We start from the raw sequence: 117,840 nt of genomic DNA on the forward strand, positions 1-117,840 counted from the left end.
ATATCAATATCAAATTTTCGGATGTATTCTGGAACGTTTGAGTCCGTTGTCTCTATTGATGTTGCTGACGTCACTTCTCGTATTTCCTGACTGAGAACAATCATGTTGAAATTTGTTGATTCTATTGGGGTTTCCTTAGTTACTTGTATTGTTTCCTGATTATGAACATCCATACAAGCATCTTCCTCTTCACTACTCGATAAGTCATCGCTACTAGATATAGCAGTTCGTTTGTTCAACTCAAAATGACATGAATCGTAAGTTTTAAATTTTTTATTAAGTAGGTTATTTTCAACAAATCCTAGTTTAACCAATATTACTTTCCGTGAAATTTCGTCAAATTTTGGAACACTTTTAATAAAAGACATTTGCGAAGAGGAAGCTTTTCATTTTGTACTTCATTATTCAATTCTAAGCTATTTCTTGTTTTCACTTAATTATAGCTTGCCTGTCACTTGTTTTTCACTAGCTTGTTTGCTCGCCGTAGCTGATTGTTTTAGATACAAACCTGTTACAACAGACATTTTTTTGTAAGATCAGGATAAATATAACAACAGGCTTGCCCTAAGGTAAAAACAGGTACGTTTAAATCAGAAAACTGATTGTTAACGAAATATATACTCATATCTTTAAACATTGTAATATTAGGAAAAAAACAAATCATAAAATGAATACTAGCTTTTGCTAAACAATGAATAGCTTTTACTTAATAAACCAAAAGTATTAGTAGTATAAAAGTCGTGAAATTATTCTATCATCTTAGGATCAGATATTAATGTTAGAAAAGAACTTTCATCTCTACGACCTATATGAAAGCCATCTCATCTATCGTGGAGTTCTATTATATAATTAAGGGTAGATGGGGTAAAACGCAACCCCTAAGGAAATGTTGCTATATCTTAACTATAGAGAATAACACGGAAGAGTTTCATGCATGACTATCTTCCGTAATCATTATTTCTCAAAGATACGTACAAATACTCGCTGAATGCATTGAAAAATACATAAAATATCTAATTTTCCAAAACCCTTAAAAATTTTCTATTGAAATATATGCGGGACATGACGTCCGATGGTGGAAAACATGAAACATATACAATTTAAATTACGCGAAGTGCGATTATCTGAACATAGACGCAGGATGATCTTAAACAACGGGTAAACATCCATCAAAACAACGGCTTAAAGCTCATGGCAACCACGGGGCAATATGCACCCTCATAAAGCTTCTTCTTCTTATTTAAAGAAAGCTTTAGACTTTTCGTTGACGAAATATTTGCCAGGTGGAAGACTGTTCACTATTATGCATTAAATTGATAACTTATCAATAATTTTTGTAAGCGAATTCTTGAGCATTTTGCCTCACACAATTCGGGCCATTTTGCCCCCAAAAATATGAGATAAATTTGACGATTTTTCTATAAAATTGCAAATACATCGTCTGTATTAGAACTAATTTTAGAAACCCGAATGATTAGCAAAGAAGTTTACTTTTTACATAATTAAAATCGTCTTCCTCACCCTAGAAAATTACTATGAAATGAACAACCTTGGAATCTGATCTCCTCGAAATCACATCACGAAATAGAAGAAATTACTCTAATTTTAAGTGGTAAAATTAATGCCCTCGGCATCTTATAGCTTAACGCAGTGTGCCTTAATATATATTATTGAATATGAAATGAACATCAAAAATTACTTATAACAGAGACATGATTGGTTTTTTATATATTTTCAGATATGCTTGAACCATCGCTACCAAAGTTTTATAGTAATCTGTTGTTATGGCGTACTTTCGGTGAAAAAAATTGGTAGCTTTTGAGAAAAGCAAAAGGTGCATTATGCTTCGGGGGTACGTTTTACCCCATCTTCCCCTATATAAACTTGAGAATGAATCATATGTTAGGGATTATGATGAGTCTATACATTTTAGTTTCATGTTTCAGCATACAATATGTTTCAAAGATTACATTGAAATTAATCAAGCTATCCTGGCATGAAGCAGAGTATCGTGGAATATCCTCATATATGCACATTTTGGATAGCTTTTGTCAAGAATACATAGACAGATATTGATAGCAAAGCTACAGAAGTAGAAGGGAAGGTAATAATCAAGTGTTCTCATCGGGTGACAAGCTCTTTTGTCGGACTAGTAAACTAGATGATTAATCATGCAGGAATATTCCTTCTCCACACAGTTTATCGTACAGCTAAGATATCGCACATTGCTGCTGAAAACAGTCGCTTTGATAGTACCCTTTCCATTGATTTATTTTCCCAGGTACCAGTAAACATCATTATCGATCAGTACTAGACGTGTCTCGTTGAAATCGATGATAATGTATTCCAGTCGACTGCTCATATCATGCAGTGCTTTAAAGTTTTAAACAACTAACAAAAATTTCAGGTCGAAACACTGTACCAAAAACGAAAACTTTCGCTGCCAAATTCCGACGTTTCATTTGCTATAATTCATTGTCGTTTGAATATCCAAATACGCAAATATTCATTCAATACCCATTTGCATACAGCACCAGAAACGCGTCCATCCTCCTTGTGGACAGCCGTTTCCAGTTACTTTTGTTTCAGAATTCATACTATTACCGGTGCTTTTACTTAGATACTTTTCCTTCACAGAACTTTTTGCAAAATTACTAACTCAACAAATGCCATTAAAATTCAAATTTGCGTTCATTTATTTTACTTCCCACTGTAAAAGTAAAAGAACACTTGATGCGATGCTCATAGCCAACGGCAGGGACATTCGTTCATTCTTGTTGATTAGAAGGAAGGATCTTATGCAAATCTGTTTCCTCCGAACAACCCGATGTGTCACGTCCATTCGACGAGAACGCTTTCGGTAATACTGTGACCGATGACTCGTAGAATTTGTTTGCCACTACTGCTTACTGCAACAATTGGCCTTTAGTGATTCTATTACAAAGTCGTCAAGTGACCGTACTTGTGGCCTCATTTGAATCAAAACCCGGAAGCTGGAAAAGCGTTCTGATGGGAATACTAGTAGAGCAGTATAATCTGGCTGTAAAAGGTAAATGGCTAAGCTTTAATTTTTTAATAATATTGCTTTAGAATTCCTTCAAATAGATATCTTTATTATGATTGAATTTGCATGCCTATTAAGTGTTCATGAATAAAAGCCATAGAGCTATACAATTATTGCTTCATACATAGGAATATTCAAACAGAATGGAAACGTTGTCTGACAAAATATTTTGGAGCAATACAAAAAACTGTTGCTTCCGAACCGGAATCAAAATCCCTCTGAAAAACTATGTTTGAGTATTTCAATAGGAAACTATGTCAACATACCTCATCTTCCATTTTGCTGCTATCTGGACTCGCAGGAGCACTGTTTCGGTATGAAGCTATTCCGCGTTCATCTAGTTTGTTCATGAACAACAGTCTCAAGTTCATATTTTCGTGAATTAGCTGGGAACACCGGGTTAGAAGATCCAAATACTGCCGATGGGAGGTCGTAATGCTTTCACCGCTCAGCTGAGTATGAACAACCGTCTGCATGTAGCGATTCTGCTCCTGTACGTACGCTGCGAACTGGAAACACATTTTCTGATAACGATTCCGTCGTTTCTCGTGCCAATGTTTGGTAGACCGCATCCGGAGAAACATTGCCCCAAGGCGAAACCGTGTATTGGCACATCCTCGCATGTGGCGCGCAAGCTTTCTGTTAGATCTCTGTAACGAACTCTGGAGGTGGTTCTATTTAACTATCAAAGTATAATGGCATAACGAAAATCTCACTACCTTCATTGATTGGAGAGCAGATTTTATTTCCCTCATTTCCAGCTGTAATGCTTCGTCTTTTGCTAGGAAGAAATTTCTGGTTATGGAACGAGACTGTTAATGTACCGAATCGGCTCCATTAATTATACTTCACCAAACCTTTGTTTGTCCAGTTGTTTGGAAAGTTTCTCATTGGTTAATCGTGTAGTGCAAAGTTCATTAAGAAGACATTGTTTCGCATAAACCATTTCCTTCAGTGCAACCTTAATAAACAAAACATAAATTCACTGCCACTAACCATTTTATGAAACAATAAACAAACCCTCAGCTCATCAATTCCAGCGTCTGACGTTTTTTGTTTCATCACTTTAAAACTTTCCAGCTACTGTAGGATTTGTGGATACACATCAGAGCTTACTGTGAGCCAGGCAGTTCTCATTAAACTGATGAAATGAAAAAATCTAGCGTTTGTCGAAAAATCTGTCAAACATAACAATCTACAACAAAATGTTTCCACTAAAAACAGTTTGAATAAAAACTGTAGTTTTTAACGCGTTGATTGTTTCGGATCTTAAATTACTTGATTACAGTTTTGCCTATCTCATATCGAAAAGTTATGCAATCACTGTGAAAACCGACTTTTGAACCGAGGCCCGGAGAGCCGAGTGTCATATACCATTCGACTCAGTTCGTCGAGTACGCAAAATGTCTGTGTATCTATGTGTGTGTATGTGCGTATGTGTGTTTGTATGTGCAAATGTGTGCGTATGTGTGTATGTAACGTTTTTTTGCACTAACTTTTCTCGGAGATGGCTGAACCGACGATACGACCAGCCACTCCGAAGAAAAATCGGCATGAAAAGTGTTCTTGAACGATTTACCATCAGTTACCACAAATTGAGTAACCCGTTGCTAATCATAAAATTAATATACTCGAGCAACACTGCTTCATATGTTACGAACTAGTTGCTGAGGTTAACGTTAATAAATAAGCAGTTGGAGAAAGCTGCGAAAATTCAATAAAAATTTAATTTGGTGGACTTTATGTAAATTCTGTGAGGAAGAGAAACTATTTGGTATGAACGACAGGACCAAACATCACTGTCATCATCAGTGCTAGCAAAAGAGCATGAGAGTACTCAAATTTTGGAGTTTGCTTTTACGGTTTTTTATGAATAAGAAATTAAGAGTTTCCTTCTTGTACCTATTTTCATTTAACTAATTCTATTTCTAGTAATTTTCCAAAAAGACATCATCAATCAGTATCAGAATCCGTGATACAAAAGAATATTTGTTTAGTTTCACTTATCGATACCTATAACGAAAACCGAAAATCTTTAAAAATATTAAAGAATAATGAAGTTCTTGAAAAATAATATGGCGCAGAAAAATTGTATCACAAAGTTTATAGTGTCATCAATATTTTTTGCCTTTCTCATATACAAAGGTTATGCAATCACTTGAAAAACCGACTAGTAAAAATTGGCCCGGAGAGCCAAGTGTCATATACCATTCGACTCAGTTCATCAAGCTGAGCAATGTCTGTGTGTGTGTGTGTGTGTGTGTGTGTGTATGTATGTATGTATGTGTATATGTGTGTGTCAAATAATCTCACTAGGTTTTCTCGGAGATGGCTGAACCGATTTTAACAAACTTAGATTCAAATGAAAGGTCTCGTGGTCCCATACGGAATTCCTGAATTTCATCCGTATCCGACTTCCGGTTCCGGAGTTATAGGGTAAAGTGTGTTCAATATTGTACACCGTCATTTAAACCGGCGAAACAAAAAACGTAAAAAATTTTCTTAACTGGTCTCAAAACTACACAAATCGATTGTCATTATCATTAGGCAACTAAACAAGCCGATTCCGGCTATCCTGGTTCCCGGTATCCGGTTCCGTAAGTACCGGAAATTGTGGTCATATATAACAAAATGCAGCTCACTCACTTTTCTCAGCGATGGTTTGACCGATTTTCACAAACTTAGATTCAAATGAAAGGTCTCGTGGTCCCATACGGAATTCCTGTATTTCATCCGGATCGAACTTCCGGTTCCGGAGTTATAGGGTAAAGTGTGTTCAATATTGTACACCGTCATTTAAACCGGCGAAACAAAAAACGTAAAAAAATTTCTTAACTGGTCTCAAAACTACACAAATCGATTGTCATTATCAGTAGGCAACTAAACAAGCCGATTCCGGCTATCCTGGTTCCCGGAATCCGGTTCCGGAAGTACCGGAAATTGTGGTCATATATAACAAAATGCATCTCACTCACTTTTCTCAGCGAAGGTTTGACCGATTTTCACAAATTTAGATTCAAATGAAAGGTCTCGTGGTCCCATACGGAATTCCTGTATTTCATCCGGATCCAACTTCCGGTTCCGGAGTTATAGGGTAAAGTGTGTTCAATATTGTACACCGTCACTTAAACCGGCGAAACAAAAAACGTAAAACCATTTCTAAACTGGTCTCAAAACAACACAAATCGATAGTCATTATCAGTAGGCAACTAAATAAACCGATTCCGGCTATCCTGGTTCCCGGTATCCGGTTCCGTAAGTACCGGAAATTGTGGTCATATATAACAAAATGCAGCTCACTCACTTTTCTCAGCGATGGTTTGACCGATTTTCACAAACTTAGATTCAAATGAAAGGTCTCGTGGTCCCATACGGAATTCCCGAATTTCATCCGGATCCGACTTCCGGTTCCGGAGTTATAGGGTAAAGTGTGTTCAATATTGTACACCGTCACTTAAACCGGCGAAACAAAACACGTAAAAAATTTTCTAAACTGGTATCAAAACTACACAAATCGATAGTCATTATCATTAGGCAACTAAAAAAAATGGATTCCGGCTATCCTGGTTCCCGGTATCCGGTTCCGTAAGTACCGGAAATTGTGGTCATATATAACAAAATGCATCTCACTCACTTTTTTCAGCGATGGTGTGACCGATTTTCACAAACTTAGATTCAAATGAAAGGTCTCGTGGTCCCATACGGAATTCCTGAATTTCATCCGGATCCGACTTTCGGTTCTGGAGTTATAGGGTAAAGTGTGTTCAATATTGTACACCGTCACTTAAACCGGCGAAACAAAAAACGTAAAAATTTTTCTAAACTGGTATCAAAACTACACAAATCGATAGTCATTATCATTAGGCAATTAAACAAACCGATTTCGGCTATCCTGGTTCCCGGTATCCGGTTCCGGAAGTACCGGAAATTGTAGTCATATATAACAAAATCCATCTCACTCTCTTTTCTCAGCGATGGTTTGACCGATTTTTACAAACTTAGATTCAAATGAAAGGTCTCGTGGTCCCATACGGAATTCCTGAATTTCATCCGGATCCGACTTCCGGTTCCGGAGTTATAGGGTAAAGTGTGTTCAATATTGTACACCGTCACTTAAACCGGCGACACAAAAAACTTAAAAAAAATTCTAAACTGATCTCAAAACAACACAAATCGATAGTCATTATCATTAGGCAATTAAACAAACCGATTTCGGCTATCCTGGTTCCCGGTATCCGGTTCCGGAAGTACCGGAAATTGTGGTCATATATAACAAAATGCATCTCACTCACTTTTTTCAGCGATGGTTTGACCGATTTTCACAAACTTAGATTCAAATGAAAGGTCTCGTGGTCCCATACGGAATTCCTGAATTTCATCCGGATCCGACTTTCGGTTCTGGAGTTATAGGGTAAAGTGTGTTCAATATTGTACACCGTCACTTAAACCGGCGAAACAAAAAACGTAAAAAATTTTCTAAACTGGTATCAAAACTACACAAATCGATAGTCATTATCATTAGGCAATTAAACAAACCGATTTCAGCTATCCTGGTTCCCGGTATCCGGTTCCGGAAGTACCGGAAATTGTGGTCATATATAACAAAATGCATCTCACTCTCTTTTCTCAGCGATGGTTTGACCGATTTTCACAAACTTAGATTCAAATGAAAGGTCTCGTGGTCCCATACGGAATTCCTGAATTTCATCCGGATCCGACTTCCGGTTCCGGAGTTATAGGGTAAAGTGTGTTCAATATTGTACACCGTCACTTAAACCGGCGAAACAAAAAACTTAAAAAAATTCTAAACTGATCTCAAAACAACACAAATCGATAGTCATTATCAGTAGGCAACTAAACAAACCGATTCCGGCTATCCTGGTTCCCGGTATCCGGTTCCCGAAGTACCGGAAATTGTGGTCATATATACCAAAATGGATCTCACTCACTTTTCTCAGCGATGGTTTGACCGATTTTCACAAACTTAGATTCAAATGAAAGGTCTCATGGTCCCATACGTAATTCCTGAATTTCATTCGGATCCGACTTCTGGTTCCGGAGTTATAGGGTAAAGTGTGTTCAATATTGTACACCGTCACTTAAACCGGCGGAACAAAAACCGTAAAAAATGTTATAAACTGGACTCTAAACCGTTATTCCCAATCTTAGGGCTAAATGAAAGGCCTTATGGTCCTACCAAAAATTACTGCATATTTTTGGGTTCAACAAAAATTTAAACCGTCGATTGGAGTACGATGGCAAATCGTATAAAAACTAGTGAAGTTTGAACGTTATGTTAGTTGGTGACCGTACGAGCCGAATTCGATTATACCGGTTCTCGGGTTCCGGTGCTGGAAGTATATATAATAGTGAACCCACTTCGTTTTATTAAGGATGACCTACGCAATCAAAGTACTGTTTTATTCTGTATGTAATACTAGTTAATGCACAAACAATCTTTTGGTTTCTTTCAAAAATCGAAGAAAAAATTTTTGAATAGAATACCACAATATTATACATGAGAAAGGCATCATTACACCACTAGGTGGATTAAAACAGGTTTTTTTTATGTCATCAATAACAGACTTTACATTCAACAGAAAAAAATTGTAATTTTAGGAATGATTGCATAAACGCCAGGAGGATGTATTTTCAAAGACAGATACAGGAAAACTGATCACGTTAATTAACCTCGGTAGTACCAACCAACATCAACATTGGAACAAAATATTACATGCAATTTGGGTTTATTCTATTTTTTTTTTTTGTTGCGATTAACATGAAATGATTACATTTGTAAGAGTAGATGAAAGTATTTTATTTACAAAAGCGCTACGTTTGATTGTGAGGCGCAATAGTAATAATAAATTAAATTGCTAAACTATAGAACCAAAAGTCCTCGGTTAAAATGCATGCTAGACAAGACAATCTTCGTCACCGGTGCAAGAATTTTCACTCATAGGACACCGTTTCTCTTCAAAGTGATATAAATGTAGTGAAGTTTAATGGAGAAAAGTTTCATTGAATCAGGAATAAACATGTTACTATATTTGCGCTTGACACAAGTCGATTCGAACCAGAGCCGATGGCAGATATCTTTTCGTTTTAGTTTCCGCAATAAAAAAGATTTACGGAAAAATTATGCAAACTCATTTTGATATTTTGAGTTACTGAGGGGTAGTTATATTTGCGATACAGTTTCAATAGGTGAGTGGCAGGTTGTGTCGTCGGCTGAACCGATTTTCACAAACTTAGATTCAAATGAAAGGTCTTGTGGTCCCATACGGAATTCCTGAATTTTGTTTGGATCCGACTTCCGGTTCCGGAATTATGAGGTAAATTGTGCAGAAAATCGTGAAAATAAGTGCACCAACTTTTTTCAGAGATGGCTTTACCGATTTTAACAAACTTAGATTCAAATAAAACTTCTTTAGGTCGCATACTAAATTCCTGAATTCCGTTTGGATCTGACTTCCGGTCCCGGAGTTATGGGGTAAAATGTGCAAAAAAATGAAAAGATGTGTTCTAACTATTCTCATAGATGGCGCGATCGATTTTCACAAACTTAGGTTAAATAAAAGATCCTGTGGTTTCATACTGAATTCCTGAATTTCATCCGGATCTGAATTCCGGATCCAGGCATATAGGGTAAAGTGTGTTAAAAATTTTATACTGTCACTCAAAATAGGGTGAAAAATCGTAAAAAAATTTCTAAATCGACCTCAAATCTTCTCCAATTGATAGTTTTTAGACGGTCAAACAAACGGATTTCGGATTTTCAAGAAACGAAGAAAATTATTTTGAAGAACACCACAGTGTTATATATGATAGTATGATTGATATGAGAAAGGCATCATTACACCACTAGGTGGATTGAAACAGGTTCTATTCTTACCCTAACTTTTGCTATTAAACATAGAATGTGGACCGAATTGCTTTCAAAACCCTTCAGTATGAGTTTCAATCAGGTCGAAACGATTAAGAAAAAGGTTAGCGCTACCTACGAAAACAGTTTGACTATAGATTTTTTCGTTAGCCAAGTTTAAAGGATCGCCATCCTTTCTTGGGAGGAAAGAAAGCAACCGTGTGGGTCTTATCGCTTCGAGTATTTTAGTCAAGTGTGTTGAAAGCGAAAAAATTGAACCTGATTTTCCGTTAACAAAATTTTCTAAGTCATCGACCTCATTCAGGTTGTAAATGAAATTAAAAAATATATACATATTATCTGTAATAAATTCAGATTTTATTCAAAACCATTTAAAGCTATAGCTTTTAGACAACGAGACAACAGACGCAAAGTATGCACAATTTATGTAAAGTTGCGGTTTGAATTGAACTGCTAGGATTCCATGGCAGTTCTTTATTTATTATTTCTTTATTTATATTCACCGTATTATTAATTTTCAGTTGATTTGACGTAAAGCCGTCATAATAAAGTTCAGTTGAATATTGAAGAAGCCAAATGAATGAGAAACTCACAGAAAAGATGATTTTTTGGAGAAAAAATAGAGAGTTGTATGCAAGAAACGACCGATTACGATTACATTAAAAATGAAATAATTCTAAGGTACCCATAATAAACACAAAAATAAAGATGATGGTGGATTCACTAAACAGTGACAAATTACAAACTTACTCTACTTTTAGTGTTTAGATGTTTTGCGAATGATCAAATTGACAATTAGATTCTTTCAGAATAGTTGATTCTACTCCATTTTGATGCCTTCAACAAAAAACAACCTCAAGATATAAATCTGGGAAAATGAAATGAAACGATTGTTTGTAGAGAAGATTTTATATATGTTATGTGAATGTGAAAAATTTGAATAACCGTCAACCAATAAACCCAGCAATAGTGTAATTTTAATGATCCTTCGTTAAAAAGCGTCGATAATCTACGGAAAGTGTCTGAAAATAGAATGGCAGCAGTACAAGGAAGAAAATATGTGACTCAGTCCGCAGAACATATTTTGTTACTTTAATTGATTTTGCATATTAAGGAACCAATGCTTGAGAAACCAAATTCTTTAATTTTGTTTATATTGTAACTTGATTTTATTAATACATGAACGAACATTGTCATTGTTACAACGCATGTAGTGATAAGACACTTGTTGTGTTGAAGTAAATGATAATTTAACAGAAACTGGCGGTGACCGAGTTTAATGAGGATTCAAATGATACATGTAAAATCGCAGATCAGCTTATCTCTAATACTACATTTTATTGCATCTGATAATTTTATATATGTGAGTCTGTGCAACTTATTTGTACTAAGTTCCGAATCTTTTGAAACGTTTCCTGGTGGGACAACAGCTTGTTCAAATTGATACTGCATTGCATTGTATTGTTTTTGTTACACTTAGTCCGGAATTCTTCTATGAGATTCAAAAATATCTAGCTCCGTCAATATGGAAGTTGAAGGGTTGAAATTGGGATAAAATTGTCTCCATTTCAAGTTCCTTCAAACAATGTTGCTCGAATATCTAAAATGCAATGAGCGTCAACGATCATCGTTCGTTTTCCTTCGCCTTTGTTCGATAATCGCTCTGGTATTCGGACTTGTTCGTATATTCGGGAGCCAACGAAGCCGATACTGCATCGCTGGTGGCATGAAGGTCTATTCTTCACAGTTGTTATTCGCATAAACAAACCCCCGAATGACCTGAGGTGAATGAGGAACGAATATTCATGCAGCGATAATCATCGAAACTCAATTCGCGATAATCGTTCGTGCTGTCTTTGAAACAAGCAAATTAAGACGGTTTCCTCTGTATTAGTACCATAATCTTATGTGTGTGTGATGAACCATATCCCAACACTCTCCCATTGCTGATACTCAACGGGATATGATGAATTTATTAGATGAAGAATGCTTCGCGAAGAATGGAGTTCAACGATCATCGCAGTGACGCTATTCGAATCAACTCGAGGAGTAAAGTAAATGAACGAAAAAAAAAATAATATAAAAAAAATAGTATAAACGAACAAAGATTAAGGTTTTCCACGATTATTGCTTATTAATTTTCGCCCATCTTTCTTTTGTGTGGTCAATAGTTCAATGTTATTCGAGACGGGTGTGAGTAATAGAAGACAGTTCACACTGAAGATGGATGAATGAAGTGATAACACGAAGAATATGTGCAATATTGCCTTCAAATATTGTATAGCGGTATGAATTCCTGGCCGATTTCACTTACTCACCCGACTATAGCGTTTGTGTGAGTGTTCGTATGCAAGTGTTTGTCAAAAAATAGCACTTATTTTTCAGAAATAACTGAAGCGACTTTCACAAAGTTTAATTCAACTGGTCATAGACTGCTGTTCAGTCTTATCCGATTGCGAATGCAATTATGCCAATAGCTTTAAGGTTCAAGTTGCTTCAAGAGATTTCAAACCACAAAAGACACATTTTATCCAATTTGTTTATTTACACGTGTTTATTGTTTTAAATATACATAATATTATACAATGTCTATATAAAATTTCAAGAGCATAGATTAAGATCAAACATTTTATTATTTCTTTACTATGAAAGAATTTTCTATGGCGCCATGCTCTACATAGTATATATCATAAATGATGTTATTGTTTTTATTAGAACACTGCGGTTTCCAAGATAGTTTAAACCTTTTGGCCTATCGAGTTAACAAACCTTTCTTACCCTATGCGTGCGGCTAACATTCGAATTTAGGTAGGCTGTTTGGAAAGTGGTTGACATACCAAGTATGTTCCGACCGGCTCTACTTGATGATGTTTTTTTTTTACCTTTCCCCCTTTAACGTAATTTCAGTCAACATCTAGGGATTTTTGGTTAAGCATTTGAAGCAAGACAATCTATTAAACATAAGGACGATACTTTATAACCCTAGGAATATATCGTTCCATAAATCATTTGCGCTAGCAGTGGTATTCGTTCAAAGTGAGAAATCATAAAATTTGCGAAATAAAACTATACTGTGGGATACACGAGAGGAACGAATTTCATCATCGCGAATGATGTTGGTTCTTCAGCTTCCAGTTTTGGTATATCACCATAAAACCATAGTTTGATAAGGACAACCGCTGATAGCACCACCTCAGGCCATTGGCGAGCAAGGAGAGCATGAACAATGATGAAACTTTCACGAGCTGGTCGGTAACTTTTCGAACAAAGGCTAATAGCACTTTCAGAAACATTATTTATGCTAGCTTCGGCATGCATTCCGACCGCAAGTTGTGGTAAGAATGAAGGGATGATTGAAATAAACTTCTACTTTCAACAGTTGACCGGAATTTTTTCTCCGATGCCGTAGGAGCTGTAAACTACAATGAAAGTGTTGAAATCAACTAATGATGATTAAGAAGGATCCGTCTCAGTTAATTTGAAAAAATTAAGCTATAATTTATATTAAAAAAACTAGTTTGTCGAAAAGTACGACTTAATGAAACCAACATTTTATTCTGTAGGCGCCAACTCCGATGATAATAAGTTCAGCAAAAACCAATTGTGTCAGTTGGTAATGCCGGATTTTTCGAAGGAAATGTTTTCTTTATTCATAACTATAGGCACCTTAGCACTAATGTGCCGAGGGCAAAAATACATGTTGGTTCAAGATATTTTGATTGAAGTATCTTTAAATTTACTTTCGAAATATATTCAAAACATTTGAGCTTCTATCTCTCCATCAAATTATGTTATGTGTTCGGGAAGATTGTTGAACTGCAAAATTATTTTTTTCATGTCTTGTGGATTTCATTATTTAAAAAAATGTTCTGCTGAATCCCATCGAATAAGCTCACGGGGAACATGCTCAATTGGTCTTAGCTCTTAAATGTTGGTTTCAACGATTTAAAAGTGTCGATTTTGGTATAAAAGACAAAGAACGCACAGATCAATCCAAAAGGAATTAAGATGCCAAATTCCAAGATTTGTCGAACTAAGATAATACCCTAAATCAAAAACAAACGACGAAGTGGTTAAATGTTAGTCACCAGGTCATTTTTGAACATTACACGTCATGGCAAACATTCAGAAGGTGTGAAAATGGGTTCCTTGTTCCGAATCGTAGTGAGTGCATTGGAAGAGACACAAAAATAAAAAGATATTTGTATTCTATTTTCTCGCTTACTTTGATCAATTTGAATTTAAGGTGCAGGAATAATGAATACTGCATATTATGCTCCATATATATTGTGGAATATTAGGACATAGTTTTTTAAAAATATGTTAAATTTCAAATAAATTTAGGTGTATTTAAATTGGGAATATTATTTTTCTAATAGAATTTTGATGATATTTTCAAAAGTTGTTGATATCGGTTTCACATATTTCCACTTTATTTTTTTTCTGAGATATTCATACAGGAATAAGAAGTAATTTTTAATTAATTTGTCCGAAAACTATTAAATTTGTGAGCAAATTTAATAATTTTCGGACAACGGATTATGCAACCTTGCACAAAAATATGTATTTTTTTGGTGGAAAGCTACAGTCACACAGTTTCAGAATCAGTATGCATGATCTAGCTGAGCCAACGCATCGGAAGTGGTTTGCAAGGTTTGGAAGTGGTAATTTTGATTTGGAAAACGAAAACGAGCCGGATCCGTTTATTAACGTGCGTACTTCTTTAACGGTACAAAAGAAAAGGTTTTTTCCATCGAATTGCTTATATTTCCATAACATTAAGATAACATGTTTTCAAGTAAACTAGTCAAAAGATATTATCAACAATAAAGATCATAGTGAAAGTATAGTGTTTGAAAATAGAGTGTATGAAACTAAAACCTTAATACGATGTACAAATTCTACAACTATTCTTAGACTGTCGAGCAAAATTCAGTTACAATAAAGTGTTTTTTGATGCGCCTTCAATCAAAACCTGTTTAAAAATATATGAAAAAAAATTATCCAACATTTTCAATGCTTACAATCCATATACACTAAATTCTTATTAGTTATTATTTTAAGCTAATATATAATAAGAATTATAATGTGGTAGAAATAAGATAAAACTCTGTTTCAAGTTTACATACATGACTAGAAACGATTTGACAGATAGTGCTGACACGGCAGATGTTTACGTATTTATTTTTCATATATTTATCTTCCGAGAAAAAAGTGACAGTGAATGTGATCACCATTGAGGTTAAGGAATGTATCGAAAAGTAGTTAGCAACATTGATTATTGAATAAAAAAGCGAAAAAAAACATATTTTGACATCAGTTTTCGATATATTGTAGAAAAATTACATTTTTATGCATTTCACTGATTATATTGAAGAAAACCCTAGTTTCTGTGAAATGCTCGCACTTTGGACTTGGCATTCTTCATTAAATTCTGCACAGTTACTTTTGTGACTTTCCTGGTGGCAGCTGTCCTTTTTTTTTTGAGCTCCTGCATGTTTTAGGACACTGTACCTTCCTTCCGAAAGTGCCGCTTGACAATTAATTGCCCAATACCTTTCAATTGGCCGAAGATCCGGGCAGTTCGGTGGGTTGATGTCCTTTTCCACGAATTGTACATTATTTTTTGACAAACACTGTAGAACAGAGTTGGCGTAGTGGGCTGAAGCCAAATCCGGCCAGAAGAGAGGAGGAGCCCTATGCTTTCTGTACAGTGACAGCATTCTTTTCTTCAAACATTCTTCCTCGTACACCTTGGCGTTAATTGTGCCCTTCGTGAAGAAATTCGACGACCGCAAACCACAGGTACAAACTGCTTGCCAGACCAACACCTTCTGCCCAAACTTTTCTATCGCCACCGTGGTGTCAGTGTCGTCCAGGTCCTGGTACACCGATTTCGTATAACATTGCGGTCCGGGCAGCACTCGAGAGTCTTCCTTGGCGTAGGTTTCGTCGTCGATCAGGATGCATCCGTCTTTATTCTGTAGAATCCGGTTATACAGTTTTCACGCTCTTGTTTTGGCCTGAACTTGCTGTACCAGGGACTTTTTCGGCGCCTTCTGTTTCTTGAACGTTTTCAGGGAGTTCCGAACTTTGATCCGTTGAATCATCCCGATGCTGGTGTTGAACTGCTTGGCCAAATCCCGCGTCGACGCCGATGGGCTTTTCTTGATGTACTCAACCACTTTTATGTCCCGGCCTCAGATCCTTTATGATCGGGGCAAATCCTTCATGGAAAGGGTCTTACCGAACTTCTCGATAATATTTTTGACACTGGTGTGGTTGCAATTTCGTTGTACGTGACACCACTTTCTGAGCACCAAGTGTGCAGAATTTTCTTTCGCGTTTCCGGATCAATTCGACTCATCATTGAAACGATAAACCGTACCGAAACCAATCGATTGCGCAGGTGTTATTGACATGTAAACAAACATGTCACCGCAAAACACGCTGCAAAAAATGAAGCCATTTCAGAGTAATAACTGTTTGAATGTTGCTAACTACTTATCGATACACTCCTTATCAAGAGTAAAGCTGGCGTTTCGTTTACTTATCGAGTAAAAAACAAGCCACAAAGGTATTGTTTTTACAAGGTGACATGCATTTACTCACAGAGTGTGGGCTTCTCCACAGGACTACCACTGTTTAATTGGAACTACCCACTAAAATTGGATCTCCAACCCTACCTCCCCGGAACTACCGTTAGGTATTACTTCGGGGTGGAAGGCTATCGGTGCTCAAAGCATCCTTCCCGAATTTATGTATTGTCATGGACGTTTGCGTCGTTCTCTCCTACTTTTAGGCCATTTATCACTCGACTTTGAGTCACTCGTTCCGCTACAGGAGATCGACCAGGAGGATGTCGAGGTCGGTCCGGCGATTCCGGTTGGAGCTTAGCTTCCGGTTCGCTGGCGCCTCGACGACCCAAGGCTGGCCACAAAGGTGTACGGTATGAAATCTGTACAGGGTGCTCCATCTTTTATGTCGGTATGGAAGTTTGAAAAACATTGAGAAAAAACAACCGATTTCTATAAGTGATGTATTTTTATTAATTACGATTGTTTGACTAATCTTTGAAAACAATATCAATTAAGTGGCCACCTTTAATGGCAATTACAATGCGAATCCCTTTTTCTAGGTTTGCATTACCTTTTTGAGCATCTCGGGTGTTAGAGCTCGCCATTAGTTTGAGGCTGATTGGCGTAAACCTTGCTTTTAAGATAACCCCACAAAAAGAAGTCCGACACGAAAAGACGTATAGTGTAGTCAGATGATGCCTTTTCGCCGTGATATTTTTTCCGATATGCACTTTGAGTTAACACAACGGAACGACTATTTTTGATGTAAAGTGTCATTATATCAGCGTGTTGTTTCGGTGTGAAGCAATCCATGGAAAAAAATTGTACTGAATTGACGTTTCCGAAGCATATCTGATGCAATCGCTCGGCTGGTGAATGTGAAAGTTATTCAGCGTTTACATACCGACATAAAAGATAGAGCACCCTGTATGTTGTCTGTTGTCTGATTGCGATGAAAAAACATTTTGTGGTGATACTTCAAGCTTCTAGATCGAAGTTGGCGTCGAAAGAAGAGCAATGCGAAAGGCAATTGTATGCGGTCGCAATTCAAATAGATTTATAATATATAGAATAGGATTTGCATTAAGTCAGTAAGAAAACTTACAAAAAAGCTTCTTGGTTTTCCTGCAAGCACTGCCCATTAAGGTTTTTGAATCTTTCGATACACTTTTGACAACAGCCAGGAAGGCTGGGGGGGAATGAAAACAGATAATACAGAAGAGACCATAACTTCCGGTACGTACTGTGGCTAGAAAAACATAAATATCTCCAGCTTTCGTGCACATTTGTAGGTACATCAAAACCTCAATTTCCGCGCCTTATATATGTATATATGTATTCATTTAGACACGTATTCGTGCATATATTTGTATTTCTTCATACATATAAATATATTGGTGAAGTGAATATATACATGTATATGTACATATACGTGCAAATATGTATACATATATACATATATAAGTCGCGCAAATTGAGGTTTTCGTGTACCGGCAGTTCAACGTTGTTCAAGGTGAAAACTGTACCAAACCGTAATAACAAACAGAATGTGGCGACTAAAACCCGCACGCGCGAGTTGTACCGCGAATAATAATGGATAATGGACAATGAAACTTACGTGCTAGAAGGTTTTAAGCAGCTACCCGGAATGTATCATTATACTATCATGCAACGAAACGGCGTAGAGAACCATTTCAGAATAAAAAAACAGGTCAAGTCTTCTAAAAAATATTTTATTCGGCAGACTATATGCAGCTGTGGTCAAACAATCCTAGGCTTAATCACTACCGGAACGGTAAACAAGGAAATAGAAATGTACAGTGTACAGGACAATTGCATGGATAGTCGATCGTATTGTCTCCTTTCATTTGAGTATAAGACTTTTGAACCTGAATCATCAACCCCAGACGCTTTCAACAAATGAATAGCAAACAATTCGAATGCTTGCTGTTTCATGTCGAGATAGGCCGAGAGTAAAATTTTTGCTACAGCAATTACTTGGAAAGAAGTTTCTATATTCTCTTTTGCCAGGCCATACTTTACCTTTCGTAAATAAACAAGCCGCTTTAATTCGATTTCTAGCTCAGTGTACCAGCATAGTCATGTTTCATGAGCACAAGAAGAAATTACGTTAGTTCTTCCGCCCATACTTGGACGAATGAGTTTTATACAGAAGACTTATGGATGCATGTAAACTTATTTGTTGGGCCCTTCGTGTCAGCGTTCGTGTGCACGTCGCCCTGAAATTCACAATTAATTAGATATAATGATAAATAGATAGAATTAAAAGATGAATTGCAACGCTATATTTCCAACGGTTGCAAAATAAATTCCCAAATGTTAGGACATTCCTAAAATCAAAGAGTTTACCTCTAACTACATTGCCCATTGAAAGAAAATTTTAAATGTTTCAAATGCTCTTCATATAAATATTCTCGACTCGAAACAACCGATATGATGCGATATAAGAATCACTAGAACTATTAACCATAATAGCAGCTCAATCGTTCGTTAAACGAGAGTGTTTCAAGTCAAACCTACAACACTTGTTGCTGTACTTCATGTACACAAAAATGGGCGAAATCAAAAGCAAAGGTAACTTTCCCAGCACCTAACTCATAAGTCTTTGGCAACGAAACAAAAGAAAAACATAGAAACAACAAATTTGCCTCGACAGTTTTGAAGCGGCCAGCCACTATATGCAACAGCTCAAGGCTGACATCGACTAAACAGTAACTTCCAAATACGACCACCCATCCAGCCTTCCGGCCGGTATCGTATCATTCAGTATCACTATCACAATGACTCCGGAAAAAAGGCTCAGTGGAACAAACGAAATGGGGTGATACTATATCACTGCCATAGATACCGATTTTATTTATGAAAAATAATGTTCATAGAAAAAACTTTCTGCACGAAACATGCCTTTGCACGCAACATACCCCGGATGTCACTCCGTTCGGCTATGCGAAATCAGTTTTTGCCAGTCTTCGGACAGATTTTAATCGGTACGGATCCATGTTCCGAGCGGTCGGAACATTGGAAATTTTTTAAACTTTTATTAATTCGTTCGCAGAACTGAAACTATTTGTTATATACGATAAAGGTGTTGAAATTGTTGATAGTTAATTGTTTTTTGTTGCAGAATAGTTAATTTTTAGGTATGCGAAAAGTGTTACATAATCATTCCAAGGAAAAATACTGCGAAAAATGCAATTATTTTGTCTTTCTACATTAAAGAATTGCTTGAAAATGATTTGCGCGCCTCGCCTAAACGGATGCTCGATGTTAAATGGATATTATGCGGAAAATACAGATAATGCAAAAAAATAGTGATACAAATACCTCAAATGTTGGATTATTACATCGTTCTTACAAGGATTACGCACTTCTGGATTTCTTCTAAAGAAAAATCTGCAATTTTTAAACAAAAATTCCGTACCTAATAGATTTTGTTAAATTTTCACAATCATAAGGCAAAAACCATTTCCAACTATGCAAATAACATGATGTAATGCACAAAAACTTCGTATTGGTTATTTAGGTAATATTTCAAACAACAGCAGTGAAAAACTGCATCAAATGTAAAAAATTTTCCATTTCTTGCATATTTTCAAGATGGCGGACTTTGAAACTAAGTCGCAAAAAGAATCTAACCTTCACCTCTCGAAAATCGATTTGTTTATTTTTAAAAACATGATTGACATAATAAATAAACTTTATGGTATCGTGGCACGTGCAGCACTACGTTTTTTCCGTGCATGGGTGGTGCAGTCGTCGAAAGAGAAACTTCGATTGTTGTATGTAGTTCATTCGCCTCAAAAACGACAGGCGACTGTGACGTCATTTTCGAAAAAAAGGCCCAGTACTTGCGAGCCTCGATACGATTCGATTGCACGAAGCCATCATGACATCACGCAAGATCAAAACTAAATATGATTTTATCGTGTTTGTTTACCGGAGACGCTACATTGAATTATTATTAATATTATTCTCAAAAGTCTTTGGGGTTTTATGGAAAACAAAAAACTGTTGCTCGAACTAAACAAATCATTTTTAAATTGATTTGAGGCAAGACAATACTTTTACCAATATCTTCTTTATTTATTAAACTTATCGTAAGAAGATGAGTGTTTCGAAATATCAACACGGAACCGAATACTCTCACTTTCGAATACTTTCCACCAAACTTTGAGGTTCTGTTCAGTAACTTAATTTTAGGTAAAATAGTTCTAAGTAGTTTCCATAAGATACTCGCTAAAATATATTGGGATGTGAGTTATAACTACACGCCGCCAAAAATAACCTTATTTTAAGAACTTTACCCAATAGAGTTAGATTGTGTGCAGGAACTTTATATGAAGTAAAATAACTCGATGTTGTTTCCATATGGTCCCATGTAAAAAAGTATTCAACAGTCAGTTGGTTCTAGTTAATGATTAAGTTCTTTCTATTCAACTTGAAGTTGAATATAGTTTGCCTAGTTTTAGCTTCTTGCGTTAAAATCCCATTGCTGTGTGGTTTAACTCTTTTCTGACAACAATCAAAAGCGTAAATGAAAGCGACATCTAAAAAAATTCAAAGGTAGATGAAAAAATCTCAACCGTTGCTTATTAGTATGATGCACCGTCCCTTGACAGAATGATGTTTGGCAATTTCTGAAATTAACATCAGAAATAATGGCAGAATTAAGATCGACTTGTTTCGATTCAGATAAAACTTCAATTGGTTTTGCATGAACGGAGAGACCAATTCGTCTTAAGATTGATTCTGAAAAAAGAGCGAATGCATGTTTTTCAAGCACTGAATAACTTTTAATAAAATCTGCAAAATGAATCAGTTTCCTCACGGAGAACCCTTCGATCATAAAATTGCGATATCGCAGTTTTTGATTTTTGCGATAGTTGATTTAACTAATTTCTTTTTGATTCAACCAAAATGGTTTTTGATTTGCATATATTCAAGTAGTTGAAAAATATGTTGTTTTGAATGCTGTCAAATACCGGAGACAGTTGAAAGCAAAACAATAATCGCAATGCAAAATCAACAACTTTTTTAGTTGAAATCTGCTCGCGTCGCTTCAAAATGTCAATGAAAACAACATCGATGGTTAAAGCGTTTGGTGAAATTGTGTTCATTCGATTTGAGAAATTTATGATAACAAGTGATTATAAAGTTAACCTTGTTTAAGATGAAAAAGATTTGGTGACAAATTAGAAAATGTTAACGAATTATCATCTCGTATCTTTCAGCTATGCGCAAAAATTTTATGCTTCAAATTCGATCATTGATTTACTTCCAGCAGACTGTTTTACTTCCAGCTGTTTGATACCGATGATGATGTTCATGCATTAGCAATAAAACGCTTTTTGACATGAATTTAATTTAAAAAAGTAACAGGAGCGAAGGGTTTCAAACACACAGAACGCGCTGCGATTGACTGGCGCTTTTGAATTGCCGTCGCAAAATTCCAATTCCCAGCGGTTGATGCACCCAAGCTCATATAAATTGACTAAAATTATCAGTGCATAACTTTAGTTCAACCGTTTGAAGGCATCATCTTTCAAAACTCATTTTTTTCACTTTCAATACTCATGTCTAAAACAAATAAAACCGATTTATTTTTCAACTAACAGAATTTTGTTTCAATAACAACACCAGTTCGTTCAACTAAAATATTTGTTGAAATTGAAAGGTATGTGTCCTCACTAATTGACAGCATTTTTTTTCAAACAGTTAAGTTAGTTGTTTCAACCATCGTTTCTGCTAATCGAAAAACAAAAATGACAGTTTAGTTAAAACAACAATCGATTAGTTGTACCAAATTTTAACCAATCGAATTCAGAAAATCAACTAATATTCTGGTTGAAATGGGATCGCGGGTGGTTCCGTGCTGATCTGTTAGGCCATCGACGAGAAAACGAAGTAAGTTCCGCTATTGCAGGTACTTCCGACGCCGGAACCCGAGAACCGGTATGGTCGATGTCTGTTTGTATGACCATCACCTAACATGTCATAAAAACTCTACTAGTTTTTATTCAAATTCTAAAGATTTTATACGTTTTCATTCAAATCCTAAAGATTTTTATCCTACTCAAAACGACGGTATAAATTTTTGTTTAATCCGAAAAATATGCAATAATTTTTGGTAAGACTATAAGACCAATCTCTGAGAAAATCGAGTAAGATCCATTTTTGAGCATATGACTATTATCTACCGTCGTTGATTGAAAACCGGGAATCCGGATAGCCGAAATTGGTTTGTTTGGCTGCCTGCTGATAATAGCTACCGATTGGAGTAATTCTGAGGCCAATTTAGATTATTTTTACATATTTTGTTTCGCCGCTTCAAGCGAGAGTACAAAATATTTAACACACTTCAAAAATTCAAAAATGCCGTATGAAACCATGAGACCTTTCATTTGAACCTAAATTTGTTAAAATCAGTCGAACCATCGCTGAGAAAAGTTAGTGAGATCCATTTTAAAATATATGACCACTATTTTCGGTGCTTCCGGAACCGGAAACCGGGAACCAGGTTAGCCGAAAATAGCTCACAAACTAGCAAGTTAGTTTGCAGAACATTGGAGGAATTTAATATTAAATTTTATGAGATTTGTACCTGTTTTTACCATCATTTGTGAAGAAATACTCCTGAAATGGAAAATTTTCCACTTATCGTGCTTTTATCCTAAACCGGGAGTCAGATCCGTATGAAATATTTTAGAAATATTTAGCAAACTATAAAATCTTTCATTAGAATTTTAGTTTGTGAAAAATCGGTTAAGCCATTTCCGAGAAAATTAGGTTCACATTTTTTCCTTAGTTTTCACATATTACCCTGTAACTCCGAAACGGGAAGTCGGATCCAAATGAAATTCAATAGCAGGCTATGGAATTATAGAACCTTTCATTTGAATCTGTAATGAAAAACGGTGCAGCAATCTCTGAAAAAAGTTTTGGTGCATATCACCCTGTACCTCCGAAACCGGAAGGCAGATCATTTGAATCTAAGTTTGTGAAAATCGGTTCAGCCTTATACGAGAAAAGTTAGTGCACATTTTTGTTACATACATACACACACAGAAGTTGTAGAATGCCTTGTATTTATGAAACGGAAGCAGCAATCCTCGATTCGGCGGAAGCAGTGAAAATTTTATCTCGCAAGAATTGTTCTCCGACGGCGTCTTATTCCGGAACAATAGCTAGTAGAATGGCGGACAGCGTCCCACAGAGCGTCAAGAATAGCGGACGAAACGGCGTCCCAGCGAGCGTCACGATGAAGGATCAACGGAACTCGACGCTTATCCGGGTTGAAGGACCAAATGTCGAATAACACCTTAGGAACAGCAGAAGAACTTACGATTGCCATACAGAGCGGTGACGATAGACGGCGACTGCAGTTTTATGCACTTCTACATGAAACTAACCGACTTCGGAGATTCGACGATGATCCGGTGCAGTAATCCCCGATAAACTTATTCTAACAACTTCAAATTCTCAAATTTTTACATTAACAATTAATTTAACAAAATTTGATGTAACGGGTTGAATTCGCGCACACTGCCTTACACACCGTTCTTTTCACTTCACTCTCAGGGTTGACGTCTTTCTTGAGCAGCTGCACGCTTAAAAATAGTTACTAAAAAATGAGTAAGATCTCACTCATCTACAGAAAAAGTGGAACAACTCTAATTTAGAGTAACTCCGAAGTTACTCAAATTTGAGTTCTTCCACTGGTAAAGATATTTGGGTAAAATCTACTCATTTACTGAGTAATACTTTATTTGTACATGAACCAAAAATAGAGTAACTATCACTCAAATTTTGAGTGAAATTTTATTTCACATATACCAAATTTGCAAAAAAATTGCTCCTTTTCTGAGTGTATTGTATTAAAATATTAAGTAATTGAACTCAATACTATATCAAGTGGTGGTTGCTTGGAGTAGTGTGTCAATCGCAAATTAACATACATGTCAGTTATGCTCAGGCACCAATCATACACTTATTCCTCAGAAATGACATTTGAGCACATTCGGTTTCATTCTAAAGCACAACACGGAGTTTATCATTCCGGTTTTTGCAGACACAACACAGTTTGTGTTGAGCGACTCACCCTCGAAATACGCGATCTCACTAACAAAATATACAACCTGTTGCTACAAATGGTTATTACAACTTTTAGACTGATCTTGCGAATAGAAAAAAAACGAGTTATTGCGTTAAACTCAAATTTAGAGTAGGAGTTACTCAATATCATTGATGATAACTACTCAATTTTTGACGTTTCCATGTATCATTTGAAAATGAGTAACTAGTACTCAAACTTTGTGTAACTTTTTCTAAGCGTGTGACGAATAAGAGAATTTTATATGGCCGGCGACCCCTATTATAATGGTGTGTCCGGAAACACAGGTTGTCCATTGTGGTTGCCACGTCTTATGTTTCCGTATATTTAATTCTTTCAAAATTTCATAAGAAATCGTAAGATACTTACATACTGATATGATTGCTCTTCGCGAACTAGATATTTTTAGTGAACATCTTACAAGCCAGTTATAATTCCATATAAAATCATTCGGATCATTCTGCTTAAAATTGCAATTCAAGAAAAGCGAAAAACCTAATTTCTAAATCTCTTCCGCCTTCCTTAAAACTGCTCGAGAAAAAATATTTCAGTTTCAGTTTACATCCACTAACACATTTGATTAGCAACAAACACATTTCTATATGGATTTCCTCTTGCAGAAATTATTGCGATACAAAAATTTACGTACCTTCTATAAGTCAACCCGCTAAATAGGAACCGTTAATTTAACACGCGAAAGGCAATGGATATAGAATGTTGTCGTAAAACTATTTATTTTTCCGGAAAACTGCTTATGCAACAGAAAATATTTAGTTATGTTTTTTTTGTGTAGCGCAATCTAAAACAAATCCATTGAAGCAGTGTTGCTAACTTTTTTATTAGGGAATTGAAATCTTTCGGCAATTTTCCATCAAACGTTGGTGAAAAATCTATCAAAACTGATATTTCGTCCAGAAAGTCTGCCTTAACGTTCGTTTGAGAATAAACTATTGCTAAAAAAGATTGTTTGAAACTCAATCGCGCAAGCCACTTTGATAAACTGGTTGCACTGCATATATGAATACATAGATCTATGACATACGTACCAAATAAAATGTACGTAATACACTTTTAAATTCTACTCACTTTTGTTTAAAATGGTCAAAGTGGAAATATCACTATTTATTTTTTGGGTTATGGTTTTTATACCAAATTTCGTCCCCTTCATTCAAATTATTTAATGGATCATTCCGTTCCTCGTGAAACGTGATCCTTTTGTTTACAATCTTTTCATCATTTTTGGTTTGCGGGAATAGCAAATGTCTTTTATAACCCCATTTAGGGTTAACTAAATCTATTAAAGTCTTTGGTTTATAAGAGAATATCTTCTCTGATGGAAAATATCCATCACTTGTCAAACAGTTATTTCTATAATTAAACAAAAATAAATTCGTATGATCCTACGAATTTAACTCAGGCACTTTCGGTTCTAATAAAAATTTCTTTAATACTTCTTTGGTTGTTCACACCAATCGCTCCGATTGACCATTACTTGATGGATTGTAAGGCGGGCGTTCGAGGACTTTAATGCCTTGTATCTCCAGAAAAGTTGTAAAAGAATGAGAGTTCAATGGCGGACCGCCATCAGATACTAAGCCATCCAGTAATCCGAATCGAGCAAAATAGCCCACTAAACATTTTAAAACGTCATTGCAGTCAGTTCCTCTTTTCTCTAAAAATTCAGTTGACACCCTCTAAGTCTAGCAAACAGAAAATTTTACTGCCAGATAAATTTGCAAATAAATCTTGTGTTATTGGTAAAGGATATGTATTGACAATTATATGTTTATTGATTGAAACTTAGCAATCAATAACCATTCTGATATCATTATTTTTTTTTTCATAACTATAATCACCGGTGAAGCCCATTCGCTGGTTTGAATTGGTGTAATAACATTTTCTTTTTCTAGTTTGTCTAAATATTTTAATACTTTATCCTTCAAACGAAAAGGTACGTCATTAGCCTTTTTAAAAATCGGAATATTATTTTTCAATACCAGATTTGCTTCAAACCGATTTATCGGCGAAGAGAAATCTTTCAAAAAAAACTTAAGAAAATTTATTTTTGATGTCTTCCACAAGATTATCCAAATAATGGTCATTTACCCTATTAATCATAGTATTTCCCGAGAATAAATCTCTCACTTTTGGGAAAAATACGTCCAAGCACGGTCTACCCGTTGGAGAACAAAAACGTTATTGCAATCTACAATAAATAATGTCAAAATACTTTTAAAACCATTCAGTTCAATTGAACCATTAGTTTCTCCCACTATTATCAACTTTGACCCTACCATTAATTGTTTACTACATTTACTCAAATTGTTCAAAAAATTGGACTCATACTGTAATCTACTCATTATTGACACAGATGCCCCACAATCTATTTCCATATTTATCCATTTATCTTCGATTTTACATTTATTTACACAAGGATAATTTACACCTGAAATAGATGAAACATTCATACAATTCAAAACATCTGTACCTTTATCTTCCTCGCTGTCGGATGGATTCTTCATGTCGGTCGTCATCCTGTTCAGCAGTTCACTCAGATGTCTATCCGCACTGGGTCCAGGATTATATGGAGGATCTATAGTGCAGGAAACTGCACTATAGAAATTCTATTCTTCACTAATATGGTCAAACGATTTTCTTAATAAAATAAAAACGACTCACCGAAGATTTAAACGATCTCACCCGATATAAAATTTTGCCTCGACCTTCGCCGGATTCCGTGACCTTCGCCGGATAATGCGACCTTTGCCGATGATAATTTTCCAGAAATTTTGCGCTGGTAATGTTATTTCGCTTTTATTTGTACTGTCGACACTGGATCTATTATTATATCTGGATCTGGACACTGGATCTATTATTGTATCTAAACTTTTATTGTTCAACAAACAAAAGAAAAAAACGACGCCACGCTTGCAATAAAAAGGTTAAATTCCACCATAGAACAATGTGCGCTGAACTTTTCTTTAAAATAAAACGCTGTCACTATGATACACTTTTACCCTATATCCACCTACCACTCATTAAATAAATGAAAAAATGTATTAGTAGCGTCGGTATCGACTGCCGCCATTTGCAGATAACTTGCCTGGGAAAACAAAAAGCTGTACAAAAGCACTAAAGCACACTGCAAAAGATGCCACTTTATAGAATTTTGCTCGTCGCCACTTTTTACATTCTACTCACCGTTGGGTAAAATGATCAAAGTGGAAATATCACTAAGTGGAAATCACAAATTCAAAAAACACTTTGAGAAAGGGCACTGTAATAACTTTGTTGATCTAAACAGTTTAGTAGTCTCGTAAGAAGTGACTCGATCTTGGTCGAGCAACTTTATTTTGTGAACGTTTCTTGATCGTTCCGTGTTGCCAAAACTTTTGATGTTCAATTCTATTTTTTTCGTTAAATTATATAGCAGTATATAACATACACAAATTACCAACACAAGTTAACTTGGTTTACTCTTGGTCCTCAATTCAATTTAGAATTATTTGTGGTTTTCTCAAACTACTGAAATTTGTATCATTATTTTTTAACTATATTTCCGATGATATAGAGAAAATATTATGTTGCTGCGTTGAACACAACAAGAGATATTCGCGATTAAGTTCTACCCATTCTTGTACAGTGTGAATTTTGAAAAGTCACCATATAGTAAAGTAATACGTAAGCAAAAGTCTTGGCATTACATTCCTTTTGTGGAATTTGGCCTTTCTGTTAATAATCCTTTCAGGTCGAGGCTCGAACATACGACAACTGGCTTGTAAGACCAGCGTCCTATGCATTGAACCGCCAAACCGGGACAAAGTAATACGTATTCACGTCGAAATCGTGGAGCCATTTAAATTGGCCGAGTGCAGCTTTCTTAAACATTTCCGTGAGCGGTATAGTATCGATCGACCGGATCACAGCAAACCTAGTCGTAGTGAAACTAATGGTGTTTTCGCTTGATGCAAAACCCAACGCAACTTCGATTCCAACTGCTGTCAAATGTATGGATTCTACAGCATTGGAGTTGGAACTGGGTTAGTTTTGACTTCAAGCAAAAACGACATGAAAATCGGAAGCTGCATTTAAAAGCGTTGAAAACGATTTGGTCTTACTCAAAGTTGTCGTATTGTGATGTCACCAAGAAATTAAATGCAGACCAAATCACCGTGAGAAGAATTTACCTACGAGAAGGATTTCTCTTTTTGGGACAGTCCGAAAGATGCATCTTCATGGACAACGAAACGTACATAAAGACGGTTTGAAGTCAGTTTCCCAGACAAAAGTTCTATAAAGCCATAGGTAATGTTCCTAGCAAGTTAAAACTCGGCTTTGCCGATAAGTTCACAACAAATCGTACTTTATTTCTTTTATTTTGAGTACTCAGTACTGAATAAGTTCACTCTCCGACTTGCATCTGATTATCCGTTTCTATTACTGCTTAGCAAACATTACAAAATCGTCTCTGATTTCGAACGTCTCGCAACCACAATTGTAAATTTTAAACTTCGGTTCACTGCACGGAATGCTGACTTGCATGTGTCACGCCATCGAGCTTCTTGTAAGGCTGCCAATCTCTATTTCATCATTTTACAACTTCGAGCATAAAGGTTACCTCGGGCAGATTCGAACAGGGTTTTAACATTTCAATTACCGCGATTTCTATCAGTTTCCGGTTAGCATTACTCATAAGTGTTCAAGATTAAGGCAAACTTTATGTAATCCAACAATCATCATTTTGTTTTGCCATCTTTTTGGTAAACATATTATGTCGTCTTGGATTTACGGGTAGAATTAATAGCTTCTTCAATTTTAATAGTCAGGAACAGAAAACTTTGAAATTGATCGTCTTTCTTCGGAACAACTCAGTTGTATATCCCCTTCCAATTCCATTCGATGCACAGCATTATGTTTCGAGCATGCAATCTTGGTTCGATAATAGCGTCCCTTGTTTGTCCAATGACTTTTTTCTGCACAACTTTGTGGAATGTACTCCGTTTCTCATCGCCTAGCTTTCAACCTCTTCAAAATGATTCGATTTCATTCCACTTCAGCAGCACATCACAAATGGGAACTTGATTCAGCAGATTCTTCGGAGATAAAAAATAAAGCATCCACTTGTTCGATTTTCCTTGCTTTCGTTCATTCGCAAATCATTCAAATTTGGCTTCGAATTTTCAACATTTAGGTGTTTTGTAGGTTTGTGCAAAAAGCACATATTTTGTTTCTATTTCTTCGCGTTTCACCTTCGGCTTATCAGTGCTCATAGCAGTTCAAATTGAACTGCCATCTCGCATCTAGCAGCTCAATTTAAACCGTAAATCAGACGCAAAGTTTACACTATTTATGCAACCCTTATATGATATTGTACAGGTGCAATATTATTTCTGACGTCTCAGGCGTAAATGAGTGACGGCTTATTACTGGCCGTCCAATTAAAGTTCAGTTAAATTCATATGTATTTTCTTTCTCTTTACATCTCTGTGTAATTTACATTTTAAGTGATTCAATGTTACATATTTCATCTTTGTTACAGTACTTGGTTTGTTTTGTTTCTTTTTTCGTATTTAAGTCTGATTTAGTGTCGTTGTGGTATAGCCGTCCCAGAATGTGAACATATAGGGGTTTTTGTTGGTTTGTGTAAAAGGCACATATTTGGTTTCTATATTTCTTTCGAGCGAACTTTTTCGTTAATTAAAAGCTAAACGATGTATTCCAAGAGCTGCTTCGAAGTTTTTTTAGTTGAGTCGCGTAAACTTTCAAGTGTGAATAATTGCTTTAATAGGGGATACTCAGAATATCATTCATCAGTTTTATCAGCCGCTAAAGCCAAATTATTCTCTTTTGGTTGCTTAGGTTATCCCGGTTCCAAAAGCACCAAAAGTAGTCGCCAAACAATACCGGACCTCGCCAACTTAGATTAATATAAAACAGTCGTATGGTTCTATAAGCTGCAAAAGGATTTTATACGGATCTGATTTTCAATTCCGGAGATACTGGATGATGAGTTTTGAAACATGCATATTGTCATTTAAAATGACGATGGCAAACAAGTGAAAAATCTTCCAAATTGGGTTTAAACTGTATTATATAGCTAGTTTTGCTATTTTCTGGCTTAGAGTGTCACCGATGAATATATGAATTATCAAATGAGATGTCATTTTACTCAGGAGAAAAGCCGTTACAAGGTGACCTACGTCTATCAGTTCATTAAAAATGGCACGTGATATTTTAAAAATTTACCCTCTGAGAGAGTGATAAGTTTTTGATCGTGAATACATCTTGCTGTATCTACATATTTTTTGCTACATGCCATCGGAAATATGATCATAACTTTATGATAAAATTTTTTGATTATAAAATCTAACGAAACAATTTATTAGTCTAGGGAGCCCGCAGTTTTTAACATTTTCAAAAAAATTATATTGTTTATTTTGAATTATGTTATGTTAATGAAGCATTTCATGAATAATTTGTCAGGTTTTAAGTCAATCGAAGCAGAAAACTTTGGCTTATGCGCCGAGCTCTTACTTATTCGCATTATGAGATAAGCAAAGAAGCTTGTGGAGTTTCATTCCGATAGGCTTGAAAATATCACAGAATATTCTTGAAATGTTTTACTATAAGAGAATACAAAGAAAAAAATAAATGATTTGTCAAAAGCTTTAGACCCTACCCGTTCTTTTATATTCTCGTAAAAATACGCCAATGATAGATGTGAGGGGTTTCAGTATAGATGCCTCAAAACAAGATAATATTAAAGTTGGTGGATGTGACTTTCATGAAAAACTTCATAGCTGACCGCATTAATAACCCGATAATTGAAGCTTCGATCAAAATAAAAAAGGTAACAGTTGTCAACTGATGACCTTTTGTTAGAAATACACACACCCCCATGTTTTTTTGTTAGATTCCAGAGAACTGAGCCTAATGATACATAAGGTTAAGCTGTTTCAAGCCTCAGCTAACGAACTGGTTTTCCGAGTAACCACATAACCTTTCTATTTCAGAAAGGCAAAAAAAGGACAACACACTAAATGGTCGTTCGTCGTTCGTTTGCGTTTACCGAGTAAATACAAACAGTCCAGCAATAGCCGTCCTGTGATCGAATATGTCCAAATGGTATCTTTTTGTTTGGACTTCCAACGGCCAGCAGATTTATTTATTTTGCACTCACCCACTAACTACCCATCGGTTTTCGTCACTACAGGAGAATGACAATGTGATGTCCGTTGATTCAACTACAACTCTATAGATTTGCTTGAGTTATCATATTGGTCTCGACAGTTAGTTTACTGGAAGCATACTCAATCATCGTATTTTGCTTTTGTATCGAATAACTTGTTGAAATATTTATGTTTACATTAATTATGCAATAAATCGGCGTATCATAAATCATTGTTTTTGAAATACAAATACTTCACTAGTTTCGATTAGTATTACTGAAAGATTAAATACTAAAGCGTATATTCACAGTTTGAAATAAAATGATCAATGATATTAAAATCTTTCCAACATAATGTAGTTAGAAGCATATTGAAACGTGTTTCAGTGGTAATACTTCAATACTTACTTGTACTTTTGATGTGAACATCATTTGTTTCTCACAAATGTTTCGTTTCTTCATTAATTAAATTACAAGATTACATAAAAAGTGTGTCTCATTTTCATGAGAAAAATGTTCACCAGTCCCAGGAATATCCGAGAGCAGACTATCAGGTGGAAAAAGAAGAAGGCAGCTGAAAATGATTTGACAACATTTTACAATCAACTAAATGTGAAAAAGCTAACCGGACCGTTAAGTGTAAAAAGTAGTGTCGGTGAAAAATGGCACGAAAAAGAAAAAAAAAATTTTTCATATTATGAGAAGCTAAAGAAAAATTTGTTAAGTCTAGAAGATGAATAGTTTCCTTTCGGGAATTATAAATATAATGAAAGTGATGTTAGTGATGTGCTGAAATTGTGGTGGAGGAAGTCTCAATTTTTTGTGATACTGGAAAAAATACACGATGATGTATCAAGCATGATTCTGAAAACGGATCTGCTGTATAACAACCTGCAAATGGAAATAGAAGGCATCAGAGACCGATAATTCGTCGTTGATGTCAAAAATATGTGAACTTTTATAGTGTCTATTGGTCATTTGAGGAATCTATGAGAAACAGGTTTGAGTTTTATATATATACCGTTTAGGTTGCTACTTTTGAAGCTATCACCACCAAGGATCATGAAACTGTGAGCCCGCAGAACTTTGTACAGTTAAGGTTCTACTTACAGTCATAAGCAAACTGTCATTGCTGGAAAACACAACAGTAGTTTGCTCCGCTACTGTTTTATTAATCTTCAAGGAAAGATATCTGTTTATTTAAAGAAATGTACCAAACAAACTGATATTTTTCTTTTGAAATTCCGCTTAACGACAGCAAAGAAAATTGCTTTTGGGTTTGGCATAAACTGCCGTTTTCTTACGATTGTAAATTACCCCATTCAGGCATACCATAAATCTAGTACATAAAACAAATATGTCGTCGCGAGAAAAATTAAGTCTTATATCTTTGTGTGAAACACAGTCAGTTTCATTGCATCCGCCATTTTATCCGCTTCAGTTTCCTGAAGCACTTTTTAGTGCTAAAGATAATCATAAAGAACTAGTTGAATTTTGTAGCTTTCCTACCATTTTCCGAGCAACTGTGTCCGATACAAGACACACACGAGAAGTTTAAATAATTTGCACCGTCACTAACACATTCAATTACGAACGGCAATGCGAAAGTGGAAGTGATGATGCTGAATACATCGTTATACTAGTATACAAATATGCCGTGCGAAACAGAGTTGCCACGTATACAGATCAATATGTCTTTTTGTCGCGAATTCTTTAGTATGGGGCGCTTTTTGATCGTGATATCTAACACATTCAATTACGACAGTAACGCTGTCTCGCAATACGGAAAAGAAAATTTTGATTTAGAAACATCTTTATACTAATATACTTTATACAAATTGTTAGAACAAAGGTTTCCACATAATTTGCACATTCTACTTTCCAGGCGTATTAGAGCTGGCTAAACTTAAAGCAATCTTAAATATTTCTTTATCACAGTGAAAAGGACGGGGTTTTCAACTCCTCGTCGTTACGGATGGCCAGCTGCAGATGGCGTGGGATGATTTTCGTTTCCTTTTTGCACGGGCAGCGTTACCGGCCAATTCCAACACTTCGGCAGCCAAGTACTCCATCACTGCCGCCAGATAGGCTGGTGCACTGGCACCGACACGCTCGGTGAGGTTTCCCTTCCGGAACAGACGATGGATTCTGCCAACTGGGAACTGACGACCAGCACGAGACTTGAGCGAGACTTTGCCTTGCCCTTAACTGTTCCTCCTGTGTGCGTGTTTCTGCGTAAAAATTCCACAAGATGCTGTTAACAGCTCGAGTCTCGACAGCCAATTCAGTATTACTGGCTGGAAAGGTATTTTAACAAAGGGGACGTCCGTACACCGTTGCCAGTAGCAGGTATAAAATGAAATGTGATGTGAGAAATAGCGTCATTTAAGTTAAATCAGCTACTCTGAACGTACGAGACACCGTCAGCTAGATGGCACCGGAAACGTGTAGAAAGGCAGATTTGTACCGTCACTAACACATTCAATTACGAACGGCAATGCGAAAGCGAAAGTGATGATGTTGAACACATCTTTATACTAGTATGTAGTCGTGTGAAAATATGCCATACGATACAGGGTTGCCATATATACAGGTTAATCTGTATTTTATTTATAACACATACATATATGTACAGATTAATCTATATTATTATTATTATGATTATCATTATTATTACTATCATTATAATTATTAAAATTACTCTTGCATACCGAAAATCGTCGATACATTTCAGACCAGGCCATTGAAATTGTTTCGAGAAGAATCAGATATCTTCGAACTTCATAGCTTCAATAAAAATAAACTACTAATTTGTCGTACCTAGCCTCCAATATTGGCAAATTGAAAAGGAATTGTTTCAAGTTTGGAATATATAATTGTAGAATAGTAGCTGTTTAATGTAACTAATCTGTACTTTAATGTAGGTGCATCGCTTCAAACTCTATTAGTGAAAAAGGGGAAAGCTTGCACAATTCATACAATCAATCAACTAACTGATATTCGGAAAAGCGATGGGAGCGTGCCAGTTTTTTCGTATTCACGACATCCAGTTATGTCTCTGACATTACCCACCCGCCTTTTTTGTATAGTATAATATAGATGCATTAAAAAGAAATGCAAAAAAAATTTGCCTCTGTCATATAGAAAGGCTATGCAATTACTGTGAAAACCGACTTTTTAGCCGAGACCCGAATGGCCGAGTGTCGTATACCATTCGACTCAGTTCATCGAGATCACAAAATGTCTGTGTGTGTATGTGACAAGTATGGTCACTGGATTTTCTCAGATATGGCTGAACAGATTGTTATTGGATTTCATCTTTATCCGATTTCTAGTTTCGGAATTACAAGGTAATATGTGCAAGTCAATGAGAAAATGCGAACTCAATTTTCTCGGAACTTTCTCAACCGATTTTCACAAACTAAAATTTTTACATAATGCAGATACTTTGTTTTCCGAAAATTAAAGATTTCATAGTAAAATTGACTAAACTTAAAATTTATCATAGGAGGGGTGACGAGGCAAAAGGGTTTGTAACAAAACTGTATCAAAAGAGAGGTTTGTGAATACATTGGAGTTTAGTATAAATCTGGGGTTAAATGAATGATACAAAAAAATAATTTTAAATAGATTTCAATCAATGTATAAGGGAATTCGTGGCAAAGTGGGTATCGGGGCAAAGCGGCGAGTCGTCGGTAACTTCCGTATAACACTGCGCCATCTACCATAGATAGTGCGAACTTTATTGAAAAAGTGGTGTGGTGTAATTTTCGACGTTACAGCACGTTATGATCACACATTTTAGAGTTGTGGAATGCTAATCAATAACTCTAAACTAAACCGCGACTATGTGGCCCCCGTCGAACGACAATCGTAAGATTAAAATCGATTTTAAATAAAATATTTAAAAATGAGACTATGTGTGCATCGACCGAATTGATTAATTGTCGAACATGTCCTTAAATATGTGAAATTGAGCGAGATGAACGAGAAAATGGGCTGTGTTATGTCAGATTTGTTTCACCTACAAATGCTTTGCAAATTGCTTCGCAATGCAGTGAACTTTCACAGTAATTAAATTAAACTGTTTCTAGAGTAGTTTTAATATTTTTGTGTATTCCTCATTTATATTCAAGTCAAGTAATTACACTTATTTACCTAAATATCTACGAATACCGTTGAGTAAAGTTCAAAGTAAAAAGTTAAATTCAATCATGATCCGAAAGGCTGGACATCTTTACGTTAGTAAAAGCAATACGACAATCGCAAAACAAAAGATGTTGTTCCCTATTTTCAGGATGACAAATACCAAAACCCATAACTGTATAAACTTAAACATGATGTTTAGTTCTTTTTCCGTACAGTTAATTGATGCGAATCTCTTAATCACAGGTCGAATTCAGTGTAATGGAAGCCAATTATCTCAACCTCAATTTGCGACTTCAGCACAAAACATAAAGTTTGTCTCCAAAAGAAAAAAAGGCGAGCTACAACGATAAGAAACCAGCTTTAATTCAACTATTTGTGTAACGCTTTCTCATAATCCTGTATATTACTGTTATATTCTTTAAGCGATTGTCATTTGAGCCTTGCATAAAAGCACACAGAAGGTAGTCACTAGTAGATGTTTCAATCCAGACAATGAACCACAGAATAAGTGGATTAAGTTTCATAACAAGTAGCGTTAATGTAGTTTAAAATTAAATTCATTCAAATCGCATCAACGAACTGCGCGTAATCAATACATGTCCCGTTTTGGAGAAACTTACGGAAACGACTATAGGTTTCTTTTTCTAGCGTAACTAATTTTGTTATTTGGAATTTGTTCTGGTAGTTTGCCATGAAAGTAACAAGTATAAAGCAAAGTCCTATTTCAACAGACTTCGCAGCCGATTCTTAGTGTACAGAATCATTAGGTTAGGACTATACGGCATTTGGCCCATCAAATCGACGTTTTAGGTGCTCTATCATTCGGTTGATTGAGCCAATGTGTGAGAGCTTGAATTATCGTGATGAATGATTTTGCGTCTTGTGTTTGTTTTCCTTACTTCACGAGAAATCATTGCACTGAAATGTTCACAATTCAATTCCATTTTTGGTAAATTTTTCAACTCACAAAAAACAATACAAATAGCGCTCAACTGACGGAATGTTCTGAAGATAGTAGTGGTTAAAAATGTCAAACTTTATTATGGAAACGTCAAATCCACCGGGCAACATTTAGTGTTGCCAAGGCTAAATACATAAGTAACAACCTACGTAGGAGATAGGCACACGGAAAGACCGAAATCAGCATTTTGGCGAAAAAATTAGTTGATTTTCTGATTTTAGTTAGTTATTTTTTGAGACAACTAAAAATATCTTACTTTTGCCAATTTAGATTTTTTAATTCTAATTCCGTTAATAATAATAAAATACTTGTTAAAATGACTATTTTTTTAGTTGAATTCACCAATTAAACGTGCTGTCATTTCTTAGCTAAGGCACACTTTGTTTTCATTCAACTATTTTTTTTAGTTGAATTAGAGAAATAAACCGTTGTTTTCAATCAACGTGAATGGTTGAATTGGCTTCTGCAATTTGCAGCTATATGGCGCTCTGTCACCGAGAAAATGTTAACACCGTAATGACTACAAGCCACTAGATGGCACACTACTACCGAAAAAAAATTCAGTCGCGGTTGTCTTTTCTATATTGGCAGGTATAAATACGATGTTGTATTGGAGAAAAAGATATAAACGAAACATAAACTTCTTTTTGAAAATTTTTCTCCTAAATCGCTGTTTTCTTCATTCGACTTCGCGAAATCGACTCTCTCACTGAAAACTTTGAGCACTCGGAAAACAAAAACCGAATACAAGTAATACACCGGACGGCGTAGCCCGGAAGGTTTGAAGATACAAAAAACATCATTTGACATATACAATTAGAGTGCAACATTCGAAACTAATTTCACTGTTCCGCGTAAAAACATTATTACGAACAATCGCTTCAAATGCGCACAAATTCTGAATAAATACACTTTCCACTAAGAGTTTACGTCATATTTACAAATCGGTTTAGAAATTTATATATGGATATATCGTAACACATGCGAAAAACATCTAAACAATTTGCAAGCAGTTTCAACAAAACTGTCCTTTTTTGCATTTTAATGGATTGTTTTGCTTTGACACTTCGCATGAGTTTTTGGCTAATAAACTTGTTAATAAAACCCATTTCATTTTTGTTTTCTTTATGCTGCCTTCAGTAATGATGATGATAGATAAATAGAAACAAATTTTCTGATTTTAACAACAAAATTAGTTGTCAATGAGAATTTCGTGTTGGATTGAAATAGTGCTAGTTTGTGTCCAGGATATTCGCCAACTGAACACATTCTCTAAAAATAAGAGTTTTTTCAGTAAAGTAAATTCTCAATTTCAATTAATTTTATGGTTATTTTGGAAATTTTGTTGTTAAAATCAACTAATTCAAAAACAGTAATACGACTTAGGCGCAGAACTAATTTCGGTCGTTCCGTGCACCATTTAAATACTACGTGGACTAAAATAACTCTTTTTTTGTTGAACGAAGTACACTGAATGTAGACATAGTCAGGTCAAGTAAATTATTTTATGCCATTGAAGAATCCAGCCAGTGATTGTTGTTCGTGAAACAACCAAAATATTAGTTGTTTTTCTGAATTTGATTGGTTAAAATTTGGTACAACTAATCGATTGTTGTTTTTTCTAAACTGTCATTTTTGTTTTTCGATCAACAGAATATTCGATTAATATACTGTCTTTTAGTAACGCTGGTGTCAACGAAACTTTCTAATTGTGACCACTATATCACTTACGAGCAAAAAGTCGAACCGAATGCACTGATTAGATGAATGAATATTAAACATTTTCAATTTAATCACTTTGTTCATACAATTTTTGTACATGACTTGAAGATAACATGATGCTCATTCATTAACATGCATTTCACGATGGAGAATCAAGTTAATTTTAAGACCAAAATTCAAACGCATGCAAATCACTGGGTTCTAGTTTTGGTTAAACACGTTTTGTTAATTGCAATATCTCTAACGGCTATCAGTTCTGTGCAAAGCACTACTATATATCAATCGTTTCTTCTTGTAACACCAGAGCAGTAAAGATGTAGATAATTTATCATCACATTAATATTCTGACAATTAGTGTTATGATAAATATGAATTTACTATCATTCAAAAGTTACTCTTCACGAGTTTTACAAACGTATAATAAGAGAATTTCGTTTGCATGAAAATGTTTAAGAAACGCGTTTGAATTTCAACTAAAGTAATGGTTGATTTTCCATTGCGATTTTTGTTTTGCTTTGTGCTGTTTTTGACATTAGACAGCATTAAAAACAACATATTTTTCAACTACTTCAACATATGCAAATCAAATAGCAAATTGGTTGAATCAACTAATTATTAGTTAAAACAACAACTGCAAAAATAAAAAATTGCGGGATCGTAATTTTTTATTGAAGGGTTTTCCGTACAGCTAAGCAATGGTGTTAATTTTCAGATTCTGCTTGATGATTTGAAAAAAATGCAATTTTTTATCTTTTTCTCATGAATCGAACACTAACAAAAAAAATCATGTAAAAATTTGGTAAAAAAACCTATTTTAATTCACCTAATGGCGAAATGATGCCTTTCTCATATCTCAGATATTCTCATATATACAGGTGCGGTGTTCTTCAAAATAACTAAAAATTTCTTTGATTCTTAAAAAGCTAATATAACCTACAGAGTGAAGCAGTACACAGGTCGGTTAGGCCATCTCCGAGGAAACGAAAAAAGGTACTTCCGAAACCGGAATCTGGGAACCGGTTGGTTCGAGAAAAGTGATTGGGATCCATTTTTGAGTCTATGGCTACAATCTTCGGTCATTCATCAAAAACACAAGAACAAGGAAAGCTAAATTATTGTTTGGCCATCTACTGACAATGACTACCGATTGGAATAGTTTGTTTTGAGGCAAGTTTAGAAATTATTTTACTTTTTATTTCCGGTGCTTCCGAAATCAGAAACCGAGAGCCAGCATAGTCGGAATCGAGTTGTTTGGTTGTCTATTGACAATGGCTACAGTCTGGAAAGTTAAGAAATATTTTTACGTGTTTTGTTTTTGCCGCTTCAAGTCTATCCAATTTTGACACACTTCACCATATAATTCCGAAACCGGAAATTGAGATCGGATGAAATTTGGCAGTATTCTATGGATTCATGATACCTTTCATTTGAATCTAAGTTTGTTGAAATTTCATTTGAATCTAAGTTTGTAGATTTTTTTCACTAATCACACTGTAACTCCGGAACCGGAAGTTGGATTAAAATGAAATCCAGGATCTTTGTTTAGGCCAATTGTACCTTTCATTTGAATCTAAGTTTGGAAGAATCGATTCAGCCGTCTCTGAGAAAAAGTAAGTGCACTTATTTTCCTTTTTTTATTGAAAGATGGCTTTTTGGTCAAGTGTTGCTTTACAAAATATTTATTTTTCGTTAAAAGCCGACGTTTCGAAGGAACATATTCCATCTTTCAATAAATTACAAAAAAGTGGTCGTACCGTCTTCACCATTTTTTTCCGCATATCACTCTGTAATTCCGGAACCGGAAGTCGGATTCGAATGAAATTCAGGAACTTTGTGTAGGGTTACAAGACCTTTCATTTAAATTTAAGTTCATGAAAATCGGTTCAGCCATCTCCGATAAAAGTGAGTGCAAAAAATGTAACATACATACATATACACACACTGACATTGTGCGTACTCGACGAACTGAGTCGAATGGTATATGAAACTCGGCCCTCCGGGCCTCGGTTCAAAAGTCGGTTTTCACAGTGATTGCATAACCTTTCCTTATGAGAAAGGCAAAACATGTTAATTAATGACTCAGTAACTTTTCGTGGTATGTTTGATGAATATTTATGAAGAAATCGTGAGTTTAGTGATTAACTGTTAAATTATGATCAAAGTTAATCTTATTCGTTTTTTACTCATGTTTAATCTTATGTTTGATGACAACACGTGAATAATCTTTTTTTACTCATAGTTGTAAGGTTTTACCATCTGCTTTCGTTTAAACTCAAGTAAATAGAAAAAGTCGTCCGAAAATATGCTAAATACATGGGATATACCAAAATAATCACCATCACGCTATCTCGTGGTGACCACGCTGATTGGATTCTGCAATTTGATTATCCTCTTTTTACATTTTTTATTGCTATTATATTGGTACGCAAGATGACACGTTCATTCAGCGAATTTTGTGAAATTATGTCATTTTCGTGTAAAACCTAATATCTCGAACGGGTGTTTTGAAGCAGTCAATCTATAACAGGATAAGGCTCACCAAAAAGGCACAGAAAATGACAACCTTCCAGCATAGGAAACAGTTATTCAAGTCGTTTCGAACTTTATTATTATGTATAATGATTAATGATGATGGCTTTCAGTGAAACAGAGAATTTATTACTTAACCATGGTATTTATTTTCAAGATATTAAATGGTATGTAACCTCGATATTTGTGTGATCGAATTGAAAGAGGAACTGATTTGCATAGGTATAATACTAGAAACGCATCTGATGCTAGAACACCAAGCTTTCTGTTAGCCAGATCGCAAAACTCATTATTGTACAGGGGACCAAGTTTTTTCAATTAGATGCCAAGAGAAATCAAACGCGCAGCGACATTGGTAGAGTTCAAAAAGTTATGTATTTCACACATAAAGTCCGCTTCGTAAGCAAATATATAGTTTTAGATTTTGTTAGTTAAATTTTTTTAGATTTTTTTTTTTACGGATTACGAAGATTGTATTTTCTTTTTGTTTCTATATATTATTGTGAGACGTATTAAGTTAAAAATAATGAGCAGTCTACAAACGCGTGCGAAGCAGGTAGTGACTATTTGGAAAGCGATCAGGACTGGCCAAAGAACCTTAGCATTCAGTGTGTTAAGTTTGCTCTTGACCTTGATCGCAAGGTTTGATTAATAATTTAAGGAATAGATTCGGGAAACTAATTGGGATCGACAGTTGTTGATAGAATTGGGCTTGGCTCTGCTCATACGCAGTCTCGTTACTCCATCGTAACTGATGTGTGTAACGATGAACTGATCCGGCGGGAAAGGCCAGGTGAATTACTGTCTGATACTGGTTAAGATATCGGGTTCGATTCCCGATGTGATCAAGGATCTTCCCGGGTAGAAAATTTTCTTGATTAACCCTGGATAATAAATCCGAAATATTTGAATGTTATTTTGTGGTCAACCGTTCTTTTGAAGAAGAACCTATACCTGCTAGATTAATCAGATCGTTTTCTTTTGTTTACTGGTTAAGGTATGTGCACAAATATTAATTAGCATTTAGATAACTCGTTCTGCTCACACCTTTGTAGGGGTATGAGGTGGGACCACCATCATCATCATCAATATAATGTAATGGATATTATTTGAACGAAAATGATCAAAAGTGGTAAATGGGGTAAAACGCACCCCCTTAGCAAATGTTTCCATATCCAGAGAATATCACGTGAGAGCCACATGCATGACTACCCACCGTCACCATTGTTTCTCATAATAACGAACAAATGCTCTCTGAATGTATTGAAAAATACATAAATTATCGTATTTTCAAAACCGTTGAAAATTGTTCACTGAAATATATGCGGGGCATGACACACGATCGTGGAAAACATGAAAATATACATTTTATATTACGCGAATTTACAATTTTCTGAGCATAGAGGCAAGATGATCTTAAACAACGGGTGAACATCCATCAAAACAACGGAGCAAAACTCATGAGAAAATTGGGGCAAATGGCAACCTCATAAAGCTACTTCTTCTTATTTAAAAAAAGTTTTAGCCTTTTCGTGGGCGAAAAATTTGCCATATGTAAGGTTGTTCAGTATTATTCATTAAATTAATAACCTATGCATAATCTTTGTAAGTGAATTCTTCAGCATTTTACTCCATACAATTCGGGTCATTCTGCCCCCGAAAACATGAAACGATAACATTGACGATTTTGCATATAGTTTCAAATACATCGTCTTTATTAGAACTAATTTTAGAAAAACGAAGCATTGGCAAAGATGTTCACTGGTGACTTAATTAAAATCGTCTTCCTCACTCTAGAAAATTACCATGGAACGAACATCAAAAATTACATATAACAGAGACATAATAATTGTTATTTTCCAGGCACGATTGAACCATCCCTACCAAAATTTTATAGTAATCTATTGCCATGACGGACTTTCGGTTTCATTAAAATTTCAGTGAAAAAAATTGGTAAATTCTGAGGAAAGCAAAAAGGTGCATTTTACCTTGAGTGTCGTTTTACCTCATCTTACCCTATATACCGGGAAACAATGTGCTTAATCACATCAATATCCAAGATGGTGACTTCTGGTTCATGGATATTTCCCAAAAACCGTGAGAAAAGGGTGTTATAGGAGCGAGATTGATGAGTGTATATAAAAAAGCGATGGTTGTAATCGTTTCACATTTCAAAATGGCGACTTCCAGTTCATCGATAAATCTTTAAACTCTGGGATTGATGAGTAGATGTCGAAAGCGAGGGTTGAAGTCATTTCAAAATCCACGATGGCGACTTTCGGTTCATAGATACCTTTCAAAATCCGTAACAAAATCGATATTTTCGAAATGGGATTGATGAGTACACAGAAAAAAATTATGAATTTTACAGGTGACATAATTCTACAAACGATACAATTTATAACTACTTAACTTGTCAAATGACGCAATATTCCATTCGTACAGAATTTTACAGGATCCGAGTGTTATTTGCAATTGCCGCTGTATGGATTTATAAGTATCAATCACTCATCATGCAGATACATAAGTGCTTCTGTGACTCAGTCAATTAACTAACGTGCTTTGTGATCTTCTGTTTCTCGGTTTAAGTCGCGCTGTTGGTAATGGCCTTTTGTTTTTTATTTCATTCAATTTTAAGCCCTGTAATTTTTAAATCACACAATTTCACACATGTTCTTGAATATAAATTAGTGTGAAATACGACGCTCCATTTATGTGCATTTTATAAGGTGTAAAATCACAACACTTTTTTGATCTGTGTAGATGTCGAAAAAGGATCGTTGAAACCGTTTCAATATTCAAAATAGCGACCTCCGGTTCATCAATATTTTGCAAAAACCCGTAACAAAATAAATATTTTCGGAATGGGATTAATTAATAGATGCAGAAAAACGATGTCATTTCAAAATCCAAGATGGCGACTTTCGGTGTACTTCAAAGATCCGTACCAAAATTGATTTTTTCGAATTAGGGATTGATGAGCAGATGTCGGAAAACGATGGTTGAAGTCGTTTCAAAATTCAAAATGACGACTTCCGGTTCGATATTTTCCAAAACCCGTAACAAAATGTGTATTTTCGGAACGGGATTGATGAAAAGATGTAGAAAAACGATGGTTGAAATCATTTCATAAGATGGCGACTTTCGGTTTATATATACTTTGCAAAAACCGTATGACAGGAAACGATGCAAAAATATATTGTGAAGATTAGCAACGAATATGTATATACCGAATGGTTTGTAAACAATTCGATAGCAACCTATGGGACCATAAGTACTTTCATTTGAGCCTAAGTTTGTGAAAATGGGGTTTTTCAGAGGGTAGCTTTCGAGAAAAACATAAGATGCGTTATTCCCCGAGATGCGTTTAGTTCTATCTACCCCTACATTACACCCTTGAGTCAATTGAATAATAATTATCCGAGAGAAGCGAACGCACTTGGAACCTACAATCAGCACAGGATGCATAGTCCAAGCACTTAGAAATTCCTTCTAAGATACCCGAGTTTTCTTAATTTGTACTTTTTGTTTTCAAGCTTGACACGACAATATGGGAAAGAGAATAACTTATTTCCTAACCCTTTTCTAGGTCGAGCATCTGGAGAAGCAGCAAATCTGATCCGCCTCATTTTACCAATGAACGCCATCATTTCCTTGTATCATTCCAGCAGATCCAGAGCTTTCACATACCAGGATAACAGCACCCAATAAATTATTCTATTTATTCGTACTGCACGCTATACTGAAAGAGAATGGATGGAGCCAGTGGAAGCAGTAACTCGGATCCTCGATTCGAATTTCTCGGTTCGTTTGTGCAGAAAACGCTTAAGCTGAAACCGGAAAAATGGCACCGTTTAGTCACACTGTAAGAAGCAAACTCCTAAGTCTTTTACTATAGCTGTAATTCATAGCTTTCTGACTGCCTTTATTACATTATTCTGTCTAAAGCAATCCAAACTGAAATGATTTTTGTTCTTTTTCTTTAATTTGCAGCGAAGAGCACAAAACAGTTTTGAAGGAGTTTTTTGATAATCAAACTTCATTAGTATTGATTATTATACTCACACCATCTGCACAGTTGATTCCGCTTGTCAGTTTTCCGATGGCACAGTTAAAAAATAAAGGTAAATTTAACCGATAGTATAATTTCGTTAGTCCTTATTGAAAATGATTTTTAATTTTTTTATTATTACCCATCCAGGAGTTTACTTCGTTAAAAAGAACACAGTAGAAGTTCCCCGCGAGGGCTGCAAGGATTGTTTAGTTGTAGGAGATTTAGCAACACGCACCATCGATCAGCTGTCGTGCCTCGTAGATGAGATTTTCGTTCCATTGTTATCGAACTCCGACAACCACCAAGGGTGGCCGGAAATGGTTGCACAAGACGTACAAAAGCAGGTTCACAGCCTCAAAAGCACCGTCTATCAAGTCCAGGGTCAAGTTAGTGGACAAACTGTTCTACCAATGCCCGTCGGAGTTGATAAATGTGTGCAAACCGCAAAAGAACTAGTTGTCAATGCGGAATGTTCAATCAATCTCTACCTCAAGAGTGCGATCGAAGGTGTCGTCATCAAGTGGGCCACCCAGGTGAACGACGTAATGCTCGAGTCCAGTGGAAACGCCTTCAACGGTGGACAGAACCCAGTACCGTCTGTTGGTAAAAAAAATATACGTTACTTCAAATGTAAGCAACAGATGATCAGTTGGGTTACGTTTTACTCTGTCCACAGAAATCAATTTTTGGAACAACAGGCTAAAAAATCTCACCTACATCTACGAACAGCTACGCCACGAACGAATTCGAAGTATGGCATTGATTTTGGAATTCACCGATAGCGCATATTATCCTTGTTTTAAAACACTGTTTAAAAATGTTGTCACCGGTAAGTAATGGTTGTTCGGCAAAATAAGTTTCTTTAGAGAATACAAAATTCCATAAATTTTTTTTCAGCACTGGCCGAAGCACGTGATATTACACTTTATCTGAACCCTCTCACGCGACACTTCCAGCAACTGGAGGACACCGAATTTTCCGAGTGTAGAGTATTGCTAAAGCCTCTGATGCACGTGGTATGTCTAATTTGGTCTAACTCTCTGTATTACTGTCACTCGGCCAAATTGATTGGTAAGTCTAGTTCTGTTTTGTTGTTCTGATTGCTCTGTTGCATCTTGACGCCTATTCCTATATCACCCTACAGTACTGCTGAGGCAAATTTGCAACTTGATTATACAACAGGTACGGATCTATTGCGGTGAATTACAAAGTTAGTTTTTTGTTTGCGATTCAGGGATTAGTCATCTATCCATTATTATTACTGTTTTTACGGTTCCGAAATTGAAGATCGCTAATTTTTAAAAACTCATCAGTTTCATTACAGCAAACAACAGCACGGCTTTTTTTCTCTTTTTTGTAAAGATTCAAATAAACTCAATTGCTCACACCATAAAATAAATTATTGACCTATCATGCAACATAGATATGGTAGATATCAGTTTATAGAAAAGTTAAAACACTCAGATGCAAAAAAATAAAATAAATCTTTGTACCTCTGTAATAACTGTCTGCTCCCAACCCAACGAACGAAGAGGAGAGATTATGATTGTGAATAGTTGTGACTTGCTGTTACTTGCGATGTATAATCTTCCTTGACTACCAAAGCACTATTTGTTGTTGAGGTATTTTTCGCAATCGAATTGTAAATTTTAAATTAATCTCATTCCCTTATGAGTCTTTCGGTAACAACTGGATCTCGTGGTCTTTAACAATGCTGTAAAACTTCAATTTCAATTCAATTCAAATCGAATGTGTGGTGCTATTAAGGGTGAAATTAATGAGAGACCGATTGCTTTCAACGAATTCTATAGCGCGTCTCGTCAAAGAACACTTGCCAGCTGGCAAGCTTCTTGGGATAAAGATGATCTGGGTCGGTGGATGCATTCAATTATTCCTAAAATATCGACAAAGGCATGGTTAAGGGGACTGGATGTGAGTAGAGACTTCATTCGTGTGATGTCCAGACTCATGTCCAATTACTACACGTTAGATGCACATCTCCTTCGAATTGGACTATCCGAAACTAATCATTGTGCTTGTGGCGAAGGTTATCGCGATATTGATCATGTCATTTGGACATGCGTGGAGTATCGTGATGTCAGATCTCAACTAATAAATTCCTTGCGTACTCAAGGTGGACTATCTAATATCCCAGTTCGCGACATTCTTGCTTGTCGTGAACTTCCTTACATGAAACATTTTTATCATTTCATTAGGTCCATTGGAGTTCCCATTTAAATTTTATTTCATGTTAGACTGTTTTCTCTTCCATGAGTTCAACCAATAGCCAACTATATGATATTGAATAAAAGTGATGAACTGATACAAACAAACCTAAATAGTTATAAGATCATGTACAAAATAAATGTATTTTATTTAATGTAATTTTTAATAGCAAATCGCTTGATAAAAACAGTATTTAGACTAACTAATGAATACCATCATACTAATATGATATTCGAAATGTATTAGGTTTAAAGTACTATGTAAATACTGTCCCAGAAAGTATGGACGCACTTTGATTTCGCTGTAAATAATTCACAAGTGTTAGATATTCAAATTTTATTCGATATACTGATAATATTAGACTACAACAACAGAATATTATTCTCAACATTTGCTACTTAGCCATTGTAGACTAGCTGGCGCACCTTCTTGCGAACGTTCCTCATCAAATTCCGTACAGACAAGTATTGACACTTTTTTCCAATCTTTTTCGAACTGTTGAATGGTTTCGGCTGCCGAGACATGCTTCCTAAGATGTGCCTTCGTTAATGCCCAAAATTCCTCAATTGCTCGAAGTGTTTAGGCATCATCCCGTCCTTCATTCATTTTTCTCTCTACCGAAGCTCAGTTTAACCACCGTCAATTTATTTCTTGACGTAATAAAATATCTTTTAAAATTGAATGAGAGAGCGGCCTTCAAGTAAGGTTCATGTGAACATTCGAACTGGTTAAAGATAATTGATGAAAGGTAAACCTGAAATATCAATTACAAAATAAACATAAATTAATTGTTCTCTCTTTCAGTTTTAATTTTTATTATTTTTAAAGACATCTCAATACATTTCAAACTGTCGAAATTATCGATTTTAACTTGCTGATGATAATTGAAAACTCAAATCAGAACCGTCACCCTCTATTCATCATTATGGTCGGGGAAAGTTTTGTGTTATCGAGTTGATGTTTATGCCTATACATTCTCACTTGCTCACTACCCAGAGTGAAGACAGCGAAGACAATGAAAAAGGCAGACTACTGGGCACTACAAACCGAGCAACAAAAGTAAAATGAGTGAAAAGAGATAAGCTGCCAGTCAACGGCCATAAATTTCATTTTCATCCAAAAAATATTCGATTGAAATGAAGTTTTATCGCACTGGTCGTAAATGGTCCTCAAAAGTGAGATAACTAAGTCATTACAAGTTCCTATCTCATGTGTCCCCGTGTGTCTATGATGACATTTGGTCAATAGAAAGGCGTCGACTGGGTGCTTTCGCCTTATGCGTTAGTAGTAGAATGAGAGGGTGCGCGATGGCTTATAAGTTCAAGCCCATCCTACTTGGCAATATTTATCATTTCCAACATATCATTCTGCTTTTTTATTACATTATTTGTTTTACGCTGCATTGTATTATATTATATAAAACTTCATTATATTTATTTGTGTAACATAAATATATTATTTTTTATTAAGTTATATATAATTTTTAATATAATTCGTTTTATTATTATTACTATTATTAATATTTCTATTATTATTGTTATTGTTATTAGAAGAGACATATTCTATTTCCAGTAGTGCTGCGACGAAAGAAGAGACACTGACACTGCGACATTTACGATTATGTATATATATATATATATATATATATATATATATATATATATATATATATATATATATATATATATATATATATATATATATATATATATATATATATATATATATATATATATATATATATATATATATATATATATATATATATATATATATATATATATATATATATATATATATATATATATATATATATATATATATATGTATTGTAGAGTGTAGAGTATTGCTAAAGCCTCTGATGCACGTGGTATGTCTAATTTGGTCTAACTCTCTGTATTACTGTCACTCGGCCAAATTGATTGGTAAGTCTAGTTCTGTTTTGTTGTTCTGATTGCTCTGTTGCATCTTGACGCCTATTCCTATATCACCCTACAGTACTGCTGAGGCAAATTTGCAACTTGATTATACAACAGGTACGGATCTATTGCGGTGAATTACAAAGTTAGTTTTTTGTTTGCGATTCAGGGATTAGTCATCTATCCATTATTATTACTGTTTTTACGGTTCCGAAATTGAAGATCGCTAATTTTTAAAAACTCATCAGTTTCATTACAGCAAACAACAGCACGGCTTTTTTTCTCTTTTGTGTAAAGATTCAAATAAACTCAATTGCTCACACCATAAAATAAATTATTGACCTATCATGCAACATAGATATGGTAGATATCAGTTTATAGAAAAGTTAAAACACTCAGATGCAAAAAAATAAAATAAATCTTTGTACCTCTGTAATAACTGTCTGCTCCCAACCCAACGAACGAAGAGGAGAGATTATGATTGTGAATAGTTGTGACTTGCTGTTACTTGCGATGTATAATCTTCCTTGACTACCAAAGCACTATTTGTTGTTGAGGTATTTTTCGCAATCGAATTGTAAATTTTAAATTAATCTCATTCCCTTATGAGTCTTTCGGTAACAACTGGATCTCGTGGTCTTTAACAATGCTGTAAAACTTCAATTTCAATTCAATTCAAATCGAATGTGTGGTGCTATTAAGGGTGAAATTAATGAGAGACCGATTGCTTTCAACGAATTCTATAGCGCGTCTCGTCAAAGAACACTTGCCAGCTGGCAAGCTTCTTGGGATAAAGATGATCTGGGTCGGTGGATGCATTCAATTATTCCTAAAATATCGACAAAGGCATGGTTAAGGGGACTGGATGTGAGTAGAGACTTCATTCGTGTGATGTCCAGACTCATGTCCAATTACTACACGTTAGATGCACATCTCCTTCGAATTGGACTATCCGAAACTAATCATTGTGCTTGTGGCGAAGGTTATCGCGATATTGATCATGTCATTTGGACATGCGTGGAGTATCGTGATGTCAGATCTCAACTAATAAATTCCTTGCGTACTCAAGGTGGACTATCTAATATCCCAGTTCGCGACATTCTTGCTTGTCGTGAACTTCCTTACATGAAACATTTTTATCATTTCATTAGGTCCATTGGAGTATTTAAATTTTATTTCATGTTAGACTGTTTTCTCTTCCATGAGTTCAACCAATAGCCAACTATATGATATTGAATAAAAGTGATGAACTGATACAAACAAACCTAAATAGTTATAAGATCATGTACAAAATAAATGTATTTTATTTAATGTAATTTTTAATAGCAAATCGCTTGATAAAAACAGTGTTTAGACTAACTAATGAATACCATCATACTAATATGATATTCGAAATGTATTAGGTTTAAAGTACTATGTAAATACTGTCCCAGAAAGTATGGACGCACTTTGATTTCGCTGTAAATAATTCACAAGTGTTAGATATTCAAATTTTATTCGATATACTGATAATATTAGACTACAACAACAGAATATTATTCTCAACATTTGCTACTTAGCCATTGTAGACTAGCTGGCGCACCTTCTTGCGAACGTTCCTCATCAAATTCCGTACAGACAAGTATTGACACTTTATGGAGACAAGTGAAAGTTATCGCCATTCAAAAACCGGGGAAACCAGCTTCCAATCACAACTCATATAGACCCATTGCGATGTTGTCCTGCATCAGAAAATTGTTCGAAAAAATTATTCTACGACGTCTCGACACTTGGGTCGAGACGAACGGTTTGTTGTCAGATACTCAGTTTGGCTTCCGTAGAAATAAAGGGACGAATGATTGCCTTGCATTACTTTCGTCTGACATCCAAATTGCCTTCGCTCAAAAGCAACAAATGGCATCTGTATTTTTAGACATTAAAGGAGCATTTGATTCAGTTTCCATTGATGTTCTTTCAGACAAGCTTCACCAAAATGGACTCCCAGCGGTTATAAATAATTATTTGCACAACCTTTTGTCAGAGAAACACATGCATTTTTCACATGGCGATTTGGCAACACTCAGAAATAGTTACATGGGTCTCCCGCAAGGCTCATGCCTCAGTCCGCTCCTCTATAATTTTTACGTAAATGACATTGACAGCTGTCTAGTAACCCCATGTACACTAAGACAATTGGCAGATGATGGCGTGGTTTCAGTTACTGGACCCAAAGCTATTGATCTGCATAAACCATTGCAAGATACCTTAGATAACTTGTCCGATTGGGCTGTTCATCTTGGTATCGAATTCTCTGCGGAGAAAACAGAGTTAGTCGTCTTTTCAAGAAAGCATGATCCCGCGCAGCTTCAGCTCCATATGATGGGAAGAATGATCCAACAGGTTATAACTTTTAAATACCTCGGGGTGTGGTTCGATTCCAAATGCACGTGGAGAGGACACATTAGGTTTCTGATAACAAAATGCCAACAAAGAGTAAATTTTCTTCGAACAATAACAGGATCTTGGTGGGGTGCTCATCCGGAAGATCTAATAAAATTGTATCAGACAACGATACTTTCAGTGATGGAATATGGATGCGTTTGCTTTCGTTCCGCTGCAAACTCTCATATTATCAAACTGGAGCGAATTCAGTATCGTTGTTTGCGAATTGCTTTAGGGTGCATGCATTCGACACATACAATGAGTCTTGAAGTTCTGGCGGGAGTTCTTCCATTAAAAGATCGATTTTGGGAGCTTTCATCACGCCTGCTAATAAGATGTGAGGTGCTGAATCCCATGGTAATTAATAATTTCGAACGACTAGTCGAGCTTCGATCTCAAACAAAATTCATGACAGTATATTTTAACCATATGTCACAGGAAATCAACCCTTCAAGATATATTCCTATCCGTGTCAGCCTCCTAAATGTCCCTGACTCAACTTTATTTTTCGATACATCCATGCAGCGCGAAGTGCGTGGAATCCCGGATCATCTACGTTCGACGGAAATCCCAAAAATATTTTCAAGTAAGTTCAGGCATATTGACTCTGAGAAAATGTTTTACACGGACGGATCGCGAATTGAAGAAGCGACAGGGTTTGGTATGTTCAACAATAATGTTTCGGCCTCATTTAGGCTTCAAGAACCTGCATCTGTTTATATAGCAGAGCTAGCAGCAGTTCATTATAGTTTGAGTGTAATCGTCACATTAATTCCAAACCATTATTTCCTCTTCACAGATAGTCTGAGTGCAATTGAAGCCATTCGCTCAAACATGACTGGCAAGACTGAACCGTTTTTCCTGGGCAAAATAAAACAGTGCCTGAACGACATATTGAACAATAATTATCTAATCACTATAGTCTGGGTCCCGGCTCATTGCTCCATTCCTGGCAATGAAAGAGCCGATATTTTAGCCAAACGTGGTGCTATTGAGGGTGAAATTTATGAGAGACCAATTGCTTTCAACGAATTCTATAGCTCGTCTCGCCAAAGAACACTTGCCAGCTGGCAAGCTTCTTGGGATAAAGATGATCTGGGTCGGTGGATGCACTCAATTATTCCGAAAATATCGACAAAGGCATGGTTCAGGGGACTGGATGTGAGTAGAGATTTCATTCGTGTGATGTCCAGACTCATGTCCAATCACTACACGTTAGATGCACATCTCCTTCGAATTGGGCTCTCCGAGACTAATCATTGTGCTTGTGGCGAAGGTTATCGAGATATTGATCATGTCGTTTGGACATGCGTGGAGTATCGTGATGTCAGATCTCAACTAATAAATTCTTTGCGTACCCAAGGTAGACTATCCAATATCCCAGTTCGAGACATTCTTGCTTGTCGTGACCTTTCATACATGAAACTTATTTATCATTTCATAAAGAAAACTGGAGTTTCAATTTAATAAAGGCCCCTTTCAAAACTTAGTTCTGATCCCAGCTGCGTCCATGAGTTCAACCAATAGCTAAATTAGAATAAAAATAATGTAATGATACAAACAAACTCGAAACAGTTTATGAAATTATTAACAAAATGTCTGAAAATAACAGCTTATTTTATAATTTATAGAAGTTAATCGTTTGGTTCAAATAATATTTCCGAGTAGATATCATAATTAATGACGAGTACCTAAGATGATATTTAAGTAATAAGAGAATATGTTTTAATAAATGCAAAACGTTGTGACTATGTTAGAATTAAATTAGGATAAGAATATTATGTAAAAGTGATGCTACGGCGAAGAAAAACTTATGTAAACTGCCTTAAGAAATAAACGTATTTATGAAAAAAAAAAAAGTATTGACACTTTTTTCCAATCTTTTTCGAACTGTTGAATGGTTTCGGCTGCCGAGACATGCTTCCTAAGATGTGCCTTCGTTAATGCCCAAAATTCCTCAATTGCTCGAAGTGTTTAGGCATCATCCCGTCCTTCATTCATTTTTCTCTCTACCGAAGCTCATTTTAACCACCGTCAATTTATTTCTTGACGTAATAAAATATCTTTTAAAATTGAATGAGAGAGCGGCCTTCAAGTAAGGTTCATGTGAACATTCGAACTGGTTAAAGATAATTGATGAAAGGTAAACCTGAAATATCAATTACAAAATAAACATAAATTAATTGTTCTCTCTTTCAGTTTTAATTTTTATTATTTTTAAAGACATCTCAATACATTTCAAACTGTCGAAATTATCGATTTTAACTTGCTGATGATAATTGAAAACTCAAATCAGAACCGTCACCCTCTATTCATCATTATGGTCGGGGAAAGTTGTGTGTTATCGAGTTGATGTTTATGCCTATACATTCTCACTTGCTCACTACCCAGAGTGAAGACAGCGAAGACAATGAAAAAGGCAGACTACTGGGCACTACAAACCGAGCAACAAAAGTAAAATGAGTGAAAAGAGATAAGCTGCCAGTCAACGGCCATAAATTTCATTTTCATCCAAAAAATATTCGATTGAAATGAAGTTTTATCGCACTGGTCGTAAATGGTCCTCAAAAGTGAGATAACTAAGTCATTACAAGTTCCTATCTCATGTGTCCCCGTGTGTCTATGATGACATTTGGTCAATAGAAAGGCGTCGACTGGGTGCTTTCGCCTTATGCGTTAGTAGTAGAATGAGAGGGTGCGCGATGGCTTATAAGTTCAAGCCCATCCTACTTGGCAATATTTATCATTTCCAACATATCATTCTGCTTTTTTATTACATTATTTGTTTTACGCTGCATTGTATTATATTATATAAAACTTGATTATATTTATTTGTGTAACATAAATATATTATTTTTTATTAAGTTATATATAATTTTTAATATAATTAGTTTTATTATTATTACTATTATTAATATTTCTATTATTATTGTTATTGTTATTAGAAGAGACATATTCTATTTCCAGTAGTGCTGCGACGAAAGAAGAGACACTGACACTGCGACATTTACGATTATGTGTATATATATATATATATATATATATATACATATATATATATATATATATATATATATATATATATATATATATATATATATATATATATATATATATATATATATATATATATATATATATATATATATATATATATATATATATATATATATACATATATATATAGTAGCATAGCTTATTGGTTCATATATTATTGTTTTATAATATAGTATATTGTATTGTATTATATTATATAATGTTATACGGTTTTGTATTGTATTGTACTATATCTCTTTATATTATATTATAATAAATTATCATTTAGGGGTTAACAAAATTTTGTGCTAGGGCACATAACCGTTTTTATTATTTTTACGTTTCGTCTTTGACTCATCAGTGCAGAGCAGTTCAAATTGAACTGCTTAGTGCTAAACTCGGCAGCTCAATTTGAACCGCTAAGCAGACGTAAAGTTTCTGCTATTTACAGAACACTTTTTGTTTTGCAATGGAGTGCAATGTCTTTTCTGACGTGCCGAACGAAAACGTGTTTTCGACTATTTATGGCCGATGCAGGTTTGGTCATTTAGGAGTTAGCCAAATTTTGTGCTGCACTGATGAGTCAAAGACGAAACGTAAAAATAATAATAAATTATATTTTATATTTAAATGTTAAATTTGAATGAAGTTGGAGAATAGGTTAGAAGGGGACCACCAACCAGGAAATCTCATATCCGTGCACGGAAAGTCTATAGAAGCATGGTGCTTGGTTCTAGTAGTTTTTGCACCATGCGTTTCCTATCAATATAACTTCAATGGAGATGCATAGTTGATTGTTAATCAAACATTGAGGTCATCTACGTTTAAGAAAATTAAACCGAATAACTTTAACGCGAGTGTAAACCAACCCGATAATACCAAAATCATCCCAGATTATTTTCAAATTTTTCGGTGGCGTAGTTTATTTAAAAAATAAATAAAATGGACATCAATCGAATCTCACTATCTCAGTCAATAGGCCTGAAACAATGTCTCCAGTCCAATCTCTTTCAAGATGGTATAAAAATATGAATCCTCTTAGGGGGCAGATTTCACACGCTCACCTGGCTATCAGAGTTGGTCGGTACTCAATCGAAAACTAAAAAACTATTATCTGTACCCGAACCGAGCCTGAGATTAATTTTTCTTTCAATCCCGAACCCGACCAGTACCCGATGAAAAAATTAAAATACTATCTGACAGGAACCCGAAAAATCTTCCGAAACCCGACCAAATTTTTTATCCCGTACCCGTTGAAAATGAAAAACTACGGGTTCGGCTCGGATTGCGGGTTCAACTACCCGAAACCAGACCATCTCTACTGGCTATAGCCTTTACATGCAGGAATACCTGAAAGAACGTCTGTTGGCTCTCCTCAAGCGGCACAATTGTTCTGTTTTGACCGAAGTTGTCATTCCACCATTAATGAAAAAAGTCATAAATGATGTGCTACGAATCCAGGTGGTACCCGATTAATGTCCAATGAAAAATATAGAGCCATTGTCAAGTGGAACCTCAAGTAGAGACTCGAAAAAACAGTTTTCAGTGAGATGCACCGAACTTACTTAACAATGTCAACAATGGTGGTAATATTAATCAACTATATTCCCTTCAATATTTCACCTTGTAAAATTCTTGAATTTGTTAAACAAGTTGAATTGCGACGCTCAAATAAATTACGTCATCTAATTCTTTCTAAACTTATCTATAGGCAAAACGATTTCTCGACCCATCGTCCATCTTTCACACCGACATCGATGAAGCAATGCAACGCATATCACTTTCGATCCAAATTCTCAAATACTTCCGGACCGTATACGATGAATACAAGGACAACATTGCTCCGTTCTTCCGAGAACGTCCGGTAGTCAACTGGACATTTCACCCGAATGCTGTATTCGAACGATTTAATGCATTTCTCGAGCGTCTCTTTACCATACAGTGGTTCTTCAATACGGTCATAGAGTTTTTAAAACTCGAGAAGGTTGAAATCGGAGGACTCAAAGGACGGGCACTGAGTGCCCGCATAACCGGAGTATCGGTGGAGTTTAACCAATGCTTCTCGGTATTTGCTTCCAAAACATATGATGTGCTGGATCCTGATGATCCGACGTTCAAAGAGGATTTCGTCAAGTTCCAAGATCGTATACTGGAACTAGATTTGAAGCTAGCTGCCATTCTATGCCAGGCATTCGATGATTGTCACAATTTGGAAAGTGTTTTCAAGGTACATTTTGAATTTCATGATCAAATTAAACTGTTATATTTGCATTAATATTGCAGTTGATCAGCATAGTTGGAACTGTTTTGGATCGCCCGAAAATCAGAGAAGAGTTCACGGGGAAGTATCGACAGATTCTATTCATGATTGACGACGAATTAAGTACATGTGAAGACATTTTCGATATGCAAATGGAACATTTTCGCAAAAGCGGTCATATTTTTGTCGATCGCAGTGCACCTCCCGTTACAGCAAGTCTGCGCTGGGTTCTGCAATTGACAAACCGCATCACTACTCCGATCAAGCAGTTTCAAACTTTGCAGCATCCGTAAGTTGTTAGTTATCGCATGTTGTACTTCGTAGTATCAATTTATTTTCAGCGTCGTCCAATCCGATGAGGGACAGGAGCTTATTTTTCGCTTCGAAGAACTGATCAGAAAACTAAAAGAGTTTGAAAAATCCATTTTTGAAGCCTGGGCGGCCACGGTAGAAGAAATCATCGAAGAAAACCTAGACAAACCGTTGATCGTGAGGAAACGGGATTGTTCGGAGCTTTCACTAAACTTCAGCGCACATTTGTTCTCTATTTTGCGCGAAGTACACTATCTTCGGTTGATGGAGAAAGACAACATACCGCAGCGAGGATTGGAGCTGTCCGACAAGAGTGACGTTTACCGATCCTACAATCTGAATCTCGAGAAAACGGTCGAATGGTACAACAAAATTAGACGCAACTGCACGGAAGTGGAGCTGGAACTGATCAAGGATGAAATTAAAATGATCGATGAACTGTTAGAGAGGGCCATCAACGAACTCACGTGGAACTCGGAAGGTGAGCGCATAAGCCTTGTAGTCTGTGTTGTTGTTGTTATCACTACTTTTAATTTAATTATTGTCATATTTTTTATCACTATTATTATTATTATTATTATTATTATTATTATTATTATTATTATTATTATTATTATTATTATTATTATTATTATTATTATTATTATTATTATTATTATTATTATTATTATTATTATTATTATTATTATTAATATTACTATCATTAACATAATAACTATTATTACAAGCTCCCATTGGAGAAATCCAGAAATTAGTAGCAAAAATGGTGAAAACATCAGGATAGATTTGCTCCGATTTGGATTGAACTTCGTTGACGTGCAATGGCATAACAAACTATCAATTCTGCACGGACAGAGAGACGGATTGAAGAATAATTCCCTGAGCGGGTGAAAGGTTTTCCTTGTTCTCCAGTTACATTCAAACCAAGCAAGAGAGAGAGAACTGATGTTTTCACTCAGAGCACTCCTTGGAAATTAAAATAATAAATAAAAAATCAGCTAAAAACACTTCTGATATGTTCACTACTGTGCTCCTAATTTTATCTCAAAGGTTTTATATTCATCCTATCGTTGATCCTTTATTCATCCCATAAATTAGCAATGGCGACAGCAATCAAAACCAAAATATTGCACTATTACACTCTCAGGTTCAAAATGTCAGAATTTTAGTTAAAAGGGCCTTATGCCAACTACGACACAACACACGATATTTTTTAAAACAGTTAGGAATCATTTCGATGTTTAAAATTTCTTGGATCGTTTTTATTACCTTTCGTTTCAAATTTAAAATTTTACTCTGCATTTGGAGAACTTAAAAAAAACAACAAAAGGATTGTTACTATTTAGGCATTAGCCCTTCTTAAAACAAAATGCAGAATCAGAGATGCCATTCATACAGATTTATCTGTATTGTATAGATTTTTGCGTTCGCGTTCGTTGAATCAGATTACAGATTTTCTAAATTTAATACAGATTTGTAAAGGTTCATAAAAAGTAATTCGTTAGACTTTTCGCTCTGAGTATCTATTAGTATTTGATTGCAGTACTTCTTTAAAAGTTTATTAATCAACGGACAAATCACATGTTAAAAGGCCATCTTTTGTGCAAATGTTTGATGATGAACACTGATAAACATTGGTATTAAAATTTAGAACCAATTTGAATTTGATTTGAATTTGAATTTGATTCATTTTATTAGTGAAAACAGATAGAGCAGGTACATATTTTCTATGAAAATATCTGGCATCTCTGTGCACAACCAATGAAACACACACATTCAACAGTATTATGGTGACGTATAGCGGAAAGAAACCAGTGCAACTAGATTTGCCACAATGGTTATTTGATTAGTATTTAACACGCTCTATTTGGTAATATTAGAATCAGAAACAGTTTTATCTCAATGATATAATTAAACTAATGCCACTGATACCAAAAAATACTTGATGATAATTTAAAGAAGAAAAAATTAATTTTTTTATTTAACATTATGAGAAAACTTGGCACCCTTGCGATACGAAATGAGATGAAAACAAAGCGCAATCAAGTGAATTAAGTGCAAATTTGCATCTCATATTTTTCATTGCTTTTATTGCTTATTAAGTAATTTCAGAAGTCTTTAATCGTTGAATAAACAAGTGGAAAGTGAACATTACTAACTATAAAGTCAACCAACATTGAATAGTTGTGTAATTATGTGAAATAGTGATCATGTTTTGAGACGAATCGATTAGTAAATATACAGAAACATGATGAATTGTAAAACTTCAGACGAAAGTTGTTCCTAAATCAAAAAGTGAGTTTATTTTAAATGAAAAAAGCGATCGTTGATGGTTTTTGAACTATCTTTTCATTTGGAAAGTGTGGCAAAATGTAGAATAAATGTTTTAAAACGTTCCACAGTTTTGTTCATGTACGTTTAAAGATATGATTAATGTTCAAAGTTATGAGGTGAAGGAATGAGATGGAAATTGGAGCTGAGATGAAATAGGGAGCCCTTACCCTACTTGGCGACACATTTGCCTTGTCTATAGCATTAATAACATTTTAGATCAAGTATATTTTGCAGTAGAGAAAATTTCAAGGCCTTTTATTGATATTACCTAGTTTTCAAAATGTACAAAAGAGGAAATAAAACTGATTTCCAGAACAGCAGCTCATCAACTTCTGTTTTTGATTGCCCGTTGCAAATGGACTGAATTTAGAACAGTTGGATGGAACATCTTTCCAAATCAGACCAAAACCACAGGCCCTTTTTGAACTTTAGTGTACGGAAGAATACGCTTATTCAAGCATTCTCACTTCTACATCCAAATAAAGTCTTGTTTGTCACTAAACCCATTTTTTTGTCCGCAGCTGCAAATATGGGACCGTATCATAAGTTTTTTTTTTGTAAATTTTACCGGCACACATTCAATTTAGTCATTGTCAACGACCTCGCGATTTTGAGACATGACCATGTCAAAAAAATCAAAGTTTCGAACTTCACAAGATGAATCCTTTAGAAATGTTCAGCATTGAAAAAGGGAACATTTCCCCTGTTGCTCAGTTATCTGACCAATAGTTTGATTGTTTTTTTTTATACTGGTGGGAAGCATGTGGTTGTACTTGAGACTAATATTTTTTTATATTAAGGACCTTTTAACCGACTGGTCATTCGGGTCCGTGTTTACGCTGACTGAATCGAGGATGATGTAAAATACATGTCATCTACAGTATTTACATTTTACGTGGTAATTTCTCACTATTCGGTCGATCATACCAACTAAAATTTAAGCTATTTCTAAAATTTAATGGTTTTAATAAGATGTTTATAGTTTTTCCAACTGTCATAGACTTAAGTATTGAACTAAGCACAGGTACTTTTATGTACTCTGTTATAAAATCCTTAGGGTGTCAAAAGACACCTTATGGTAGGAATCTTTTCCAAACCAGGACATCGCTAAACCAAACCAGGACATATTTGAACAACTATCAAACGTAAAGTCAAAAAACTAATTGTGGAGAAATTATTAGGCTTTGGGAAATATGTACAGTTGAAAATTGTCTTTTGACATCTCCCGGTAGAAATAGTGTTAAATAAAATCTGAAATAATCGCAATTGAAGCAAGTACCTTAGTCCTTCAAGTTTTGATTGTAAATTCTAAGTAAAAAAAACGAAGGGTAAATCGATTTATTTTAAAACTTACTTAGCGAAAAACTCGTACTGCTAGGCGAGTGCGTGTTCCATCAACGTGAGTAGGTGGTAATCTGAAGGGGCTTGATCTGGTAAGTGGGTCTCATGAACTAGCACTTCCCAACCGAACTCTTATATCTGTCAGAGACATAAATGGATGAAGTGAATACGAATATAACTGACACGAGTATCGATAATCGTACTTATTAGTTGATTGGTTGTGTGAATTGTGCAAGTTTTAATTTATTGCCTTCCAGGATTGTAACAGTGCACCGGTACCAAAATAAGACTTATTCATACCGAATAAGGCGAAACAAAAGTTTCAAAAATCGTGTGATTTTATATTTTATAAAACGTACACAAATGGATTTCACACAATTTTACTTGCATGGCATGTAAAATGGTATAATTTTAAAATTACATATCTTGAAATGAAATGAAGTAAAAAACACAAAAAAACGTGTTTTGAACCGAGAATCATTAAATCCCAAAGTTTATACGTTAATTGACAGAGTCAAAGAAGTTCAAGTCTGCTTCATAAATAACTGATACATATAAATTAATACAGTTTCGTTTGCAAGCCAAATGCAAATTACAGTTTTCATTCAAATGCGACATAAAGTCACAAATAGAATTTTCTATCATTTGACAAATTATGTTCTCATGAATTGCACCTGTAAAATACATACTTTTTGGCTATATAAAAAAAAGATCTTATTTGAGTATTATTCAGTTCTTTCAAAAAATGATTCGGAATCAGTTAGGTGAAGTGTTGTCAACATGTCAAAGATTTCGGTCTGTAATAAAGAGAAAACAATTTCGCCATATGCGATCATATCAATTATAAGAGCAGTTTGGTTATAAATTGAATGGCTCAAATTACCACCTCAAACAACTTGCTTAAATGTGTCTGTTTTATCCAAGCGGACAAAACGTGTCGTAAGCCCACAGCACTCAACCACTGAAAATATTCCGCATTACTATGTGTCGTGTTTGATAGACACTCTTTGTGCGAATTCGTTTGATTCATGCGGTTGAAATTTGGTGCGCCTTATTTTAGCACTGAATTTAACCTTAATGCTCGTTCATATCAAACATTTTAGAAAACTTCTATTTGGATTTAAGGAGTGTATCGAAAATATTTATTTTATTCAAACTAAAAATTGATCCGTTATTGTACGAGGTAAAACTTGAGTATAATGAAAACCGAATGAAATTTAAGTTATTCCTTCAAGAATTTTCGAACTTTTGATCGAACGCTCTTCATCAAGTTCTGGACAAGTGTTGCATCGCATTTTTTTTTTGACGCTTGAGCCCAAATTTTTTTGAACTCCTGCATGTTCCGAGCTGCCTTACCAATCTCCTTGAAGACCTTCTTCACGATTGCCCAGTAACGTTCGATGGGTCGAAGCTGAGGGCAATTTGGTGGATTGATATTTTTTTCAACGAAATTTAAACCCTTTTCCGCAAGCCAATTGAGAGTGGTTTTGGCATAATGAGCCGACGCTAAATCCTGCCAAAACAGTGGAGGTGTACTATGCTTCTTATATAAAGACAGCAATCTCTCCTGGAGACATTCAGATCGATAGATTTCTGCATTCATAGTTCCGGTAGTGTAAAAAATGGCTGACTTCAAACCACAGGAACATATTGCTTGCCATACCAGTATCTTTCGACCGAGTTTCTCTACTTGAATCGACCTGTCCTGCTTCTTGTAGGTCTTCAGGTGATTTCGCCTCTTGATATGCTGGATCATTCCGACACTCGTTCCTGTTTTTTGGCCAAATCACGTATTGATATTGATTTTTTCTTCAAGACTAGAGATACCACTTTCTGGACTAGTTTCGGGTTGGAAAAACCGGGTTTTCTGCCTCTTCCTGGTAGCTCATCCAACGAATAGTGCTCTCCAAACTTATTAATGATATCATTATTTTTACGTTTCGTCTTTGACTCATCAGTGCAGAGCAGTTCAAATTGAACTGCTTAGTGCTAAACTCGGCAGTTCAATTTGAACCGCTAAGCAGACGTAAAGTTTCTGCTATTTACAGAACACTTTTTGTTTTGCAACGAAGTGCAATGTCTTTTCTGACGTGCCGAACGAAAACGTGTTTTCGACTATTTCTGGCCGATGCAGGTATGGTCATTTAGGGGTTAGCCAAATTTTGTGCTAGGGCACATAACCGTTTTCATTATTTTTACGTTTCGTCTTCGACTCATCAGTGCAGAGCAGTTCAAATTGAACTGCTTAGTGCTAAACTCGGCAGTTCAATTTGAACCGCTAAGCAGACGTAAAGTTTCTGCTATTTACAGAACACTTTTTGTTTTGCAACGAAGTGCAATGTCTTTTCTGACGTGCCGAACGAAAACGTGTTTTCGACTATTTCTGGCCGATGCAGGTATGGTCATTTAGGGGTTAGCCAAATTTTGTGCTAGGGCACATAACCGTTTTCATTATTTTTACGTTTCGTCTTTGACTCATCAGTGCAGAGCAGTTCAAATTGAACTGCTTAGTGCTAAACTCGGCAGTTCAATTTGAACCGCTAAGCAGACGTAAAGTTTCTGCTATTTACAGAACACTTTTTGTTTTGCAACGAAGTGCAATGTCTTTTCTGACGTGCCGAACGAAAACGTGTTTTCGACTATTTCTGGCCGATGCAGGTATGGTCATTTAGGGGTTAGCCAAATTTTGTGCTAGGGCACATAACCGTTTTCATTATTTTTACGTTTCGTCTTTGACTCATCAGTGCAGAGCAGTTCAAATTGAACTGCTTAGTGCTAAACTCGGCAGTTCAATTTGAACCGCTAAGCAGACGTAAAGTTTCTGCTATTTACAGAACACTTTTTGTTTTGCAACGAAGTGCAATGTCTTTTCTGACGTGCCGAACGAAAACGTGTTTTCGACTATTTCTGGCCGATGCAGGTATGGTCATTTAGGGGTTAGCCAAATTTTGTGCTAGGGCACATAACCGTTTTCATTATTTTTACGTTTCGTCTTTGACTCATCAGTGCAGAGCAGTTCAAATTGAACTGCTTAGTGCTAAACTCGGCAGTTCAATTTGAACCGCTAAGCAGACGTAAAGTTTCTGCTATTTACAGAACACTTTTTGTTTTGCAACGAAGTGCAATGTCTTTTCTGACGTGCCGAACGAAAACGTGTTTTCGACTATTTCTGGCCGATGCAGGTATGGTCATTTAGGGGTTAGCCAAATTTTGTGCTAGGGCACATAACCGTTTTCATTATTTTTACGTTTCGTCTTTGACTCATCAGTGCAGAGCAGTTCAAATTGAACTGCTTAGTGCTAAACTCGGCAGTTCAATTTGAACCGCTAAGCAGACGTAAAGTTTCTGCTATTTACAGAACACTTTTTGTTTTGCAACGAAGTGCAATGTCTTTTCTGACGTGCCGAACGATTAATGATTATTAATGATAGTTTTACCACTGGCATGATGAATTTCAAACCGCTTTGCCAATTTTCGCATAGTAATACCCTTCTCACTTAGCCATGTGTCCAGAACCTTAATTTTCACTTCCTTTTCAATACGCGACATTTTGAAAACGCTTTCAACGCTGAATTTCAACCGCACAAACAGGTAAACATACGAAAGCTAACAGCCAAACACACAGCATTCTGTGATCTGAACATAAAAAAAACATCACAAATACATGCGTACAACACAAATGTATGTGAATAGCTTATTTTCGATAAACTCTTTAATTATAGTTATCTCAAATTACAACAAATTTTATCATGAATTGCTGAACATATTTTCTATGATATGACGAAAAAACAATGTTGCTGCGTTCAATACAGCAAGATATTTTCATTCTTGTATAGAGTGAATTTTGAAAAGGCGTCCCATAATAAAGTAAGTGGTATTCACGATAAAAAGTACGATGTGATATAAACGTGGACTACATGTAACGCATGCAAAATTTCAATTGTTTAACTTTTCTAGCGAACACACAATTAATGTATATATATATACCTGATACATACGTGTAAAATAAATGGTTTGTTATCAGAGCTAATAAAAGTCATTTTCATTAATATGAAATAGACGAAAACGACAATAAATTACTTTTTTTTTTTCATAAATACGTTTATTTCTTAAGGCAGTTTACATAAGTTTTTCTTCGCCGTAGCATCACTTTTACATAATATTCTTATCCTAATTTAATTCTAACATAGTCACAACGTTTTGCATTTATTAAAACATATTCTCTTATTACTTAAATATCATCTTAGGTAACTCGTCATTAATTATGAAATCTACTCGGAAATATTATTTGAACCAAACGATTAACTTCTATAAATTATAAAATAAGCTGTTATTTTCAGACATTTTGTTAATAATAGTCCAAACGACATGATCAATATCTCGATAACCTTCGCCACAAGCACAATGATTAGTCTCGGAGAGCCCAATTCGAAGGAGATGTGCATCTAACGTGTAGTGATTGGACATGAGTCTAGACATCACACGAATGAAATCTCTACTCACATCCAGTCCCCTGAACCATGCCTTTGTCGATATTTTCGGAATAATTGAGTGCATCCACCGACCCAGATCATCTTTATCCCAAGAAGCTTGCCAGCTGGCAAGTGTTCTTTGGCGAGACGAGCTATAGAATTCGTTGAAAGCAATTGGTCTCTCATAAATTTCACCCTCAATAGCACCACGTTTGGCTAAAATATCGGCTCTTCCATTGCCAGGAATGGAGCAATAACAATAAATTACTATCACACTTAGCTTTGCTTGCAAACTATGAGAACGAAATCCATGTCCAGTCAATGACATAAGCGGGACAATAGTTTCAAAATTGTGTTTTTTCTTTCATTTGCCCTTTCAGTCATTTGCAGTTTTCAGTGCAAATCCCATATTATGCAGTGTCGATGTTCAACCGAAGCTGTGAGGATCGAAAATGACAGAAAAAGGTTTCACAATAACTTTTACCTGTTGGTGCTCGAATTTGTGGTAGTTTTGGTTTCCGAAGAGGTTCTGGGATGTAATTATTTCGATTTGTCATATTTTAGTCACTTTTTATATACAAGCATCACAGATTTTCGATACTTCGACGAAAGAATGAGAATTGAAATTCTGCTGATGCTCCCTGAAGACGTTAGTTTGGTTTCGTCTTGTCATAGAGGAAAGAGTGACGTTGGCAATTATACTCTCTCTTTGTTTCAATGAGAAACTAGAATGCTTCGTCTCTCTTCGTTTGTTCTGGTGTCGGTCATTTACGAATAAGACAGTAGAATATTGAAAATAAGGCTGTTGGGTTGGATTCTTTCATTGAGTGCGTGACAATTTTAAGCTCTGTTTGTTATACTGAAAACGTGTAAACGTGTAAGTTCCATCCAATTCAAAGTAGGTCTCATGACTATCCATTTCTGGAATTACTCATTTATTTAAATTCTACTGAAAAACATTCGAGTGCAAAAAAAGAACCTTTTTAGACATTTCTCTCACTTGTAGATATCACTGATTATATGAACAAAATGCGTGACCCCGTGGAACAACTGCAAGGTCGCATGCACAAGATCCAAGCAAATCTTAAGGAAATCAAATCGCTGATGTCGTCCTGGGCAAAGGCACCGCTTTTCGTGCGCAAAGATGCTAAAAAGGATACTGTCCTGTGTCTCGAAGAGCGCAACGATCGCAAGTCGAAACGTTACGCTGAACTCGAAAGTGTCTCGGCCAAGGTTCACCAGCTGCTGGATGCTAACATGCATTTATTCGGCATGGCAGACAAACAGGACGATGAGAATTTTTTCAAATATGTGCAATTTGTCGACAATATTGTGTACGAGAATTTACTGTTTATGATTGGTATCAGGTGAGCTTGGAAGGGCGAACATAACAGATAAAAATAACGATTGTTTTTTTTTTTCAGCATGGGATACCTTGTCGAGAACATGGACGCAGGCAATAATATGGCACCGTTGTTTGAATCTAGATTAGAACTACTCGAACCGGATTTAGTATTTGTACCGTCTCTGAATCCTACCGATCCAAATGGATTCAACTTTTTGTTGGCTGGATTGGTTTCCGATATTACTTATATGTCCTCATTGATTCCAAGGTTGTTGAAAGTTTCCGATGAGTCGTATGAACAGATGGTAATGGGCAACACCGACATACAAGATATGAAAGTAGAGATCTTGCAAGGTGTCGACAAAGTGATTCAAGAGGCAGCTCAATTTTGTGGTGATTTTGAACGGTACAGCTATTTATGGCTAGAAGACAGGGAATACAGTATGGAAATATTTTTGGAATATGGTCGACAGCTGGAGGCAGATGAACTCGAGTTGATTGCTAACAAAGATCCTGAAGCACCTCAACCGTGTCCGCCTGTTATTGAAGCTTTTCGTGAACAGATTGACCATTACGAGTCACTTTATTTAGAGATAGAGACGATAGAGCCGTTTCAAATCTTCAATGCATGGTTCCAGGTTGACGTCAGACCATTTCGACAGTCACTTTTGAACATTGTAAGAAAGTGGGGCAATATGTTCAAAGATCACCTGGTAACGAATGTCACCTACAGTTTAACAGATTTGGGTATCTTTATTAGAAAAGCAGATGAAGGTCTGCTGCAGGTGGTAAAGGAAGGCGATTACGATGGACTTGTGAATATTATGGCGTATTTACTGCATGTAAAAGAACGCACTGCAACAACGGACGAGATGTTCGGACCAATGAAAGAGACTATTGAACTACTGAAATACTACGACATGGACATTCCCGAAGAGGTCAATGTTTATTTGCAGGAACTACCTGAACAGTGGGCTAATACCAAAAAGATTGCGCTCACTGTTAAGCAACAGGTTGCACCTCTGCAAGCGAACGAAGTTGTAGGCATCCGAAATAAGATAGCCGCATTCGATCTGCACATTGCTCTGTTCAGGGATATTTTCCGGACTTACGAATTCTTCAAATACGACAGTGAGACACCGTACAAGTTAATGAACCGGATCAATGGAGATATGGAACGTCTGGAGAAAGATATGTCCGACATTCACGAGTCTGGAAGTCTGTTTGAAGTTCCAGTTCCAGAGTTCAAGCTTTTGAAACAGTGTCGCAAAGAGATGAAAATGTTGAAGGTAAAAACCAGCAGAGAGAGTTCCAAATAAATCATCACGATCTTTTCAGCAACTGTGGGATTATGTGTACATTGTTCGGACTAGCATTGAGGACTGGAAAACTACTCCATGGCGCAAGGTTGACGTTGAGAACATGGATATCGAGTGTAAAAAATTCGCTAAAGATATTCGTTTGCTGGACAAAGAAATGCGATCATGGGATACCTACATGACACTAGAGGCCACCGTTAAGAACATGCTGACTTCCCTCAGAGCCGTGGGAGAACTCCAGAATCCGGCAATTCGAGAACGTCACTGGAACCAACTCATGTCTTCTACGAAGGTATTCATTCAGTTTCGGTTTAAGTTATTATTTGGAATGTTTCAAAACTTCAACTGTTTTCCTAACTATATTCTCGTGTCTATTCGAGTGCCAAGAAAATATTTTTCTCTACGTTCTTTAAATCACTAAACATTATAATGCATCAATGCAACAAGTCTTATCATTAATCATCAGTATTCCACTCATTTCAATGACAGACGCCCATTGCATTTCGTGTAGAATTAAAAGATACCCAAAAACAATTATCATCACTTGAAACTAAGTTCGGGTTTATCAAGATTCTACTAACTACCTTTGAATTGTGCACCAAATGGTACCAGGTCACGCGATACATACATAAACACCCCTATAACAATGGCAGTTGCCAATTACGTTTCGATTTCATATGTATCGTTCGGAACATACCAAAACGTAAGAATTTTTAACAACTCATTGAGAACTTCTAAGCTATCGTTCTTTGAATCCTGCACGAAATGTGTGGAATATTCACAATACCCACACAGTACCTCTTATTCATGCAATATATTGAACCTGCTTTGTAAATAACGTCAGTCTTTTCTTTCTTTTCATTGTTTCCACTATTGTAAATACACACGTGTAACCAAATCCTGTACATATCGTTGTTTGCATTCCAGAGTTTAGCTAGTCTGCCTCCCGAGATTACCGTAAGTGTTTCAGCTGTGTAAATATGCCTTTCAATGATACCTTCTCGTCGTTGTTCTTTGAAACGAACCACCAGAAACAATGTTATTAAATTCTAATACCATCCTTGAACGATCATAGGTGCAATTCATCATGGACAAAAACACAACCCTTTCCGACCTGCTTGCGTTGAACCTGCACGAGTGCGAGGAAGAGGTGAAAAACATTGTCGACAAAGCCGTGAAAGAGATGTCAATGGAAAAGATTCTACGCGATCTGAACACGACCTGGACGGTTATGGAGTTCGAGCACGAGATCCATTCTCGAACCGGTTGTTCCCTGTTGAAAGCATCCGAGGAGCTAATCGAAACACTGGAAGAAAACCAGGTGGTATTGCAGAACTTGATGACCTCCAAGTTCGTCGCTCACTTTCTGGAGGAAGTGTCCACGTGGCAGAAAAAACTAACTACCGCCGATCAAGTGATCACCGTGTGGTTTGAGGTGCAACGTACCTGGACGCACCTTGAATCAATCTTCATGAGTTCGGAAGACATCCGCAAGCAACTTCCGGTCGATTCGGACCGCTTCGACAACATCGATGCCGACTTCAAAGTAATGATGGAGGAAATGTCTCGCACATCGAACGTGATTCACGCTACTAATCGAGACGGTCTTTGTGAGAAACTGGACAGCCTTCAAAGTGAACTCACGCTGTGCGAAAAAGCGTTAGCCGAATACCTGGAAACGAAGCGATTGTATTTTCCTCGTTTCTATTTCGTGTCGTCTGCTGATCTGCTGGACATTCTTAGTAACGGCAACCGTCCTGAGGTAGTATGCAAACATCTAACCAAACTGTTTGATTCAATTGCAAACCTGAAACTACAACCCGATGAAGACAATAACAAACAAGCCCTAGGAATGATTGCTAAAGACACCGAATTTGTCAAATTCTTCGAACTATGCAGCTGCACAGGAGCAGTTCGTTTCCGTACAGGCAGTCTGCGAAGCTTATCCTCATCATTTCTCTTTTTCTTTCTAGGTTGAAGTCTGGCTAAACCAAGTACAAAAATCAATGAGAGCGGCACTACGAAATTACATGGCCGACGCGGTTGTTACGTACGAAGAAAAACAGCGGGAACACTGGTTGTTTGACTATCCAGCTCAAGTATCCCTCTGCGGCACCCAAATCTGGTGGACAACCGAGGTCGACATTGCGTTCAACCGTCTCGAAGAGGGTTACGATAACGCCATCAAAGATTACTACAAAAAACAAATCTCGCAACTTAGCACTTTAATCACTCTGTTGCTCGGTGAGCTGACCAAGGGAGATCGACAGAAAATCATGACCATCTGTACCATCGATGTGCACTCACGCGATGTTGTCAGCAAGTTGATCCAGTCGAAAGTCGAAAGTGCCACTGCGTTTCAATGGCAGTCACAGCTACGTCATCGCTGGGACGACATCGATAAGGACTGTTTTGCCAATATTTGCGACGCTCAATTCCGCTACAGCCATGAATATCTTGGAAACACACCACGTCTTGTGATCACTCCACTGACCGATCGCTGCTACATCACACTGACTCAATCGTTACATCTTGTAATGGGCGGTGGTCCAGCAGGACCAGCGGGAACAGGAAAAACCGAAACTACTAAGGATTTAGGTAGAGCACTGGGAATCATGGTGTATGTGTTCAACTGTTCTGAACAGATGGACTACAAATCGTGCGGTAATATCTACAAGGGACTGGCCCAAACCGGTGCTTGGGGCTGCTTTGACGAGTTTAATCGAATATCGGTTGAGGTGTTGTCCGTCGTTGCCGTACAGGTAAAATCCGTCCAGGATGCCATAAGGGACAAGAAAGACATGTTCAACTTCATGGGAGAGATTATAGCTTGCGTGCCAACCGTGGGCATTTTCATAACTATGAATCCAGGTTACGCTGGTCGTACAGAATTGCCAGAGAATTTGAAAGCTCTGTTCAGGTACTTCGCTTTTCTCATTATTTCCAAAGTGAAATAAACAATAAGTTTTTTTTTTATTTACAGACCATGTGCGATGGTTGTTCCAGATTTTGAGTTGATTTGTGAAATCATGTTAGTCGCTGAAGGATTTCAAGATGCCAGAGTACTAGCAAGGAAATTTATTACACTGTACACTTTGTGCAAAGAGTTATTATCTAAACAAGATCATTATGATTGGGGTTTACGTGCCATCAAATCTGTACTGGTCGTAGCTGGTTCACTCAAGGTAAAACAAAAAAACAAAACGTATAACAGTTCCATTACATTCGACTTTCATGGTTTTTAGCGAGGTGATCCTGGCCGCCCCGAGGAAGAAGTGCTGATGAGAGCACTTCGTGATTTTAATATTCCCAAGATTGTAACGGACGACATGCCCGTATTCATGGGCCTCATTGGTGATCTGTTTCCGGCATTGGATGTTCCTAGGAAACGAGACATGGAGTTCGAAAAAACGGTTAAGCAAGCAACGCTCGACCTGGCACTGCAACCGGAAGATAATTTTATTCTCAAGGTAGTTCAGCTAGAAGAACTGTTGGAAGTTCGACACTCGGTGTTTATTGTAGGTAACGCCGGAACAGGAAAAACACAAGTTTGGAAAACATTGTATAAAACTTATCAGAACATTAAGAAAAAACCTATTTTCAACGACTTGAATCCGAAAGCTGTCACGAACGATGAATTGTTCGGAATCATAAATCCAGCCACCAGAGAATGGAAAGATGGACTATTTTCCGTTATAATGCGCGAGCAGGCCAGTTTGAGCGGAGACAATCCAAAATGGATTATTCTAGATGGTGATATAGATCCAATGTGGATCGAGAGCTTAAACACTGTAATGGACGACAACAAGGTGCTGACGCTAGCGTCCAACGAGCGGATTGCGCTAACTCCATACATGCGGCTAATATTCGAAATATCCAATTTGCGTACTGCAACTCCAGCAACCGTATCTCGTGCGGGTATTCTCTACATTAATCCACAGGACTTAGGCTGGAATCCGTAAGTTGAGTTCAGAGGTAATGATTGAGTCTCTTCTCATGACAGTAAATTTCTAGATACGTCACCAGCTGGATTGAAACTCGTACGATCCCGGCAGAAAAGTCCAATCTTGTCATACTATTCGACAAATACATCCCGTCTTGTTTGGACAACATCAGAACTCGGTTCAAGAAAATTACCCCAATTGCCGAGATGGCTCACATTCAAATGCTGTGTCACTTATTGGAGTGTCTTCTGATCCCAATCAATACTCCTGCTGATTGTCCGAAGGAGTGGCATGACCTATATTTTGTGTTCTCGTGCGTTTGGGCATTCGGTTCGGCTATGTTTCAAGATGCGGCGATTGATTACCGCGTAGAATTTAGCAAGTGGTGGGTTAACGAATTTAAAACGGTCAAGTTTCCTCCCACTGGTACAGTATTTGATTACTTTATCGATACGGAAACTAAACATTGGACTCCATGGACGGAAATTCTTCCCAAATTCGAGATGGACTGTGACCAACCGTTACAATCGGTTCTGGTGCACACATCCGAATCCATACGACTAAGATTCTTTCTAGATTTGTTGATGGACCGTTGTCACCCGGTGATGCTAGTGGGTATTGCGGGTTGTGGCAAAACGGTCGTTGTCAACGAAAAATTATCCAATTTGTCCGAAAACTTTGCCATCGCAAACATCCCCTTCAATTTCTATACCACTTCTGAGATGCTTCAAAAAGTTATGGAGAAACCTTTAGAAAAGAAAGCGGGTCGTAACTACGGGCCTCCCGGGAGTAAAACACTTATTTACTTCATTGACGATATGAATATGCCCGAGGTGGACGCCTACGGCACAGTTCAACCACACACACTAATCCGACAACATTTGGACTACAGTCATTGGTATGATAGGAATAAGTTAACACTGAGAGACATTCACAACTGTCAGTACGTCTCGTGTATGAATCCCACCTCGGGTAGCTTCACTATCAACCCCAGACTTCAACGACACTTTTGCGTATTCGCCGTTAGCTTCCCCGGATCCGAGGCCGTTACCACCATCTATCATTCGATCCTTCTTCAGCACTTTGCGAATGCTGAACAGAAGTTCAACATAGCTGTAACTAAAATATCACAAAATATTGTCGCAGCAAGTTTGGCTCTGCACTCTAAAGTGGCACAGGTGTTTCTTCCGACAGCCATCAAGTTTCACTACGTTTTTAACCTGCGAGATCTTACCAACGTATTTCAGGTATTGAAATATAACCTGATCTTCAAGTATACAACTAACTCAACTGTATTCATCTAGGGTTTATTATTCAGCACAAACGATTGCCTGATGACATCCAGCGACTTCATTCGTTTGTGGTTACACGAAACGCAAAGAGTCTATGGAGACAAGCTTCTGGACGATAAAGATATAGATAGTTTTACTAAGATGCAAAACGATTTGGTTAAAAAATCCTTCGAAGAAATCGATGAATCCATTGTGTTTGACAAACCGAATCTGTACTGTCACTTTGCCGGTGGCATCGGGGAGCCGAAATACATGCCGATTACAGACTGGGGTGTACTGACAAAACTACTACAGGAAGCTATGATGTCTTACAACGATTTGATCGCAGCTATGAACTTGGTATTGTTTGAGGACGCAATGATGCATGTGTGCAGGTCAGTTTCGTTCATTGATCGCGATAATAGTATGAAATGGAATCCGAAATCATACATTACAGAATCAATCGTATTCTCGAATCACCACGCGGAAGCGCCTTGCTGGTGGGAGTGGGTGGTAGTGGAAAACAGTCCTTGAGTCGCCTAGCCGCGTTCATATCCAGTTTAGAGGTTGCACAAATTCAACTGAAGAAAGGCTATAGCGTAGCAGATTTAAAGGTATTCGAATAGTAGCACGTCGGCCAATGAATCTCCGATCTGACAGACAGATGGCTTCGCTAATTGAAAAGTTCACCAGCGTTGAATAAATATATTTTTCAGATGTCGTTTGTTCAAATTTCACAACATTGGGTTCATTAGTGTGTCAGATGTTGCGCAGTGACAACACTTTTCGAAAATTGGAAACAATGGAGAAAAAACTACAAGGATCACCCCCTTGGGTTTGTTCGCAGCCATTGATGTGGAACAAGGCAACCAAAATTGCTAATGATCTACAATCAAACAGTTAAATCAATCGTTACACTTTTGAATCCGTAATTGCACGAGAGTCAGCTTAGATTGATCTTGATTAGGAACCAACACCGAACATTGTCTGTCTTGATTTTTTTTATAGCCGTCGAAATTACATCAATATTCCAAATGTATGCAATTATATCTTTGTAAAGGGTGATTTTTTAAGAGCTTGAGAACTTTTTTAAACAATAAAACGCATAAAATTTGCAAAATCTCATCGGTTCTTTATTTTAAACGTTAGATTGGTACATGACATTTACTTTTTGAAGATAATTTCATTTAAATGTTGACCGCGGCTGCGTCTTAGGTGGTCCATTCGGAAAGTCCAATTTTGGGCAACTTTTTCGAGCATTTCGGCCGGAATAGCCCGAATTTCTTCGGAAATGTTGTCTTCCAAAGCTGGAATAGTTACTGGCTTATTTCTGTAGACTTTAGACTTGACGTAGCCCCACAAAAAATAGTCTAAAGGCGTCAAATCGTATGATCTTGGTGGCCAACTTACCGGTCCATTTCTTGAGATGAATTGTTCTCCGAAGTTTTCCCTCAAAATGGCCATAGAATCGCGAGCTGTGTGGCATGTAGCGCCATCTTGTTGAAACCACATGTCAACCAAGTTCAGTTCTTCCATTTTTGGCAACAAAAAGTTTGTTAGCATCGAACGATAGCGATCGCCATTCACTGTAACGTTGCGTCCAACAGCATCTTTGAAAAAATACGGTCCAATGATTCCACCAGCGTACAAACCACACCAAACAGTGCATTTTTCGGGATGCATGGGCAGTTCTTGAACGGCTTCTGGTTGCTCTTCACTCCAAATGCGGCAATTTTGCTTATTTACGTAGCCATTCAACCAGAAATGAGCCTCATCGCTGAACAAAATTTGTCGATAAAAAAGCGGATTTTCCGAATGGACCACCTAAGACGCAGCCGCGGTCAACATTTAAATGAAATTATCTTCAAAAAGTAAATGTCATGTACCAATCTAACGTTTAAAATAAAGAACCGATGAGATTTTGCAAATTTTATGCGTTTTATTGTTTAAAAAAATTCTCAAGCTCTTAAAAAATCACCCTTTACATACTTGCGATATGGATTTCGATATTTAAGCTTCTCTTCGCCGAGCTTGTGTTCAAGTTTGGTATGCACGCAGTTATTTTTACAGCGTTAAGTTTCTCTACCATTCTTCGATTTCGGTTGAAGCGATAAACTTTCTCTCACTATTAATCGAGTTCATCTTATATAAATTAGAAATTAATCTTAACGACTTAACATAACATAACATGAAATTTCATCCGAACTCAACTGACACAAGATCAGAGCATACCAATTAAAGCTTCAAATCGTGTTATGGCACTTTTTGTATAGCAACAACCTACCTCTAGCACGCGTAGGACTGAAACGTGAGCTATAATTTTGCTTATATTTATAGATTCGCGCGCTTCCAACAGCTTCGCTTTTGCATCGATTGAACCAATCAAAGCGATGCTTTCCCATTGATATATCGCTTACACGTTCAAAACCGTCGTCTATGGCAGGGAAATCCAGCATGCCGGAGATTTTTAGCAGATAAAATAGGACACTGTTCAAAAGCTGACCACATTTCTACTTGTATTTATCCTTGAATTTCTAATTTGCACCCCTATATAGAATATCAAGATGTGTAGGAAAGGGAAAACTATTCTACAAAAACGTGATTACTGGTTGATCTCCAAAGTAATAATGTTTTCTCAGTTCTACTTTTCACATCTAGAATTGCTTAAATTAGGAATTGAAAGCATTTATGAGTTATGGTGTCATGTTACAATACTACACGAGAATTGATAAAACGTTGTTTTCTAATGGAACAAATACTGTTCAAGCAATAAAATGTCTAGAAAAGCATTATCCGGGCTGTGCTCCAAGAAAATCAACCATTATTGACTGGTATGCTGAATTAACAACTACGATACACCACCAGGGCTTGCAAATTGAAGCATCGAATATTAACAAAAGGGTTTCATCATCTGTGCTATTCACACACATTCGTATGTCAGGTAGAATTCACAGCGAAACCCAAGCAAAGAGAGCTGCTTCGTTCGTTCATTAGTTCATGAATATGCCCACTTGCTGAGACCTATGGTTCATGAGGTTAGCATTTGATGAATGGTTCACATATTGTAGATGCCTATGAGGAAACTAGATTCATAACTTTTAGTTCCGATTAATATTAATTTAAAGAACATTGCTTTTAGTGTTTCTATATACATATATATACACAGTGTATACTGCCAAGAAACAAATTGATCGTTTTGAAAATGGGCTCAAATGCAAAATTTATGCTATAAAATGTATAAAGTATGTTAGTAATGTGATCCAATTTGGTCTTGGAATGCGATCATTATGTTAAAAATGATTTCTGTAAACCTACACTTTAAAAATAAACCGTAAACATTGCCTATATAACTTTGGTTCGCGTCTTGTAGCACGCCGTAAAGCAAGGTCTTCTTTCTCATACAATACTAACGAGAGCGAACCCTTCATTTCATTACATTGTTATGGATTGCTTAGTCCATGTGTTAACTGAGACCGAGAGCACAGACAATTCACTTGGCAAGGGGAATTGGTCTGCTCAGTAGCATATACTCTCACGCATCCAGTTTCTCTCTAATATAGGTCTCTCATTCAGCTATGTCAAGCAAAGTGTTCACTGCAGATGTTTTTTGTTGCTTCGTTCGTTTGAAGATTCACAATACAAGCCCTGTACACCACACTCTGGTCGTCCAAATGAGGCTGTTGTTCCGGAAACTGTTCATAAATTCATTCCATCGTCATGGACAATCGAAAAGTGATATTGCCGGAGATATCTGACATCTTGAAAATGTTAAAATGAAATGCATCCACCAGCAAAAAAATTCGGAGAGGGTTTTCATAATATAGGGAAGACCGGAGTTAAATCGGACACTTTTTAGAAATTCATTATTGGGTTCCATTATTGGGTTTTTACTCAAGTCATGTCTACCTCGTCATCTTTAAGCGCGTTTACAAAGTCAATCCATGAACCGAAATAATTGCAGGTTTATAGGATATTTAAACTGTCCTGTTCAACCCCGTGTACGGTCTAGCCCCTGTCTCCCCTAATAATTTCTTGAGGTTTGGGACGGAGGAGGACTCGAACCCACAAAATCCCTCCTCTATATACGAGCTTGGTATTCACATTTTCGGATTATCACTTGAAACTTATCGTTTCGATGGCTAAATTCTATGAATTGAAATTCGAATTTCTACCGCATCCACCATATTCATCGGATTTATTTATCAGCAACTATTTTCTGTTCTCAAATTAAAACGACGGGTGGATAATGTCGCAGAAATAACTAGAACGGATAACATTGACATGCATCTTTCACACTTCGGGGAATAGATAATCGTTCGTATTAGTAGAATGTGTGAATTTCGCTGCTTCTATTACTTCGTTTCCGGATTCGTAACGGTTAATCTATACTAAATCATGACATGCAGTTAAATAACATGAAACATGTAGTTTTTTTGTAGATTTAGATAGGAGGAGTATGTAGATTTAGATAGGAGGAGTATACTAATTGGGAATATTTTACTGGTTCTAAGAAAATCCGATTTGTGGAATCCGGAATTTATCCAATGTTTACAATAGTTAATCCTTTTTACCTTCATTTAATTTTCGAGTTCTGGAACTGGATTCAAGAACTAAATTCAATCTGAGGTTCAGAATTCAGTTGCTAAATTCTGGTTCGAAATCCAGATTAAGAAATCAGGACAAAAATTTCATTCTAGAGCTATGGAACAGCCTTTTTTCCAGAATCCAGGTTCCGAATTTAGATCCACAATTATGGAACTGAATTCTGAATTTTCAGAATTTTAGTTCTAGAACTGAATTCAAAACATGCATTCTAGCCTTAATACGGTAACTAAATTCAGGTCCAAAATCTAGCTCCAGAACCAATACTCTGAATTTAGTTCCAGCATGCAAATTCTGAATTATAGAAATGAACATCCGAATTCTCAGTTCAGAAAATAATTTCTGGTAGATCTAACATTAAGCTCCAGTTCCAGAGTTATAGATCCAAATTCTGAGCCTGTAATCTAGAACTAAATTCGGAAACTGAAGTCTGAAACAAAATTCTAATCTAGAAATTATGTCCAGAATCCAGGTGAACCGGAATCACGGTTTTAAATTCAGTTCCCTTCCCCCAACATTAAGTTCCTTTCCACTGCTTGTTGAAAGCAACCGCTCGACACGACATCCGAAATGTGAATGAGAGCACGACCTGAGCGTTGGAGGTTTGTGGTTACTGATGTTGGCGAGAAATACTCACCACGACGTCCAGTTCCATCAAACACACTAGAATAGATGAACGATTTTCGATCAAAGTTTACCTTTTATTTTCGTCCAGTAGAACATCGTGACTGATATGTGCCTCTCAAAATCGTTTAATTTGAGAAAACTAAGTTTTTGAGTTATTTGAGGTTATCTTACACTGTTGAAAATTTAATCACAAATTGCTGATCATTATATTTGATGACATGTAAAAAGAATTATGTCGTTACGTGGAGTACAACTTGAGATATTCATAATTTAGCTCTACCCATTATGTCAGAGACATAATGTCAGACACATAATGCGATAATCAAAATATCTGACATCACTTGTGTGAATAATAGACTTTACTTTGTAAACGGAATCACCCAGAGTGAATCACTTCTTACCTGTGCAGCCGTCCGTGATGCAATGAATGAATGGTCGATGATTCGATTGACCTAATGCCATCGTCCCCACTACAGTTGTCATGGCATACTATGCGTGGATTATTATAAACTCATCTGTACCCACACATCTACCCCCTTCTTAAAAAAAAATATATTGTCACTGCAGCACTAACCTGAAATTCGCCGCATAGAACCGCGCAGCGAGAATTTTTAACGATTTCAGTTAAACCGTAATATAATGTGGTGGCTTTGGTACAAAAAACCCTATCACGTGATGCCTTTTTTTAATGGCCTATAACAAAGTCAGTCAAACTTATAAAAATTGCTGGGCTGGTTACCAGTACATTCTACATAGTGGATTAGTTTTTTTTTATGCCAAGTCCTAAAAAAAATAAAATGTAGTCCTCTCGGAATAAAAAATCTGGCAAAAGATCCGGTTTGTTAGTGTCTATCGAAATGAGAAAAATCTTACATATGTTCAGATAAATATAGAGCATAGGCAGCTCTGTTCTGTTTTTGTTATTTCTCGGTTAATTTTTCAAATGATTCAATTGATTTAATATTCGTAAATTAGTTCCAAACTAATCGATTACATGTTACTTGATTATCTGGATTAATTGCTTACTCGATATTACGACATCCCTAATTTTGTCGTCTATTTTCGATCGTCGTCTCTACCGTTTATCGGTTTTATTTGCAATTATGATTAAATAACTCTAACTTTAAAAAGTGCAACAAAGCTTGAATTTTCCTCTCATCAATAAAAAGAAATACCTATTGTATTTGAAAGAATGATCGTACCACATGGACCGAAAGGCACTGCGCACTATAATACATTTCTGATATATTGTCGCTGCAGCACTAATCTGCAATTCGCTGGACAGTCCAGCGCAGCGACGTTGCCGAGCGACGTCAGTTGAACTGCCATTTCCTATACATCAACTGATAGAACCGTGTTACTTTACACATATTTTGTTGTCTTGTTTATGAACCACGTGCTTCAACATAAATGAATACATTGTCTTGCCTCCACTATCGAAGCACATAACGATGGAATATTACTTTCTGAATGCTCTTAAAGTTGATAATGTATGTTCGGGAATCAATGGGTTTGACACTGAACGTTACAAGGGAGTGAATTTTCGTACAATTATGAATGATTAATATATCGCATGACAGTCTATATACCATTGGTGCACAGTGAACTTCGCTGGAGCAACATAATCAGGCGAGAGAGGCGTCGCTTCCAATTTTTATCTGCATGCACATTCCCCGTGTTATCCAAACACTTGTGTTAAAGATTTTAATCTCATGCAGATAAACGGTTTTTCTACCGTGGCTGCAGTTCAAAAATCTGCAACATTAGTATAAGAACTTGTTTGTTTGCCATCAACCCTTTAGTGATCCAGCAACGATCGGATTCTCACTGTGTTATTAGTCAGAACCAAGGGCTAGCTGACGAAAAATTACACTCCATGTAGTGGCGTAGCGTTTTTAGGGGGGCGACAAACTTTTTTTTTTTCGCTCGTCCAGGTCACCTTTCCGAAGATGGAGTTCAGCTTTTTTATTTTTGCTCACTAAATCTCTTTTTTTCCACTCATATCTTATTTTGCCCCGGGTGCAAAATTTCCTCGGTACGCCACTGACTCCATGGTAAGGTAGAAAGTGTTCCAGTCCGTGCCGTGAATTGCACGACGTTATTGCATGTACTGACTCCATGTCGGCCTGGTCAACTAATTCGTCAGATATCGGTTCATCATCTGAATCGCTTCGACAGCCAACCGATCGGGAATATATTCCACCATTCGCTATGTTTTTTCGTTTAGTTATCATGTATGATTAATCAGGTGTGCGCAATCTGAAGATTCACTTTGAATAGCGTGATTATTAAAATTAGCTTTTTTCATTTTGCGCGCCCACGTGGCTAGTTTTTCTTGTGCGCGACATTTACAGTCCGCTTACTCAATTATTTCCTGGTCCGCTTCCAATGCGCGACCTTCTTTGTCCGCTTCCAATGCGCGACCTACCTGGTCCGCTTCAAATGCGCGACCTACCTGGTCCGCTTCCAATGCGCGACCTACCTGATCCGCTTCCAATGCGTGACCTTCCTGGTCCGCTTCCAATGCGCGACCTTCCTGGTCCGCTTTCAATGCGCGACCTTCCTGGTCCGCTTCCAATGCGCGACCATATTGATCCGTTTTTCTAATAATTTAATGTTACGCAATCTTTCGTCGGCTATTTCTTTTCTGCCGAATATCTATATATATATATATATATATATATATATATATATATATATATATATATATATATATATATATATATATATATATATATATATATATATATATATATATATATATATATATATATATATATATATATATATATATATATATATATATATATATATATATATATATATATATATATATATATATTGCGATCTGGGTGATTCCGTTGATGTTGAATAACTGAAATAACTCCTGGCAGGATCGCCATTGTGAATAATAGACTTTACTTTGTAAACGGAATCACCCAGAGTGAATCACTTCTTACCTGTGCAGCCGTCCGTGATGCAATGAATGAATGGTCGATGATTCGATTGACCTAATGCCATCGTCCCCACTACAGTTGTCATGGCATACTATGCGTGGATTATTATAAACTCATCTGTACCCACACAACTTGCATATCCTGAAGTCACCAAAACGAATTCAAACCAATATACACAATGTCCTCATACGCAAAGCAGCCGAATGTTTGTTTTATTTGCACTCGTTTGGTGCAAACTTCGCTCTACGAACGGTTCACTAAACCAGTGGTGATTGCCGAAAATTTGACAGAAGCTGCTATATTGCTATCTATATTGTATACAACATTTTCAATCCGGTAGAAGATGCTACAAGAACTCGAGTCTCTCAATGCATGAACCGTGAGAGAATTTTGCTACATTACTTCGCTCCACTTCATACTCTGAGTATTTCACGCCCTTAAAAAAATGAACAGTCTGATAATGATTGGTGCTGTGTGGAATTTCCCAAGAGAGAATCGCAAGTTGACAATTATCGCAGAAAATCGAATCGAGGATTTAACTTGATGATTCTTATACTAGGTTGCAATATTTCAAAACCCTTGTGTGGAGCATTCACAGACATTTTCATAGACACAACTTATACAAAGGTTATATGCACATAGTTAGAATAAGCGGCAATAGTAAAATGATTCTATCGCAATTATCAACTGCGTGTATAGAATCGGATCGCGAAACGAGAATAAGCGACCGTTTGTTGCTTCAGAGAGGATCCCCACAGCAGCGTGCTTCGATTCTCATAAATGTCATCGAGAGAAATTCGCTCTCGCACTGGAATCGATTCTATGTTAAATGAGCCATACCGGGTTTTTGTTGTTGCGATGATATCCGTTTCTCTTTGATGGCACTGATTCAATCGTGTGAAGAGTTGCCAGTGAGCGTTCTTTGATACAATAAAAGCCATCCTAGCACTAAACTGATTATTTCCACGTGCAATTTGCATATTTCAACAGTTGAATAATTCTAATAGCTCTTTATTATACATTTGTAACCCTTACAAGGGCTGATTTTCAGGATTCTCTCCGTAATTGTTCACTTTTCGGGGTATTTCGCACCAATGCAAACTGATGCAGACGGTGCAAAAAAAAATTCCGCCTTATTTTTTCCAACACCAGAAACGGGGTGCAAGGCCAATATGCAAAACATCGATTTGATAATACCAAAAGAAGAAAATTATTTGCGATAATTGGTGGAGGTTCCGAAAAGAACCGATTTATTAAGTCAGTTCGATGCTCCATCAAATTCGCCATTTCATCAAAAGCAGAATATTCCATCCTGAAACTGAAATCTTGTACATGAATGATTAATTCTGGAACTGGAACTATATTCAGGAACTTCTTGCTTGGAAGCCATCTCGATATCCACTTGATAGATTGTAACGAAATTTTACACAAGTAAACGTTACACTCAAAATCCCCAAAATTTTATAAAATTTAATTAAAAAAATCTCGCGTCTCGATCAATGCGACCATCTGTATCTTCTCTGCTCAATCCACACAATAATTAATTTTACTCTTAAATGAATCTCAATCGGTACAGAGTGGTTTAGAGATGTTTGAACGTCGTTAGAACAATTGTGTTACTCTGGAAGGAAGATACATTGATGAATAAAATCGAAATTTGGAAAAATGTGATGTTCTCTTTCTCAGATCGGGAACTTTTCGACGAACGCGTTAAAGGCGGATAAAAATCATAACACTTTTTATGTTTTCAGAATGAACTTTCAGGATTGTACCTAAAAGCCGGTATGAAAAACGTCGGTATTATGTTCTTGATGACAGACGCTCAAGTGTCCAGCGAAAGTTTTTTGGTAGTAATCAACGATCTACTGTCGTCCGGTGAAATTGCAGATCTATTCCCCGACGATGAAATCGAGAACATAATATCAGGAGTACGTAATGAGGTCAAGGGAGCCGGCTTGGTTGACACCCGTGAAAATTGTTGGAAGTTTTTCATCGATCGTGTTCGTCGTCAGCTGAAAGTTGTACTCTGCTTCTCTCCGGTAGGAACTACCCTACGCGTTCGCTCGCGCAAATTTCCCGCCATAATTACCTGTACCCAAATCAATTGGTTCCATGAGTGGCCGCAGGAAGCATTGATGTCCGTGTCGTTGCGTTTTCTACAAGAGTTAACGATCTTACCGAACGATTGCAAAGACTCAATTGCACGGTTCATGGCTTATGTACACACCTCGGTTAACTCAATGTCGAAAGTTTTCTTACAAAACGAGCGACGCTACAACTATACGACTCCGAAATCTTATCTGGAGCAAATTAGTCTGTATGATAAGTTGTTGAAGGAGAAACATGGCGATTTGCGCCAAAAAGTAGAACGACTCGAAAATGGGTTGGAAAAACTCCGAACCACCGCCGATCAAGTTGCGAGCCTAAAGCAAAAACTAGCAGTTCAGGAAGTTGAACTCAAGGAGAAAAATGAAGCGGCAGATGCTCTCATTGAAATGGTTGGTGTTGAAACGGAGAAGGTACAAACCGAAAAGGCTATTGCTGACGAGGAAGAACAAAAGGTAGCAGTGATTGCTCAGGAGGTCGCCAAAAAACAACGCGATTGCGAAGAAGACCTTGTTAAAGCAGAACCCGCATTGATTGCTGCCCAGGAAGCTTTGAACACCCTCAACAAAGCCAATCTAACTGAGTTGAAGTCGTTCGGTTCGCCTCCTGGTGCTGTGACCAATGTTACCGCTGCCGTAATGGTTCTACTAGCTCCGAATGGTAAAATTCCAAAGGACCGTAGCTGGAAAGCGGCCAAAATCGTTATGGCAAAAGTGGATTCATTTCTGGATATGCTCATAAACTATGACAAAGAGCATATTCACCCGGAAATCATAAAAGCTATTCAACCGTATTTGAAAGATACGGAATTCGATCCTGACTTTATCCGTTCAAAATCGGCTGCCGCAGCTGGATTGTGTGCTTGGGTTATCAATATTATCAAATTCTACGATGTTTTCTGTGATGTCGAACCCAAAAGAAAGGCACTAGCGGCTGCCAATGCCGAGCTCACTGCTTCCCAGGAGAAATTAGCTTGTATCAAGAAAAAAGTCACGGTTAGATCAGGACTTCCAGCTTACATTGCATAGATTTACTGACAATTGTTCGATTTTTCAGTCACTTGAAGAACAGTTAGCCACATTAACTGCTGATTTCGAAAAGGCTACTGCAGATAAAGTTAGATGCCAACAGGAAGCAGATGCTACACAGGCCACCATTCAACTTGCAAATCGTCTGGTAGGCGGTCTGGCAAGTGAAAATGTTCGTTGGGCAGAAGCTGTAGCCGAGTATACATGAATAGAATTGAATCCTATTTCGAAATGAACCAACGGTATCGTTTCAGATTCATGCAACAAGCAACCACCTTACCGGGTGACATACTCTTGATTACGGCTTTCATATCATACGTTGGGTGTTTCACGAAACAGTTCCGAACAGATCTGTTGAACAAAATGTGGCTTCCGTTCCTGAGAGCCCTAGAACCCGGCATACCTATAACTGACAGTCTTGATCCATTAAGATTACTGACCGATGACACTCAGATTGCAACTTGGCAGAACGAAGGTTTACCAAGCGATCGAATGTCCATCGAAAACGCTACGATTCTGTCCAACTCCGATCGCTGGCCGTTGATGATCGATCCGCAGCTACAGGGTATCAAATGGATCAAGCAAAAGTACGGTGAAATGTTGAAGGTTATAAGATTAGGTTCAAAAGGATATTTAGAGATTCTCGAGACAGCACTGGCTAAGGGTAGTACAGTTTTAATTGAAAACATTGGCGAAAACGTTGACCCTGTTCTGGATCCGTTGCTAGGCCGGAATCTGATTAAAAAAGGAAGGTAAGTCGCACTTCTATAAGTTTTCTTTGCTTTGGAAATAAATGAAATTACCCGGGTAATTAAAGTGAAATATCCCCTAATTCCTAATACCTATGGCATTCTAAGCAGAGCAAAACAATAATCATTCTGTCACATTGCAGAGCCATCAAAATTGGAGACAAAGAAGTGGAATATAACCACAATTTCAGGCTTATTCTACATACCAAACTAGCAAATCCTGTGAGTATAACACCAATGCCTAAATCGTCCAAATACTCAACGTATCGTGTTTCAGCACTACAAACCAGAAATGCAAGCTCAAACAACGCTCATTAATTTCACCGTTACACGTGACGGCCTTGAGGACCAACTGCTTGCGGAGGTTGTCAAAGCAGAGCGTCCGGATCTGGAGGAACTGAAGGCGGACCTCACGAAACAACAGAACGACTTCAAGATTATGCTCAAAAGACTGGAAGACGATCTCCTTTCGCGTCTTTCCTCAGCCGGTGGCAACATCCTGGGAGACACAGCCCTGGTAGAAAACCTCGAAACAACTAAGAAAACGGCTGCTGAGATCGAGGAGAAGGTTACCGAAGCTAAGGTTACTTCGAAGGAGATCGACGAGGCGCGGGAACACTATCGTCCAGCGGCAGCGAGAGCCAGTTTATTGTATTTCATTTTGAACGATTTGAACACGATTAACCCCATTTACCAATTTTCGCTAAAAGCATTCAGTGTGGTCTTCCAAAAAGCTATTTCAAGGGCTGAACCAGCAGAACAGGTTCCATTGAGAGTCCAAAACTTGATCGATTGTATATCTTTTTCGGTTTTCCAATACACTACACGTGGACTGTTCGAGTGTGATAAACTTATTTTCATGTCTCAAATGACTTTTCAGGTAAGTTTAAGAATCCTAACCCGTTACAAAAAAAACCGCATTGCTCAAAACTCCTTACAGATTTTGCTTATGAGCGAAGAGATTACCCCTGCCGAACTAGATTTTCTGCTACGTTTCCCCATCAAACCGCATGTCACATCTCCTGTTGACTTCCTTACAAACTTAGCTTGGGGTGGAATTTGTAGTTTGGCCTCGAAGGATGAGTTTCGTAATCTGGACCGTGACATCGAAACCTCATCAAAACGCTGGAAAAAATTGATCGAATCGGAGTGTCCCGAAAAAGAAAAATTCCCTCAAGAATGGAAGAACAAAACCGCCCTGCAAAGGCTCTGTATGATGAGAGCTCTGAGACCAGACAGAATGACCTATGCAATGACGTACGTAGAATGAAGGTTACTGTAATTCATTATATTGATTTTTTTTCTTCCGTATTTTAGTGACTTTATAGAGGAAAAGCTAGGCGCAAAATACGTTGAGAATCGAACTATGGAATTTGCAAAATCTTTCGAAGAAACGAGCCCATCTACACCGATTTTCTTCATTCTCTCGCCCGGTGTGAATCCCTTGAAGGACGTTGAAGCATTAGGAAAGCAACTGGGTTTCTCGTCGGACCAAAATAATTTCTACAACGTTTCTTTGGGTCAGGGACAGGAAGTGGTAGCAGAAGCTGCAATGGACAAGGCGGCAACAGCTGGACATTGGGTTGTGCTGCAAAATATTCATCTTGTGAAGAAATGGTTACCCTCACTGGAGAAAAAGTTAGAACATTACTCTGAGGGATCACATGAGGATTACAGAGTGTTTATGAGTGCGGAACCTGCCGCTACACCGTCGGCCCATATCATTCCCCAAGGTATCCTGGAATCATCGATCAAAATCACCAATGAGCCCCCAACCGGAATGCAAGCAAATCTTCACAAAGCTTTGGATAACTTTACCCAGGAAACATTGGAGATGTGCGGAAAAGAAGCTGAGTTCAAAGTGATTCTGTTCTCACTCTGTTACTTCCATGCAGTAGTAGCGGAACGTCGCAAGTTTGGCCCCCAAGGATGGAATAAAATTTATCCCTTTAACGTCGGTGATCTGAATATCTCAGTATCGGTTTTGTATAACTATCTGGAAGCGAACTCAAAAGTCCCGTGGGAAGATCTTCGTTATCTATTCGGTGAAATTATGTACGGAGGTCACATCACCGACGATTGGGATCGTAGAACCTGTATAACTTATCTGGAAGAATTGATGCAGCCCGACCTGGTTGACGGTGAACTATTCCTGGCGCCTGGATTCGCCGCTCCCCCGAATACTGACTATGCTGGCTACCACGCCTACATAGACGATGCAATGCCTCCAGAATCTCCATACCTGTACGGATTACATCCAAATGCGGAAATCGGTTTCCTGACTACGACTTCGGAGAATCTCTTCCGAACCGTCTTCGAAATGCAACCACGCGATGCAGGAGCTGGATCAGGTACGACGGTTACTCGAGAAGATAAAGTCAAACAGGTACTCGATGAAATTTTGGAGAAATTACCCGAAGAATTTAATATGTCTGAGATCATGGGAAAAGTTGAGGAACGTACGCCGTATGTGGTAGTCGCATTCCAAGAATGCGAACGAATGAATTATCTAACAGGCGAGATGAAGAGAAGTCTGAAGGAATTGGATCTCGGTATGAAGGGTGAGCTGACGATAACATCCGACATGGAAGACCTGGAGAACTCATTGTTTCTAGACCAGGTGCCAATTATATGGTCTGCCCGGGCATACCCGTCTTTGCTTGGTTTGACAGCGTGGTTCGTTGATCTGTTGTTGCGGTTGCGTGAACTTGAAACATGGTCTGCAGATTTTGTCGTAAGCTGAACTTCTTGACGGTATCGAAGATTCTATCTATTCACAACCTCCACTTTCAGCTTCCAACATCGGTTTGGCTTGCAGGATTTTTCAACCCACAGTCATTGTTGACTGCCATCATGCAGTCGACTGCACGGAAGAATGAACTTCCTCTCGACAAAATGTGTCTGCATTGTGATGTCACCAAGAAGCAAAAGGATGATTTTACGTATGTATTGACTCATGCTTTGAAGACTTTTATACAACTTGTGCTACTTACCAGCAGCCGGGTTGGTGGTTCAATGCATAGGGTACTGGTCTTACAAACCAGTTGTCGTATGTTCGAGCCCCGACCTGGAAGGATTCGTAGTGTCAGTAGGATCGTAGCACCAGCCATGCAATGGTTCTGTACACTCTGAATCGGCTGCGAAGTCTGTTGAAACAGAAGGTCAAATTCCACTACAGGAATGTAATACCAAGGCTACTTACCAGCCAATATAAAATTATAAAAGGTTGTTTTTACCCTTGATAAAAAACAAAAACACAAATTTATTTACTAACAAATTAATGCTATTAATGAATGAATATTCTACCACAGAGCTGGACCCAGAGAAGGAGCATATGTACACGGAATTTTTATGGAAGGAGCTCGATGGGATATCTCACAAGGAATAATTATGGAGTCCAAACTAAAAGAATTGTATCCTCAAATGCCAGTCATAAACATTAGGGTAGGAATTAAATGTTTTTGACTGGAAATAACACTGCATTTCTCCTTTTTTTCAGGCTCTTACCCAAGATAAACAAGATCTTCGTAACATGTATGAGTGTCCGGTTTATAAAACTAGGACTCGAGGACCAACCTATATTTGGACATTTAACCTGAAGACGAAAGATAAACCGGCCAAATGGACACTAGCCGGTGTTGCACTATTGTTACAAGTTTAATTATGTAGTTTTTTGAAATGTTGGAGAATTTGTTAGAATCTCGACGCCCGTCAGTAAGCATAGTAATGAACAGGACATTCACAATAAAAATTGAGCGTTACACACAACCCAAGTCACGAAAAGTTTTTTCTAAACTTGAACCCTCTCCTCGTACGTCACCATTGATTTTCAAACTCCTCTGAGGAATTATGTAACATGTTTTCTTCTTCCATTTCCTGCCTCCGCTCTTTGATGCAAATTCTTCTGCTGGTGCGATGATACCATTTTAATAAACTTTTATATAATTCAACTCACAAACAATAGCATAATAGCAGTCTATTTATATTGTCGTTGATCTGTTCAGCCATTCATTTCTGAAAAACCTTCCTGAATAAGAAAAAGTTTTGTTCTGATCCGTCCTGAATGAAAATTTCTTTATTTGAACTCCCGTTCTTTCATAAAATAAGTTGGTATAATAATAAGGATTTCGAAGCCGTTGGTGCTTGGTCATCAGAAGTATGTATGTGTATGTGTTTCTATTTATAACAATGTAAACACGACAAATAAAATTGAAATAGCCATATAAAACATCATAAATGTTTCCCAAAAAAACTTCATTCCATCATTTTGTGACTAACACGGTGATATCGTCTGCATATCCCACACATATATCTTCTCCACAGACGCGTTCCAGTCGTTCTACGAGGGGGTTGAGGTAGATAACGAAGAGAAGCATCGACATCGAGTCTCGTAGTCGCACAGATCGTTCGATTTGGAATGGTTTGTGATAGACGTCCATTTCCGTGATTCGTGATTCCCATAGAGAGTAGGGTGCGACACAGAAACGAATGAGAGACACGATCGAAAGCATGATCGAGTTCGAACGAAATCAGTTTTCCTATTTGCCTTATCGTGATCAGCTGCGCTAACCGATCTTTTAGCGAAAGAGTTGCCTGGAAGATGGTTTTGCTACCGTTTGAGCATTTTTGTAACTCAAAACCCGATGATTTCGGAGAACGAGCTCTAATCGTGTTTTCATCACACGACTCAATATTTTATAGGCCACATTTAGTAGGCTGATCGGGCGATAGCCTCTCACTGTCTCATCGCTACCTCTCTTTTTCACTAAAACTATTACCCCTTCGGTAAATGTCGGTGGTAGATCACCAGTTAATGCTTCGTTTATTACGAAGAACAGCTCTCGGTATATCACATCGAACGCTCTCTGGTAAAATTCGATGGGTAGACCATCAAACCCTGAGGCCTTTCGTTTCGGGGATGTGCGGATGGCATTTTTGATTTCCTTGACTGTGATCTCGGTAGTTAGAGCAGCAATGTTTCGTTGAAGAAACGCTCTCTTTCGACTCGCACCGATGATCCTGAAGGCGCATAACTGTTGCAGAGGGTTGTATCCTGCACCCTTACTGTAATTAGACGACCATCCAGACTCTTCTCTACGTGAGAGAACTGTATGTGGTGTCTGAGCGCGATTGCCGTTCCCCTTCTTGCATGATCCACGTTACAAATGATGTTGAAACCAGGAAGCGAGAGCTGCTCACTCTCTACTTCTTGGAGAAATACGATATCAAGCTGCAGCATTCGGACAAATGTCCGAAGTGACTCTAGCTTCGTGGCGCTCGTGATATTGTTTATATTTATAGTAGCGAGGTTGTAACTGAAGTATTCAGCCATTACAACGGTAGATCGCCTTCTTCTCGCTTGTCATTCTCGTTCTCCACCCAAGGTTTTTTCCCCGTTGGGCGATGACGAAGTTGCCTTCTCGAGTTAGACGAACCAACCGACGAGTCTGTCTCGTTTCCGTCAGACTTGCTAAGCGTGTTTTTGTGAGCCACAGTTGCAGGCCAAACAAACCGAGTTCGGCTATACCCATTCCCAGTTACCGGTTCCGGTCGTAAACTTCAAACCAGAACCTATTTCATGTTTCCAGTGATGATCAAACCGAATTTTAAAAACTTAAGCAAAAAGTTACAGATTTTATAGCCTCATAAGCTGCTGTTCAATTTCATTCGAATCCTACTTCCGGTTTCGGAACTACAGGGTAAAGAATGTCAAAAAGGAAGATTAACCAAATTCTTCTAAATTTGGTTATTCAAAACTGATTCAATTTGTAGGTTATGATAGTTTATGCTCGAACAAACTCCAGTTTTTGTTCAAGATTCAATGAAAAGTTTAATAAAAATGCCTAACAATATTTATGAGAGTATGAGTAATACGAGGCACTATCACACCACTAGGTGGATTAAAACTGGTTTTTGCGTTTTATCTCGATGTAGAAATCTTAACCAATCGTGCTCTCCACTCCGCAATTCCAGAATTTTATGTTGTATCCTAATAAATTTTCTTGATTTCTGTGAGATATCTTTGAAAAATTCATGTGAGTTTCACTATGGGAGAGTTTTTAGAGCAAATTCAGCAGCTTGGAGTTAATAATAGGATCACCAGTTTTAGTTTTATTTATTCGAATAGTTCTACTGTTATTTTTTTAGATTTATCTCTTTTACCTTTCTCAAATAAAAGGGTTACATAGTCACACTGAAAACTAACTTTTAAACTTTTAGGTACCATTCGAATCAACTCGTCGAGATTATCAATTGTCTCTCTCTATTTCTCTCTCTCTCTCTTTGTGTGTCACTTTTCTCGGAGTGGGCTGAGCCGATTTTAACAAAATTAGATTTGAATTAAAGGTCTTAAAAAGCCATACAAAATTTTATCTTGATAGAACTTTCGGCTTCAAAATTACCGGGTGATAAGAATTTCAGGGGAAGTACCGGAAATAGGGGTTCGACATTACCAAGCGAAGCTCACTTCGACTTCTCAGAGATGTCTGAGTCGAAATTCACTTAGATTCAAATGAAGAGTTTCACGGTCCCATCAGGAATCAGGAATCAGAACAAATTGGCTCAAATGGCACGTTCCCCTTGATATATGGAGATTTGTGCCTTGCCATCAATTTGTTTTTAGCATCATTTTCCCGATATATAAGAGGGAAGGATTGAAAGGAAATGGTAAGGGTTGGACTAGGAGGATGGGAAAAATTGACGACACAAAAACACATAAAAGCAGAGGTAAATTCTGCACCCCTAAGGGATGCTGAACAATCTGCTGAGGATCACATTTAGTGGAAGCAGAAGGAAATTCTGAACCTCTACGAGGTCCCGAACAGTCTGCTGTTAATAAAACCTCCAACCCCCGAGAGGATTTAGAGATCTTACAAAAGCGACACCATTCTGCACTCTCGGAAGAATGCAGAACGACTCGCAGTATGTACGAGCAGAAGTAAATTCGGTACCCCCCAAAGGATGCCAAACAATCTGCTAAACCCTATTTAAGGTGAATACAGAAGGGATTCATTCACTCCAGGAAGAACGATGAACCCTTCTGACTATAGCTCCTTACCACATTGGGTGAGAAACGAGAGAATATCCTTCAATTTTAGCTCCGCATACACAGACTCAACCATGTATGGAGTTACATATCAGATGATATGAAGTACCATAATCGCATTTACACAAATCACACGAATAATACTCAGCACGTTGAATAGTAGCCATGTGATAATTTAGTTTGCAATGTCCAGTCAGAGCTCCGACCAGAATACTTCAATGATACTTGGAGAAATGCAGTAGACACTTTGACATTTTCAGATTTAAATCTGGTAGAAATGCTTTTGTCTGAGCGCAAGTTTGCAAGCTGCGCCAGTAGCTGGCATGTTTGGATGCAGCCCAAGAACGTATCTTGTGCTTTATCCAACTAGTTGAAAGTGGTAAAGCTGGTTCAGGACCAACGAAATCATTCGTTGCACCAGCTCTAGCCAACTCATCAGCCCATTCATTTCCAGTAATACCAGAATGGCCGGGTACCCATAAGAAGTAAACAGCATTTGAAATGCTGAGGTCTTCAATTTGAGTTCGACATGCGATCACTAGATTCGACCGTGAGTCATTCGAACTGAGTGCTTTTAAGGCTGCCTGACTGTCGGAACAAAAATAAATACGTTTACCACAGATCCTCTGCTGAAGTGCCGATTGTACTTCACACAGAATTGCGTAGATTTCTGCTTGGAACACAGTACAGTATCTACCAAGTGAATGAGACTGCTCCAGCCTCATTTCACGACAGTAGACACCAGCACCAGCACGACCATTCAACAGAGAACCGTCCGTAAAACAAACTATGTGTTCATCAAGTTGTCGTTCCAGACAACCAGACAACCATTCCTAACGAAGAGGATAGCTCACATTGAATGTTTTAAAAGGAAAACTGCATGTGAGAGTTAGGTCACTAGGAGCGAGTAAATACTCATCCCACGTAACCATTTGAGACCACAAGCGAGTGTGCTGGTAGCATAATCAAATGGGTTACTGTTCCAAAGCCCTGTAACCCTAAGACGGTATGCACAAGATAATGCTTCTTGTTTTAGGAACACATGTAGTGGTTTAATACACAGTAGCGCCTCTAGAGCAGCATTAGGAGTTGTCGTGAATGCTCCTGTCATCGCCATTAGGACCATCCTTTGGAGATGATTTAGCTTTGACTGAACTGTCGCGACTTCTCCTTTCTGCCACCATACAAGACATCCATATGCTAAAATTGGTCTAACAATAGTTGTGTAGATCCAATGAATATATCTGGGTTTGAGTCCCCATGATTTTCCAAAAGCTCGTCTGCATTGGCCGAAAGCCATGCAAGCTCCTTCAATCCTGAAGTCAATGTGAGCAGACCAATTCAGTTTTGAGTCAAGAATAACCCCGACGTATTTAACTTGATCGACCACAGTGACCTCTGAACCAAAGAACTGCAACGGACGAGCTCCTGTAATTATCCTACGATGAGTGAAAAGCACCATTTGATGTTTTGCCCGGATTTACAGATAATCCAACCTGACAACACCATTGTTCAACAGATCGCAGGGCTTGCTGCATTAAATCAAAGAGAGTGTTAATGCTTATACCGGTCATCAATATATGATAATCGTCGGCAAAACCATAAGTCGGAAATCCAAGGTTATTAAGTTTCCTTAACAAACCATCAGCGACTAGGTTCCATAAAAGTGGGGATAGTACACCACCTTGAGGAAAAACCCAAGATATTCCGTCCACGACTGCAATGTTTAACCTCCTGCAGCCATTCAGCCATCGGCACGGAAATACACCTTGACTTAGGAGTTCCTATTTTTGTGGCCTTTTACGACATGGAACAGGAAACCAGTGGATCAATTCTTGGTAAAAAATAATTCCGCCGAATACCACACGGCTTACCTGTTTGGTGGACTTATACCACCGGTACAGGTGGACCGTAGCGTTATTCTTAGCCAGTTGGGAAACCGCTACCGACACTACACGGCTATCTAGGCTGCTCAGAGAGGGAAGTTAACATTGATGGTCAACTTCCATGGATGGCCGAGCAGCCGGAGCCAAAATAATTTCTAAATTTTTTCCGATTCCGAAAGAACAAAATAATTATGCATTCATCTTAAAAACGTTTAGAGTGACAATGAAAAATATATAAAAAATCTTTTGAATTGTGCTCCAAACTAATCCGATTTGCGAACCGTTCTTGGTTTTAGCCATTAACGCTGACATCGACTATACTATACTTTTTCGTTGCATAGAAGCTGAGCAATGTATTCTAGAAACTGCTTTGAAGTTCGTTCGGTGTGGACAATTACTTTTAAAACGGGCTGCTTAGAATGTTATTCATGAACTTCGTAGGCTGCTTAAGCCAAATCAGTCCTCTTTATCCAAACTTCGGGTAGGGCTAACACCTAGAATGCGTTCGTCGCCCGGCAGTAATTTGGGAGAAAAAAGATCCTGCAATAGGAGAGAGCGGCTTTATTCAACTTTTCTTGTTATGCTGCAAATATCATAAAATTGTTGTGGTGTATTACCTGATGCTCATTACACCAAATTATTCGCACTTTATTAGGGGTTATACGTTTTCTACTAGGGAATCAAATTACTTGAAGATCTACGACGCTAAGGACATGCGCATGGGTTTGTCTGAGTGGGCTTATTATGGTCTCGATATCAATTATTCATCCGAGCTATTTTTAAATCGGTCACTCATTGTCACGAGTATTCAATCCAATCGAAAATGAAGGAATAACCCAAATAAGAACCAAATATGTTGTACTACATTTTTATAAAATGTCTCAAAACCAATCATCTTTATTTCAACAAGAAAACCATAATTTTTTGATTAGAATTAAAGACACTTTTAGATTTTTCGTTTGTATTTTTTTATAATAATTTTTTGACAAAAGAAAATCTTGTTTGATATAGAAAATATGGCTGCTTGAAACTACAAAACATGATAATCAATTTTACTCAGTGGGTTAGTTTATTTCAAGCGACATTTTGATAAAAACAACTAATATTTTACTTATTCGTTCCTGTCAATTTCTTGACAACCAATTTCACATTAAATTCAATTTGAAAAATTTGTTATAAATGAACGAATTTTAGATAAAGTGAAGAATTGTTGCGCCTAAAATTCGAAATCTTTTCTGTTGAAATAAATTACCTTAAATTTAGCTATTTCAATTAAGGCTAAGGCGTCTACTATGGGCTAGGCATGTCATAAGGATGTCGGACGATCTATAAATCATCCGTGTCTTAAGTGGCTGGCGACTAGCAGCCATGAACCGTGTTATGTGGAGACGTATGCTTGATACAGCAAAGGACACCCAAGGACTATAGCTGTTAGATAAAAGTAAAGGAACTAAGGCTTTTATTTTCTGAATTAATACATTTTTTAAGGAATAAAACGATTTGATTCAAACTTATTTACAAGGTAATATTTCATAGCACTTTTTTTCGATTTATATTCGTTTTAAAATTTCTAAAAGCAATTATTTTTAATTTTGGAATTTTTTTAGACATTTAGCCGTTTTGTCATTGCCGTTGCTAGACGATCGAATTATTCACATATCACTATCAATCTCTGGTTTTTTAAATTTTTATAGTATCCAACGATCCGGTGCTCCACCAGTCAAGATAGAAATCGAACATAAAATATTTTTTGTAACGAAAATAATGTTATGCAATTTTCTAAAATATTCCTAATTATCAATACATTCACTTCAACTGTAGAAAACCCTCTAGGAAATTAAAGAAGCAGAAAAAATTTTACTTATGAAAAGCGTACAAACTTTTATCCGCGGGAGATAAAAAATGCGGGAGAAATAAAATTATTACGATTCATTTAAACAGTAAACTTAATTGCATCATTTAACAAATAAGATCATAGATAAATTGAACCATCTGTTTCTTGATATAAAGATACAGCAGGATTGAATTAACAAGGACATTGCGGATGATATCAACTCAACTTTTGGTGACATGTAATAAATAGTTACACACTTCGATTTGTTCCCGAATCTCGGCAAAACATTGCCGAAATTTGAACAGCCGAGAGCTCGGCAAACATTAAAACAACAGAATTTCGCGGTATTTGCTTTTACCGAGGTTTTCGGTTTCGAGAAAACTTTAAATTACCGAGATCTTCGTCGCTTTTTAAAACAAATTACCGAAATTATCGGTGTTCAAGCATGTGAGCATTTTAGGTAATTAATTCAAATAAAATTCTAAATATAAAATAAACATTCCAGCTAAAATTCGTTATCATTGATTTATTTATTTCAACACTATGTTGGCTGTCGAACTAATAGGCTAGGAGATTTAAAATAAGCAAAAATATGTCGCATGAAGAAAATATTGCCAAACATAGGTATACGCCGTAGAATGGATGCACTTCCATGTTATTTACAATAGAGGACACAATTCGATTTTCTGCAGAAAATCAAATTTCGGCTACAACGAAACTAATGGCTCAGTAAAACATTGAATATTTAAAGAAATATATCATACCGGAGTCCGATCAATTTCATGCAGTAGATTAGCGTAGCGAAGATTCCCGTAAGAATGTTCTGGAGGATTTCTTGTCACGAATAATCGTCGAATATTGAACAATTTTGTTCACGAAACATATCGCTATATTCGGATTCAATTTCTATTTGCAACTAATTCCACATATGAACTCATGCACTTATTTACATCACTCAGTTTTGCACTGAAGAAAAATGGATACTTTGATGAATCACCGAATTTTGGTTGTCTAAAAGTTGTTCACCAAGATTTCGGTAAGTTGATATCACGCGTTTTTTTTAGAACGGGTAATAAGCCATTTTTAATATGAAGAGTTGGAGCCCCGTTGGACTAGTTTTACTGGAGAATTCCCGAAGTTTGTTCAACTTATTTTTCTAGACTGTGAACCATTTCGCGGTTAATTTAAACTTTTGGTTTAAATCTGACACTCGAGCGGTTATTTTGATGTTGTCGAAAATAACCCCGCTTAAAAGCATGGTTATTTTTGACTGATCGATGGTTATTTTCAGACACTGAAAAAAATCTTGCAAAGAAAATTCAAATATCAATTCTTTAGTCAAAATTATTTCCAGTGCAAAATAAGCCCAAATACCTTTACATCCGTCAAAGGCTATAGCAGGATAAGCATGTGGGAATTCATATTGTTATATCACATTCGTAAGGTCATAGACTGGAAACAATTTTCTCAAAGTTTCAACCCTTTAACTGCCATATTGACGGAGCTAGGGTGGTTCTATTGATTTTTATTTTATTTGATTTTTGAAGAAACTGCTCCTCCGAAAAATTTGAAAAAAATCAGGTATGTTTAAGTCATTATGGAGATGCTTTACAACTTTTTTCAAAATCTTTGAATATGTATTTCTTTCCTTAAAAAAATACTAGAAAATTTTGAAACAGATTTTTTCCCTCTTCCAATTTTTGCACCACCCTTGATTTTTTAGAGATAAATAAAGAATTTTTGAACATGTTAAAGTGGTATGCTTTCATATTTTTTTAAAATGTGGACGACCAAAATATTTGATTTTTTCTACAAAATAAAAGTCGACCATGCGTTCCCATCAAATTCTGAGCGGAGGAAACGCATGGTGCTTTGTTCTAGTAGTTTATGCAACTCAAGCGCAGGGCTTAGAAATCAAAGTAACGAAAAGGAACCTTTGCATAATACATACACGATCATACTTCGGGTACAACCGAGAAAGTTACAAAGCGAGAGCTTACTGGTATGTGGTTCATATATGAATGGTAGTAATATATGAAGGTCGCGAGTATCACACATATAAAATTCGGTTACGGCAGTCAAGAACTAGAGCGGGTCGGCGAATGACCAGAAACGGTTAAAGTCGCTAATAAAATAAAACAAAACAAACAAACTAGAGCGGGTGTCAGTTTTTTACGTGTTGCCGATGAAAGAATAATGAAAGGAAGAATGAAAATTTCATTACAGTGTCAAAAGTTATCATAAAAATACCACGCGTTTTTTTTTATAACGGCCAATAAGCCATACATCAACATTCACTTTGAAGAGTAATTTCGAATGACTCGGCACTCGCTGAGAGTAAGTCATAATAGTAAACGGCAGGAAAAAGTTTTCTCTTTCGTCTGGTCTCAAATTTAATATTCTATCTTTCATAGCTCGCTTGCAATTTCTTTCGAAAATGGAAGTTGACAGGTGGCTTATTGGCCGTTCTCAAAAAAAACGCATGATATGTTATCGAGGGATGTATATAGTTTTCTGGAAAAATGTATGATAAAGATAAAGTTGGAGTTTTGTGTTTGAAAACGTCAATCGAATATCTTTATGATGGTTTTCATGGTTTGTAGACTGAGAGCGCTATATATTTTTATATTTATTCTAAAATTTGAAACAACAACAGTTATAAAAAAAATAATGATGCGTTATTTTTCGTTTTTGAGTTATAACCTTTGCATAATTTCAAGTCAAGCATTTATCGAACATGTCTATTAATTTCTTCACAAAAAAGCTATTCGGGCCCGTAATAAGTCTCATTTTTAAGAGCTTACAAGTGCTATGTCGAGTACACTCCAAATTCGACTGGATATTTGGGAATCCAGCGCCGTTGTCGTGAATGCGCTATTGGCAATAGAACAACTGTTGGTTGCTGTTCACACGAGGCCGCCATTATTCACTACATTTCCTTATGCTCGGTTTTTATCCAGAATTGTGAGACCGGCGGAAATATTGTCAGAAATGCTTAAGTCCATAGAATAAACGAAAACAATCAGAGAGAAAATGTGTGCTTTCAAATAGCAATGTATTTTTATAACAATTTTTATCCCATTTCCTATTTAAAAGAAAAATACAGTAAATAATTCTAAGAAATTTTTTTGGTGACCCTTCTTACATGAAACTTCTTAATCATTTCATGAAGACAATTGAAGTTTCAATTTAATAATTGACCCTTTTGAGTCTTAGTTCTGACTCCTACTGCGTCCATTAGTTCATCCAATAGCAAAATTTTATTAAAAATGATGTGCTGAAAAAAAAGGTCCAAATAGGTTATGAAATCAACAACAAAATGTATAAAAATTTCTGCTTATTTTATAATTTATAGCAGTTAATCGTTTGGTTCAAATAACATGATATTTAAAAAATAAGAGGAATATGCTTTATTAAACTCAAATTGTTGTGACTATATTAGTATTATATTAGGATAAGAATTGTATGTAAAAGTTATGCTACGGCGAAGAACAACTTATGTAAATTGCCTTAAGAAATAAACGTATTTATGGAAAAACAATTCTAAGAAATTGATTCCAACCTTGGCCACTTCTGTTTGACACCAATATAGAAAAGAAAAATTGAATTCACTGTTGTTTCAACTCGCTATGTATTTAGTGAAATGTACAGAGCTGGCAAAAAGGAAACCGCGTTGTACGAGACCCCACAGTGCAAAACGATTTGTCCATTCCATGAAACACTATCGAATCATCGAATTGTACACAGTCACCTGCTCTAGTTCTTGACTGCCGTAACCGAATTTCATATGTGGGATACTCGCGACGTTGACTACCATACTACCAATTTTTTTCAATTTTTCGGAGGAGCAGTTTCTTCAAAAATCAAATAAAATAAAAATCAATAGAACCACTCTAGCTCCGTCAATATGGCAGTTAAAGGGTTGAAACTTTGTGAAAATTGTTTCCAGTCTATGACCTTTCGAATGTGGTATAACAATATGAATTCCCTTTGGGGGCAGATTTCACATGCTTATCCTGCTATAGCCTTTATTCAGTTTCATCTGGATCTGACTTCCAGTGCCGGAACGACAAGGTGAAAGAATTCTAAATTTGGAACAGAACTGTTTTCTTCTTTTCAATGAAAAGTTTTTTTTTCTAAGAATCCCTTAGTAATATTTACGAAAATTTGAGTAATATAAGAACAGCATCATCACTCTACTAGATAGATTAAAGGGGCTTCTGTCTGGCGGGGTCAGAATCATGTCATTGCGGAATTTTTCTCAGTCTCTAGGCAAGGTTTATTTATAATATATAATTTTTTTCAATATCGAATACAAAAAAGAGGAGGCTTCTCTAAATAGCGATCTATGGTATCGGCTCCAGTAATCATCTCATCTGTGATATCTGCTGTTTCTATTCGATGGATTGACCTTAAGGGTAAGATGAAAATATGTGCTTTTGTTTCCAGTTTTCGCGTCGCTATAGCAGCAGTATTGAACAATTTTTGAACTATTTTCGGTATTGCTTCTTTGAGCCGAAGCAGATATTTTATCCGATTTTATCACAATTCGTTGATTAAAAGTTAAGTATTCGGCAATGAGATGACTATTGGTACAAAAGCCATATTCGATGGTGTTTAATTCATTTAAATGAAATTCATTTTTCTTTCCCTAAATTAATCGAATGATTGGGCTTCTTTTCTCTATCCGTAAGTTAAATAACCTCATTAAAAAAAAGAATATACTACTTGGAAGATGTCAATTTAATTGATTCCGTGTAAAATTTTGAAATATATCACTTAGATTACAATATCGTTGTGAGATTCGTTGGTTTCATCATCAGCCAAAATTATTTCATGCTTTAATACAGCATTGGTGTTTTTAATCTGCTCCGTGGTCTCGTCACACTGTGCTGCTCGTTGCTCACGTTCAGAGAGTGAATGTGTTCGGGAATGTGCCGTCAAATGCGTTAGTCGACTGAACCGACGATCGCAAATATCACACGCAAATTGCTTCTCGGTCAAGTGAACTTTACGATGCCCATAATACGTGGACGACGTTTGAAATCGTTTCGAACAGATCTCACATTTGTAGGGCCTATTACCAGTGTGAGTGTTTTCATGATCCATGAAATCTCTTCGTTGTCCTATTTGAAGACCACAGTAACTGCACTGATACGGTTTCCGGTGTTTTCTCATATGAGAATGGTAATCAGTTCTAGCTGTCATACGTTTATCACAGATTTTACACTGGTAGTCTTTAGTTTCAGTAACTTTCGAAACTCTTCGAAGGGGTTTTCTTTTAGTTGCCTTGACGTCCGCAGAATCATGGCAAAGCATATGCCGAGCTAGATCAGTATTTAGCCGAAAACGCTCTTCGCAAACAGTGCAAACAAATGGATTCTCTTTGAAGTGATACCGTCGTTTGTGCGCAACGAGATTTGAAACTCGGTTAAATTTTGCATCACAGAAAGGACATTGATTTGGTTTTTCCTTGGTATGTACTCGCATATGTAATTTCAACTCATAACTAGATGAAAGAGCTTTTTCGCAAATCTGACACCTCATCCTTTCCGGTTCAACATGAACCTAAATAAAGATATAAATCTATAATATTGTACTACATTTGCTATCATTCTGCACTCATTACCTTTCTATGATGCTGATAACCTCGAATAGATTTCGACGTCTTTCCACAAATATCGCATGTCAATGGTCCTTTGTTGCTATGAAGATTCCGCTCATGTAGCAATCTCGTTCCGTAACTGGAAAATCTTACATCACAATTTCGGCATTTCAACGGTTTCAAGTGCATCAGAAAATGCTTATTCAGTGATGCAAGAGTTTTTAAAGTCACATTCTCAGACACACATTGTTTACAATTATACGGCAGCATGCTAATATGTTCGGGAAGATGATGCTCGAGTTCATCGCTAGTTTCATGTTCTGTATTACAAATGAAACAATTATATTGCACGTTTCTCAAATATTTCAATGTGTCACGGACAGTTTTTCGTTCTAATCGTTCTTCAAATGTTAGCGGCCGCTGTTTAAAGGACCCAAGCGGATTTCTTCGGGGCCGAAAATCCGAATCATCCATCATTGTAGACTCATTATTGTCATCTATAGTTAGAAATTCTATGTTCTCTTGTGAGTCGAAATTCTCTTCTATTTCCAACTTGATAGTTTTCGAAGACTCGTTTGTATTGTCTATTGTGTCAATGACAAAACGATCGCCAGTGGAACTATCAAGCACAGCTGATTCCCCGTCCATTTCAGTGGTATTTTCTGGTACAGGAAGAGAATTATTATCTCTGTCTCGTGAGTATATGGTTTTATCATACTTTTGCAAAATAGTTTCAAATTGGGACCATCGACATATTTTCATTTCGTGTCCTAGAATCCATCTCAAGGCATCATCAGCTTGCTTTACCTCTCCAATGAAAAGACTCATTTTCATATCCTCGAAAATTTTTATACTATTCTCGATCCGTATGGCTTGATTTTCATCCCCTTCATCAATATTATAAATGTAGAAAATATCATTATTTCGATGATAATACCAATTTGTCAAATTGTCACACTCCGCAATGCGTCTATTGAAACTTTCAAAATCGATGATCAACTCATTCATTAGATCTTCGACAGGAGTCACATAATCTTCGACAGGAGTCACATAATCTTCGGCAAGCTCTTTGCAATCTAATTTATCTTCGGACATTTCCGTTCTACACTTTTTCGGTCTACCGCGTTTGACAACCACCGAACCAGTATTCTTTAATATTAATCCAAATATACTTGGCACAGCTTCTAACTTTAATTTCGCTGGTTTGTCGTATTTTAAAATATCTTCCGGGTGAAAATGATTGATACACACACTGGCTGTTCTACCAGGATTCCAACTGTCGTCTTTTTTTACAGCGTGTATCCAACGCTTTCGAAGTTCTGGATCGTCGGGGAATTTGAAAGTACTGATAGGGTTTTGTCCATTACGCAGAGCAGCGTCGTAATTCGAGGTACAATCAGGAACGCAACATTTGCGGACCATTTTAAAACGTAATTCAAAAAATTTTCAACTAGTTTACCTTACGATAATCAACCAGAATAAATGGGAATTTTTGTAAACATTTTTGAATATTAATTCTGTATAAAATTTTCAAAACGACGTATGCAACAATGAAAGTTTCTCTTTGTTTACTTTCTCTTTCGATTATTGCGAAATATTCCTGGTGTTTTCGGCAATTTCTCCAAAGCAGATTAAAAGATGATATCTTTAGTTATTATTATCGGTAAATAATTGTAGAGAAGGATTGCTAAGAGTGCCGTAATAATCAAAAGAGAACGTAAACAAAGAAAATCTCTCATTTTTTTTTCTCTCTGATGGCTCAGACCTACTGGTCCATATTAGCCAAGTGTGTCAAGTGATGGGATTTGTCAATTGACATACGAATTCGCAGTACTGTTTTGATTTCTCTCTTGTTTGCGTGTTCTATTTTGGCATATAGCCTCTGTGGAGCTGTATGTACTTGTTCGGTGTAAATTGTTTGCTACTTTCGCGGGGATTTCTCAAACATTAATACCAATCTCTTTTACGAAGTCGGCGATTTGGCGGTATTCATCATTTTTTTTATTTTTTAGGACATCAATGAGTTTGTTCTTTTTGGCCAGTATCGGATAACAACACCTGTATCGATTGTATTTTGGACAGTTGTGAAGAATATGGATAATATTTTCTTGTACGTCACATTCGTCGCAGTTCTCTGTTTGTGTCAATTTCCATTTATATAGTCTGTCTTTGGTAGCTGTATGGAATGTTCTTAATCTCCCCATAGTGATTGTTTGTGTCGTGGACATTTTCATTGAAGAAAACCAAGGCCTAGTTTTTACTTTTTCCATTATTTGGAAGTGTTCTTTACCTTTATCTTGAGATAGATTAGTGTATTCTTTGTTCCATTCTTCTAGTAGTTCGTTTTTAAAGGTTGTCAGAGAATCGTCTAATGTTAAGGGATAATATTCTGTTTGGGTTTTTTTTATACCTAATTTAGCTGCGTTGTCAGCTCTGTCGTTACCTGTAATGGAGATGTGACTGGGTATCCATTGTATTATTATTTTTTGGAAGCTGTTGTTATTGGCTATGGTGTAAAATTGTTGTACTATATAGTTATCGTTTTTTTTGTCCAAGAGTGCCATGCAACTGCTCTGTGAGTCCGTTAGGATGACTATTTTGAATTGGTTTATACTGACTGCGTATTCTAAAGCTTCGATTATGGCTACCAGTTCAGCATTCATTATCGAGAAGTTTTTATTTAGTTTATAGCTGAAGGATATTCGGTTTTCCTCATCGTATATTCCGTATCCGACTCCGGTTTCACTTTTTGAGCCATCGGTGAATAATTTAAAGTATGTGAAATAGTTTTCTGCTATCAGTGTTTTTACTGTATGGTTTTGTAATGCAAGAGGGGTGTTTTTTTTACTTAATTTGGGGAGTTTGGGTATTATTTTGTTTTTGATTGTAGTGTTTTTGATTGTAGAATATGAAAATTATTTATGGATGCTATTTTTTCCAAGTAGCTGATATATTTGGGAGTTTCGTCAGAGTTTATTAGACTCCATAGATGGTGTTTCAATGGGCTTATTTGATAGTATAATGTTTTTAGGATTTCTTTGTAGGCTAAATACTGTGCCCTATATATTATGGGGAATTCTCCAACTTCGACATAGAGTATGTGATTTGGGGCCGATTGTAGGTAGCGGCATGATGTTCTAATTGCAAGGTTTTGCACTTTTTCTATTCTGACTAAATCGGTTCTACTGGCTTTTTCATAAACTGTTAGTCCGTAGTGTAGTTGTGAGCGTACAATGGAGTTACTAATTTTTTGTAGTGTTCTTTTTTTTCTTGCTTAACATCTTCAATATATTGATTTTTTTCTTAGCTATGTTTATAGTGTGTGTGATGTGTGATTTATAGTTTAATTTGTGGTCTATCCAAATTCCTAGGTGTTTGTGTATACATTTTATGTCTAGCGGCCTATTATTTATATGTATATTGATGTTATCCGGTACGTTGTTCATAAACACCATTGTGGCGCATTTCTCCGTATTAGTTATCATTTGTAGTGTCTCTAGCTCTGTACACACGGTACTCAGTATCGTGTTCATCTTATTACTGGTGCTTGTAATTTCTGTTCCTTCGGCTATGACTGCGAAGTCATCCGCAAATTGTATGAGCGTACCATCTTCTGTAGTTTCGTGTAGTTTGGATGTGTAAATATTGAACAATACGGGGGAGATTGGGCAGCCTTGGGGTAATCCTGTATTTGTGATTCTAGTAATGTTCGAACCGTCATTAAGTGTTAGTTTGATTGTTCTTCTGCGTAGGTGCAGGTATAACCAGTCCGTTATATGTGTTGGGAATTGTTTTTCTATCATGATTGTTATTAGTTTAGAAATATCGACATTGTCAAATGCTTTCGTTAAATCTAAAAAGGTGACTATGATGCAATTTTTGTTTGATTTTGCTTTTTCTATTCTGTGCACCAGATAATTAATACAGTTAATCGTTGAGGTTTTTGGTTTGAATCCGAATGAGTATAAAGAAAGAATGTTATTGGTATGGATGAAGTTGGTAATTTCTCGTTTTATTAGCGTATTTATAGTTTTCATAAATACTGGAATTAAGCAAATCGGCCTATATGAGCTAGGCGCGTTTTCATCTTTTTCTGGTTTGAGGATTGGTACTACTTTAATTGTAAGCCAGCTGGCGGGTATTTGTCGGCTGTTCAAAACTTGGTTAAGCATCATTTAGGGGTTAGCCTATGTTTGTGCTTAGGGCACATAACCGTTTTTACTATTTTACGTTTCGTCTTTGACTCGTCAGTGCAGAGCAGTTCAAATTGAACTGCTTATTGCAAACTTAAACAGTTCAACTTGAACCGCTAAGCAGACGTAAAGTTAATGCTACTTGCAAAACACTTATTCAGTTGGTACCGAAGTACCACGTCTTTCCTGACGTGCCGAACGAAAAACGTTGTTTTCGGCTTATACTGGCCGATTCAGGTATGGTCATTTAGGGGTTAGCCTATGTTTGTGCTTAGGGCACATAACCGTTTTTACTATTCTTTACGTTTCGTCTTTGACTCGTCAGTGCAGAGCAGTTCAAATTGAACTGCTTATTGCAAACTTAAACAGTTCAACTTGAACCGCTAAGCAGACGTAAAGTTAATGCTACTTGCAAAACACTTATTCAGTTGGTACCGAAGTACCACGTCTTTCCTGACGTGCCGAACGAAAAACGTTGTTTTCGGCTTATACTGGCCGATTCAGGTATGGTCATTTAGGGGTTAGCCTATGTTTGTGCTTAGGGCACATAACCGTTTTTACTATTCTTTACGTTTCGTCTTTGACTCGTCAGTGCAGAGCAGTTCAAATTGAACTGCTTATTGCAAACTTAAACAGTTCAACTTGAACCGCTAAGCAGACGTAAAGTTAATGCTACTTGCAAAACACTTATTCAGTTGGTACCGAAGTACCACGTCTTTCCTGACGTGCCGAACGAAAAACGTTGTTTTCGGCTTATACTGGCCGATTCAGGTATGGTCATTTAGGGGTTAGCCTATGTTTGTGCTTAGGGCACATAACCGTTTTTACTATTCTTTACGTTTCGTCTTTGACTCGTCAGTGCAGAGCAGTTCAAATTGAACTGCTTATTGCAAACTTAAACAGTTCAACTTGAACCGCTAAGCAGACGTAAAGTTAATGCTACTTGCAAAACACTTATTCAGTTGGTACCGAAGTACCACGTCTTTCCTGACGTGCCGAACGAAAAACGTTGTTTTCGGCTTATACTGGCCGATTCAGGTATGGTCATTTAGGGGTTAGCCTATGTTTGTGCTTAGGGCACATAACCGTTTTTACTATTCTTTACGTTTCGTCTTTGACTCGTCAGTGCAGAGCAGTTCAAATTGAACTGCTTATTGCAAACTTAAACAGTTCAACTTGAACCGCTAAGCAGACGTAAAGTTAATGCTACTTGCAAAACACTTATTCAGTTGGTACCGAAGTACCACGTCTTTCCTGACGTGCCGAACGAAAAACGTTGTTTTCGGCTTATACTGGCCGATTCAGGTATGGTCATTTAGGGGTTAGCCTATGTTTGTGCTTAGGGCACATAACCGTTTTTACTATTCTTTACGTTTCGTCTTTGCAAGTAGCATTAACTTTACGTCTGCTTAGCGGTTCAAGTTGAACTGTTTAAGTTTGCAATAAGCAGTTCAATTTGAACTGCTCTGCACTGACGAGTCAAAGACGAAACGTAAAGAATAGTAAAAACGGTTATGTGCCCTAAGCACAAACATAGGCTAACCCCTAAATGACCATACCTGAATCGGCCAGTATAAGCCGAAAACAACGTTTTTCGTTCGGCACGTCAGGAAAGACGTGGTACTTCGGTACCAACTGAATAAGTGTTTTGCAAGTAGCATTAACTTTACGTCTGCTTAGCGGTTCAAGTTGAACTGTTTAAGTTTGCAATAAGCAGTTCAATTTGAACTGCTCTGCACTGACGAGTCAAAGACGAAACGTAAAGAATAGTAAAAACGGTTATGTGCCCTAAGCACAAACATAGGCTAACCCCTAAATGACCATACCTGAATCGGCCAGTATAAGCCGAAAACAACGTTTTTCGTTCGGCACGTCAGGAAAGACGTGGTACTTCGGTACCAACTGAATAAGTGTTTTGCAAGTAGCATTAACTTTACGTCTGCTTAGCGGTTCAAGTTGAACTGTTTAAGTTTGCAATAAGCAGTTCAATTTGAACTGCTCTGCACTGACGAGTCAAAGACGAAACGTAAAGAATAGTAAAAACGGTTATGTGCCCTAAGCACAAACATAGGCTAACCCCTAAATGACCATACCTGAATCGGCCAGTATAAGCCGAAAACAACGTTTTTCGTTCGGCACGTCAGGAAAGACGTGGTACTTCGGTACCAACTGAATAAGTGTTTTGCAAGTAGCATTAACTTTACGTCTGCTTAGCGGTTCAAGTTGAACTGTTTAAGTTTGCAATAAGCAGTTCAATTTGAACTGCTCTGCACTGACGAGTCAAAGACGAAACGTAAAGAATAGTAAAAACGGTTATGTGCCCTAAGCACAAACATAGGCTAACCCCTAAATGACCATACCTGAATCGGCCAGTATAAGCCGAAAACAACGTTTTTCGTTCGGCACGTCAGGAAAGACGTGGTACTTCGGTACCAACTGAATAAGTGTTTTGCAAGTAGCATTAACTTTACGTCTGCTTAGCGGTTCAAGTTGAACTGTTTAAGTTTGCAATAAGCAGTTCAATTTGAACTGCTCTGCACTGACGAGTCAAAGACGAAACGTAAAGAATAGTTGGTTAAGCATGTTTGCTATAGCTTCCTGCATGTTTATGTCTAACTGCTTTATGATGTGGTAGGAGATATTATCGTGACCCGGGGACGAATGGTCTTTTTTTGATTTTATTATGTTCATTAGATCTATTATCGATAAGTGCAACGGATTTGATGAGTTGTGTAGATCATATTTTATTTCGTTGGTTATGTTAGGAAAGTTTAGGTCCATAAATTTATCTGCAGATTCTTTATTGTTTAACAATTTCAAGTTATTTTTTGATGGCCATCCACCGCTGATAAGTTTGACCTTTGCCCATAGTTGTTGAATGTTTAGGTCCGGAGTGAGTACGTCAGTAATTTCTTGGAAGGTTTTTCTTTTTACTTTTTTTATTTCCGTTTTTAATGTAGCTCTTGCTTTTTTGAAGACAATATAATTTTCTATAGTTAGGTTTTGGAGGTATTTTTTGAGTTTATATTGTTTATCGTCATACAGTTTTTGAATGTTGTTATTCAAAATTTCTGCTAGGCTTGTATTTAGATTTTTCAATTTCATTAATAATTTTATCATTCAACTGTTCTGGAGAGGTGATGTTTTTTAGCTCAATTGTATTAATGTTCCTAATTGATTTTTTCTTATTTATTATGGTTGTATTGTAGGTAAATTTTTGTGCTTTTTTTAAAATTTTTAGTATAATTATTTTGTGGTCCCCGCAAATCTCATTGTCGAGTACTGACCATTCTGTTTGTGGTGCGATGCTAGATGAGACTATTGTTAAATCTATTGCCGAAGGGGATTTATTAGGGTGTTTTATCATTGTTGGTGATCCGTCATTTAATACGATCAAATTTCTATTTTCTATTAATTCGGTTATCAATTCTCCCCTTGCACAGGTTTTATTTGATAAATTCCACAAGGGATGGTGCGCGTTAAAGTCGCCCGACAGTATTATATCACATTGTTGTTGTTCTAGAAAATTCAACAGGTTGGTGAGTGGATTTTTTATTTGACTGTTGTTTATCGGACTCGGAGGAATGTAAATCGATACGAGCAAAAGTGGTTCAACTGTATTCGTGGTTTTGATGGCTATGGCTTCTACGGGTTGTGTATCCGGGATAGTAATTTTTTTATATGCTATTTCGTTTTTTGTCAAAATGGCTACTCCGCCATATCCGTTGTCTCTCGATTTTTTATTTAGGTTATAGCCGTTGATTTTGCCCTTTTCTTCGGGTTTTAGCCAGATTTCTGACAATATGGCAATGTCAATGTTGTGTTGTTGTAATAATTTTGTGAGAAGTGAACGATTAGCAATGGGTCTAATGCTGTTTATATTGTTCTGTAGTAGATTTAAATTTCTAACTAGGCCTATTGTTGATGGTTGTGTCTGATGGTTTTAGGATTTCTGGGTTTATTATTTCGTTCAACTGCTCGTTAATATCTGTTAGAATGTTTTTGGATGGGTTATTCGTGCATTCGTTATTTGAAATATTTTGTTTGATTTTTTCTTGGATGTCTTTAATTTTATTTATTAGCTTCGTCAGGTTGAGTTGTTTGACTATTTCTATTTTCAGTGTGTTTACTATTTGTGATAATTCTTCTTTCGTTATGTAGTTTGCTTCTTTTGGTTTAGATGGAGTTATGGTTATATTGGTAGTTGGTTGTTCTTGGTTATTTTTGTCATTTCCGGGATTTTGTGAGATTTTTGGAAAGTCTTGTAGGGATTGCAAACGTTGTTGTATCTGCGTTTGCTTAGGATACATTTTTTCTGCTTCTATAAAGGAGAGTTTGTTAAATGCCATGGCTTTTCTGATGTTATCTTGTCTGGCTCTCTCACTACACTTAGCGTCGAATGCCTTATGCGTATCTTTGCAATGGAAACATAAAATATTCAATAATTTACAATCTTTCCCTTCATGGTCATCGAAGGAGCAGTTACAGCATCTGATTTTGTTTGATTTGCAAGCTTTCGAGACATGGCCGTATCGCAAACATTTATAACAGAATTTAAGTGGGAATATATATACGTCGACCTTCCTTGGTATAATGTACATTTTTATTTCTTGTGGTAGTTTTTCTCCTTCCGCATAAATTTTTACCGAATACGTGGGGGTAAGTGTTTTGTCAACTAGTTTCAAAATACGCTCAACTTTTGTTATCTTTATTGTGTTACATTCTAGGTTTTCCAGTAGTTCATTGTCTGTTAATGAAAGTGGTATATCCCTGATAACACCGATTGTTTCTTGATACATTTTTGGTACGTATATCTTGTATTTATATGTTTCTGTTAGTATTTTGGAATTTATTAGGTTTTCTGCATGTCTTGGGTTATTAAATGTTATTTTATAACGGTGGTTTCCCGCGAGTTTTAGTTCCTTGTATTGGGTGATTTTTATATTTTGGAGTAGCTTGGCTATTTCCATAATATGCAATCTCCATTTATCGTCAGTGGGCTCCATAATAAAAGTTTTGAATTTTTTGTTTTGAATCCATCCGTCCTCCATAGGACATTTAGCATCGGATTTTATTAGTCGAGGTTGTGCGTTAGTTTTATCTTTTTTTGTATTTGTGTTTGAAATGTTGGTGTTAGTGTTAGCTTTTTCTGTGTTATTTATACTTTTATTTATGTCAGTGTTCGTGTGGCTCGAGATTGTATTTTTCGGGTCCGTATTGTCCAAGTTCTTTCGTCGTGTTTTGTCCTTCTTCATTTTCTTTTTTTCTGTGTTTTCTTCATCCGAAGATATGTTCATTTTTCTACGTATCGTTAGAATGCTATGATCCGACTCATAGCCTGTGCCAAACTCTTTGTCCTCTTTGAGGTTATGTTCATTTTCCTCAATATCCATGCTAACCTACGAGTCTCTCTCGAGACCACGTGGTAGCCGATTTACGTACCTCGTTTGTAATTGAGATCAGATCAATGGAGTCCAATCCGTTCTTGATTTGACTATTTTTTTCACAACTCCACAAATAGCTTACACCTCGTTCAACACGCTTTAGAGAGAATTCAAAAAAAAAAGTGAGGTTATCGATGAAGAAAAAAAACCGCGTTACGCGCACTGATACACCTGCTAATGGTTTTCCAACTGTTCTGGCCAAAGGCTCTAGAGAGAATAAATCTCTCATTGTTACATACGTCGTTTTGAACATTTTATACAAAATTGATATTTTGACAATATTATATGCACGCTCATTGGGTATCACTAAAAAAATAGAGTTATCTAAAAAATAACCTAAAGCATAAAAATCATGACTGATCAAAGAAAGGGCGAATCTTGCCAATCGATTTTTTTAGAAGCCCTTACACGAGAACGAGCAGTTCAAGGGAAGAGACGCTTAACACATGCTATGATAGCTGCCCAAGTAACCACAACGCATTATATGCCCACATTAATTCCACCTTATATAAATTCAGTGCGACTCTCTATAAATGCCATAAAACATTAGCGGTCCTTATACGAGAATTATTTTTGTCGTTTTTAATGATGACTAAGTAATGATATTTCAAATCTGCATAGAACTAAAGACATCATATTAACAAGACATCCAGCTCTCACATTTCCCGAACAAATCATTGGCAACATCCTATTTTGCGAACATGGCGCCCTCAGGCGAGTCCGCATCGAATCTCGTACATAGAAGTATGGTGAGAGAAATGTCAAATTCGTGCGCGCCAAAATAGCAGCACTGTACATCCATACAATTGACATGATATGTTGAATGTGATGCCGTACGATGACGTTGCTGAACTGAAGATTGCGTTCGCTCCAAGCAGACAGGGTCTGATAGAACACTTGTCATTACTGCACCATACACGTTCATTTAAATGATATTATTTTTTAGTAATGACACTTTTAATGATCGTGTAAGGTCGGTGAAGTGGAAATGGACACTTATGTGTGTATAACTTGTTAATTATGTGTGTATAACTTGTTAATTGCATTCACAATGCGGAAATACAGCATATAATTCTTCTTTATCGGTTTAGTCATTGCAACCTAAATAACAATCAAACCTTTTTTATACACTGCGAATGCACGCAAGACAGATATAAGAAAACTAAGTCGTATGTCTGCTTCATATTTGTTTATGTAATGTATGTAGGACTTGTAACTTAAGATGTTATGAAACATCAGCAATTCATTGAAAAACTTGAAAAAAAATTTGGAATTCGTAAAATAAAATATGTTATGCGAATTTTGAAAAAAATTGAAAGGCACACATGTGAAGTATTTGTTGGGATCGAACATTTAACCGACGACACGACCAGCCACTCCAAAGAAAAATCTGAATAAAAGGTGTTCGTGAGTGATTCACCTCCAGTTACCGCAAATTGGGCGTCCCCTCGTAAATCAATAAAACAAATTTCTCAGACAACACTGTTCTGGTTGCTACAAGTTAGTTACCAAGGCGCTCTAATAAAGTAAATAAACAAACAAATTGGAAAAGTTCTGATTTCGAATATCGTTCGATTACTTCTGCGTAAGTTTGAAAAAAAAACTATTACTTTTCATTCAAACGACTTCTAATTCTGTCATCTAGCAGCATGTCTTTTCATGAATAAAACCGAAACCTAATTGTAACATTATTTGGAAGCTCCAACAAGTTCTTCAATTTTGTAAGAGACAAAACCGCCTCAGAATACACGCATCTGTTACCTTGATCTTAAATCTAGATTTGTTTCCTGTTCTTGAATTTATTACGTTCAACTTTCAAATCGAGAGAGATGGTACCCGCAAAGTTTTGAAATCTGAGTGTCCAAAATATTGCACGCATTTTCATGCAACTGTAGTTTTATACGAGGTTTGGCATCAGACGCTCAAAAGAAACTACGATTGCGACCTCAATCAATCAATTCGAAAATTAGAGATGGCCATCCAATTGTTCTCTGGAAAAAGATGGATAATGTTCTGAAATTCGGTCAGTTACAAGATTTGAGCGTGTTCAGTCAATATGGTAAATGTTGATCCCACCATGATATATTTCTACTTTTTTTAGATAAAAAACTATTCAAAATATATGCAACAATTAGTTCACAAGTACCGAGTGCAAACATACGGGGGAATCAGCTTAGGTATGACTCGCGGCACTTGTTACGCGGGACGCTGTCAAACTATAAGAAAATAATAAATCGGACCAAAATTTTCAAAGCGACGAACAGTAGAGCCTACTAGCAAGCTCTGTGGCGTAGACAAGATAGTATGGACCGGTGCTAGTATTCTGAATGAACTACAAAATCAAAAAGATTGGAGAGCGAATAATGGATATTGGAAGTACGTTTCTACAATCGAATCAGACTGTGAAATAATTGAATGATAACTTAATACAATGTAAAAATCTGACTAATCAGCAACACTACCGATTATAGGGTTGATTATAAATTGTTTTGTATTCTAGAAATTTTAACAACAAGAATGCAGATGGCTTAAGAAAAACAGCATTATTTATTTTTTTTTTACTTAACAGTAAATTTACTATATTAATCTTTCTCAGTGTAATTAGATAGTTTTCGGAGTGAACTAAAATTTTTTTTATCTAAGCTAGAGTGACTATAATCAGAGTGGCGACAGCTGTTCGTTTGGAATGACAGCTCCCAGTTCCAAACGAGCAAACGACTTGTCAATTCAATGTAAAGCTAATGGAATGTTTTGAATTGTTGCCAAAATTACGGATGAGATGTCGTCACTCTGGTTATAGGCACTCTAATCTAAGCCATCTTCAGAACATTTCAATCCGAATTCGTATTATTTCTCCCTTACAATTTTTTATCGACAAATCATTTTGTCGATTCGCCAATATTCGATAAAGATTTTAAATTCCGTGAATTGGCCTACAACTATCTCTTTTATTTTCATTGCTTCCCTGTTTATTCAAACCGCATTTTGGATTCCTAGATGGAAATCTATCAGTGGCACAAATTGAGATGCTCCTTCTTATTGAAAGAACTTGCTGTTTTGGTCAGGTAAATTTGTTCTTGTGTTCTTTTGTTCTATTTCAAAGAGCGTCCACTTATTTGTTGCATCTACTCGATTACTTTCTATAAGATTTTTCATTCATTGGGATTCCTAGGCATTCGGATTAAGAATCCGAATACTGTATTTTGATAGTCCTACGACAAAAGGGCCTAACTTTAAAAAAAACCTATTCCTTATAAGAAATTGATCAGCAGGTCATTCTCCTAGTCGTATTTGGGAGGGAAGTCTTATATCAGCAATTACAGCTCAATTCTGAAACCTTTTTGATTATGTAAAACACACATAATATAAATCATTAGGTGTTATATAAATTAAATATTTCTGTTTTACCTATATGAAATATTTTCATCTTATTCGTATGCAAACGACTCTAAAACCGTGATGAAATTAGGTGCTGCATCTTGGTTCGTTTTGTTCTATTTACATTTTTCATTTATACAAAATAAGTAACCATGGCTCTGGTAACTGTTATTCTACAAACAACAGTTTATAATCCTGGGTTGCCAGTTTCAAATATATTTTCAAAGACTTCAGTTTGACATTACGAGTTACTGAGGGGTAGTTAAATTTACGATACAGTTTTGAAAGCGAGTGGCAGGTCGTGTCGTCGATTTAACTTTGTATATTTTGTTTAGTATACACTCGTTTTCTGGAGTTGATCCTTGGATCACGATAACATGCACTCTTCTCTGTAAATAAATTTCTACATTTTCTGCTATCTGTGCTATGTAAGTGAATATCGGTAATACATTTTACTTCTGTTTTACCGATAACTGTTATATTTGTAAACAAAGCTGAATTTAGACAAAGACATCATATTAACAAGATATCCAGCTCTCACATTTCCCGAACAAATCATTGGCAACATCCTTTTTTGCGAACATGGCGCCCTCAGGCGAGTCCGCATCGAATCTCGTACATAGAAGTATGGTGAGAGAAATGTCAAATTAGTGCGCGCCAAAATAGCAGGGCTGCGCACCAGAGATGCCAGGTAAAAATTTCAAATATCTGCAGACAGGGTCTGTAAATCTGAAAAAAAATCTGCAGTCAGCAAGTTTGTCTTGCTGGCAGCAATTTCTCTATAAAGTATTGCACGCAAAACTGACTTGGCGAGCAAAAAAAAAGGTTGCGGAAATTTCATTCCTAATGCGTTGATTTAATGTAGCAATTCAATTCCTACCCAAGTAACCACGACGCATTATAACCGACGACACGACCAGGCACTTCGAAGAAAAATCAGCATTAAAACTGTTCGCTAACGATTCACCGCCAGTTACCACAAATCTAGCGACCCCTTGTAAATGATAAAAATAATCTTCTCGAGCAACACTGTTTAAGTTGCTATGGACTAGTTACCAAGGAACCCCAAAACAAATAAACATGTTTTGAAAGCGGTGGAATAGTTCTATTAGTGTTTAACTTTGTTCAAATTAAGCAGAAATGCATTTAAATGAACCCGATTTTCGGAATTTAATCGAAACTAAGGATGAAACCAACGAACGAGGACAATGATCTGCTTCCAGCGATTCATCCGTACACTTCAACTGCTAGCTTTTCTGGGCAGTAGGATTCGGTGTAATATACCGGTGTCAAAACTGTTTTGTGTCGGTTGATTGCGCAGAAGTGGAAACAGTATTTCACCTTGTTGGCCACTATTCGAGGATTACTAGTGGAATTCCACAAAGAAATCATTTTACCGTACGTTATGTAGGTACCGCAGAGCTCTAGCCTCGCTCAGCTCATTGTCGGTCATTTCCATGTCTTCCTTCTCACACAACGGTTTCAAGTCAAGACCTGAATTTTGAACTTGGCTTTATAAAAGACATAACTCATACTCCTCATTTTTTACATTCCGCTCGAGTCAGGTAAATCCATTAAAATGTTCCGTAATATAATAACCGATCTGAAATTTATTTTGTTTACATTCATCTTGCCTTCGATATGCAGTAACCAAGGTTATGGTGACTGTTATTCAAAATCAATAAATATATCAACTTGTGCTGCCAGTTTAAAAAAATTCACTAGCCTTTTCGATTTGACATTTCCAGTTACTGAGGGGTAGTTAAATTTACGATACAGTTTTGATAGACGAGTGGCAGGTCGTGTCGTCGTTATAACTTTAAATTAATTCAGATTTAAAAATTCGTTTAAAATTTGATTAAATGCAGCATGTTTTTACAATGCTTTTATAAAGCTAAAAAGGGCGATTATTAGACTCTTATAGGATTATTACTCTTATATTTATTATTAAAGTTCCGTTGCTCCAAAATATAGTATTGAATGTTGATATATAGCACAACGGAAGGTTGCTCAGTTACGTTTTGAATGCAAATTTAATGCACATTGCTTTAAAGTATGTAGGATTAGTGTATGTGCCTGGTAGATTTTCCCCAGGCGCCTGGCTGTGTCTGCTAGAAAGTTTTGCCAAAATGCTGGCAGAACTCCGGCAAGAGTCTGGCAACAATACTTCTGCAGGCTGCCAGAATTTCTCACAAGCAGGCATGCGTGAAAATAGAAACGATTAGTATGGTTGTAGAGCGTTGCTAAATTTAATAACCCGCTCATAACCGAACGATTGGATATCTATTTCTCAAGTCTCAACCAGTTTAGGTTTCGTGATTAATTTGAACTTTTGGTTGAAATCATTGGTTATTTTGATGTTATCAAAAATAACCCTGCTCGAAAGCATGGTAATTTTTCGCAGATCAATTGGTTATTTTCCGACACTGAAAAAATTTTGCAAAGAAAATTCTAATATTAATTCTTTAGTCAAAATTATTTCCAGTGCGAAATAAATTCAAATAACCATTTCGTGGTTAATTTTAACTTTTGGTTGAAATCTGACGCTTGAGTGGTTATTTTGTGTCAAGCAGTTAAATTTAACTAAAACTGCAGCCCATTTCAAAATTTAACGGACGGAAAGTTATTTGGGTTTATTTTCCACTGGAAATAATTGTGATCACAGATAACAGATATACAGGCACGAACAAAATTGTTCAAAATCCTGTGTAAATTTTAAATTTGATATACATTGGAAGCACTACTGCCACCTACTCGACTTTTCGCCGCGATCTTCCACTACATTCCGGAACGATAACAAAACCCTCCTACCTGTTACAAAAATATTACAACTACACCAGTTTGAACACTTATCACTCGATTTTCCTAAGTGTTAAAGACAATTTTATTTCCATGTCGCATAAATCACACGAGAATTCGATTGGAACGAAACAAATATTTATTT

At 36.7% G+C, this 117,840-nt stretch overlaps 3 protein-coding genes across 4 annotated transcripts; 1 reads left to right on the forward strand and 2 right to left on the reverse strand.

Annotated features, from left to right (window-relative positions):
- Positions 1-3,165: 3,165 nt before the first annotated feature.
- LOC131434557 (uncharacterized) lies at positions 3,166-4,134 on the reverse strand. The gene is made up of 5 exons (XM_058601375.1): positions 4,085-4,134; positions 3,922-4,025; positions 3,784-3,859; positions 3,331-3,726; positions 3,166-3,282 (listed from the first exon to the last, which is right to left on the reverse strand). The coding sequence occupies exons 1-5, from the start codon at positions 4,124-4,126 to the stop codon at positions 3,199-3,201; spliced, it is 702 nt and encodes a 233-aa protein (XP_058457358.1). The 5' UTR covers positions 4,127-4,134; the 3' UTR covers positions 3,166-3,198.
- A 15,393-nt stretch (positions 4,135-19,527) lies between these two features.
- LOC131434444 (dynein beta chain, ciliary) lies at positions 19,528-89,312 on the forward strand. 2 transcript variants are annotated; one of them, XM_058601162.1, is made up of 31 exons: positions 19,528-19,689; positions 44,857-45,053; positions 45,182-45,312; positions 45,390-45,845; positions 45,919-46,071; positions 46,140-46,313; positions 46,387-46,424; positions 56,556-57,071; positions 57,128-57,393; positions 57,446-57,897; positions 66,570-66,930; positions 66,988-68,197; positions 68,247-68,519; positions 69,155-69,184; positions 69,303-70,139; positions 70,201-71,147; positions 71,211-71,412; positions 71,473-72,185; positions 72,242-73,418; positions 73,476-73,837; positions 73,900-74,056; positions 83,380-84,729; positions 84,791-84,960; positions 85,017-85,514; positions 85,655-85,733; positions 85,789-86,391; positions 86,452-86,768; positions 86,829-88,245; positions 88,305-88,453; positions 88,823-88,955; positions 89,011-89,312. In XM_058601162.1, exons 2-31 carry the CDS (start codon positions 44,941-44,943, stop codon positions 89,170-89,172), a joined length of 13,446 nt encoding a protein of 4,481 aa, XP_058457145.1. In that variant the 5' UTR covers positions 19,528-19,689; positions 44,857-44,940; the 3' UTR covers positions 89,173-89,312. The 2 variants fall into 2 exon arrangements, with proteins under 2 accessions (XP_058457145.1, XP_058457144.1); XM_058601161.1 differs by lacking the exons at positions 19,528-19,689; positions 44,857-45,053; positions 45,182-45,312; ... (2 more) ...; positions 46,140-46,313; positions 46,387-46,424 and adding exons at positions 49,309-49,393; positions 49,467-49,504.
- An 11,692-nt stretch (positions 89,313-101,004) lies between these two features.
- On the reverse strand, positions 101,005-103,626 carry LOC131438103 (zinc finger protein 572-like). The gene is made up of 2 exons (XM_058607911.1): positions 101,906-103,626; positions 101,005-101,844 (listed from the first exon to the last, which is right to left on the reverse strand). Exons 1-2 carry the CDS (start codon positions 103,301-103,303, stop codon positions 101,056-101,058), a joined length of 2,187 nt encoding a protein of 728 aa, XP_058463894.1. The 5' UTR covers positions 103,304-103,626; the 3' UTR covers positions 101,005-101,055.
- Between the last annotated feature and the right edge of the window lie 14,214 nt (positions 103,627-117,840).

This window comes from Malaya genurostris, chromosome 3 (genome assembly GCF_030247185.1).
Source record: "Malaya genurostris strain Urasoe2022 chromosome 3, Malgen_1.1, whole genome shotgun sequence".
Taxonomy (NCBI): Eukaryota; Metazoa; Arthropoda; class Insecta; order Diptera; family Culicidae; genus Malaya; species Malaya genurostris.

Bases quoted from the DNA above. Each gene is read 5' to 3' on its own strand.
- LOC131434557 (XM_058601375.1), bottom strand. From the start codon at position 4,126: ATGAAACAAAAAACGTCAGACGCTGGAATTGATGAGCTGAGG. The intron at 3,727-3,783 runs GTAGTGAGATTT...AACCACCTCCAG, and splicing joins CTGCTCTCCAATCAATGAAG to AGTTCGTTACAGAGATCTAA. The intron at 3,283-3,330 runs GTATGTTGACAT...ATAGTTTTTCAG, and splicing joins GCAGCAAAATGGAAGATGAG to AGGGATTTTGATTCCGGTTC.
- LOC131434444 (XM_058601162.1), top strand. From the start codon at position 44,941: ATGGATGGAGCCAGTGGAAGCAGTAACTCGGATCCTCGATTCGAATTT. The intron at 85,734-85,788 runs GTGAGTATAACA...ATCGTGTTTCAG, and splicing joins ATACCAAACTAGCAAATCCT to CACTACAAACCAGAAATGCA. The intron at 88,454-88,822 runs GTATGTATTGAC...ATTCTACCACAG, and splicing joins AAGCAAAAGGATGATTTTAC to AGCTGGACCCAGAGAAGGAG.
- LOC131438103 (XM_058607911.1), bottom strand. From the start codon at position 103,303: ATGGTCCGCAAATGTTGCGTTCCTGATTGTACCTCGAATTACGACGCT. The intron at 101,845-101,905 runs GTAATGAGTGCA...ATCTTTATTTAG, and splicing joins GTTATCAGCATCATAGAAAG to GTTCATGTTGAACCGGAAAG.